We start from the raw sequence: 136,760 nt of genomic DNA, 5'->3' as shown, positions 1-136,760 counted from the left end.
CAATATTCAGGAGGAGCAAAGTCCATAGTGTTTGGGGGGAGGACAAAAGGGGGAAACAGAATATACGGTCAGGTGATCTGTGATCATTTTATTATCCCTTGTCTTCCCAGGGAAAGTCAGAAAAAAATAATCCAAATTAATGACAGGTGTGGCTTGAAAGGGGTTAGTGAAGCTACACTGGAGTCCTGCATGAGTGCTGTTACTAAGAATTAAACTGGCCTTCATTTGATTTAGCTTTCTTCAGTTTCAGAGTGAAGTACCCTAAATCAGATTAATGCCACTTAATTCTGAATATGAATATCTGCATAGGGTTTAACAGAATTTACCTAATCTACTTTAAAAGAGAATTCAAGTAAGGTTTCCTAAGTGTCCCCTTCGAGGAAAGATTCACATCAATAGACTTAAAGGGAATTGTTCCTGGATCATGCTGGCATGAGGTTCAAAACATCAACAGCACCATAACAATAGCGACAAATTGATCAGATACCTTTGTTCTGAGAGCATTAACATCTGATCCAGAGCAGAATGTATACCTGCTGAAATGGAATCAGAAAATGTAGCATGAGTGAATTCTTAGTTAACCAAAGAGGGGTAAAACACTGAAGGGACTTTGGTTTGTCCAGCTGAGATGGGGAACTGTGTAGATGGGCCCCTGGGCAGGGTGTTTCCCTTGTTGCGAAGGTGTGAACAACCTGTATTCGTTTTGTAAGGCTGATATAATTTAGGCTGTTGTGAATATCTAGATAGTGTAATTTCAAACGTGAATGTTGCTAGAACCTTTATTTACATGAACTTCATCAAGATGTCAGGAACTGCAATCTCTGCAACTGTAATTAGTAACCTTTAACAGAGCAGTCACATCGCATATTGCAGAACAAACCCAGGTGTTTATGCCAGTCAGACCAGCGTTTCGGAATAAAGCAGTGGCAAGGTCTTTTTTAAATGGGGCAAGTCAGACACTGAGCTTTGCTCAGGACACTGGGCTTAAACAACGAGAACATGAAGGTGCAGTCACACCCTGGAACAAACAAGAGCACAGCTTTGAAAGCAAACACAGGGCTAGTATTTCCCCATGTTAAAGAACTGCCTCTGAAAGAGCATTCAGTACTCATCCATTCATACAAAATAATCACAGCCAAGACTCAATCCTTCCCTGCTCTCCCTGCAACCAAACACACACCAGTGAGAGCTCCATCCTGGCCCATTTCTCTAACAAATTTGGACCCAGCGAATGTTCTCAGTGCCTCCACAATTGAATTTTTCCTCTGGGCTTCAATAATATAAACTGTACAGCACTTTAGGATGAAGACCTCAGCACAGAGACATATTAAATAACATCTCACTGTGCTAATCATTCAGGTGGCTAAATAGGGAATCTGTGCTCCTTAGACTACTTATTACAGGCAAATAGCATCACCCTGTGCAGGGCAACATCTGGCTCCATATGACCTTGGGTTTTTTCATATATAGGAGCTGTTCCCTGTAGTTCAAGAGTGAGTCGTATCTTTTTCAGAGTATCATTAAACCTTTTAATTAAACATTGCTCAGTAATCTATCCAATCAGGATCCCTGAGTCAACATTACAAGTGCTGATAGACAATGCAATATATTTTTCATGTAAATCCAGTGTGATATACTAAGGAATGTGATAAGTACATGCACAGTCTGCTCAAGGGGGTGGGGGGAAGTAAACTAAACACAGTCATACCTTAAACTTTTAGAACATCAAATCCAGATTACCAGCAATATTAAAACCTTCTAGATTTGGGTGCCTTCTACTGCATTTAGACAGAGAATTAATCTTGATATTCAAAGCCTTCCAATACTCACATGTTTTTAAAATAGCAAAATGTATTTCTTTTGAAGTATGGGCTTGTTACAGCTATTTCGAAACCTCTTACTGAACTCAAATGGATCTTGAACCTCCCTTGGGGTTGGTTTAGATGTCGGTGTTCATTCATTAATAGATTGGAAACTGTCCAGGACAATATTGCAAGAAAACATACGATGGCCAGGCTTGCTTTCTGGTTCTTCCTTTCTTAAACAGGAAGTTTCTCTACAAATAAATCCAAGGTTAAATATGATAAGTAGGGCAAGGAATGCAGAGAAATCCAACCCAGTATTAGCAATGCATACTGCTTATTGCTCAACACAGTATTTCTCTCCAGTGGCAAGGGGAGGATACAGTAAAAACTTCAGTTGTGCAGTGAGAATCAGATTGTGCCCCAACTCCATCACATATTCCTGCTCCTTGTCACTGACAGTAAGTGTGCAATCAGCACAAAGACACATGTAGAGTGTCTAATGCCACCCAGACACAGAGTTCTGGCAAAAACCTTATGACCCCAACAGGTTTAACGTTGTCTTTCATTGCATGTTCTTTTGTATAAGAAACAAACAAGCTCTGGTACAGAAGCAGGCAGCTGAAAGAGGAACAGCCGCACTAAGGAAGGCAGCAAAAGGGCTAACCTGGAGGAGAAGCTAATGCATCCAAGGTTTCTCCGGATTGAAATGCTGGGCTTTGAGGACGTGGGGAGGAGGGCAGGGCTTGGAGCAGCCTCCTTTCAAAACCAGGCAGAACCAGATAAACTCTACAAGAACGACCTTGAGAAAAAAATCCGGTGGAGGGCTTCTGGATAAAGTGCTGACTGAAAGGACTGAAATTGCATGCAGAAAAACCATCTCCTATTGTCTGATTCCTTTTCTGTTCAAGGAAAAAGAATTTTATACTTCCCTTGTAAATAAAAGGGCTGCATCAAAGCACCTGGATGGTCAATTTTGTCTGCTATTAGAAACAATTCACTGGGACTACAACCACCCAAGTGCTTTGGTCAAAGGCAGGAAATAAAAGCTTCATTCATTTCCTCATGGAAAGGCAACAACTTCATCCCTTTGACCGCAACTGCACAGAGCTTGAAAAGTCAAGGATGCATGAAGCGTGATTGCAATGACTTATGAAGTGCAGAACAGGCGACATGTGCTGTGGATGTGATGATCACTGACACTCCTTTGCCCTCAACCTTGTCTTTCACTGACAGAATTACAAAGTCGGTGTAAAGCAGCTACCAAGTCAAACTAGTGATTTTGCACTGGTGGAAGTGACTCCAGAAGACACAGCAATTAGGAGAATCACTCGGTGTGAGCACACAGCCCTATCCATGATTGTAGGCAATGAAGAAAACACAGATACGACCTTTGTCAGCCAGTCAGTGCACTAATTAGTGTGTCAGAGATAATAACCATTAAACATGAAAATCTGACCTATATATGCTACAAAAGAGGAAAAGGCAGCAATTTACTTAAGTCTCTTTTATACTGTTATACTCTGTTAATGATAATAAGCTGAAAAAACAGACCATAATGCAGGAAAGTTGTAATTAAAATGCATCAATTATCATTTTCTCCTTCTAGGGAATGTTAGTCAGGTCTGCTTTCCATTTGATATACAGAGAGACTTGTAGGATTGTGTGTTTCATCCTGAAACAGTCAGAAAGAAATCAAGTCAGTGGGAAAAGATCGGCTTCAGAAAAAAACAGAAGGGCAATAAAGGTAAAGAAAACCCTTTCAGCATTTTTTGTTTGACAAACCACAGGTGTGTGTCAGGGCTGTTTTCTAGTAGAGCAGCCTTACCTCCTTCCAGCAATCACTGAACTGGATTTAACCAGCGTACACAGTGTTCTGCAGTTTCGGGGCTGAGCCAGCTAATACTTTCAGTCATGCTGAACATACCATGCTGCTGCAGAGATCAACTAGTGCCCGAGGTCCCTGGGAGGAATGTGAATCTCTCTTCATAAGTCTGAATACTTCCCCTCTCTGCTCCCTTAAGGTCCCTGACCTCCAGCCAGAGGGGACAGGTTGTTTGGAGGCTGTTCCAGGCTCAGCACCCACAGGTGGAACCAGTTTTTCGAGAGCACCAACACGTGCTGTAAGTACATTTAGATTCGTTCTTCCAGCCCTGAGGAAAACCCTGAGTCAGAGCTGAGCAATGTTCATCAAATTTGTCTGGAAAATGCAGCCAGGGAAGTAGCTCACTCCTGTTCTCTTTGCCTATGTGCTGGCATTTTCAGGCAGTGCAAAATGCTCAGTTCTTATCTGGAGGCCACAGCTCAAGTGGCAGTGGCCACATGGGTTGAGTATGAGGCACAGCAGGTCCAACTGTTTGTGGGAAGTATTGTCATTAATGGCCAAAGTAACTGAAGCAATATAGGCCAGGTAGTCCTGATCACCTGACTGGCACAACCAGTGGCTAGAAAATTGTTCTATTTGTCTGTCATCAGACTTTGCGGGTGGCTCCATCCCTGAGGAAACTGATTTCTTTTGCTATTAAATGTAAAACTTAACTACAGTGATTATTTCCTGCAATGGTTGAGAATTTTTTCAGCCTTCCCACTCAGCCTGTCTGTGGCTGGTGAGAAAACAAATTGCCTGTAGAAACATAAATGCTCGCATTTAATCAAAGCTTCCCCTGCAAGCCACAGTCTCATGATTGCTAGACTTGCAGCTTTTTTTAATGGGAGCACCTGCGATTTGAAGTGGAACATTTCAAAGCATGAAGACAATGAGCCCCATTCTTTGTGATTCTTTAGACATGACAACTTGCTTATTACCTCTCAAATAACAGTGAGAGTGATGTTTATTCTGCTTTCACCAGGTCTATTCAGAATAGCCTTGAAATTCTAAATAACAAAATGTGCTGGCATTTAAAATCTGCACTGATACTTTATTACTTTCTGTTTGATTCTAGTTTAGTTGGTGGTTTTTTTTTCATTTGATACCTCTGTTTTTCTCAAACTTTGTTTCCTTGCCCTGTACCTGTCCTCTCCCTCCCAACAGAGTGGCTGTAGCCAGTCTGACAGCATTACTTCCCCTGCTCCAAAAGCTGGGAGCTTATGATGCAAACCAGCTTAGCGATGAGTTGCAACATCAAGAAGTTGGACTGAACCAAGTTCACAAAGAGGCAGTTAGAACAAGCACATAACACTCCAGCAAAGTAAATAAACCTTGGATGAACAGGATGTTTACTCTGGACAGAAGTAGTGCCCCAGCATTTACAAACAATTCACTAACCTACGTGAGAAAGAAGTCACAGCTGGTAGGTTTACACTGGGTTTTGAAAACTGGTCTCAAAGGGTGGCGGAGGTCCAGATGAAGAGATCATAGCGCTGCAGGAATAAAAGCCAGAAGGCTCAGTTTGTACAGGTAGACGTAAAACAGAACCCGGCCCAGAAATCAGGGTCGGACCCGCAGCCTCCCCCGCACACCAGCCCCCGCCCCAGGGAGCAAGAGGGACCTGTCGCCAGCCCTGTCGCCCTGCGGGCCACCTGCCACCAGGGGTCAGCACCGGATCGGTGCCGGGCGCTGCTGGCGGGAGCGGGGACGTGGCAGCCGGGGACGGGAACAAGGTCCCTCCGGCCCCCGACGGGTGACACTAAAGCACCGGGGACAGGCGGTTCCACCGCGCTCTGTCAGGAAGTTTGTAGCCCGACCCAGACAGCACATCCTCACTGATTTTTTCACGAAAGGGCACCCAGGAATATACTTACATTAGACAAGAAAACAAGCAGCTGCCAGTTTGTTGGAAATGACAAAAAAATTAACAGTGGCAAGGAAGAAGAATCTGTTGATTTAAAGCATTTCTGTATCTCATCCCTAAAGCCTCTGCTCTGCAATAGTAAAAATATTATAAAGTTAAGCAAGTAAGGCAGTGGAATGGGTAAAGGAAAACTCCTTCCGAACACGCTCAGTGCCCGCGGGGTGCGGCGCTGGCAGGGACCCGCTCGGACACGGCACGTCCCAAAGGGCCTGAGGATGTTCCAGCCGTTTGTCTGCTCAAAAAGTAAATATTTAGCAACACACCTCAATTTATGTTTGCTGAGCTCAACTTTATTACAACTTAAAAATTTGATTTTTTTTGTTGTTTTTTGAGAACATATTGCTTGAGCTCTAATCTGAGCTCTAATCTGTTTCAATAACATATTAAAGACTTATTTCCTAAACGTTTCCAATGGGACAATGAGGCTTGCTTGACATGCAAAAGACATGCAACAGGGCATTTGGATTCCTGTGTAGCTCTTTACTTCATGGGCCCATTAACTTGGTCTTCACTGGAGATGCCTGCTGATCTAATGTCCCATATTTTAAAATATTTTTGGTATATCTGTAAGACAAAACAGATGTGCTCAAAGCAGCACACAGTGCTTTAAGAAGTGGATAGTTCATATATGTTTTAGTAGGGAAAACAACTTTTATTACAGGCTAAATACAAAATAGTTTAGGATTATTCCAGTCAAACCAATTTAATTCATTTACCTGCTGCTAAACTGGTTCCTGACAACAGATTAAGTGCCTGGAATCACTTGTTGCAGAGATGACATCTTCTGTATGGTCCAATTTATATAATGTATCTATATGGTTCATCACTAATAAAAAATTTTACAGACAAGTGGTCACCAACACGAACATGCAAGATCCAATGCAAAGTTCAATTCAGAGTTTTCTTTATTAAAATACCTTTTCACATTCCGTATACTAATGCATTTGTATGGACACTCATGGGATGCTGGAATGAACATTTGTCAACAGAAGAGTGCTATGAAGTCAGTCATTTGTGAAAGGCTTTTGGTACAAACAACATTTGCATAGGGAACAATAAATTAGAGATATTAGCCAGTAACTGGAGCTTGAAAACTTAGACGTTTGGAATGAGGATATAAAACCCTTTTGTATTTCTTGCTGGTTTTGCGCCTTTGATGCAATGCTTAAAGCAGTAACTATATATGTATATACAAATCCATGTCCTCTCTTTCACTATTTTCTAATTAAAATGAGAACCTTCTTACCTGTGGCCCAGATCTTGTAGTAATTTAATCTTTAGTAAGAAAAGGAGAGCAATGCAGTGTCAAAGACCAGCTGGTTAGGAGGTTGGGGACAGTCCTTTTTCTGTTTTGTGTTCTTTTTTAAACTAATGCAACTGAGATTACTATGGGCCACAAAGATTAGATCCAGGTCCAGACTGGATCCATGTTAGTGGTTTACGATACTATAGAGAAAAAGGATAGGCATGGAGTTCCATACTGGACTAACTGGCCACAAGTACAACTACAGATCTCTCCTAAAAATCAAAGGAATAAGGATTACACATAACAGGATTTTCAGGTACGAACTCATTGATCTGGGTGTAGTATATCCACCCAGTCCAGACTTGTATTTTGCATCATCCAAAATAACTGTGATGGGCAGTCAATCCTTGGAGAGCCATCACACCCAACTAACCAACAAGCATCAGAACTTTTAAAGGGAAAAGCAATTTAGCGAAGAATAAAGCATATGTGTGCCCCTACTTAGAGAAGCACTTGGTAAAGTACTGAATCTCTGAACAGTTATTCAAGTTTTTAGAGAGCCCAGAGCTCGCTGTTCCGTTAGGCCCTCGTTACAGTGTAGTATCCAAGGGAGCTATAAAGTAGCTGGCTCCAAGACTGGTAGCAGTCCCGCTGCTGCAGCACCGAGAGTTCAGCACAACCTGCAAGATCATGTCCAAGTCCACACGTGGCTGGCCAAGCCGTGCTGAGCTCGGTTCTGCCACAGCGGGTACTGCTAACCAAGTTAGCTAGGTTAAAGCAAGCTTAGATATTTCTACATCCTACTAGCATCACAGTAGTTAGTGCAGTGTAGAAATGCACTCCCTCGGCTGTAGCTTCCCCTTTTATTTCCTCAGAGCATGATGAATCAGACGCTAGAAAGGCAAAATTGCATTAGCAGGAGAAATGAAAGATGGGAACCTAGGTCAGTGGTTTCTAAAGCCACTTTCCTACGAGAATTTTTGTTTGTAATTTTTTCCATTGAATCCTTTAGGAACTTCTCTATTGTTCCCCCTGAGGAAATAAACTTTGAAAAGAAGAGCCTGGCAAACTCATAAATAAGTGCTGCAGAGCTTTTGAAACATTTGCAACATCTTCCATCTTGGCTTGTTTTCTTCTCCCAGCTGATCTTTGAGGTGGCTGCTCTAAGTAGCATCAGGATGCCCTTGTATTCTCTGTTGGCAACAAGACCAAAAAGAAAGGTATGAATACAAATGTCCCCCTGCCCTCTCCTGTCCTTCTTGATCAATACAAAACTTTAAATATAGTAATGTATTCCTTAGAGTACTATACAATGAGCTAATAAATACAGTTCCTGGGGGATATATTAGTATTATCTTCATCAGATAAAAAAGGAGATAAGACAGTGGGAGATTTAGGTTAACAATCACAGGCTAGACGGCAATACTGTTAATCACCAACATCTGCAGCTGGGCGCTTACTGGCAGAAGTTGGATTCTTATGGGAAATGGTACTCAACGAATCTGAAAGTCAGATCCCACATTTACTAGTAGGTGCCCAGTTGCCACAATTAGACCTTCATCTCCAGTCCCACAAGGGTGAAATCCTTTTCCTAAGAAGCACATGGGTATCTCAACAGTGAGCAAGGCAGTGTTCAACTTTTACACAGCACGTTTCTACAAAAGTCTGTTCCTTTGAGCTTTGAGATACCTATTCAGTACACAGCAGGGACACGGAAACCTGGCACGGAGAACCACAAAAGGCAGCGTGCAGACGGAGGAGTCCCCTGCGCTAGCCAATGGAAAGGGCAAAAGGAGATCCCAAACTTCATTGTCTTTACATTATATGACAGAAATAATTCTGTCCACTGAGGATTCCCAACTGTCAAGTCTTTCCTGACACCAGTTGCCAAAGCAAGTCTTCCTCCAGCAAATATCTGCTAAGAGTACATGGTGGCCTCTCACCTAATAGTTTCGTCTGTCAGCACTGAGGCGCCTAATTCCTTTTGTGGACTTACCCCCAAAGGATTTGCCCCATGAGTCAGAGGCAGGAATTCCTGGTTTATAATTCAATGTTTATTTCAGAGTATCACCTTGGTTTTCTTATCCTGGCTGCCTGAAATCCCCCCCAATTCTAAATGGACACATCCTTCATCTTCATTTCCTGTCTGAAACTATTGTGCCACGTTACTGTGCACAGTTCAACACGTGCCAGGTCCCCCTTCTGAGCAGACTATGTGGTGCTGGCAATGTGGAGAAATGCCTTTATCTCTGAGAATTTACAAAATGCTTTTGGGGTCACTTGAGTAAGATGAGAAAGTAGCTGAAAAAAAATGGCAGAAATTTATCCAAATCGATGTAAATTGTACAGGTTTCTGTCTCGAAGGGTACATTCTGAGGCTAAACAAATAGGCAGCTAAAAGTACACTATGTCCCAACCGAGGCTGCCAGCCCGTGTACCCCTAGCACAGAATCAAACAAACAAACAAACACACACATCTAAGAGGTAACAGGGGAGCAGGAGATATGAAGTCAGAATGTACCGCTGAGGTAAATTTGACACAATACCAATTAGTATTTGGCGAAGCGGCTATCTCATTGTTAAGATATTTCCTTCAATATGTTTTCAGAAACTGGGACCATTAAATAACTTAGAAAGATCGCCAGCTCTGATTTCAGGAAGGAAACCTCCTCCCAGTTCCTCTCTAAGTAATTCATTTCTTTTGCAAATACTTCCTATGGATGGCATTTAAGATAGAAATTTTTGAAACAGAAGAAAAAGAGGAAAGCAACCCCCAACCCAAAACTTTGGGTTCATTTCTAAATGACCTAAAAGTCCAAGACATTCAGGTTCAAGGTACTCTGGACTGCAAATCGGTCAGAACCTGTACTGCAATTGGGCCTTTTTGTAGATTTGAATTGTATATTCAAATAATTGTACATTCAAATAATTCAAACTGTAACTGATTGTTTTTCTAGTGCACCACCTTTCTTGACATAAGACAAACACTTTCGATGCTTTTGTGTAACACAACACTTATTGACAGTACACAGTGTTTACTAAAGACCTGAGCTCAATTTTATAAGAGTCTCTCAGTGAAGATGAAGCAAAGTTCCCAAATTTCCACGCTATATTTATTCTGACAGAAACTACATCTGGGCAAACGCACAAGAGCAGGGCCAGCACTCGTTAAAATGATTTGCTTCATCTTTCTTTTCCACAGTGCAACACTCTGTTTTGCCTGTCACTTCTGGAAGATCAACGCAGAACTGCGTAAGATAACAGAGTTTATCTGAGGAGTGGACCCCACACGTTGTTATTTGAATTTTGAGAGTGAAAGGGACAGCAGGACATGATGGTGAGTCTCCACCATCATTACTGAAACAAAAAGGTTGCACATTGTCCTGTCTCAGAATAAAACTCTTAGCAAAACATCAGTCTCTCTGCTGTGGTGCCCTGTGTCCCACACTTCTGCAATACCTATTGCTTCCTAAACAGACTCAAATCCTGCAAGTGTTTTGACAGGTCCCTATAGCGAACTAATCCATCTGGCACTTCATGTGATTGAGATGGCAGCTGACCAGCCTGGCTCCTGAAGGGCTCCTTTCACTCACAAATTGAGGGAATAGAAGATCGAAAGCAATTTCACCTCTGAGCCAAATACTTCATTTGCCTATAAAGAAGCAGAACAGCTGGGGAGGAAATTTAAGCCACTTGATCGCTTTATAAGGAGCATTTTCCTTTTCATGAGTAGAATCAACAAATCCTAATTTGGACCAAACTTCTGAGGTACATCAAAGTTAGGCATTGTGTGAAAATGAGCTACAGAAAAAAAAATGTTGCAAGAAAATAATGATAGAAAGCACCTTAGGAGCTCCCTGCCTCTTCTGTGCTCATCTGGGTTGCCTGAAAAGTGCTGAGAGGCAAATGGTGAGGATAGAAAATCTATAAAGAAATTTATCTATCCAGTCCAACTTCAGGTCAAATATCTGGAGAGTTCAAAAGAGACTTTTTACTCAGTTATGGCCACAGGAAAATAAAACAAAAAAATCTTCATAAAACTTTAGTCTTTCACCCAATGTCCATTAAAAAGGATGCAGGGTGTGAGGGGGAGAAAAAAAAATACAAAGAAAAAAGATAATAATTCCTCCCTGAGCTTACACCTGATGTCTGTCACAGCCACTCCTGACCATTTTTCCTTTTGCGTTGGACAAACTTTCTTTGCGTGCCCCTCCAAGGAATGCCTGGTATAACACACAGGAGGGTTCAGCTCAATTTATTTTTAGAAAATTGAGAGCAAGGAATAAAAACAAACCTTTAAACTAAGAGAGACAATGACACTATAAACCCTACTGGCCTGTTAATATATGTCTGTTTATTGTAACGCAATCTGTGACCTTCAGTGCACTGCCACTGTCTGTAAATAATACAATGGGCTGATTTTTTATCCCATGGGGATGTGAGTGCTGATGGAGCCTTTCAAAACTCAAATGGATGCCATAAGCTGACGTCGACTGCTATTGTGATTCTTATTTATGAGTCTTTCTCTTTTTTTTTTTCTAAGTACAAGTTCCAAAGTCACAAAGTGGATGGCAGAAAAACACCCTGTCTGCCTGGCTTCAGGTTGGATTAGGTAGTTTATCTAACATTCAGGAAAGTGCTCCTGAAATGTATGTTCCCTGCCTCTTGAGAACAGAGTGACAGCTCATTCAAGACACCTATTCTTTAAAGAAAAAAATCCATATCACAGGCTTCTTAGCCCTGTAAAGCTGTTCACTGCCTCCAGAACCTTCACCGAACTCCTAATTGTCTCACTGAGATCCTCCATTTAGGGATGGGACCATAAATGTCAGCATGAAGATTTGTGGTACATATCCAAAGCTGTGCAGGTGTTCAACACAAATGCTTGGAAGATCAGTATTTGTACCAGCACTGCCGAACAGCAGTCAGTTGCATGGACTTTAAAGCTGACCATTCTATAAACTTCGTACTGAAAGCCTGATCAGTAAGAATCTATCTGAAGGGATTGCCCAGTAGCTGTCTGGTAAAGGTCCTGAACAACAAATAAACAATGAAAACATAGCAACACTTGAACATTATCTTACTAGATACACAATACTCTCGATCCAATTCCCCTATACATGAAATGTATACTTACAGAATGCCTGTTTTCCACAGAATCTGCAAAATAAAATACAGTGTACAAATTATGAAATGATACATTGCAGAGTGATCAGTTCTGTGTTTCAGAAAATAGACTTTTATGTTTAATCTAACCTTCTTTGTTCACCTTGCAATGATATAAAAATGGTACCTACAGCTAAGGTTCAAGCTCTGGCCCTAAGAAGCATCCAAGCGCCAGCTTAACTCAAGTACATGGGTGGGACCAGACGTTTCAAAGACCATGTGGAACAGTACATGCTCGGCAGCTTTCCTGGTTCTGGTTTAGAGCAGAAGTCTCTACTCCAAGCACAAACTGTTACTGGATAAAGAAAGAGTCTTCCTTTCAGAGGTAAGTTCTCATGAGCATTATATTTCCGCTTCCAATCCTTGCCAGGAAAATAACATACTGCAGGAATCCAGTATTGGATACACCTTTCAGAGCCAAATAAGATCCTGCAAGGACACCTGAAATATTATTAATAAAAAGATGCTTGTTCCCAAGGCAAGTCTGCGAGCCAGCAGGCTCTTTCTATTCAGGATCAATGGACGACTTTAAGATTAGATCTTATCCCCCCCCCGCTTTTTAAGTGGACTTAGCTATTCAGAAGTTTCAGAGAATACCTTCAAATACTGAAACAAATATTTCTTTGCTCTCTGAAAGTAAGACAATTTAGAGACATGGGGAAGTGCTCCTTATGCCAGTGCATAAACTTAATTTCAGCATAAAACTGATCTCAGTGTTCAGCAACAGGGATTCCTACATGTCTAGTCAGTTTGCTAAGTAACAAATTTAAAAGTAACATGGGAAGCATGTACAAGGTTTTTGTGTCCTGAAAGCTGACAGAAGTGAACAAAAACACTGCTGATCCAGTGCTACATCAAAGCTTGACTTTAGGTGGACAAAACTATATGTAAGGTTTACGAAGTGAGGTATTAATGAGCTGTAGCTTAGTCTTCTGTCACAATGTATTGTGCTCACAGGAAGAAGGAAATGAGAAATTTTGTATAAATTCCAAACTTCAAACAACGGGATGTTTGCTACCCCAAAGGTACTAGGTCACAAGAACAGATATCCCACCTCCTTCTTAGCTGTCACCCAGCTCCAAAATCGTGTGGCTTTCCAGCTAAGTATCATATCTCTGCCAGGAAAATGTCATCGTCTGTGTCCTTTGAACATGCCGCTGGAAGGCAAAATGATTTCTAAAAGGTACCGATCAGGTAAGCCAGCGTGTAGCCTCTAATGAAAGCACAACAATATGGTGCTTTTGTCGATTCTTTGCTACATCATTCTTTTCACAACCTTTTTATTTCATTCTTGTTAAAAATGTGAAGTGTTTTTTACTTGAAACACACTGATTTTACTGTGAGGAAAGAGGAGAGCTCTTCAAATGACACCTGGCTTTCCCTTAACAACAAAACAGGGAAATGAGATATCCTGGATTCTAGTCATATACAGAAGAACTGGCCAAGCTTCCATAGCAGGGCAAACAAACTGGATATTTTGTGAAAGGAATCGGAGGTCTGGTGCTGGTGATTTCTAAAAGATTCCCAAGTCTAATAAAGGAAGGTGTTTTATGGATTTCTGATGGATTTAAACTCTTGCTATTGCTTTTCGTTGTTGGGGTTTAAAATTCAAAGGACACATTTTTACGAAGGAACTAATTAATGGCAGGAATTTATGACACTTTTATCCCCACCTGCTCTGCCCTTTCTTGTTGCTAGAGGTTATGGAGAAGAGATTATATTCCTAAAAAGTCACAATTCACAACCCATCTCAAACCCACCTCCAATACTGGTTAAAGCTAAGATGCTGGATTATGGACTGAAGATGCCGAACTGCAGACACATACAACCTTCTGCCAAGCCTGTTATTGCAGCAGTAGCTTCTAACAGAGAATCTTGGCAGGCAGTTTGGGAACCGATCTTACACAGGGCATGCACGCAATTCAGCTCCGCATTTTAGGTTCAAGCAAGGTCAGAAGCTCCCTGCATATTTGAGTCTTACTGCAAACATCTGGCTTTGTCTAATTTTTGGCTGAAGCTATTATAAGCATTTGGCTCTGGAATCAATGTCTCACAGATGCAGCCTTTGGTCTAGAACATGTCTTGAAACCTAAAGATCCGAAGAATTTTTGTTCTGGAGAAGTGAAAAGTTATTTGCATGATTTCAGACTGCATTCAACTAGCATGTGCTCATAAGGCCCGAGTATGAATAACATATTGAACCCTCAGACTCTGCAAGTTTTCTCTATACCAGAAAAGGCATTCAGTGGGAAATTCTGGCTAAGTATAGAGGTGTTAAGCCAAGGTTCAGTAGCAGGAAAGTATTTGAGCAGATTTCCGGATTGCTAGAACTGATTTCTGATAGTTTGTTCCAAACCACTGAATGCAATGGGGATTTCTCATGCCTCTTTCCACTGGGATATATTTATTTTTCCATAGCACATTGTTGGTTGCAATAGGATTCATAGAATTTCCTGTCTCACCACTGCAGTTGCCTCCAAGTGACCAATTCATTTTTCCAGACTTAGCAGCATAAAGGCTGGCCCTGCATTTTGTTCACTAGATTTCCATTTTCCTGATAAGAACTGAAGAGTAGTTGTCTTGCAATAAGCCACTGTGAGTTCAACTCAGTGCACATTCAGACCAGTGCAAAGCCTGTCCCTGTATTTGTGAGCTTTGGATCTGACACAGAGCAAAGGTGGAGTTCATTGAAGGAGCAAGAATCTACTGAAACATTGTCTTCCACAAGAAACGCCCTGAAAACTGTAAGGAACTCTGTGAACTGGAGTTGTCTCTGCTCTTCTCAGCAATACGAACAGAACAGTGCTACCCCCAGAACTGGGAGCAAGGGTGAGGGAAGGGCTGGAGCTGAGATAAAGAACCAGTATGGAGATGCTTGGACTTCCCCTGCTGCCTCTCGGGAGGATGAAAGCGGTGATAAAAGTAAATAATCTGTCTGAAAGAGCCTCCATCCACCCAGCTGGACTCGGTGTGGGACACACCCTGACCCTCCCTCGGGAAGAGCAGCAGCCGCCAGCCCGGCCTCTGGGGACTCCAGCGCAGGCAAAGGGGCAGCGGAGCCACAGTCAGTTTATCCCTCTTGGCAGCCTGTTGATTTAGACAATTGCCTGTTTTGCTTAAGTCTCGAACTGTCTCAGTTCTTTCTGAACAAAAAGCAACAGCTCTGGGACTGGGCTGGATATTCCTGACTCTCAATATACTTTGACCTTTTCATAGAACAACCAGAGAAAGCAGTATTTTAAGGAAATTAGTTTGTCTTGATAAGCGTGAAGGACTTTTAGACAAAGGTTATTGACCTGACTGGTACTAATTGTGACTATCCTATCCTATCCTATCCTATCCTATCCTATCCTATCCTATCCTATCCTATCCAATCCTATCCTGCCTATTGCTCTAGAAAAGGTTTTAAATCAATACTTGGGTGAACTTCCTAAACACCAAATCTTTCTCAGAATTAAACTAACGTTTCAGTAACAATGCGATGACAATTTCATCTCTCTGAGTTGCTTCCAGAGACAATGTGAGTGATCAGCACCCTTCTTGAGCCTCCTGTTATATCAGAGGAAATGTAGCATCCAACTAAAGCCACTGACATTCTCTATCTACAGTGCTATTATTTGACTTTCAATCAAAATACACCTGACTAGACTTGAATTTCACAAATGACCTGCTTTTCCTACTGTTAACGGGTTAACTGTAGTTAACCACATGCAGGACTTCTGGCTTTTGAAATGTGCATTTGACAGTTTGTTTCTGTTTATCTTTAATGTGAACACCTCTTTAGGCCTGGTACTCAGAATAAGGAAAACAGCACAGCAGATATGATGGGAATTCTTACCACAATGTGATGGAGACACTAAAATGATAGTAACAGGAGATAACATAGCCAATACCAGGAAAATAAAAAGAAAAGGACTAATGGCAGGTCCTCAGCGCACTGCCAAAGACCTGGGCCTTGGCAAGAATCAGAGCATGATCTGCACTATGGATTCATGATGTGGGATAAGGACGAGCAATAGCTGTAGAATTCAAAATACAAGAGATGTTGGTTACTGACATGGGACCTGCCTTACTGGGCACAGCACTGACAGCCAGGAGAAAAACAAGGAGGCAAAGTATTTTAGCTCAGTCACAAGGAATTGCATGGAACATAACTACTACTGACAGCTCTTCAGCTTCCTCTCTAGGAGACACAATTTCTGGAATGCGCAGACAATTCCTTGAAAAGACAAAATTGCTTATGAAGCGCTTAATTCTAATTAAACAAACCCAAACCACAACTGTAACCAACAAACAAATAATAATAAAATGCTACGTAGGTCTTAGGTGTTAAATCTGTCAAACTGTGGACCTGACACCGATTCCCAACTTAATGTAATTTGCCCAGAGGACACGTTTGTCTGAACCGTTAACTTCCTGAAGTAGATTGTACTCTTGGGCATTTGCTCGAAAATCTCTAGGAATATTCAAATGTCGTGAAAATCATAACGGTAAACCAACTTCTGCACCAACTAGTAATGTTCAACATCTTTCACAACTGGTCTTTAATATACTTATATTAATATATATTAAAGTACTTAAGAAGATAGATCTGTTTTCTAGGGATCCTCCACTGTATTTATACTTTGCCACCTTGCAATCACACAGCCTATCAAAAATCAACGTAAATGTTACATTTAAACTGACTGTAACCCTATCCAAAGCAATGGCACAGCTATGTGATGCACTGCTTATCTATTTGAAACACTTTTCCTGTGTATCAGTCAGGAAAAACAGACGTGATTAAAACAATAAACTGTTACTATGTTTCCAAGAATAACTGAAACTCTAGAATGTTATGCATAAGAGAGCAGGTGGACTGCAAGATTAAGGGGCGTTTGCATATCATCTGGCTAATTCAGCTCAGTCTTTCAATCATATCTCATTTTATTGCAGTTCCCACTTTATGGCAAGTGCTTTGAATTATAGCTCTGCTGTACCAACCCTGAGTTTACACTACAACTCACAAAACATCCTTCTGGTGTATAACACTTTCCGTTATGTCTAAAATAGGAATGCTGAAAGGTGTAATAATCGGCTTCACACCCTGGCAGAAAGCAAGCGAGGGCTTATACAATCAGCTTCTGCAGCTCGTTACAGGTGCCGTTCGCAGTCACTGTAAAACCTTTCAGAATGTAGTGGTCTTTGGGTTCAGCCCTGAAATCAGCTGTTTGGTTTTGTTTTCTCACGTTCCTGCCAGGTGATCCTGCACAAAATGCCTGTTCTTTAGTGTGAAGGATATTCTGCTTTTCACCGCAAAGTTGTGAAAAATTAGTACGACATACAGGCTCAGCACCAGTCAGGATTCTGAAATTCTGGTCCCAGTGTTGTCGCTCTTTAAAGACATTGCCTTAAACAAATGACCTAATCTCTCTATTTATTCAGCTGTAAAATGGAGATTAAAATTGCCTTTTAAGTCCTCACAAGGCAAAATTAAGTAATGTTTTCTAAAGTACTTCAAGACCTTCACATGAAAGATTCCCTAGAAACAGAATACTGTGTCAGAACAGGTGGGAAATCCCTTATAAAACAGAAAAATAGCAAATTGAAACACAATTATCAAAAATTTAAAATGGCACACAACAAAGCCACATGGCAACATGGATGGGGACAAAATCCAAACAGTTAACAGCCCTAATATTTACAAATCTACACTTCCTAACACAAGAAGAAGAAAATCATTTCTGAATGAGTCCTTGACAAAGTGTGAATCAAAGCTTTTAACTCAGTTTCTGAATTCATTACTAACAGAACAGTTATAGACAGCAATTGCCAGTAAACAGCTAATGCCTTTGTACAAATGTCTGTAACAGGAGGTGGAGGGTAGAGTGGCTGGCACATACAATCCAAGATGGTGCTTAAAACAAACAGCCCACCCTACTGCAGTGATCATAATGCTTCAAAGGCTTTTAGAGGTTGTTATTGGAAGCTTTACAGATATTTGCTGGAGTTATATCACAAACTAGTGTAATATTTTATAACATATGGCAAACATGCTCAACTAAGAGGAGAAGTGTTGTTCATTAGCAGTTTGAGATAACACAACACAACACAGCATCCTCATCCCTACCAGGGTATGTTCTGCTCCAGATTCAGATCCAGATGTATGGCCCAGCTACTCAGCAGATACAATACAAATGGCCTGATGAAGTAGATATTACAAATATTAATCTCACTGCATTAAATATCATCGGTTTATGTGAAACCATGAAGGTGTTATACAATTTATCAACACCTGTGATTTCGTAGCTGTCCTTCAGTATGTTCCTATGTGACTCAAATCTCTTTATTTATGGCATTTATCTTCTAAACTATTCAGTCACAAATCTACCCCTAATCTCTACACAAATGCTTCCTTTATATGTTTAATTTTTCACTAGCTTACTTACCATTATTAGCTTTTCTGATTTCACTATAAACTGTTTCAGTCCCCTTCTGTACAGGAGCTGGAAAATGTATTGGCAGAGAATCAATTTATTTTATTTATTTTTTTAAAAAAATTTTTGTTTGCCTTATGAAAACTCCTTAAACAGAACACACTGTTCCACTTTCAGAGGAAGGAGTCACATAAGCAGCAATGAGCCTGTGAAGTCTCTACGAAAAAGCAAATATACCCCCTCCCCTAAACCCAGACTGCAAGGTTCTGAGAGTGAGACACGTCTCTCCCTCTGTATAAAAATAACAATGCAAATAGACTTCCCTTTCTAAATTTGACTTTAACATTCTAATACCTTTCTCAAATTGATATTGCTTTAATTTTACAGGGACAGCTACCACGAGATAAGAGTTTCTCTGGATCACTTTGAAGAGCTTCAATCTGTTCTAAGGATTTAGGGATCCTAGACCTGAGGAGATCTGTCAAGACTAACTACACGCCCTTTTTGGCAACCAGCCTGATTAAATCTTATGGGCACAAAAATAACCTAATTTGCTGTTCTTTGTGAAATGTCTCAGAGGAATATTTGCAGATTTCACACTGGACAGCTTCTATTGAGGTGCTATCCGGGAAAGGTCTCCTCTCAGTTGCTCAGCGTGGCAGACTTGCCCGTCAGTGCATTGAGATCAGCTGAACAGAGCTGGAGGGAAAGCGAAGAAGACTTGTGGAAAGATAGAAAGAGGAACAAGCAGACAGGGAAGATTTGTGCCTTCAAGGACACAGCTGGGATGCAAACGCAGTTAGTCTTAGACACTCATTTTTCAGTCCCTTGGGTTCAGGAACAAACCCCTGTAAACCTCTGCTCTTGTATGAGCTGGAAAGCAAAAAGCTCTCCCGTGTTTGCTGTCTGGTACCTGTGAAAACCTATCCATAGAGTCTGGATGCCAAACTACAGGCACTTACCCCAGGGAGGGGAAGGGCAGAGCCTTGTCTAAAGGCCTGAAAAGAGCAGGAACTCAGTTTCTCTACAGTCAGTGTAAACACAGCTCTGGTTCATGGGAGATTAGAACAATTTCCTTCATTTCTTGTATGGTTGGAGATTAAGAATCCCTGGGTAACCGCAATAAAGCAAAATGCTCCAGAACTCTGTGCATTTAAAACCGCTTTCTTCATTTGGTGTAAAGGCTGTTGAAGGATCTCAAAGTGTTTCAGAAAGGTTAATTCATTTCAGTTAAACTGAGTCTCTTAGAAAACCTCAGAATTCTACCAATATCACCTCCAATTTCTGTGGATCTTCAATAAGTCTCAAAGTTAGAATTTTTTAGTTAGAGTTTTTTTAAAAAAATAGAACATGGTTGTTCTCCCTCTGCAAGAACATGGAAAGAAAATTCACATTTCTGGGTACAGAGTCGTGTACTTCAACTATAACAAAACATTTAAAGAATTCCGACATATTGGTCTATGGCCAGACTCAGAATCAGGACTGTTACTGTTCTGCATTTCTATGAAGAACCTAAGTGTCTCTCGCACCACATTTGAATTTCCCAAAGTTAATTTCATTGTTTTTAATTCTGTTAAGCATCATTTAAATGTTGGGAGCTAACACATCAGAACTGAGTTGTAAAACTGCTATTAATTTCACTGACAGTAGGAGTTACACTTCACCGAGTGCCTAATCACAGCTTTCAAACTTGCAGGTTTGGCATGAACTTTCTTTGCAAAATAGTCTGAAGATCTTGAAGGGCATTTCATATGCTTATGGACTTGAGCTTAAATGATCAATTAAATTGCCAGTGAAGTAAATAATCTTCTCAGAATTTTAATGAGAGGTAGCTCATTTCATTTGGAACACTTATTTTTAACAAATTACAGTCCTGAATCTGCTCCTGTGAACTCGCTGGAAAGACTTGGTGGGAGGCATTTCCTTAGCTTGCCTTTTTTTTCCCCTCCAAACTAATTTCATTACATTGCGATATAATGCCAGTGCGCACGTTATTTTCTTTGTCAATCTTCCAAAAGCCATCTCAGCACTGAAAAAAATGTGCAAGGAGAAATTACCTAGATGATTTGACATTTTGTTCCCTCTAACTTGCTAATGTTGCTACCCTGCAGATAACTAACCAGCTATAAAAGAAAGAGCACGTTCTTACTCAGCTGTGATCAGCCGTTCCTTGCTTCTCACTTCAGGGATATTTCCTGATCTTACTTTAGCACTGGCCTTTGGTTTTGCTTGGATTAACAATAAAGGGTCTAAATAATTTTGCCATCTTTTTGCACAACTAAGCTTTAGAAAAAATTAGCACTATATTTTTGTCAAGCATATAATCTCCGTAAGTATTCAATTTAATCTTTCTCTGGAATTACCAGCTCTTTAAATATCAAATTAACATTCCTCTATGACTACCTCAAATAAGAGCTGGACTGTGTAGCCCCACCTCCACCTTATATTTGCCTGGCCTCTTCACCCCAACTTCAAAAAGCATCTATCAAGTTATTCCCACATTTAAGTTTCAAAATAAAGCAGTGAAACTTTGCTTCTAGCAAGTTTACCACTCACTATCAGTAACGCCATAATGAACTCTATTCTTTGCTCCTCACAGAGAAGCATAATACAGATAAAGTTTTTGATGAACTAGTCTATTCACCATTGTCCTGTGTCAAAAAGTATTTCAGAAATTACCAGCTACTGCAAACAGGGCTGGAAAAACAGGGTGAAAACAGTGTTTTTAAATGTAAGCAGTTCTTCACTGTCAAAGACAACATGTATATCCTTCTACAATTATGTAAACTTGTTCTGAGGTGGCATTCAATTATTCCTAATTCCCAAAAGTGACAAAAAGGCCGCTTGTTCTAGCCTGGACACTGCAGTACTTATTGCAGCAATCTTTCACAATACACAAAATATGATTCTCCTGCTCCTGAGATGAACATTAGAATTGACAGTGACAACAGTGGCAGGAGGAACAAAGGATTGGGAAGATAAATTAATCTGAAGTTAGTCCTGAGAGATCAAAGAAATCTGGAGTTCTTCAAAAGGCAGAAGGAATCAGACTCTACGTGCAGCCTACAGGAGGAGATATGCATGCCCAGAAAAAAGGTGAGTGATATCCTTTGTCTTTGTTTTGAAGAAGGGCTGCAATGAACAACAGCATTGTTGTCACAGCATCATCTAGATTAAGGAGCGCTACTGGCATGAAGCTGCCACGCTCACAAAACACAACCTGCTCTTACTTTGACAAGTGCCAATATCGGACCAGCGTCAGGGAGTAGCAACATGCCCCCAAAACATAACCATAGAGGCCAGACAGTTTATTACCTCTGTGAGGATCAAGCGCTGACACTTCAACTTCAGTGTACTCCACCTCCTCACTCTCAAGGTCAGGTCCTGCCCCAAAAATATCAAGAAGATGTTTCTTTGTAGGACTGCACGCTTCATTTGAGCTGTGGGCCTGATCCTGCTGCCACTGCAATTAATGGACAAGTCCTCATTTGACAGATGCAGGATCAGGCCCTACTCACAGCAGATGTGAGTTACTCTGCTAAGAGTTGTAAGGCCAAGCCATTCCTAAGGCTCATCCCAATCTGAAAGGCAGCAGAGCAACTCAAGACAGGTTTCTGAAACTGTGGGACATGCAAATTGTGCCAAAAACTTTTACTTTCAACTTAACACCTTCAAAAGTGGCACAACACAAACAAAGCAGGGAATTATCTGAGAGTCTCTCATATTCCTGTTCCAGCTCTTCTCTCTTCTGTTTCTTCCCCTATCATTACTTTTTCCTCCTTTTCTATGGCTGCTATGGCAGGACACTTCCCATTCTCCACTTTCCTCACATTTAAAGCCTTCTCCAAGTCTTTCACGGCCTCCCTCAACACCTCTCATACTCTCAATTTCTGCTTTGCCAATAAGCAATTTCAGCACTTTCACATTGCCCTTCAAGCTCTCCACAGAACATCTACAATGGTAACTCATCTTCCTCCAAATGCTTTGCTGCCACAATGCCCACAGAGAGCCTGGCAACAATTAGACACCTGATTTACTCAGACTACTGGCTGACAAGTGTTGGCTACCTGGATACAACAGACACAAGAAACAGCTGTTGCTTTCTGCTCTGTCTTTTCCTTAGGGTGGAGATGGTTTTCTACTAGATTTCTGCAAAAGTTGGAAGGAACCACAACAGTCATCCAGACTGGAATCTTGCAGGACTGCCTGTGGATTTTTTAGAACAGAAATTAGAGAAAGACCTAATGATTAGAACAGGCAAGTTTTGGAGCAAGAGAAGAAAAAAAAAAAGAAAGCTGACGAAAACATTTAACCCATGAGAGACAGAGAAATAAGAGAAGCAGAAGTCTGTAGACAAGATTTTTTTTAAAATGTTCTGAATATTTGTTGTTTAGAACTTAAAGTTTTGAGTGTGAGTTGTATTTTTATACCATACTTCATTATATGGCCTGGAATCCAGCACAGTTAATTGTACTTCATAACACAGTTGGTAAGTGGATTATATCGTTGGCATTTTGCAGATAAGGAAAAAGAATTAAGCTCAGCAAAGGAAAAAGTCTTCCCTACTATCAAAGAGAAAAAGGAAAGGACTGGATTTATCAAATCCTGATTACTACCATTAGAAAACACCACAGCTTTCAGCCATAAAATAATTTAAAAATCTACTGTTCAGATATGAAATTACCTTTACTCTCATCTGCAGATTTCACGTGATTTTCGTTATCTTCAATGTAACCTGATCCTAAAATATTAAAGGAAAAGTTGAGCTGACAATATTTATTATAGCAAATCAAATAAATGAGTTACAGAGCTACAAATCCTATTGTCATTCTATTCATTTATGAATTCTACTTCTAGATTCACATCTACGACAGTCATATAACACAGGTGGGAAGAACATGGCTTTTAAAGTGATCAGCTAAAAAACACCCAAGGGGTAACTTTGTATCAGGTGCTCTAAACAACTTGTCCACCTGTCTTTGTAAGGTGCACTGAGGTCCTGGCATGAAAGGTGCCCTGTCACGGCAAGTTAACATCGCTGTACTGTGGCTGGGTCACAGGATCATGTGCCACAACTCAAATTTCCTCTTTGAAATAATTTTCTTTCAGCTGTGTCAAAACCAGAAAGTAATTTTCTTTTACCATGATTCCCCAATCTGTAATATTGTTCAGTGATTGCCTGGTAGAAGTGTCTGAGCAGACTTACAAACTGATCTTTGTATAAGACATGCTTATAAAAAACTGATAGAGACACTTGGGAGAATGTTATTGGTGTTCCTCTGTATTCCCAAACCACAGAGCCCTATCCAAACAACAACCATGTAAGTTCAAAACTTTAAATAAATATTTAATTAAGCCAACTCACTAACAGTCTTACAGAAAAACTATCCTACCTGAATAGTAGTCTCCATCATTGGGCTGTCTAGTCAGTTTTTCACTTGTCAAGTTTGTAGCCAAGGCAGAACTGAAAAGCAAACCAATAAAAGTTGATGTTATTATCCCAAATCAGTCAAAAACAACAACATGATGATAAGCAAAGACCCATCACTGTCTGTGCTGACTCCCTCACATTCTTACCTATTGAAGCTAATGAAAAATTTGCCTCTGCCTTTAAGAGAATCATAAGCAAACTTTAGGGTCAAAAATGTTCCCTCTTGCATTCCTGTTCTTTAAGGCCTCTGTATTTTTAATTCCATATATAAATGCATTCACATATAGGCCTGACATTCTCCTATTTCTCTTAGCTGGCCTTTTTTTTCTATTTTTAGAGTATTTCCTCATCCTGTTGTTGTTGTGTTAGCAGGTGGTACATGAAGCACGACCATCTATTGTCTGCAGGTGTGTTCCGTAATAAACTATATTCATATGGTGGAAGGCCTCCAGCCCTTATAACAGAAATACTTCGCCATTACCATAAAGCAACTTTTCTTACCCAGACATCTCCAGGGATGGTCCTTTAGCTTGACAAAGAAAAATAAAAGCATCTATTAATAGATTGTACAAGCAAAATAATTTAAAAGTAAATATCAAAACAAAAATATAGTGATTATCTACTTAAGTCAGAATAATTTCTCTTGGCTATCATAAAATTAATTACCTAGTGTCTTACATCCTATTTATCACCCAGGTCCCTTAAATGCCTCTTTCACACAGAACCTCAGATTCAAAACCCCAGACTTCAGCCCAGCCAATTCAAGCAGTTTGGGACATCCAGATACTTCAGGATTTTGCAGCATACTGCATATCACAGGATTTTTGTTTAACCAGATCTACTTATTTTCTGAAAGAACAAGATCTGAAATAATACTTTAATGATAAAAGACAAATTCCTAAGTGAAATTGTATTATGGTGTCGGGAGAAAAACAAACAAAAAAAAATCACACCGACAACCTAATAATATTAAATGCCTCAGTTGGGACCCCAAATCAAATTGTCATAGCTATATAAGGAATAAAAAACCTCCTCAGGCCCTGTCGGCCTCTATATTGCACGAGACTGAATTCCAGACCTAGGACTGCATCAGAACAGTGCAATTCTGCCCTATTTCCAACCATCTTTGCTTCACTAGTGCCTTCCCAGCACCATTAGTTAGATCCTTCCATTCTGCCCAATGTGCTTGGAAGGCTTCAGCATGCTTCCAACTTAATTTGGGCCACCCAAAATTTTAAAGTAGACTTTTAGGTTTTTCAAATTATAGTAAGTCATCTCCTGAAGCCTCACCCCCACAAGCCTTTGCTCCTGAAACCAATGCAAGTTTTCAGCTGCAATACATTGGTCACCACAGAAATAGAAGGGAACCATTCATTACCCTTTTTCTTCTTGCGCAAAAACCAATATAAAGCGAGAGTTACTGCTCCTACGATAAGTATGAGGGCGAACGCAGCAATGACTCCTTTCTTCCAAGTCGCTAAGATGACTGGAAATAAAAAAAGACATGTTTAAGAGGGTAGGTACAGTGACAGGTTATCATTACCAATTTCTGCTGTTCCTGAGCTTTCATTTTATTTCAAATTGACCTTCTAACACACTGGAGAAGAACTTTAAGGAGACTTGCATGCAAAGTTCACTAATGACTGAAAACTCAGTACGAGTTGCTTTTGGTTTGCATCTGGCTCCATTGGCATTTGAGCATGCCTTAAATTGTTGTATGTAAGCTAGACAATCTCTGTTCATAAACGTATCTCTCTGTTTAATTTTCGACAATGATGGTACAAAAACAAGTAAGGGAGTTAGTAACATCCCAGACAACATGACCTCACCCATCATGATGACATAGTATGCATCTTACCATCAAAATTAGCTTACCACTGATGGTTATTGGATGGCTTTTCACATCCACGTTAGCCCGATTAGAAGCCACGCAGAAATATGTCCCCGTGTCCTGCTTCTTCATTGCTTTCTTGTGCCACATGACTCTGTCTGCATTTTCAATTTGTTCAAATAGAAGAACTTCACGATCAGTTTTTCTGAAAAGCCTGAAGTGAATTGGCCAAGATCCTTCTTTCACAGAGCAGAGAAAAGCAGTCTCACTACCGTCTTCCACTTCTCCATATGGAATACTGCCCAAGCTGGCATCCCTGATTGGTACTACAGAGTAGTAGCACAAAGAAAACAAGTATTAGCTCCATTAGAAATAATTTTGCTGATAAAAGATGATATTTTAGAAATACTTGCTTGAATGCCATTTTTCCTAGCTAAACAGAGACTGAATGCACAGTATTAATCTTTCTGAACAGTCTCTGCAAGGCAGCATTATCTAGTAAATATTTTTATATACCCAGAAATAGAGAGGGCACTATAAACAAACAAAGCAGACACAGAAAGAAACTAAATCCATTACACAGAAGTCACTCAGCCTCTTTTCTTAAACTCCTTTGGATGCCACTCAGGTCCCAACCTACAAATTATTTAATTTTCACAAATAATACACTCAGCAGTTCAATAGTGTAAATAATTTTAGTCCCATTTATGTAACTATGCCTTCATAGTTATATAGAGAGTTATGCTAACTTATTATACCTTTCTTGTAACATTCAATATACCATAGTGAATATCAGCAGATAATGGATCAAGCTCTTCAAAGGCAGAAGCAAGTCTCAAATTCTAATGGTTACGGAATACAGCAAACACAATGAGAGAAGTTAGTTTGCACTTGTATGTTCGAGTTGTAAGAATATGCATAGTCAAAATACACTTTTTAGGTTTAGTAGGTAAACTGCTGCTGTAACAGCTGGGATACCCTGCTTCCAACAAAGAAATACCTGTTTGTTAAAGAACTACAATTATGCTTTGTATTTGTTTGTTACTTGTATTTCAAATTACCTTGACTTTAAATCTCACTGGACAAATCTCATCAGAGTTCTATCATTCAGCTTCTCTCTAGTGTTAGCAAAGCATATCCTGGTGGAACTGATGAACTTAAGGTGCAGTCCTACCCCTATAGTCTAGGCAAATGCATATAGTGTATTAAAAGACCTGTTTGGAGGCTCAAAGAGTGGAGAGAGTGCAATAATCCAAGTGACTCAGAAGAAAAGTAATAATTATGGATGTGTCTGTTCTAGTCATATACAACTCAGTGTCAAAACTCAGAGAGAAACCAGCCTGGTAACTACAAGTTTATCTTATTAAAACCAATACAATGTAGGTTCAAGCTGGGACACAAAACTGAAAACTCCTTGGTGGAGAGAGATCTTTCTTTTCAATAGGTCAAGAATAGACTTCTGCTCTGGTCCTGGACTGCTTTATAATCAGGTTAGGCATATCTAAAATACAGTTGACACATTCAAGAGAGTAGCAAGGAGCCAAGGATATGGGTTAAAAGGGCTCTACAAGTGGATCCACCATCACCAGTTCCCTTACTTACAGTTGCAAAGAACTAGCCTACTACAGAGTTATTATTTGCTTTCATTTCTCTTCATATCTGCCAATAGTACACTTGCAAATCACAGCTTTTTCACTTGCACTCCCCTTCTTGGAGTACTGCTAAGATTCCCAGCCTATATCAGACATCGTGCTTTCCTCCATGGACTTCCAATTAATCTTCTTTTTAAAGCTTCAACTACCACCTTCTCTCATAGGTAAAGGATTTTTCCCTTTCTGCATCACACATATCTGGAGATCAGAGACTTTGCCCATCTACAGTAACTCCTAGTTGCTAATAAGGCATAACAATAAACTGACTTTCAGAGCCACTTAGCAATTGCAGCTTCTGGTGTTGAATCTCAGTGCCTATCAAAGCTGCAACTAATAACTGAGGTATTTAAAGAGATTTTCAAAACTGTGGATGTACATCTTTCACCAGGAATCTTGCTAGCCCAGTTATTTTAGTGAGTAAAATCATAGACTATCTCCAATATCATTATATACATTTAATCCAGTCCTATGAAAATCAAACATGAAGCAAATGGATCTGGTCCTGGAATTTTTAATCATTAATTTTACTAAAACAGCTTCTATAAGATTTCAAGTCAGATCTGGCTTTAACATTAACATAGACTCAATTGTAGTTAAATTGATTCAGATTACTATTGGGATTTTTGCTTTAGTGACAAATAGTCTGTGATACAGATCTCCATCTATTTTTAATTCAAGGGAGCAAAAGTTCCATTTTGATTAGTCCAGCATTTGCTGCTACAATTTCAAAAATCAAAATATGACATTAGACAAGAAGAAGAATTAAACAGACTTACCTATTACTGTGACGTTTAGAATATTGCTAGCTTTCATACCACTGGAGTGATTATTTCTAGCATCACATTTGTATCCTCTTTTGTCATTTTGTCTAATGTTTTCATCCAAGAACATAGCATATGTGTCATTAGTTACTCTTTTCTTAACTTCATTTCCTTTGTAGAATGTGAATATTATTGGTGGCGTTCCCATCGCTGAACGACAGATTAACCATAGAGGCTTCCCTAAAACCACCTCCGGTAAACCACTGACAACAGAAAGAGTTGGCTTGGAGACTGGAGCTAAAAGGGAATTAAAAGAAAAAGCTGTTGCAAATTACACTGCATAAGGCTGAAAGATACAGTATTATTTTATAGAAGATATATAAATATATAATATTTTGCTAGTTTGCACACATAGCCTCTATTGGGAAGCTTTTCTTCATTGACAGAATTGAAGCAGAGGGTCACTCAAATAAAACAAAAACACAGATAATGAAACATACATGACTTAGAATAAAATAGCATAGGGGGAGAATGTAAAGGAAAACAAACAAAAAAAAAAGAGTCAGTGCCACAACAGTAGATCATCCAAACTCCAGAACTAGCTCTGACCCAAGGAGTAATAGTGTAGAGCAAAAATACATGCAAGTACCGTCGCATGTATTACCTGACATAGACCCTGCAGCACCTAATTGGGGAGCTCTGGTTCTGCAGCACAGTGAGTCACAACCCAGCTCCTCCCCCTTTACAGACCCGAGAACTGACTGTGCTTGTTCCATGAGAGGGAAGGAAACTGGGGTGTTTATAGTTAGCGTGCTGGTGAGGGGCTTCTATTGATAGCAAAAGCTGTGTTTTTTCTGGAGCAGAGCTATCCAGATGACCTCTGGCTCGCATGGCGTTCTGCCTGGAGGGCCAGAGGGAGGGATACAAGGCAGACACAGACAGAGTTTCAGCTCAAACTGATGACTGAAAAGTTTGCAGAGCATTTTCAGCTCCTGCGAATGGTAATGGGTGAGGGTTTATTTGGCACCTCACAGAATCAAGGCAGCAGAAGGAAGACGTGCTAACTCCCTTCTCCTAGGGCCAGCTCTGGAAAAGTCTGACTTGATTAGATCATGATAGGCCAAATTCTCTACAGCTAAAGATGACAAGCACAGCTCACAGAAATTAATATTGTAAGAACTAATAGCCTGCTAGTTCAAGGACTAGAGACTGAGTCTGCAAGCAGATGTGCTTATTTATAAGCTTACGGTTTGTATTTCCATCCCCCCGGCCCCATTTGGTTCTAAGCCTCTATATCAACTCACCATAAACATTTATCCTTACAGGTTTGCTCTCCTTGACTATTCCTTTTACTTCAGCTTTACAGGTATAGGATCCAGTGTCATTCACATTAACCCTCATTGTTAAGTTTCTAGAATTTTTCAACAAGATGTCTCCATTTGAATTTTTTCGTAATATAGAGAAGTTAGCTTTCCGAAAACCACTAATGCTGCAACTCAAAGTTAATTCTTTATTTTCATCCAGATTACTCATAGAAGCAGCCAATGTTGGCTTGGGGAACAACTCTGCAAAATAAAAAAGATAATTAATTAATTCAAATCGAGCCTAAAAGAATACGACTACCTACCCCAAAGTATACAGAATAAAGGGCATAAAGGAATTTTACAATCGGGGAAAAAATAATCATGTATATAATTATATTTTCAGGGACAACAGAAACTCAGCAATCACTTGAAACCACTTCCTATATGTGTTGTTTTAAAGTATTATTTTAGTTGGAAAGTATTAGTGGCAGGCAAAAATCGGAAACCAAAATCTAAACCTAAACAGCCTTTAACTTAGGGAAACTTTACACTTGGTTCTGGAGGTTACACTTGGATCTTGAGTTCTACCCACAGTAGATTTAAATTTGAATATTAATCCATTGAGTAAAATCTAAGATGAGCAGAGGTGTTACCTGACACAACAACATTCAGTTTGGTTGTTTTAGATGCTCTCCCTTGCTCCACCTTACACAGGTATTCACCACTGTCTTCTAGAGTAGCTACCGTAGAGTATTTCAAAACCTCAGCTTGTACACTCTTCAGTATTGTTTTGTTTTTCTGAAGTAGGATTTCAATGTCACGCATTCGGGCTACGACAGTTGAGCATTCAAACTGTATTCTGTCTCCTTCTGTGATATTACTTGAGGGCTTGGCAATCATAGTAGGCTTTATAAATGGTTCTGCAAGAGAATATATATAAACTTGTGGCCCAACATTTTAACTATAGCAAGTGAAGAAATGTAAAAAGAAAAGCAAAGCAACTTACCCCTGACCGTAACAAGTGTTATGTTGCTGTGTTCTGAGTCTTCAGATCCGTGTTGTACAAATCTACTACCAAAGCAATCAAATTGTAAAATATTATCTGCCTCTTCAACAGAAAATTCCACTTCAGAAAAATTTCTATATGGTTCAAAAACACGTTTTTCTTTAGGTGTTGAATTTGTCTTTATCTTCCGGAAAAAGAAATGTAAAGGAGGTACTTCTTCTGGCAGCTCACAACGTAATTTCACAACTTCACCCTCTAAAACTTCTTCTTTCTCAGCAGTCAAGATTGGCTTGGTCATTCCTTAGAACAGAAAACAAGAAGCAGAGCATTTCACAATCCTGATAGAAACGCTACCTTGATGACTATGGTAGCGATTTATGCTAATGGACAGATGCAAACAATTTACAAGAACTGAACTTTTGAAGACAGCTCCTTTGATGTGTGGCTGCATGTCAAGGCACCTTCGGAAGAACAAAATGTCCCTCTGGAGTATAATACGATCTTGATGCAATGTGTGAAGTATGAAACTTGCCACTTAGAAATGAGCAAGCAAGGAAAGTAAATGTCATCCCAACTTTTGTACCTAGAGGCGCAGGGCTCTGAAGAAAAATTACAGGCCCTGCACAACCCCCTAACTATTTAATGTTGAACAAATTCTTTCTGACTTGCTCTTCTAGGGGGAATTTCAGTCAAGAACACATGGCTAGATTGAGGTGGCCCCTTTTCTTGTAAGAGATGAAAGAGCAAGACTGATATAACATTGTCTGCAAAAACACTCCACAGCTGATAGTAGCTTTGGCAATGGCTGTCACAAAGTGAGAATATCTATGCATTATTTCCATCTTTTCCAGTAATCTACCTGCCCTCACCATTTTTATGATCTGTAGGCACAGGCTTTCCCAGATAGTGCTTTCTCTAGTCTAGGGAACAGAGGCTCAGGACAGGGATGGTGCCACAGCAGGCACGGACTGTACTCCCATCACTGATCTGCCATGTAGCCTTGGGATCATGATTTCAGTTCTGTGCCTTAACATGATTTAGTACTAAATTCTTGTAAAGGACTGTGATGTCTATGGATAAAAAACACTTTGCAAGGCATCCTATTTAACACTATTATTACTTCCCCCGGAAGGCTGTTTTCTTTTTGTATCTTAGAAAACTGCTACTCACCTTTCACCCAAACATGTAAGGAGTTACTAGATTTTGTCTTTCCACGTGCTTCCACGGTACATTCATACTCTCCTGTATCTGAAGATCTAGCCACAGATATTTCATATTTTGCATCTTCTTTGTCTGTTACAGTCATGAATACAAGCTTGCCATCCTTAAAAATTGTAAAATTATGCTTCAGCCGGAAATCAGTATTTTTGCTAATATCAGCATGGCAGACAATTGACATAGGAGCTCCATTCTTTACTTTGACAGAAGGCTGAACTTTGATTTCAACTGTATTGAAAGTAAAAACTTGGGGGGAAAAAAAAAAAGTTATATTTATTTTCAGCTTGTCCAACATAATACTGTTATCTCAAGCTGCTACATTTTAGTCACAAAATTTAATTCATTTTTACCCAAGTAGCAGGGGTTCTAATTTTCCCGGTCAGATCTCACAGATGTTGAGAGCGGTAGCAGCTTTACCTTCCCTGCACAGACACACAAGAGGCAACTACTGATTGTCACAGCACACGCTGTCCAGCTGCTCAGCCTTTGTCTTGAGGGACTGAATCACTGACTACTCTGCTCAGACATTATCTTTCATTTTGCAATAAAAAGAGCAAGAGAGAGTGCCCTTAACTTGTATTCTATAGTATTATCCTACCCCCTTGCTTCGGGGTATGAGAGGGTTTTTTTAAAGATCAAACCAAAATGCTAGCAATTAAATTTCCTCTCCTTTCTCTTCTCTTGTATGCCACACTAAAGCAAATTAGGAATGATTTCACCAAAACATTTATGAAAATATGAACAGCACACCTGTCACTTACATACTATACCAACAAACACCACCAAGTAATACATATATTATTTTTTGTTTTTACAAGGCCAAATTTCATACTGAGCTATAGTACAGCAAAACAAGATAAACTCCGTTACAGATGCACACCAACAACTGAGGAATTAGTTAAATTACTTATTTTAAAATTTTATGTGAAAAAACCCTATAATGACTTACCTCCCTCCTGAGTGTAAAGTCCTGAACCTGGAAAAAAATGAAAAGAAATGTTATTTTCAAAGTTTACAGACCGAGAGACAGTAACGGGAAACAGTAAAAAGCCCAAACAAACCAGAAACACATGTAACCACCCAGATATTTAGTTATCAAACTTACACTGCAAGAAAATCACCAGAAGAGCAAGATACATCTCGTTCCTGAAGAACAGACACTTAATTCCAAAATAAAACAATATTCATCATCAGAGGTGATGCCTTGAGGTACCAAAACCAGGTTATGAGGTTTTCTTTCTGTTGTTGTTTTATGGAAACAGATAAAATTTTGCCATTAAAATCTGTAAGTTTTCCCAGATTTTCAACAGAAACTGGCTAGATCAAGTAATCGTTCCCATTACTGGAAACTGGAAATGGGAAACAATGAGAATCTATCTGCTGCTCACAGGCAGATTACGGTTCAGGAAGTGACTGGACTTTTCCTGAGGGCGCCACCAAATGCATTTGCTTTGTTTAATTTCTTAAGGTGTATTAAAAAAAACAAGAAGTTCCAATGACATTTATCCTGTAGTTCCTGTCAATACGGGTATTTTTAAGTCACAATTAACCATTTAGAAACACAAATTACCTTTGCTGCTTGACCTCAGCAGATCCTTGAGAAAATATTTCCCTTCATCCTGACATGGAGAACTCTTTCGGATAATTCATGTATATAATTATTCACTTTTCCCTTTTGCCTCCATTTCTAGGTCTCTCATCTTTGCTGTGGCAAAGAACAGCTTTACTGTAGGGTGCACAATAAATTCAAATTATCTCAGAAACCATAGCTACTGTCGTCTTAGATGAGAATATTGATAGATGCACCTCTCATACTACCATCATATATCAAAACCACAGAAATGCACAAGATTTTATTTTATGTAGTTAAGACAGTGCAAGGCATGCACAATCATAAAACTTCAGTCCCACAAGAAAAGAACTGGTTGGAATTTCATTTTTCTGCAGAAATCTGAAGCAGCACTGTTGCAATCTGAAACAGAGAATACTCTGGAGCAAGAGTTAAATCATTCCACTTGAGCCCTAACACTGACTCAGTCTACAGGCTTGAGAAAGTGAGTTGAAATCATGCCCTTCAAAAAGTCTTTCTCAAGTTGTGTGTCCCAGAACTCCCTAACTAGTGATTTAGTTCTTCTTGAAAATCAAGTATTTTACTCTAAATCCCTTCGTTTCTTTCATTTGTAGACAGAGTCAATGCTTTCCTTTACTTCCAGTGTCATTTTCCAGGCTTACTAAAACACATCCACAGAACTCTATGAGACATACAGCTTCACTGTTATGTGAAACACCCTTTTTTTGGGGGTCAATGAAAACTGTATTTTTCCCCAAAAACAATAGTTTAAAGCTAGAAGTGTACTTTAATACTTGTATTAGACACATAAGTGTGGTATTTGGCAAAAGGAAGCAGGAGGGAAACACTCATTTGTTTAACAATATATCGGCAGTATGAACAAGCACCTATCTAGCTGTTTTGCAGGGAGTACAGAATGGCACAATAGTCAGAGCCGTTAATGACTAAGAAGTAGCCGGTTAACTAGCGATAGTGTTTGTTCTGCTTAATCCAGCCTGTTTGAAACACACCATCAACAAAAGACTGATGGTTTGGCTGTTTGCCAACCATGGTCTCCAGAGCCATGTAAAGGAAAAGAGAAGGAGGACACATGGCAGGTGGAGAACAAAGGTACATCAACTTTGGCTATTGATAACAAAAAATAGGAAGGAAGGAGATTTCCCCCTCCCCCCATAAAAGAATTCAGCATGACACACAAAGCTCAGCAAAACCACACTAGTGTTTCCCACGAGGGGACAAAGGCTCTCCTCCCTGCCACACAGAGGGAAGGAGAAAGTGCGTGTGGGCCAATATCCTTCAGACTGAGCCAATAGGGTTGAGTTCAGGAGCAGACTCCAGTGGAAAGGTCAGTTTCTGGGATTAACTAGGTCAGGAGTAAGGTTTAATGGTTGCAAAACCTGAGGCTGTTGTGGGATGTCACTCCCAAGTGAAGGATGTTCTATAAGATCTCACAGGCTGATTAGACTCTCATATTCTTTATAAGCTCTCAACATTGCCCTGGAAAGGAAAATCTAGCTGGTATTGACCAAAATCCAAGAAGTAAATTCAGCTGCAGGAATTTAAGTCAAAATATCATGAAAGTCAGGAGAAAAGCATTTCAAATGCAAAAGAATGCTTTGAAGTCATCTTCCATTGTTAAACTGGAAATCAGATTGACTTAAAGAATTTTAACTTGAAAGTACCTGCACCAGTAATACAGCTGCAAATTTTCCCAACAGTCATCTTATTCTCTTCAGAAACGTTTTTCTGAAATACATAAGATCAAAGTTATTCTAGTATACATCATATAGAATTCTATTCAGTTCCTATTATATTTCTAGGAAAACTAGGATTGACCTCAAAAATGCAACACACCACCTGAGGCAGACAGAATAGTCCTTCTTAATCTGACATAATGCCCTTTGAAACTTATGGAACCATTAACCTACTGCCCAAGGAATCGGACCCTCAAACGCTAAAGTTGTGCTCATCTGGAAATTTATTATTCATGTTTCTGCTGGCTGGGTCCCCTCCTACTTGCTTAATATGACATTTCCTAAAACCCATCAGCTCTGTCATCTGAGGAGAGCTTTGCTTAAAATCGGAGGCAAAGCCTATTTTCCTAACTAAGGGCAAAATGCTGAATAAGATTTTCAAGCTTTTCCCTCTGCAAATACAGTGTTTTCAGCCAGTCCCTTATGACAGGACAGGAAGCCAGGAGTTCACAGCACATTTCAGCTGTTTGTTTTCATTTGCTCTCCAGCTGGCAGGCGTGACAGCAAGAGCAGCAGGCAGTGCCAATCTTCAGGACTGACATCTCGCTTCCTCACCAATTCCAGCAATCTTCCACGGCCCCTCAGCGTTGTCTCCTGGCCTCAAACTGATGGGAGTTTAGCTTTCTTCAGAAAATAAGAAGTCTCTACGTGTGTTGCCTTCAAGTTCTGCCTCACTGATTCACTGACAAAACATTTCCCTTAACACAACATTACCGGGTCATTAAATCTTGTCCCTCATAACGGAGGCTCCATATGATTTCTTGTATAAGTTCACTGATTTTAAAAGCAGTTAATTGCTATAGAGGTGTATCGACAAATGTTTCGGATATTCTAAATTTTATTTTAAAATTTGTAAAAATTCAGAGATCTGTTTCCATCTATACTGAAGTCAACACAAGCTTTCCAGTATCTAAATCAAGAATAGAAAAGCAGCTCTGATTTCTAATCCCCCAGTCCCTGATGTGTGTAATCCTTTAATCTTTCTGGTTCCTTGCAACTGTGAACTATTTTGCTGCATTATCACCTCCTGTTTCAGTATTCTCATAGATAATAGAAGTGTAACAAACACAGCTGTTTTCACAAGTCTAGATAAATCCCTAGGAAACTGTGAATTTGCTATGTTTGTTCTGCAAATATTTTCGGGGTATATTGTCTTCTCTTGAATGTGAGACATTTGCACCATTTGTCTTTATTTTAAAAGTGCCTCTTTATACCTCCCTACAGAAGAACAACAACAACAAAAATTTTATCCCTGGATTTGAATATTTACAAAGAACATTAAATAAATTAATATTGTTGGTTTGGTTTTTGTTTTGTTTTCCAGAAGTCTAGAAGTTGTACAATGTACAGAAACTCTGGAGTGCTAAAAGTTTGTGCTTCTCTGAATAAATAGCGTTTCACAATTGCACCATCTACTGGGAGATGACCACTATAGCCAAGCACGCTGGTTCCCTCACCTCCCCTTTCGCAGTGAAACCTGTAATTACCAACACCTCCTCCAAATGGCAATATAAACTAGATCTGAAAAAGTAACAGAGGGAACCAGGAACTGATAATGAGAGAATATCACCAAGGCTTTCACACGGAAATTTTTCTTTTGAATAGAAGAGGAGCTAATTATTAATATTTGGCTGTACACTTCCTTATCAATATGGTGTCACATTGAAAAGAAAATTAGGAATCTAGACATGAAAGAATCTAGTTTTGGCTTGGAATCTAGTCTTGATTTGTATTTCATGTAGCACACACTTTCGTGTACCTTAGAAATTCATTCAGACAAAAGCAGAGAAATTCTTTCTTTCAGAGGTGTGAAATCTATTTGTTGATTTACATTAGAACTGTAGTCTCTGGCACCACCTGTCAAACCTTTCCTGTTCCAGTACCAGGCATAAGTGACTGATTCTACATCTTGAGGTCATTTTTAATTGCCATCTTCTGCAGACATCTACTGTAGCAGATGCTCTTCCAGAACAAAAAACCTCTCAGGATGAGAAACTGGGACTGGGAATAACTTTTATAATTCTGCTGAAACGTGCCTTCCTCACTTCCCAAACAGAGCCCAGCACCTTGGACCAGCACTTGTCATCCCTGGACACCCCGGCCACGCGTCCTGAGGAACCGGCCAAGCTCTGTCACACGCCAGGTAAAGCTGCTGTACCTGAGAGACCCTGCTGGCAACGAAACTGTTTTAAAAGGCACGGATTCACTGCTCACTATAACAATTCACCATTAGCCCCACACAAATCAGTTTCTTAGAGAAGCATTCAGTTCCGGGTGAGCCAGCCCGCCCCTCAGTGACCTTACAGAGCAGGAGTCACCCGGCGGGCGGGTTAATGGCTCCACAGGCCGTCAGCCAGCCCCTCACGCACCGGACTGGTCTGCATGGCGGCTCCTCAGGGGAGGGACAGCGGCCCCGGCCCCTCACGCACCGGACTGGTCTGCATGGCGGCTCCTCAGGGGAGGGACAGCGGCCCCGGCCCCTCGGAGCCCACAGGAACGAGCCGAACTCGGCGAGCCCGCCAAACCCCTTCCCGCCACTGCCCTCACCAGCCGGGCCGGCCGCCCCTACTCCTGACGGCCCCTCTCCACCTTCACAACCTCGCTGTGCGTCTCTTAAGGGCTTTTTTTTTTGTGGGTTTCTGACAAAGAACAGGCTCCCGCAACAGGAAAATGTGCAAAGGCTCCCTGTTCTTCTCCTTCCAGCTGCGTTTTTACACATGCTTCCTGCCAGCTGCAAAAAAAAAAACAATACATGCCGGTCTTGTGGTTAGTTGTCAGCGTTTCCACATAAGAAACATTTGTGAGGGCAGAGTGGCGGTTGTCTTAAAAGAAATCAAACAAACACAAAAAACCCATAAGGGGGAAGGAAGTCACAAAATTCTGTGAAAAAGCTGTCCAATACTGCAACAGACCAGGCTTTGCGAGGGGTTTTGTGTTACAGAGAAGGAAAGGACAGATTTTGTAGGACCTTGTCACGTCACCTTCAGACACTGGAGACAAAGAAATAAGACAAGGACCACGACAACACTTTTAAGGCATTCTCTGCACAAGTAGTTGCTTCCTTAGGTACAACAGGGTCTTGAGTTCTTCAGAAGACATTGCCCACGTGTAGCTAAAGATTACATTTATTTTGCCCAGAGGATTACAACACCTACTTGCTGTAACCGTGATTATGTAGCTTTGTATTACTAATTAGATCATCAAATTACTTATCAAATTTGTTTATGCAGTGATGTTGAACTCAAAGTTTGTGATGAGATTTGTACCTTCTAGGACAAGATCTTCACACCTTAATATTTGAAGCTTGACCAAAATATTTCCCTAACAACCTGGCTAGCTGTAAATATTTGTTAGCATCTTAAAACTTCTACAGACTTGATACTCTTTTTTTCAGGACATTTTTTAAAAATTATATTGCTGCTAAAATAAACAGTACCATATACTCCCTTAGTCTCATCATATGATCACTTGCATTATCTCTAGCAAACGTGTGACTGATATGAATCAGTGATCTCATTCCCTTGTAAGAACAGTGCTAGAAAAATTACATACACACTCATATACTGAATGGCAGCACAGTTCTACCACACAGCTCAGCTCTCTCACTCAGAAAAATGCTGATTATCTTACAACAACTGTATGTAACATATAGTTGTATCCCAAATGGCTGTTCCTCACTCCACAGCTTGTTCTCTGCCCACTACTCTGTCTGCTATAGGCTAAATCTAAGTGGAATATGACAAAAGTCTTTGCACAAACATCACTGAAGATCAGCACTTTCCGTATTTAGGACTTCCTCAACCCTTAGAGCCACTCCTCAAAGATTTCATTACTGTAACTCCACCAGCTGCCTTGCTCAGTATCAAGAAAATGTTATTTCTCACAAGTCTGCTGTTTTCCTACTGTAAGCCAAGGACATACTTCTCATGCATTACAAATCCTTCTAACCAAGAACCATTGTTTCTTGTCTGCAAGCTTTCTTTTCTTCTCTTAGTTCAAACGTCTCAGCAGATTCAGAAAACTACTGCAAATGGCAAAGGTAGGTTCGCTTTTTTTGTTTTGTTTTGGTGCTGAAATCAACTGTTAACAAAAAAAAAAAAAAAAAAGAGAAGTGATTGAAAACTGTTCAAAGCTTTCACGTAAAATTAAAGCTTTGGCCCCTGTCTGTGCAGTGAGGCAGTTTACAAATTTCTATCAAAAATTAACTGTTACCTTGCTGACATGTATGTGCAATCAAAACTGCTTTAAGTTGTTAAAACATATTTTTTCCACCCCTAGAAGTGTCATAATTTATCTTAGTCATGACTGGTTGCTTGCCATTTTCTATGAAAAGACACTAAAGTTTTAATGACAAATTTATTTGTATAATCTCATAAGAGCAAACTGCTTTGATATCAGAAGGCTCCTGCTGCTACTATTCAAAAGTTCAATCTGCCAGTTTACATATGGCCACAAATAAAATACTGCTTTTATTTTCAGCTTCACATGGTACCTCTCGACTAGCATATCAAGTTACTTTCTCCTACAATTTACACTTCTATTATTTTCATTGCTGCTGTAGTTCAAAAGTATTTTTGTTGGTTCATCTGGATACATCTGTTGGCTTTGTGCATGAACTCTCTTTTGTATGAAGACATGCATTTTTCCTCAAGTGTTTGAAGCTGTATACTGATTTTGAAAAAAATACAAAGCTGTGTTGCCTACTACCAGAGGCGGAAAAAATATCACCTGCTATTCCAACTAAAATAAGTATAGCCTGGTCCTCAGCATATTTTGGGGAGTTTCTTGGATGATAGGTGCAGTGAACTCACTCAGAATTTCTCCTTTCCAGAGATGCTGTCCAACCCCAGGCTCTTACCTCTTGAGGGGACTTCGAATGTCATGATGAACCAGAACGTGAGCCTCTCCTGCCACGTGGACTCTGGATCTCCACCTGTCAGATACACATTGTTTAAACACAATCAGAAGGTATCCACTTTAAACAGGCCAGACTTGACCCCCGGTTTGTTTAACTTGACTATCAACTCTGCCAGTGATGTGGGTGAATACAAATGCAAAGCTGAGAATAACATCACCAATGGCGGAAAATACAGCAACAGTCTCAGCTTCACCCTTATAGGTATGTCTTGCTGTACACCTTCTCAGCATGTTTTATTTTAGGGGCACATAAGCCATGCAACGCAGAAGTCAGGGGTTTGATTGCAGCAGGTACTGTTTTGAACTGCAGTGTGCGCCTGCGCTGATTCCAGAGCTGAACTTTCCTGCAAACAGCTATTTTTACCGTAGGAGTCGGCAGGCAGGGCTGTTCTGATCTGGCTCACTGAACCGTCCATCCTTGATGCCCATTCTCATTTGCCAATATTGCCGCTTAACTCCGAGTCTTGCTTTGGAGCTTGTCCCGTACACAGTGATGCAGCCTTTTCAGTTTTCTTTCCACAGAGCCAATTTCCAAACCAGTGCTGAGCTCGCTCACCTCTCAGGCAAAGAAAGGCCAGAATGTGACCCTGTCTTGTCTCTCAGTGAACGGCTCTCTTCCTATCACATACGTATTCTTCAAAGGAAAAAGAAGCATCTCTCAGCCAGTGAAGATGCAGAAGAGGGAAGCAGCTGTGATTTTTCTATTTATCAATTCCTCTAGTGACTTTGGAACTTATAAATGCAGAGCTGAAAATAGCTTTCGCAATAATACAAAATACAGCAACAGTTTCAACTTTACATTAGCAGGTATGCATGCATGAAACAATTTACCACTGTCAATAAACAGGGACTGCACAAAATTTAGACTGTTGTAACAATGCAAGTGTTTTAGCTGGAAATTTTGTTCCTGTAATATAATGTTTAAGAGATTTTTTTTTTTTACAATTAAAAAATAAACCCCTAGTTTTTAAGATTAATGCAAACAGATAGAATTCCATGAAGTAGATAGTGGTAGAAGTTGAACTAACCATGAAGGCTAATTATAAAATATCCACTTTTACAAGACACCCCTGGTGTACCTTGTGGAGGGTCTCATTTCATTTTTCTCTCTGGTCCTGTGAAATGGAGAATCTACCAGCGCCAGCAAACTCCCTTCCTCCTGCTGTGTGCGCGCGACAGGGCCTCTCCTGAGTAGTTACATTAACCACAGTTAATCCAAAAGCTGAAAGAAATGCACGGTCTTGATTTTAACTTACGGAAAATACTTAGAATATGAATCAACATTTCATTGCATAAACAATTTCTTTTTCTTCTTGGCAGAAGAGAGAAGCCATTCTCAGCCCCTGATAATTTCTCTTGTGCTGATCTTGCTACTATTCATAATAGGATTTGCTCTGGCAATTCCATTTTTCATAATTCCTTCATATAAAGCAAGTGAGTTGAATGTTTGTTTCATTTTCCAGAGGTGCTCATTTATGTTGTCAGTATATTTTAGTGTGTAAACATCATGTTACAAGTAGAGTTACACTCTTGGTATTTTAGGATGCTGTCAGGTCTCCTCTTAAGCAGCATAGCCTACTTAACAAGACACTGACAAGGCAAAACCATCGAGTTATGTTTTAGATGGCAGGTCTGGGATGGGAGATGCAAAACAACATCTAATTTAATACACATAAATGTTGGAAGGAATTGGACCTCATTGTTCTTAGTTAAGAAAGGAAATTCTATTTTAAAATGGCCTTGGTTAAGAAATAATTTTTGTCATGATAATAACATTATCTGAGATCTTCAAATATTCAAAAAAATATCATGGAGCTGTTTATTTCACTGTAATAAAAAATGATATTTGTATATAGGCATGTGTTTCTTCTTCTTTTACAATTTGCAGAAAAATTTAAGTCTACTAGGTCCTCAACTGGCCTTACTTCAACAATAAATGCAGAAGAGGCTGAAGACGATGTCATATACACAGAGATTGGTAAGTTCGTGTTACTCCCCATGCAGTCATGAAACTTGTTTGCGGGAGTTTGGCTGAAGAATGCTTTGTACTATGTGTAATACAGGCAAATTTCTGCAGGTACTACAAAAGCAGCAGAGTGGACACTTAATACCACTCAGTACATGAACAAATGTACTCCTACTGACTGTGCCTTGAAGTCCCCCAGGATCCAGATCCATATTTGGCACTACCTGTCAGCCATGCAGCCAAAGCTGCAACCGCTTAAATGAACTGAAGTTCCATACAAGAATCTACTGTAAACAGAAGTAAAATGAGGAGTTGTGTTTGGGAACTCATGGTGAGGATTGGAGTAGCCAGAGAAAAAGAAAAGACAGCAAGTAGACCAGAGGTGCACCACCCATGTACTAAGAGCCAGAAGTGGGCCATATGCAAGTTGCAGTAAAATAAAACTTGCATAGTTCCTGTGTTCCGTTCAAAGTTGTTCAGTACACAAGAGTTCTTTATTCCATGTTTCTTAGCTTCGCAAGACTGAGTTCAAACTGAAATTGTGAAGCAATGCTAGACAACAAAGCAACTGACGTTAAGGCATTGTACTATTTCAGTCGCAGAAGCACAGCAGATTTATATTCAGTATGGAATCTCACTGCTTTATTCCAAGATTATTAAAAAAAAATTTCTGGTCGGTCTTGTAATTAACTGCAGCTCATCTTTAATCTAGAGCCTGTTAAACCAGAAGAAGAATATATCAACATTTCTGTTATTAGAAGAGAAGATGAAAAAGGTAAAAAATTCAAGCTCTAATATTGGAATATCTGATACACACCAATATGTTTTGGGGGGATTTTGCTGGGGGGAGGCAGGGTGTAGACAGCAGTTACATGCTGAAACAGCTTACTACAAAGAAATTAAAATAACTTTGAAACTTTTTTGATGGGGAAAAAAGCAAGCAAAACCCCCAAATAAAAATATTATCAACATACGATGACCCAAAAATTCAAAAGCCTCATTATGAAACCATGCAGGAGGTGTTATTAGTGACCAGGTTACTGATGGTATATTAATTCTTCTGTTGTGTATCTGTAACAAAATAAATGAATAATGAATGATGTTATTCTGGTATTTAGCAGAGAAGAGGACATCTGCTACAGTCTATTCAAAGGTCCTCATCAGAGACTGAGTACCAGGTAAGATGTCTTTTGTAATTAACTTAATCATGTATTTTTATAGAATCTTTCAGTCCTCAGATGTGATAAGTATCATGAAATCTGCACAGAAAGAGATGGTGTTTTGATACTAGTTTCCTAGCAGACAGGCAGTATCGCTCGTTTTCTACTAGCAAGCAAAATCCCCAAGTCATAATCTCTATGGATTTCAATTTAAAAGCAGAATGGATAAAAACTGGAATTAACAAAGACCCAAATAGCAACCCCATGGGACAAACAACAGCTTATTGCTCACATAGCTCTATAAAAAACCAAACTAAACAAAACAACACAATCACTGTCAGGTAAGATCCTGCTGGACACAATATATAGTCTGGCATTATAAGCACCTGATGAATAAATAGAAAGGCATAACTGACGTAAAGCTTTCACCCAGACCCGAGCTCCTCTACGTTTAACAATTCTCCTGAAACAGAAACTGGGTTGTATGCAAACATAAGATAAACAAAAGGCTGTAAGTCAAGTATTAAAATAAAAATATCCCTAGTGTGTTGTCCTCTTAGGCACACACTAGTTTACCATTTATTTCTTCTATTTCCTCTGTTATACTTGATAATGTATTTCTGATTTTTACATTTATCAAGTGCAAGATGAAGTAGCTTAAATATTGAAGAACTGAGGCCATGTGATTCAAACACTTTCCTACAAACAGATAGTAGAAAGATACTTACTGATGCTATTAAAATATTTAAGACAGGAAAGTATTTTACATAAAACACCATTTTCCAACAGATACCTTAATTGTGTCAGCAATACACAGATAAAAGACAAATTTTTAGGTTAGGATGGAATATTCTCAGTAAGACAGTAAAACTGAAGACATGAAAGCAGTTATGGTTAGCCCTGCTAATGGGGAACAAGTTCATCCCTTCCCTTTTCAAGGTAACCTGGAAGACCTACACGGTCTAGATTTGACAGAAAACAGATGCACCACCAACTTTCACCAGAACTGTTTGCAGAGAAACCAGAGTCCGTGACGCCGTCGAAGCCAGTCCAGGCACAGATATTTAAGAAATCTATTTTATTCAATGATTTTAAATTTACACATTTTTGGCTGCTGTTACATACTTAGATAAAAAGTCCTTCAGCCTAGAAATGTGCATCATTTCCTTCATCGTGGTGTCTCTGCTCCTCAGCTGGACCACTCCATTCTCCAGAGTGGCATCAGTTATCAAGACCGTGAAGAGAACACTCATCTCATCATACCTGAGAAGAAAAGAGCACACCTGCTACTGCTTTTGGTGTACGAAAAATTCAGATAGGTTATGTACAAATGACCATAAGCTGTAAATCTTTATTTTTGCTATACTAAGCCCTGTGTGAAAACACCAGTTTCCTTGTTGCCCTTCCTTGCTTTCCTGATTACACGTCTTCAAATTATTTAGTTACTTTATTACATAACAAGAACTTTATTTAGTGACCTGTTACAAGAGTATTTTTGTAGAAGCAGACTATATTGTTCTTCTGTTACTTAATAGCCAGACTTACTCTGAAGACTACTGCACATCAACAAATAGCTGTATTTCTTTTCTCTCAGGGAAAAAATATTCATCAATATGCTCAAGATCCATCAACATGAGTAGCAATCTGCTCCAAATTCACTCTTGATCAACAGGTCATATATAAAGCCCTCACTGGAACAGCAGTTTCTATCTCCACAAATAATTCCATCACATATTTACAGTAATCATTCCAGGCTTGACAAACTTGTAGCTCAAGACTAGACACAGTACTTCATTTTAGAAATTAACTATCCGACATTGCTCTTTGTAATAAAATTAATTGAATCCAAGTTTATAATTCGGGATATGTGCCTTCAGTCATGCGGTTACTGCACTCAATGACTTTTTATGGGAAACAGGCATATTTTCACTACTCCACAGAAAGTATTTTTTCACCGTCACAGTTTAATTGATTTAAGACTGTTTCTCCTTACTTTGAATAAAGCTGTTCCAGGGATACCTGCACCGTTTCAAGATAACCCGGCCATACAGAAATTCTGTTTTCTGACAGTTCATTGAACAATCCTTGACAAACCTGTGTTTAAAACCAAAAGTTAAATGAATTTGAGGGTTTGGAATCATATACAAAGAAACCATTAAAACTCTAGTATGTGTGGTATTCGCATTCCTAGCTGGTATTAATTTTTCTGGCTGAAATAATCTCAAAGTAGAAAGCAGCCCGGCAATTAAATCTCCATTTCTATTTAAAAACATGCAACATAAGCTTCCTCCCTTTTGTGGGGACTGGCTTAATGACTGACTTAAATAAAAACTTATAAAAAATCCTTCTGAAGACATGACCCACACATTAAGATAATTCTGAAAGATTAACAAGTTGAGAGGGATTTTGTTATTTATTTTTCTTAATTTTGCATGGAACAAATATCAGCTCTATTAACAGTACTAAAAGCAGCGTGTTAATGTGAGGAAGGGTGTTTGCAGTGTTCTCCTTTGGCAGTTACTCTCAAGCTGCACAGGGAAAGCACCCGAAACGTGTACAACCTCAGAGAATCAAAGTAAAGTATGATTCTCCCCAATGGAAACAGCGTCCGAGTTATAAAAACGAAAATAGTTTCTTACAACGTACCTGTCTCATCTCCGTTGTTGGACCTTTACCTACATCCAGGGCCACTTTGAGAGGTGCTAAACAAGGATGAAGCTTAAGTACCTAACAATTTTACAAAAAGCAACAGATTACTAAACATATTTAGTGTGCAATTCTAAACAGACCTAGGAAATATTAATTTTTCTCACAGAGGCAGCCCCATGGCTGCACCTGCTGGGGAAGGGAACAGTGATGGCGATGTGGAAAAGGGAGATATTTCTGTGCTTAAATTTAGCATGTTGTCTGTGGGTTTTGTACTTAGACCTGGCCCTGCCCTCCATCCTCCCTCACACTTTCTACAGAAAGTTACCTTTCTCTGTGAATTTTTCTTTTTAGTTAACGGATTCTCAGCTAGCTGTAGAGAATCAAAGAGGTACGCTAGTGCTCCTCGGTCCAGGTTTCCACTCACAGACAGAACGTGGGGAATAACATTCTTCCTCCCATCTCGGCCCTGGAGAGAAAAAAACACACCCACAAAGGGACACCTCAAACAGTGCCTCAAAGGGCCTCTTGTTCACCTTAAATGTATAATGAGGCACTGAGCTCAACAACACTTAGAATACATTCAGACATATATTTTAAAAAGTTACCAACAATTGCAAACATGTAACAATAACTAGCCAAGACTGTAACACTGGGGAAATCAGAAGATCAGAGCAGGATGTGATTATTTTCTTGTCCTGCCTCTCTGATCATAAATGTATATCTATGACCAATAGACTTGAAAGCCATTTACAGCATTTATAATCCATTAATCCACATATGCTTCTACATGTACGGAACTGGACAAGCTACAAAAAAATGTACAGTTTGTGATGTGAATTTAACACTGCAAAACATAGACTGAGTTTGTCTTGGCATCTGCTCACAGATAACTGACAACAGCTGTCTTCTCAATATAGCTCATTTCTCATTTCAAAGAATTAACTCATTGCAAAAAACCCCCAAAATATTATTTTATCTGCTTTTGAAAATGAAGGTCTGACTGCAGAGTATCAATTGTATTGCTTTTACAACAAAAGAATAAAAAGATAGTCACATGCTAAGCAAGTGGACCAGCAAAGAAACCACTTCTCTCACACACTGTCATCTTCATCAAAAAAGGTTTTTAATATAGTAAAGCTTACAAGCAATTTTGAATTATCCCCTGGATACATCAGTAACAGTTCAGTATCACCAAGGTTCTTCAAAGTTTCTATTGTTTCTGTCCCCCAAGGAAATCTGTAATTTAAGTTAAATCCTCTTCTTCCTTCTTCATCCTGAAAGTCACTGCTGCTGAAGTTAGATGGGCCTACTGCAAACTGAAAACAAAACCATAGGAGAGGATCACTACTGTGTATGCTGTATTAACCACATAATCTGTAATGCAAGCCCAAGTCTAGGATTTTCAGCAAGAGATTTTGATGAATCACAGCCCAAATCTCTTTATTGTTTCACAGCATTTTAATCTCAAATCAATTACAAACAGAAAACATTTGCCTGTCTGCAAGTCATGTTGTAAACTACTTAACAGGTTTGTCATAAACTTACTTAGTTTTTTGGTTTCTCACAAGAAATATATGCAATTCCATGACAAGAACAGACAAGCAACAGAATGCCATCAAATTCATCAGGGTGTCTAACCCCCTGTTTGAGATACAAAGGACCAGGCCAAGACTTCCCGCTCGTACGCTGCTGTTACCTTTCTCCACCATTGGAGCCTCTGGCGTAACCAGTAATCCAGCCACTGTCCTGCAGTTCTGGGAGAACTAAACCATGCAAGCAAAGACGTGGTCCTTTCGCCTATTCTTTAAACAATAGCAAGGTCAGCAAGTTAACTCCTTAAAAAACAACAGGGAAAAACCAAGAGACACTATTCAAAAATAATCCAAGAGTGAAACAAGCGCAAACAGTTTGTTTAGGTATGAAAAGGGATTAATTCTTCTGCTACTCTACCTTCTAAGGTTTTTGTTGTGCTGTTCACTTTCGGGAAGAGAGTGAAAACACACTCCAACCTGAGCCAGGCCACACGGCAGTCTTTTGTTCGTCAATTCTAAGCAGCTTGTATATTGTGCCAACGCACCTGTCAAAAGACAAACTGCTGATTCTAGTAGCCACAGGGGAAAAACAATGATTTTTTATTGTTGCTATGTGCAGTCCAATTAGCATCGATGCTTCGCAGAGATCAGCTCAGCAGTGCAGCCTGATTTCTCCTGCTACTTTGGCAACTGCAACTTCAACGTGCCTTTCCCTTAATTACAAGGAAAAGCATCGGATGTGCAACTTGAGCATTCGTACTGCTCAGGTGTTTGAAAAGGACACAACCTCACAACGTGCACACGAAACATCCCCAGAACTCTAACACAATGGAAAATGTCCTGCTGCTTCGCTCCCGGTGAGAAAACAGCGAGCAGGCTGCCGGGAGAGCCGCTCAACCCGCGGAAGGCGCAGAGACCCACCGGGCAGGAGGCTCTCCCGGAGCGCCCCCGCGCTCCGCAGCTCGTCCTCCGCAGCCGGGTCGCCCCGGAGGGCTCCGCGCAGCGTCTCCGGGTGCAGCAGCCGCAGCGCCGGCCCGGCCCGCGGGGCGCCGGGCGGGCCGTGGAGCGGGGCGTCCACCGCGAACACCTGCTCCCGGGAAGCCGCCGTGGAGTCCCACCACTGGGCCGCCAGGTTGTCCCGCAGCCCCACGCCCAGCGGCCCGAAGGCCGGGGGGCAGCCGCTGAGGTAAGCCCGCCAGGGCCGCGGCTCCGCGCCGCCCCGCAGGAAGTGCCGCCGCCGGCAAACCTCCAGCAGCTCCTCCCCGCTCGCCGCCTCAGCGCCGCCGGTCACCGCCGCCGCGTAGGGCCGCGCCGGGGACCCGGCCTCCAGCCCCTCCGCGCCCCTCAGCCGCCGCCTCAACGCGGGAGCGCGGCGGCACCACTGGCCACCTTGGCCGCAGCCCAGCGCCATGTTCCGCGCCTCCCGCCGCCCTCATGGCTGGGGGTGGGGGTGGGGTGCCAGTGCAGGCGGTGCGCATGCGTAGTCTGTCAGGAGGAGCGGGGGCGCGGCGGCCGCGCATGCGCGGTGGCAGTCGGGGACCCGCCCGGGACGGCGTTCATGTCGCCCCGTGTCCGCCCGGGTCGCTCAGTCGTGGGTCGTGTCTTTCGCGGCCGGGGCCTGGCTGAGGCAGCGCCTGATCTTCCCCTCTCCGCCCCGGCAGCCTCGCACCGCTCTGTGGGCTACAAGCGGGTGGTGTGTGTAGACCCTGCCCTTCGCTGTCACGGGAGCACATCACAGCTGCAGAGGGAGATTTATGGGGGAAAACCCCACACGAAGCTGCTATACAGAGCGGCTGTGCGTTGCTTTGCAGGCCTGGGGCAACATAAAGTCTCTCTTTGCAGAGGGCAGAGCTCAGCGCCCGGTACAGCCCAGAGCGGAGCAGTGGAAATTTCCACCCGTGCTTAATCACCATCTTGTACCAGGGCCAGAAGGTGGAGCTTCAGAGAGGAGGAACAGTTCTGCGAACTGGCTGTCACGAAGATTCCCGTAAAGTCCCAGTGAGCGGGAATAATCTCGGCGTCGGTGCTTAATCCCCAGCCCGCGGGCTGGAAACAGCGCGTTAGTGGGGCACTGGGTCAGCGGGAGGAGCTGCTGCTCCTGGGCGCACAAACCACTTCCAACTTCCATTTCTATGGCAGATTGGTCATGAGCTCTAATCTACCAGAGTTTATTGTGAAAGCTGTGTAGCAGAGCTCTTTTTTAATATGTTTTTCTGTGCAAATATTAAGAAGGGTGGCCCCCTTCCCCTGAGCAAGTCTGTTCACCTCAGGAACACTTCCCCTAGGTGATGGGCATTTGGAAACAATGTAGGGCAAAAGAATTGCAAGATGGGGCCCTGTTCCTCAGAATTGAATAAAAAGTACCCAGAGCACACCTTCAGGAGACAGAACCTTGGAGGCCAAGCTTAAAATTACTGCAGCTTCTATCAAGGTAGATTTGGCAGGTGCCAGCTTCCACCTAATTACACTGAAGTCCACCAGGAATCAACAACCTTGAACAACCTGTACTGAGAAGGTACCAGGTGCAGCTCTTCCCATCATTTCCTGATTAAGCTTCCAAAGCACATTTTCAACCACTGTGACCTGCAAACACCCATCTAGGTTTCACTTCAACAGGTGTGGTTTGTGCCATCTCCCATCTCCAGGCAGAAAGAAGCTTATTTGTTCTTTGCACCAGTTAAAAATTACCCCAATCTGTCAATGTTAATTTACAAGTTGTGAATTTTTTGTGTACATTTTTTAGTACAAAGTTTTCCAACAAAAACTTTTCATGCGTTTTGTTTTGGGTAACTGACCTAGAAAGCTAACAATTATCACACAAGATTTTAAATACAAATAACCCTCTACCTCCTTGTCTTCAACACAAATGGCACTAGCAAGGGGAATTCTGCAAATACAATTACGAAGACCTTCCCTTGCCAACAGCAGTTTTAGACTCGAGTGTAGTTATTTCAGGACTTCATCTGGAGTTGTCAGTACTTTGTGGTCATTCACTGTTGCTGTCAACTGATAAAACTTCATAGAAAAGACAGAAATACATAATTATGAGGCAGGTTAGGCTGTGGTTAAGAGCAGCACAAGATGAGCCTCAGAGACTAGCAAAAAAATATAAAGTATACAAGAAATAGTGTGACTTGAGTTCAAGATAGCCTAGACAGAACCTTGCCCTGATTCTTGCTGATTCAGCCTTTATTTCATCAAGCTGTAGTTAAGCATTGTTAAACTTGAAACTAATTGTTACTGATAAACAAGTGAGAGGAAGGATCTGAAAGTATTAACTGGAATTTGAATACCCTGTACTTGAAAGCATTAAGTACTTTAACCCCAGGACCAAGTATTATTCCAGCTCTGCTCCTAGTCAAGGAAACACTGTTGCTTTGCTCAGCAGGGGCAGTGCCTTAGAGTCAGTTGCATCTACTAGAAGCCTTGGGGGGAAAAAAAAATTCATTATGTTCATAAATCAACAGCCCACTTCCCTCCTCCCACTTCCATAAAGAAATCACTGCTCAATACCAGTTTAAGTATAATTTGAAGTTTTAATACTAAGATCTTCCCATTTCTCTGAAGCCCACAGGAAGCCCGCATGCTAACTCACAAGGCCTGACAGCTGCAGCTACATCACGCTCAAGCCTGGTCTGCACATACGCTCGTGTGAAGGCGACAGTTATGGTGCTGCAAAAGCTTCCTACGCTCGGAGCGGCTCACTAGCAACACCGCTGTGGAGTGCTGGTTCACCAGGTTTTCAGCTATACCATTACTCCAGTGGATCTTTTCCAAAAACTGGCCCTACACTAGCGAGACAAGGCAGAGTCTCCTGTTCCAACAGTTACTTAGGAGCCAGCTTTAGTTTTCTTCCCCACGGAAGCAGAGCCTGCCATGCTAAGCAATCTAGCCCAATCAAGGCAAGGCTGGGTTGGTTTTTTTTTTTTGTATAAGCTTAAATGTTTAATCAGACACAGTTGAGAAACCTTTCTAGGATTTAATATAAAAACATTTGACATTCCATTAATGTAAAGTTATGCACATGTTGAGAAAATTGCCATCTGAAAGAAAATTCGGTCTTCAAATATCTTTATTGGAAGGCCATGCATTGCCTCCTGTTACTGTATTTCAAATCACTGTACATTTACTTTGAAAACACTGTCTGCATTTTCTAGTACAAAAAACTAAAAATTGTTTCAGGAATGTAGAGAAATATTCAACTTAAATAGCGAAAAAGTGCACCATAATTACTGCTGCACTGCAGTCATTTCTGCATTTCCCATTTCTTAAATAACTATCCTGTTTTGATAACACACAATATAAAGAGCAATTATGAAAAACTGAGACATTTAAATACACTAAGTTATTGAGAGTAACTTGTTGGCATTGGGTAACCTATCATAGGAGCAGCACCAGTGGCGGGATACGCGTACTGCTGCTGGTTCATGCCATTGTGCATGTTTGCGATGTTACTGCCGTACTGCTGGTCATAGCCATTCTGGTAAGCTCCTGCGGGGTTGCCGGCCCTGAAGCTGGCCTGCATGCCTGCAGCTGCAAAGCCATTGCCAAAAGGAGTTCCGTTACTGAAACTTTGGGCACTGTAGGCCCCGTTTTGAGTTTTTGCTCCAAAGTCTCTCTTGCCTAGTGCACCATAGGTTCTCTCAAAGTTCTCCCTCTCTCTAAAGCTACTAAATCCACCCCTTTTGCCCGCAGAGTATCTGTCACGTCGATCACCTCGGGAACGACCTATCAAAAGAGACAAGACATAGTTATACCATATAGGCTGCATTTTACATACCACATTACTTCAGCTCATATAGCACAGGTTTGCCTTGCAGGGCTGTCTTCATTCAACTGGAGTCTCCAGTTGGATTTTTACTATCTAGATGAAGACTATTTTGACAGAGAAAGTTGTCTGACCTCTGAGGAGTCATATACTCTCCCTGCTAACTTGAGTGGTGGCATCAAGGCCAAAAGTCACTTCCGTCTTGCCAACAGGACACTTGCGTCTCATCCATACGAGAGAAGGTCCCAAAACTAAGCCCTGAAGTGGTTTCTTTCAGAGCAAATACTCCAAAGTGCATCGTTGGCCAACACCAGCCACAGGTGCACCACAGCTGACTGTGGAGCATTCAGGGACAGGGGGTGTTGGTTTTTTGTTACTGGTGTTAATAAATACCTTTCCAGGTCACCATAACTGGGAGCTAAATCACCTTCCACATCCATTTTGGAGAGAGGTTGGAGGTGGAATTTGAGTTTCCATTTTGTTCCGAGAGGAAAGCTAGGCACTGTGGTCAAGAACTGTTCTTACCTGAACCTCTGTCTTCAATCAACTGAAGCAATTTGGGGTTGATGGCTTGATTAGCCTCACGAAGCACAGAGATGAGGTCATTTACTTGCTTAATATTGTTAGGAGTAAAGAATGTGTATGCTGTGCCTGTTTTGGTACTGCGGGCAGTTCGTCCAATTCGGTGGATATAGTCCTCTGAGGAGTTAGGGTAGTCATAATTGATGACAAATTTCACATCTTCCACATCTGTAAAGTGTTGCAGTGTGGCAAAAAGCAAGGTACAAAGTTTTGCACACCACAACAGCCAAATCGAAGATAAACATTAGACAATAGTACTTTAAAGGAAATAATGGCTGCAAAGAAGTGTGTTAGAATTATCCATTTCTGCACGAGTATTGTGGAAGTGAAAGTTATGCACACTCCGTCTGTTCCCGTCTCATCACCCACCCTGTGATCCAAAACCTTACCATAAAGGAGTATGCATTTGCTTGTCATTCCCAACTCAAGAGTCCCCTTTACAAATCATCAAGTGACATCTGAATGCTTCTTGCAGTAGGGCCACTAAAGCTCACAGCAGCCTCTTCATGTGCTCATTTGAGGACCTTAGAGTAAAAACATACAAGGTCCTTCACATACACACTCATTAGAAGCTCAAAAAAAAGGGGCCACACTGCTCGTCTTGCCAAGACCTTTGAACCGCAGCTGCAAGAAAAACATACCTGTCCCCCCAAAGTCACCAAGTTGTTTTTATGCACTGTGTCTCGTCTAGGCAAGCGCTTCCAAGAAGCCAGGGTTCACTTGAGAATGTGTCTCTCTCTGGCAGGTCTCGACATGACGACTACGTATAGGTGGAGGAACTTCGACTTTCAAAGGCATTTGAAAAGCCATTGCTTTCCTGCCCCACTTGCTACAGTGAGAGGTGGACTTTTTTTTCTCAGATTTCATGTGCCAGTACTCACCAATTTGTACAAGGCTTAGTACATTTTAAAGCTGCTCTCTCCATTTCATGGTTGGAAAAAAAATTTCATGGAAGTTTGTAATTATTTTCTTCGACATTTCAGCAAACTCACTGAAATTCAAAGACCCACAGATCACAGCAGACAGTATGCACAAAACTAACAGTACTGCACCATGGCAAATCATGCAAAGCATGGAGAGAAGAGAAATACCAGGGGCAACGTGAACTGTGAATGAAACTGCTGATTTCATGAGAGAACAGTTTATGGGGTAGTAGTTTAAAAGATGATCTTTGCCTTTTGAAGATTACTGGCACACAATGCTCTCAGCTTTCACCTCTCTATTTGACTGGAAGCAGCCAGCCGATCACTTCCACTAGTCCTCCATCCCCCTCGAGTCCTCCGATTGTCATGCCTAGGCCTTGCCACAAAGACTGCACCTTTATGTGAAGAAAACTTAGAAAAATGCAGAGGTTAAAGAAAGCAATAGACTTTCTTTAAAAAGCTTCGGGCAACTGGCATTACGAGTTGTACTAACCTAGACCTCTGGATGCAACATCTGTAGCAATCAGGATCGGTGCTTTTCCATGTTTGAATTCTGTAACACAAGCAACTCATCAGTTTCTTCGTTAAGTAACACAGATGATATGCTTGGAGAAATTGCTGGAAATACTCACCATTTAGAACCCAGTCCCTCTCCTGCTGACTTTTATCACCATGAATGCCCATTGCTGGCCACCTGAAAACACACAACTTGATTGACCTCAGCCCATTCCTTGAGTCACTTGATTAGTCAAAAATATAGCTACTGGCAAACTCCAGACAGCTCCTAGAAGTAGTTGTGGCACTTTAACTGACACCTGGTGTCACTATATTTGACAGTTTTGACACCATAGTTCAGAGGTCACTCATGAAAAATCAAGAGCGCCCTCAGACCATTGGGGTGGCTCAGTGAAGTTCAGGCTACTAGACTCACCCATCTCTCCTCATTTTCCTGGTAAGATCATCACACCGTCTTTTGGTTTCCACAAAAACAATTGTTTTGTTTTCCTTCTCACTCATTATTTCTTCCATCAAACGGATAAGCCTATCAAGAATAAATGATTGTTAGAGCTAGGATTGATTTGTACTGTTCAAGTTTGCTTTTCTCAGCCTGTGTTTGACTTTTTTAGTGGTCTCACACTACTGCCAAAAATCCATAGACAAATTCATGTCATACTTCATAAACTAAAACTATCAAAAAACCATATTGGATGCTTTTCTCCTACATACTACTTACTTGTCATCTTTCTCCACATCATGACACACATCCACAATCTGAAGAATGTTGTGGTTTGCACTTAGTTCCAGTGCACCAATGTTGATGTGCACATATTCTTTCAGAAAGTCTTCAGCCAGTTGCCTCACTTCCTTTGGCCATGTGGCACTCCACATCAGAGTCTGCCTGTCGGGCTGCAGGAAACAACTAGGTCAGTACGAGATCAATAGACAGTTATGTCAAATGCCCAACCGAAAAAAACAACCTACCCAGACAAGCCTGAATATTTAACTGCACTGCCCTTGCTTTAATGAGCACAGTGGCATTTGTTTCTGTGATAGTGATAAATGTACAAGCCATTTATACTCACTCTTATCTGATCCACAATTTTTCTGATCTGAGGTTCAAATCCCATGTCAAGCATCCTGTCAGCTTCGTCAAGGACAAGGTAAGTACACCGCCTGAGATTGGTCTTTCCAGCCTCTAAGAAGTCTATAAGTCTTCCAGGTGTTGCAATGCAAATTTCCACACCTAAAAAACAAGCAGTAAGGTCAGCTGAAGTAGCTTTGACATCACCTCATGCAGAGAAGCATCAAGGCTTATCCATACCTCTTTCTAAGTCACGAATTTGTGGTCCCTTTGGAGCACCTCCATAAATACAGGTAGACTTCAAACGGCATGCTCTGCTATACTCCGCAGCTACCTGCTGCACTTGTTGAGCCAGTTCACGAGTTGGTGCCAGCACAAGACACTAGAAATAAGATGCCCATCTTTTAGCTCAATACCTATTTGGAGGTTCTAGTCTGACACTAGTTTTAAATGAAAAAAGTTTATCATGTATTCCTGCAGTGCCAGAAGGACTGAAGTTGATTCAAGTGGCCCAAACCACCAAACTAAATTACCTGGCATCTCAGTTACCAGACACTGACCTATGCTGTGCAGTAAGACATCTGAAAGTCACTAGCTTCCAGAGGACAGCAGTTTCCAAAATGGGACATCTAGCCCTGTTCTGTACAATTTTAAGGACAATCCAATCAGATTTTATGGAATGTTCTTGGGAAACCACCACAACATGGAATCACTGTAGTTATACAGAGAAACAGAATACAGCCATGCACTCTTATGAGCATGGACAACTGGACTGCAAAAAATTTTGCATTCTCTAGAAATTAAGATCCCCTTTCACTTAGGGATACTCACAATAGGTCCATCTCCTCGCTCCAGGAATGGCTGATGATTTATATGCACAATAGCAGGCAACAAGTACTGTTTGGAAGAAAGAAAAGTCTCATTACAATCTCTTCCCAGAAGTGCTCAGCCTGCACTCTGCCAGGCCGTGCTTCCACTGCTAAAATGCAACATTATTCCAGGCTACAATCAAAACTTACAGACAGTGTTTTCCCTGATCCAGTCTGTGCCACTCCAACCATATCCAGTCCACTCAATGCAACAGGCCAACCTTGTGCCTGAATAGCAGTTGGTTCAGTGAAGTTCTGCCTCTGAATTACTTCCATAACATTTGCTTGAAGAGAAAATTGAAACTTATTAGCTTAGAGACTTGGTCTTAATGAAACCTGGAAGAACGACCAGTATGGTGGTCTTCACTTACCAGGAAAGTTAGCTTCATAGAAGTTTATAATCGGTTTTGGACAGTTATGGCCTCTAACTGTAACTTCTTTGCTTGCTCTGTACTGCTCAACTTCTTGCTGCAAGGCAAAAATCCCATTATTATCTTTTAAGTTACCCCATCTGTGCCTGTTGGGCCCCATGACCCTCAGCATGTTTGCACTTTTTGTTTACTTTTGCATGAGTCAGATAGGGTACATACCACAGTACGTCTAGCTACATCAGGATGTTCTTGATAGAAGTTCTTCTCAAATTTGGGAAGCTCATCTAAATTCCATTTCTTTTTTGTAAGTTTTTCCCCGGGGTTTCCAAATTTCTTCCCAGAGAGAGGTCCACCTCTGCTTCCTCCAAAACGGGGGGCTCCAAACCTAAAGAAGATCATAACATAGAATCCAAGAGAATGGTTTTGGTCCTCCTCTTATAGCACCTAACCACTATCTTTATGGCTTATCCTGTAACTCTACAATCCAGACTTATAAACTCCGCCTACAGGATACTGAAACGTCAAAAAAACATATTTTAAGTCGCAGATACCACAACCTGCCTATCTACAACTTATATTCAGGTGTTAAAGTTTAACACGTATCTTTGCAGCTTCTATAAAATGAAATGGAAATGTCTCTTAAGAAGTCCCAACATAGGCGAAGTATGAACATTAAAAGCTTTGTATTACCCCATAATCAAAATGGTTTCCCACCCAACTGAAGCTCTCTTTGTGTGTCAGCCTGCACAAAGCAGGCGGGGGCAGTTATAAAACCTTGGCACGACTTCCCTGTAAACCATTTTCTGGTACGAAAAAGCCAGACTTCCCTCAGCCACCATGTTTTACGCGGCCATGCGGTTTACATCGGCATTTTAGGTCAGGCCCCTCCACTCGGCAGAGGTTTATCTCCAAAGCCCGTCCTGGCAGCCCCGAGGCGCAGCTCAGCCGCGCCGAGCCCTGATCTGCGGATCTAAACGGGCCCCGATCGCTCCCGGGTTCGGCCGGGCTGGGAACGATCGTCCCAGCACAACACAGCGCTCCCAGAGGGGACCTGCCCGAGCGGCCGCTGCTTCCTGCCAGCGCTGTTTCCTTTGTCTCTCATTTCTGTCTACGCCACATTTTCCAGCCGCTGCCATTTTAGAGTCTGAGCTGGGCGGGGGGAGGAGGAACAAAGGCAGCAGCCGGCATTTTGATTTCCCCTCAGTCACCGCATGGCGGGGCCGGCCATTAACATCCGCTTACACAACACAAAGCGGGAGCCGGCCGGCTTCTGCCAGCGGCGGCCGGAGCCGCCGTCCCTCGCGAGGGGGAAGGGAAGGAAGAGGGAACCGCCCTGCCGAGAGCTCCCCGGGGCTTCGGCACCGCCGGAGCGCCCGGCCAACCCACTGACCCACAAAGCCGCCGCTCCCCAGCCCACCCCCGCTGACGGGCGGCGAGAACCCAGCCCTGCGGGGGGCATCCGCACTCGGGGGTACGGCCCTGGGGAGGTGGGGGGGTCGAGAACCTTTCCCCACCACCCCCCAAAAAAAAAATCCACGAGGCGCACCCCTCCAACGCGCTCTCGCCCAAGGGGGCTGCGCTGAGGACGGGCCCGGCCCCGCCCGGACCATCCGCCGCCCCCTCGCTGGGCGCCCCTAAGGCCAGCTCCCCTCCCCCGACTTCCCGCCGCGAAGCTCCGGAGGCCTCGAGACAGCAAGAGCTGAGGAGAAGGGCGCCAGGGCCCAACCTCCGAGACTCGCCGCCATTTTAAAGGGCTAAAAAAAACAACCACCACAAGCCCACGGTCGGTCTAAGAGTCCGGACGCTGGCGGCGGCTAGCGCCAGCCGGGCCCCCGGACTCACCCTCTGTCCCTGTCGCTGGAATACCCGGGCATGGTGATGGTGGCGGTGGGCGAGACGATCCCGGTCACTTAAAGTGGGTGGTGAGAGGTTGGACAGGATCCGGCGCCGCTGGCGGGGGCTGCTGGGTGTAGAGCGCCGCGCCGCCCGGATGCCGGTTATATAAAGGGCCGCGGGGGCCGCTGGGAACCGACTGCTGACGCAGGCGCAGGCCCCGCCCCCTCTGTTATGTAAGCGGCCCGAGCCGCCTGCAGGCCCCACCCTCCTCCCGCGTGGGCGTGGCCGCGGCTCGGCCGACTGACCGGTTTCTGCGCGGCCGGGCGGAAGTTCTCCTCCTCTTTGGGGCGTGGCTTCAATGCGTCACTGCCCGCAGCGCCCCGCCCGGAGGGGCCCGCGCTCCCCTCCCCCCCGCCCGCCCACGCACGGAAGGGCGCGAGGGGCCGCGCATGCACTGAGCCCCGGGAGGCCGCGGCCCAGCGGCGCCGGCCCGGCCCCGGGCCGAGGCCTCAGCGCCGCGAATCCGCCTCACAGGGACGGGGATTTCCCCGCTCCCAGCTGATAAAGCGCAGCCTGATGTCTTTCAGCCTCCTGGTTTGCCCGCTCTGCTCCCGGGAGGCAGCGCGCTCAGGGTGGGCCTGGGCTGAGGGAATCGTGAGCTTCGCTTTGGCAGTGACATTCCCCGGGAGCAAAGCCTCACAGTTTGAACTGTTTGTGAAAAGCCTCCTGCGAATGCTCCGACAGATAAAACGTAGGCCTGAGTGGAACTGCTACGTTTTACCTCACAAGTGATACTTGGAGGAATGGTAGATTGAGCCACATGCCTGCCTGGGATTTCTGAGACACTAAAGGAGTTAGATGTGCAGGTCGGACACAATCATCATAGCAGATTATTAAACGCTACTTTGAGCAGCCCCTTTAGACTGCTACCCATTGCCCAGGCACTTTTATAAGTATTAAATACATGTGATTCGAAACAGCTACTATTTTTATCGTTTCAAATTCCACGACGAGGCTAGTGCAGCAATTCAAAGGTCGCAAGAAGTGCAGTGGTGCACGGAAGGACAGGGCTGTTCAGAACGCACACAGATAATAAACGTCCAGTACCTGACCTGGGTACTGCGTTGCTTATCTGACCTGCTTGCCAGCTTGAGGACTAACGTGAATGTCTTGCTACCCGAGGACTTAAGCGCATAAAAGGGGAAGCTTGAAACATAACTATAAGCAGCCATATTGCCAGACCACTTGTTTTAAGCAGTGGCCAATGCAAATGAAAACAAGGAACGAGAAGTGGTGTTAACAACACTCCCCATTTACATCCTGCCACCCTCAAATAATCTGTGCATTAAGGCTTTTCCAAGACACAACGTAACTGGATTCGATGGCCATTTCTTCTCGTTTTTGTTCTATTCATGCTCTTAGCTTCTAAGATACCAAGACAACATGTTTCACAGTTTATTTGTACACAACATGAAAAACACTTCCTTTCATTTTCATTTTCAACACTGCCTAGTGAGAACAAGGGGAACCAAACTAAATGAGTTATTAGAAATGGTAATAGTCTATTTATTTATACCCTTTGTGGGCATTAATATCTTCTAAGTCACCCCCTTTGTAAACCAAAGCTGTAGTCTAATTATTTCTCCTTTAGAAGCAATTTCCATGATCTCTTCCTCAAAAGTAACACCTAAGTTAGACTTATCTTTGTTTCTGAATAGCCACAGCTGTTCCTCCCTCAGCAATTTGAAATACCACCTTGATCCATCACTTTTTCTTCTTACTAATTTGCTCTTTTAGTAGCACTTCAATTTGACTAGGTTCTTTGATACCATCTCCTGCAAATTTCTAATAGGGGATCCTCCTTTTCAGTAGGAGTTAGTGATTTAATATAGCTTGTTATAGATTTTTTCTCAAAAAATACTCCTTTTGACACTCTCTACCTACTGACCCTGTAGACTTCTTGCTTCTAATGAGTCTGAAAAAGGCTTTTTGCAAAGGCTGTGAAACAGCAAATTGTCCCATCTTTTCATGTACACATTACATTTACTGTAGCTTATTTTTAATTTTTTTTGTTTGTATATGTTTTAGTGGTTCCTGTTACTGTAGTGTTTAACTTTGCTAAGGTTTTAAAGAATTGAAAAGACTAAAACACAAAACCTCATCTCTGTCTCGCCTGCACATATTTAGTCTGCAAGTAACTCCTTTTGATTTCCTTTCAAACAACTTCCTCGTTTTGTGTTCCACCCTTCAAGTTAAACATCGCTGATTTTCCTGAGCTCTCTTCTTACTTTGAGCCAACATACGCGTAACAAATCAACGCAGCTTTGCAGAGCTGCACATGTATCAAATTGAAATCTAGGTTCTAGTTTAGTAGATATGCATTTGCTTATATACACAAAAGCTGGTTTATTTAAGCAGGGTGTGCATTTGAATTATTGCTCTACAAATTACTGTTAGAGCTCACTTTGTCACTGATGTTTACTTGCTGCTGGTCATTGTTCTTACAGTCGTAATTGGGATCTCAGCTGCTTCTGTCACACTCCAGGAGTTTAAGGATAAGGGGCATCATTATTTCTAGTTTTGTGTGGCTTGATGCAATGTGGAAATTCCATAATTCCTAAGGAACACAGAATGCTGTTGCTTAGTATGGAGGAGAATACACTTTCCCCACTCAATGTCTCCAAAAACATGTATGTTAGTAGTAAATTTCACTGGACAAAAGCTTGTAACTCTTATTTTTAATAAAGGTTATAAAACTTCTGACACACACAAAAGCCATCAGGTCACCCGTATTTCCTAAGCAAACACAGTATCACAGTGATAATAAATAAAAATAAAAACCTCCATCACCTGCCGATGTAACACCAACTCTCCATCTGTACATTAACCCCTTTCATGTAAACACCATCTCCGGCTGTCAGCAAACACGCCAGGCCTGCAAGGCCAAGCGCTGGAACTTTCCCCGCTCCCCCCGCCTTGCCCGAGGCCAACCTCCCTTCTCTTGTGCAAACACCAACAACCGCCACGCTGTGAGGGCAGCAGGGCGGGCCAGCGCGGGAACCCCCACAGCCCGCGGCTCCCGGCCGCCATTTTGTGCCGCCAACCGCCCTCAGCAGCCGAACCGCTCCCCGGCCAGCCCACCGTGGTGCCCGCGGCAGCTCAGCCACCGGGGCGGGGGGGCACAGGCAGGCGGCTCCAAGCGGGCAGGGCAGGGCGGCCCGGTTTGGGGGGTGAGGGGATGGCGGGGGGGCCGCGGCTCCCACACCGAGGGCCCCCCCGTCACGTGACAGACGCGCGGTGCCTGCACCGGGAAGTGGGGGAGGGGAAGGCCACGTGACCCGCGCTGCGGCGTGGCTGTGAGTTACAGGCTCTCCCCCCCTCCCCCCCCCGTTTCCATGACGACCGGCTCTTTCACAACCCGCTGGAAGACAACACCGCTCGGCGGGGGGACCCGCCCCTTCCGGCGCAGCCTGTCCAATCAGCACAGAGGACGCCGGGAAGGTCTATTTGAATTCCCCGGGGGGGGCGGTTCCCGGCGGCCGTTGGTGCGTGAGGCGCCGCGCCATGGGCAGCGCGGAGGAGAGAGGTAGGGGCGGCGGGGCTCCCGAGGAGATCGCCGGGCTCCCCACCGCCGGCGCCTCTCCCTTCTTAACGTGTTCGGCGCCCGCCACCGGGGCACGGTCGGTGGGGCGGGTGCGAGGCCCAGAGGGGCAGCCAGTCCGCAGGGAGGCCGAGGCGAGAGCTGCCTCTCTCTCCTTGTCACCCACCTGCTGCTCGCATCCCCAACACTGTCCGTTTTCTTCAGACGTGCCTTTCTCTAAAGATGTCTTTTTCTTGTGTTGTGGCTCTTTATGGTAAACCCCCCCCTCTTGCCTTATTCCCCCCCGGTGACACTTTTAAATCAGTACAGCTGGAGGTGAACAGCAGCTGAAGTTATTCAGTGTGAAATGTAGGAGGTTCTGCTTTAACCTTTCATGCACCTGAAATTATTAACCTGTTAGGGTATAGGGATTTCCGGAAGTGAAGAGTAAAGCAGTGGAAAAGTAATACTCTCTGTGTACAGAAGAGTAAAACTTAGACAAGTTAATTTCCTTTGTAGTAATTGTTTTTTTTCTTCCAAACATAACTTTGCCCTTCTCAGTAATTTAAAGTCCTCAATAATACATGTTAAAATACTGTTTTGTCTGCAAAAGCAACATGTAGGGGGAAGATCCAACCTTAAGAGATCACAGGCTAACAGAGATGACGACGCTTTTTTTCCAAGTTGGTATTTGAATTGGGTGACATGGAACACTGTAGAGGATACGTGTACTTAAAAGGACTTTGGATTTGTGATTCAAAATTCTGGGAAAACCAGTCTGTTTGTGCACATATCTTGTTGTGCTCAACATAGCGTGAAGTTGGTGGCACCAGGTCCATGTACTTGTGATCCCTAAACAGTGAACTAATAAAAGTAGCCCTTGAATTTAGTTTTCATGAAGAATACTTACATTAGCAGCATTGTCATTGCTTGAGAGTATTAGGGAAACTGGGCTTTTACAAGAGAAGCTCATGTTTTTCAAAAAAGCATACATCATTTCTGATTCTTGATAAAAGACATATCAAAGCTTACTTTGAGGTTTGGAATTCCTGGGTATGTGGCCAGACAAAAATTTGCTTTGTGTTATGTGGAAGGAAAAAGGTAATGTGCCCAGCCTGCGGCACCTCAGCAGCCTCCAGCTCTCAGGTCTGCGTGCTGTGTACGTGAACAAGACACTGGTTTGTACCACTCCTCGCTCTCCATGTGTCCATCTGAAAAAACAGGGTGTGGAGCAGAAAACATGCAACACATCAATATTTTGTATGACTGGGGAGGCATGAGTGGGACCCACCACTTCAGGTGGAGTCCAGGACACTTAAACAGGTTCTGTCTTTCACTGTAACTAACCATGTATTAATTTCTGTGTCTTTCAGTTCTGACGTTAATATGTTTTACTTCTTAATAGATTGGGTTGATGTTGCCAATGATCTTTTAAGGAGTTGTCACATAAACCAGCACATAAAGCGTCTCTCAGAATGTGGTGCTGATGTGTTTGTTCATCTTTATGAGTCAATCTTAGGAGAAAAAGTACCAGGTGGGAATGAGAATTTCTAAACATGCTTTTTTGTTTGTTTGTTTGTCTCCTCTGTATATTTTGTAATGAGCAAATTCCAGTTTGCAAAACTTATTACAGATGTGGGGTTTTAAAAGTATTTCTGTCCTTCCAAAGACAAACACGTGGTTGTCGTTCTTTAAGAAGATTTAAGTAATATTGGCCATTTTGTTCTTTGGCTGCTATGAATGGCAGCAAAGAGGAGAGTTCACTCTTATAGCATGAGCAAAACTACTTATTTTTCTATTCTTTTAAAATTAGGCCTTGAGAGGCATACAAAGGCACAATACCTTTGAAGGGTGTGAATTGATTAATTTCTTTTAAAAATGTATTGATACTGAAACCTGTTCTCATAAAATGCTCAATACTTATAGTCCGCTAAGAGCTAAAATGTGATTTAACTGATTTAAGGAAAGTCCATTTGACTTCAGTGACAACAAAAAGCAAGGGCTATATAATTCTGTTCACTTCACTGTAAACTGTTGTGCTTGGGAAGCGTCAAGACTCACAGAAGATTTTAATAGCACCGAGGTAACTGGCAGCTATTGGAGGTAGAAGTCCTGTTAAATATAAGCCCAGAACTAAAAATAATGTTGTTCTAAATTAAGTGGAATACATTGCAGTCCAACTCGAGTCACTTGCAGGGGAAGAAGAGACCTTAAGACAAACTGTGATTCCAGTTTGACAATCTGAACTGGCTGTGTGTGCTGGGAGCGAAGGAGGAAAAATCCTTTAGTAGTCTCTATTGTTAAATGTAATCCTTCAGCTGATGAAATCCTCACATCTCCCAGGGGGTGTTCTAAGTTTGTTCTCAGTGTTTATAACAGATTTCATATGACCATATGATATTTGGGCTTTTCACCAAGCACACGAGGTATTGAAAAAATACTAACTTGTAAGTGAAAGTTAAAGCAGTTCAGTCAAAACATCTGCAACAAGCTATCCATTTAGATAGCCTAAAATCTATTATTTATTTCGAATAGATTTCATAGCTACTCCTAGAAGCCAAGAGGATGATGCACATAATGTACAAGCAGTAATAGATTCCCTGGCATTGGACTATTTGCAGGTCAGCTTGTCGCATATCACTGGTAAGCACTCGCTTTAATGTAGGCAAACACCAGCTGAATATCTGTGTGGCTTGATGTAGGCATTTTATAAGTACCATATATTGTAAAGCAAACTTTCATACTTACAGATAATAGTTTTAATTGAGTATTTGTACATATAGTCTTGCACGAAATAGACTGCACAGAATGAAAACTGCTTGCTTGGTAGGAAGTATCTCTGATTTGGTACCTGTACCGTATGGCTGCAATTTGTAATTCTGCCTGCTGGTCCACAGACTTGGTTCATGCTGTAGCTAGGATGTATAAGAAAATATTAAATTGATAAATTGAACTTGCAATTATTAGAACTGAAAATATCCTAGGAAACTTTTAAGATACCTTAAGCTCATGTATGTAGCCGTAAATGAGTGACCAGCTGTCTTCTGAGCTGACACCTTCACAAGAATTTCCAAGCACTCTTCTCCAGAAAGCTCCTGCTTTTGAGCATTTTTCTTCTGTGAAGTACTAATTATTAATATGTGGTAGTACCTTCTCTTCAGGTGAGAACATTGTGAAAGGAGAAAGGGAATCTATCAGAAACCTCCTTGAAATATTCGATGGTTTGTTAGAGTATCTTACAGAAGAAGCCAGTGAATCTTCTCAGAATGGAGGTGAGTAGGCAGATGTCCTAGTTGAAGATGATATGTTCTGGTACTACTATATTATGGACAAGTTACGTTTTCAGTTTGTCTGCTATCAAGTTAGCTTGCTGAGGGCTGTGTTAGGTTCTCATGACCATAGTTCTTGATGTTCAGGGATGGGATACAGCTCCCATAATAGGTAAAACACTCTTTCTTTGCTGTTCTTCTCACTAGCAGCTCGAGGGCATCATATCCATTGGAATATGTAAGCTTTGTGAAACCTTGTTTTGGGATACTCAAGGTGTTTCCAGTGTAGCAAGGATTTATTTGGTGGTTTTGTCTTGTTTATGACCTTGACAGTGCAGAAGAGGAGACAGACTGAAAGTGACTGTGAAGGGAGGAGATTTCAGTGGCCAGATTGTTTACATTCCTTATTTTAATAAACAATAACAATAAAATAGTTTATTTTTCCCAAAAACTTGTTTAAAGGGAAGAATTGGAGAACATAATCTTTCTGCTTCATTCTTGTGAACGAGCAGCCACTAGGTGTTAATGCCTCAAATTTTCTAGTTATAAGTACAGGATTTAATTATTTTGAGGAAGAAGAAAGGGGTTATTTATAATTGAAACATCAGGGTATATAATATTAATAGTTGTATCGCTTTTCAGAACTTACCATAAAAGTTGTTTCCCCAACAAGGGAGTCAATTATATGTCATCATTTTAGATATCATAATTATAATTTATTACACTTAAACTGTTTTGATGATATTGGCAATAATACCTGTTAGTTCATAGGTAGAAGTAGTTCTCCTGAAAATAATTGCCTCTTGATTTTTAACAGATGATGCAGGTGTGCTATCCGATAATGAAATTCCAATTGCATCTCAACAGCATCTGGAAAGCAATACCTGTCACCCTATACAACCTTCAATATTCTCAACAGTTGAAGGGTAAGAACAAGTCTAGATATTTGCACTGACATACACAAGAAGATTGTCAGTATCTGTAGAGAAACTAGCAGGGTTTTTATAGTATGCAAATAGGAAACATACTGATTACATACGTCAAATGGAATGTGAGGTAACTTTCTCCTTTAGTCAGGCAGCAAGAAGGCTAAAATTAGATCCAGAACTTTTTTGCTCTTGAGAATGCTGATGGCATTTTGTTTCCCTTAAGTTTACTTTACATGTGGAAGGAAATAAGTTAAAAACTCTGTCTCAGTTTTAACTTAATGTATTCTAGTTAAACTGCGTTCAGTTTCTCTTCATGACTTGGCCACGGGTTTGTTCGGCAGAAGCTGGGCTCTTGCATCCTGCACTGCAATAGCAGCTGCCTGGAGTTGCCACTTTTCTGCAGCTCCATCTTGTGGGCTGAAGGGACAAAGATTGTTAGAGTAAATATTTAATGGCTTTGTGTTCCCCTTAGGTCCCAGTCAGATTGTTTTGTTCCATCTTCTGATGTAGATGGATCAGAATCCACCAGTGAATTAATTAGACTTGGAGATACTGCTTACTCATTTTCCAAAAGAGAGGAAGGTGAGTTTGGGTGAAAAATAAATTAAGAGTACTCTGTAGTAACATTTTTAGGCTTTTTTTGGGTGTGTTTTCTTTTTTAAAAGTTACTTCTTTCAGACAAATACTTTGTTTCATTTTAAACTCTTCTTTTACAAAAAAAAAACACATCCCCAAACCCACAACCTGCAATACCAAACGTACCTGTAGTTGATCTTGCTGCAGTACATTTAAGTATTCCAGACACTATTTTCATGACTCCTGAGCTACATTATTTGGATAAAGGTTTGTTGTTTGCCTACTAATTCAGTTCTCCCTAGAAAGGTATTTGATTTTCTTCTGCAGAATAAGAGATTTCTGAAGCCATTAATTTATCGCATTTATTGCAGTGTAAGAAGCATTACTTAAGACTGCAAAAAGACTAGTAAGTCCATTCTTAAGGAGTGTGTGCCGCTTAAAAATACTATGGGTGGCTCTGAAACAAATAATGTGCAGACTACTTACGTGGATTCCATTCCTACTTCCCATTTTCCTATAAGAATATTCATATTCTTATTATTTGTTACTAATCTCTCCAACAAGAAACATAAAGAAACATTACAAATTATCGGATTTTTATTGACTAGAACTACAAGTAGGAATTTAACAGCCCTATTTTGATGATGGTACAGATTGCTAACACCAAGTTATTAGCATACTCATCGTAGTTCTTAATTAAATCTTTTTCAAACACCACTTTCAGAATTCCAGTTGCCTGAACTGTTACCAACAGGAAAGGACAAGGAGGTGGAAGAATCTCAAAGCTCAGAGCCTATTGCAACATCACTCAGACACTTCTCTGGAAGGGCCATTGTAAAGGAAAAGGAAGATGGTGAGTATTCATTCTTCTGATCTCTCACCTACCTGGTTAGCTACGTACTGTGTATGCACAAAGCCACACCCATGCACTATGGCAGCAGTATATTCATGTACGTTTATATACATACATCTATGCGGTCATGAAAAACCTGATGCTTTTACAAAAGTAGTGAGACAGGGAGTGCCCTGTGTATCTCTGTAAACAGAGGAAAAGTAACATTGTAAGGCATACAAATGTTACAGGACTGTTCTGTGCAATCCAGCAGAGATGGCAGTTAACACAAGACATTTAGATCCTTCCATCTAAGACATATGGAGAATATACAAAACATTCTGCTTTCACAGATAAACTGCAAGTTTTTCTTATTTGTCTTTTCAGGATCAATGGAGTCTGTTCATACTACTGAACCTCAGGAAAAGATTGTGGGTGCCAGTGCTACAAAACTTGGGGAGCCCATCCAGCAAGCCATCCCTTTGCTCCCCCCATTTCAGCCTTCGGAAGCCAGAGCTCGTTATGCTGGATGGAGAGAGTATCAGCGCTCAGCCAGCCACTCAGAATCTTGGGCTGACAGTCGAGTGAGAATTCCTCCTGTAAGTAAAAACCTAGCCTATCCTATTTATTTTATTTTCCCCAGCAATCAATACTGCTTTCATTTGCAAACCTCCTAGTGTACTTGCAGAATGGGAGCAGCTGGTCTCCGAAGAACACTTCTAAATGTGTCAGATTTCATCTTCAGTTCAAAGAATTTTGAATTGTGGCTTCATTCTTCCCTGAGTGTCCAGAGAGGAAGGGATGCGTTTATTTTATACATGTATATACCCATCTCTATAATCAACATCACTGCACAGTTACTGTATAGTAAACAAAATAATTATAGAGTATTTTTATGTATAAAGTCAGCATTGATTACCATTTGCAAACAAACCTAATGTATGACCTTCCTGCCAACACTCTCTTGTGAATGTATAGAAAACATGTTGCTTTTTATTTCAGCTTGAAAAGTCACTTACTCAAAAATCTGAAGATGTTTCTGGTAGTCTTCCTCTATCAAGGAAAATGCCTGGTGAGAGAGAATTTCACTTCCTATAGGGTAACTCTTAGGTGTCAAATGTTGCATTTATTTTTATTGGTACTACAAGAAACGTAGTTTTGAATTACTAGTGCATTTTTTTTTTTTTCCTAAATTCAGCCACGAGTTTGTGTTTTTACCCGTTTTACAGAGAAACAAAACTAGGTTACTTTTAAGCTGTTTACTGTGCCGGAGAAAAATAATCTGTGTCCCCAGTTCAACTCCTTCCTTAGTTAATCCAGTTACGATGTGTCTGTACTACAGAAATCTCTTCTAGCAGATGACTCCCATGGCTGAGCTTATTCTGAGCAGAGAAACATGGACCAAACAAGCCATTTTCAACTCTAGGAAAAAGCCATTAACTGCTATTGTAGAAAAGGTATAGGAGCTGGTTTTCAATGCTTATTTTCTCTGTTGCCTGGGAAACGCTGCTTACCTTTCGAGTTTCCATAGCATTCCCATGACACTGAACATTCAGAACTCACGAAATTACCAAAATGAATGTCACAACTGTGTAAGCACAGTTGCCTTGTCATTCTGTTCTCTTTGGATTAATAATTAAAAAGGCCACGGATCACATCTTTTTATACTTGTTTCCCCGTTAGTAGGCACAGTGTGGTCTATACCATCAGCTAACACTTACCTGTCTTCTGCTTCCGCAGTGGGAGACCAGGTGGTATCAACTGATGCTGAGGACAATGTGACAAAGGTAGATGTTTCATCTTTAGCTTATTTGTGGAAGTTCAATCAATATTTTCTTATTTCTCTTTAATTCTCCTGATGTATTTTGGCACCTCTGGGCTTTTTTCTAACCTGCTTTTGACTTGCTTTCATCAGTGATCCCATTATGTTAGACTATGACTATATACAGTTTATAGGTCACATCAGTTCTTTCTGGAGGTGTTTGCTCCAATAAGTATAAGTATCAGTATCTGTAGAGTTCTAATTTATCACAACCAACCGGTTACTAGTTAACTTGGGTTTAATCCAAGTTGCATAAAACACAAGAGTATGGTTATATCCTTTCTCTGAAGTGTATCAGTACTCTAAATTAGTAAGAATTTTGGTTTTCTGGGGTTGTTCAGACTCCAATAAAATTCAGATTTTGCTCCCTTCGTAAAGAACACTGAACTGCCTGGCTACGTTATTTCATTTCCTTGCATTGTCCTTTGCTTTTCAAAAACTGACTAATGCACAACCCACACATTGATTAGCAGATGTCTTTCTGTGCTTGTAGAAACATGCCTGTGTAGGGAGTTCCTTGCTCTGGAAAACACTTCTTTTGCCTCCTGTAACCACAAGAGGTACTCACGGATTTCCTTTGTTCCAATACTTTCAACAGCCTTTACTTCTACATTGTCTATTTAAAACATTGTTTAAAACTCGTTTTCCACTGGTGTATTTGCAAGTACATGCATGCCGACCCCAAACTACTCCAGTTCGAACGGTTAAGTTATCAGGCAGCACTAAATCAGTGTAAGTAAATGGCACAAGGACATAAGCGTTTGCTGTGAATTGCAGCTTAGTCCATGCTCAGTGAGGTTCAGCCTGGTTGCATTACTTGGCATTAGTCCCAGGCTAATGAGGTAGTTTGTGGGGAAACTCGGATATCTTAACCTAGACCTTGTTCTTCTGATTCAGTGGTTTAGCTGTAGATGGTGCTTGACCTCATCTTCTGTATTTTTGCTAGTCTATTTCTTTAAACATCTAATTCTCTAAAGTATACTATCTTCAGTCAGAGACTTGGACATAAGACTACTTTATATATATATAATCATAGAGTTTGAGATGGTTCTCCTATAAAAGCTGTTGTAGGGTCTCTCACATACTCTATGGTATTTCTGATGTTAATAAAGATCTTAATAAAATCTGAATTTACTCATTTTCCTAGTTTTCTCAGGTATATGGGACTTCTACATCTTCTTCCTCTTCACATCAAAAACTCTCACTACACACTGAACAAGCAACAGAGGCTCCAAGACCTGAATCTAAATATCTGCCTAGAAAGAAAAGGCAAGTTGGTTTTTGGTGGTTGTTTTTTTGTTGGTTGATTGGTCGGTTCGTTTTTTTTGTGGGTTTTTTTGGTACTGAACCAAACTAGCACTTCAATATACATGGCCACCCATGGCCTCCCCACCTTCTGCTCCCTGCTAAAATAAGATCTATTCCTCCTTGGCTCCATGAAAAGTGAAATCTTCAGTGAAAGATTAATTTTAACAGAAAGATCTCCTGTTTCCCCTGATGTGTAGGCATTTACACAATCAGCTTCTACTTAATACTAGAAAAATGTGCTCATGCAAACAGTGAACTGGAATTGCACAAGGTTATGCTTATCAAGTTTTTGGAACAGAAATTAAATATGTTTTCTCTTTTAGCAGATATGAAAGTTCTACCACAGATTCACTTGAAGAGTCTCTTTCCCACAAAGCAACCAAGGAAAAGCTGCCTGAGCAAGAACTTCATAAAGTGTCAGAAAAACTCTCTCGCAGGTTAAATGAACTAGATTCAGTAAGTGAAATCTATTCTTTGTTGAATCTGAGCAAGCTTGTGTTAGGAAGGATAGTGGAGAGAACAAGAATACGCATTTAAAATTGATGAAAAGGAAATCTGCAACTAACAGCTGAATTTAGACTGCTCTGAATTTTGAATTAACTGTCGAACCTGACCCCCCGCGCCCCAATCTGTCCACAGATGTTAAGGAGAGCTCTGGGGGGGCACAGCGGGGAGGAAGAGCTGACAGATGACGACAAGCTGTCTCAGCACAGCGACAGCGTCATGGATTATCGCCGAAGGAGAGCTGAGCGAGGTAACAATTCTTACGCCAGTTAAGTATTAATATTAGGTTGGAAATTAATATATTAAAAAAAACCCTTCTCCTGTAAAGCTGATACATTGAACTAAGTTTTATATTGTGAGTTCACCTGTATTTTGTCTTACATCCAAACCTGAGCAAGAGTAACAGAATTACAATTAAGTAAGTTCGCATTTAACACTGAAGTAGCTGTGGTAAACCTTTACTAAAAATACAAGGCAAACGCAGCTGCAAACTGCACAGAACGTGGGGGAGGGACAGAATAAGAGCTCATTGACAGGACTCTGATTCTAAACTGCTCACAACACACTTCACTGCAGATTCTTCTGTGCCGAACACAGCAGGTACATCTAGGTGTCTCACAGACATATTGTGCTGTGTGTGTGGTGCTGGCAATGAGTAAATAACCACCCTATATGTACAGCAGGCTATTAAACTATCATATAACTTGATCTAATCTGCATGCACAACGTTGTATTGCAAGAGACCCTGTTTGTGACCCTGGCATATCGACAGTCTCTCACCCTGACCTGCCTTCAGTTGTCTTTGCTGCTTTTTCCTTTGCTGTCTCTTGGCAAGTTAGATACTCAACAAATTGCCTTTCCTTCCAGGCACACCACAGCTAAGGTACCCGAGCAGGCCACGATCCCTTTCGCCATCCTCACCCTCATCTCAGCATCAACTCTTTCCTGAGTTGGAAGATCAACTTTGCAGTAATGGAGCAGGCCAAATAGGAAAAATACAGAGCCAGTTGCAAAAAGAAAGGGATGAAAGAACAAAAAGAGCAAAGGTAATTTCTAGGTTAGACCTATTGGTCATTATTGCCAAGAGTTATACTAAAAGCATTAAAACTGAATGTTCTTAATGGAGGCATCTGGCCTACTTTAGTAATGATGTACTGTTACATCTATAGACTGCTGAGGAAAAGACTTAACCCCCAAATTTTGAAAAAAAATACCAGAGTTTAAAGTGGAAGAAGCTACTTTGACCCATACACCAAAAAATTAAGTGAGGTGGTCATATGAACTGATTATTTTCTCTGAAAAGTCTTCGTATTTTTATTTTCTAGATGGTTGCTAAAGCTTATGAAGATGAACTAAGGATTTATGAAGCTAGGGAGAGGCTTAGACTTTCCAAGCTCAGAGAAGTCATCAAGGAAATGGTATGTGATGCATTACGGTGATTGTTGATTGTGTTTTGTTTGTTTAAATTTGTCTAGATGATCTGTCCAGACATTGGGTATGTGCTACAAAAACTCCTGGACTTCCAGTGTCATAGTTCCAGCACTGTGTACTGCTGAATAATGAACACAAGGGCAGCTTTTCCTGAGATAGGTAGGCCCAAGAGACAACTCGTTTTAGAAGTTTCAGCACTTGTATGTATTAAGAATAACACCTGTTCTCATCAGTAACAACCACCATGCTTTTCACATGAAGTAGTAACTTCAGGACACACAGATTTAAAGAATTAAAGCCAAGTGAGCAAGGAAGCAACTTCCATAGCCGGCCCTGAACTTCAGAGTCAAACCAGCACATAGAGTCTTTTTTAAATACTCTAAAAATTGGGTTTGTGCACGGATGATTCTCTAATGTTATGAGGGGGGTTCTGCTCTTTCTTATTACTGAAACAGCAAAGAACCTGAGCTGAAAAGCCCCATCATTCTACTGCAGGCTGCGCTGGCCCTTTTCATAACCATAGGCTGCTGCAGTAAGATGAAGTTCTGCAGAAGGGATGAGGTTATGAAATAGTGAGATTTAACCTCCATTTGAACCCTGACCTGCATTGGGTAAATTCTGTCCTAGAGAATCCAGTGCAATATGTCCAAATTCTCATTTTGAAGTTTCAAAGACATGTAAATTCTGATATCCAAACTACGTGATCTATCAGTCTTTCCCTTCTCATACCTGTTCTCCATCTGTTTAACATCTGCTCCTAAGGAACAAGAATACAAAGAAAACATCTTTAGAGAACCTCCAAAAATGCCTCAGCCAGTGAAAGTTTATTCTAGAAAAACCACACCTCGGAATCCCAAATACAGCCAGTGGATTCCAAACCGAGGGACTGTGAAGCCAAAGAAAGCAGCTCCAAGTAAGAACTGCACAACTATACTTGGTGGAAAACTGGCATTTTTTGAAAGCATGTATTGAACTCCAAGAACAAAGGCATCAGTCCAATATATACCAGTCAGCTGTAGCATTTTCCCCTTTTTATAACCTCTATATGTCTGGGTTTTTGTTATGGAAGATAATGCTTTAAGTGAATGTAAACCATCAGTTCACATTCAAAACTCTGACCCATTTGCTACCTCCTTAAAATCCCCTGGATTATTTTCAAGGCTTGTTTCCATTACTGCTACTCCTGTGCTTGCTCCACTATAGTCTGAGGTCAGGCTTTTTTCCCCTGAGCATGTATCAGATTTAAAATTGAGCCTTTAGCTTGAGCGGGCTGGTGCTGAGCCACATACAGGTAGTGGAGCAGGATCTTTCCTTTGCTATCACCTTCCTTGCAAGACCCTGCCCTGGGTTTTGCTGAGCAAGTGCTGCCAACATGCAAAGCGCAGGCTGTTTTGGTAAACAGCATTGTGCATGCTTATGTGTAAAATCAAGGCATAATCCAGGAAATAATGCCTGAACTGTAACAGCAATTCTTGAGCATGAAAACAAAACTCAGACCAACCTAACAAAACCTTGGGATTACTTTGCTGCTGCACTGACAGTGATGTTACATCCTGCAGGTTTAGCTTGATGTTGTAACAGCAGCATGGTAGTTGTGTATAGCGTTCAGTCTAAACTATTTCATAACGTAGGCTGACGCCGTCTGGAGGAATTTACCACTAATGTATGCTCCAGGAATTTATTGCTTACATCTGTCTTTACCTTGTAGCAAAAGTAAGAGATGATGGCCTCCTATTTCAGCTACTGGAAGAGTTTCCCCACCTGCATATTTCCCACCACACGATGAATAAGATGTGGCGGCAGCAGCTCGCACATACTGAACAACTTAAGGCAGCTTCTGGCAGATCCAGACCAAAACTCCAAGATGAAGTGAGCATTCTTATTCATTCCTTCAGACTTTCAGCAGGGACAGCACCTCCGACAGGACAGCCGGCAGTTTATAGTGCATACTAAAAGCATCCTGACCCTTTCTATGCAGCATAGATAGGGTACGTGCACATCCAAAGCACAATATGAAAGGATTTCTATCTGAGCTTGGTTAGTTAAATAGGGATGTACATACCTTGAGATGTGGATTCAACTTTTTATCAGCCACTTGAATATAATGTTCATTTTTCGTACTAGTTTATCTACTATTGCCTAGGATTGCTATTGCTTTTTATAAAAGCATTTTGCAGTTTCAAGTGCTAGTTCTGAACAGTCTTCTAGTTTAAAAGGTAGTTATGAGATGGATACAAAAGTTGATCGACTTACACATGGTAACTCTCAACATAGAGACCGAAACATGGCAGAGGGGCAGTGTTTAAAACTCCCCCCAACTGCCTGTCCTGCAGAACGATGGAAGTCTAACTTTTTCTTAAACCTCCAGGTTCAACAAGCCCTGAAGAAGCATGAACTTCTTGTTGCAATTATTAAAAAAGATCAAGCCCATAACAAGAGACTGGTACGTTCTTTGAAGAGGATTTGTTACATAATAGAAAACTTTCACGTTGAGCTAACTAGAATGCATATTTTCTGTTCCGTGAAAGCGGCTTTTTATCTTACAACAATTTGATGCCTCTCAAGTAGCTGTGGTCTCAAATGCCATGTAACCTGTTTGCCATGTGGCTGTTGAGGTCATGGGAATGGAGTATTGTTATTACACTGCACTGCTGCTTTAAAAGTGCAAACAAATTCTAAGAATTTGCAAGGAGGAGAAACTTAAAGCTCCTGCTGTTGCTGCGAAAAACACCAGTTCCCATGGCAATGCTGACTCCTTAATGCTACAGTGCTCATCCTGGCACCGCTTTGCTAAATCAGTGGTGCCTAAAGCTTTAAGCTACAAGTGCAGAGTAAAACTGGGGTAGGGAGAAGGTCCTTACTAAAGGACCCTGTTTATTTAGCAACGGTTAACAAAGCTTTGCCTGCAGCAAGATCTGTTGGAAGCTTGGTCTGACAGCTACTGTTCTCCATTTAGCAAGAATTTAAGCAACGTATCGGCCGACAGAAATGGGCTCAGAATAAAGTGAGAGAGAAACGCCAGCAAATTGCTCGAGCCAGGAAATATTATGAAGATTACCGGGTCCAGCTGCGTGCCAAGATGATGCGGGCTAGGACACGGGAAGAAAGGGTAAGTACGAGATGTCCTGCTCTGCAAGGGTGGAGTTCTTCTCTTTTTGTTTGGACCCCCATGCTGAGAGCCCATAGTCCAGTAGTTCAAATAATGGTACAAGTGGAGAGAGGGCAAGTGAAGTAACCAGAGTGCAAGAGCCAGGGTTAAGTGGTTCATCACTCAAGGACACAGATGGAAAGGTTCCTTCTTTGGAAACACTGATACAGTTCAGGGCAAAACACTGTAAACCAAGGAAAGATGCTTTAGGAGGAGAGGGGGTGAAGTATCAGTATGGAAAACCAGGGCTGGTAACACGAGAAATTGGGGAAATGAGTTTTCAGAAACAGTTGGATTAAGAAGTTGTTCCTATAGTTCCTATCCAAAGAAAACCATCTAAATCTTCAGTTAAAGGAACTGATCAAAACGACAGCTTTGTTATTCAGTTATATTTGTTAAACAAAGGGGACTTTTTGTCAGATGTGATCTCTAATTAGTGCTGGACAGAGCTAAGGAAAGTAAGCAGTTATTACACATTGAGAATTCTGTATCTACTCCTGCACGTTTTAAAATAAAAGAGTAGAAGTTCAGCGCGTAATCCACTATTAGTGATTTGAGAACCGTTTGCCTCAGGCTGCGCTGTAGCTGGGCAGTGGTGTGTGTACAGGCGGGAAGCCTGAGCGCGGGCTGGATTTCCTGCTGCTGGAAATCCGGATGGAGGTCCTGGAGCCAGAGAGCAGAATGCAGGGTGTAAATTACACTTCAAAGTTTCTGGGAAAGTTTCAGGTTTGCTCTTTTAATTGCTGGCAGATATTTAAGAACTTATTTGAAGAAGGCTTAGAAATTCAGAAGCAAAGGCTGAAGGACCTGAGAGCATACGCGCAGGAGAAGCGTGCTGAGCAAAGGAGAGAGCATCTCAATGAGCTGGAGTCTATGGAGAACTATTACAAAGATCAGGTAAAGCTTTGTCTGCAAAGACCATTCATATTCTTTTTACACTAGAAGTCTTTCCTTTCTTTAATTGATTCAACTCAAACGTGTGTTATGCTTAGTTTTCCATGCTAGCAGAAGCTTTATCTCAAGAACGCCAAGAAATCCAAACCAGAGAGAAAGCACAAGCACAAGTATGTATTTTTAATTGTGGGTAGATGTCTCTTCTTTTTATGTGCCGTGGCTAACGTCTCCTATTTCCTTCAGATGCTACAGAAAACAAAGAGAGAATTGAGATCAAGGATGGAGAAGGAAATACAGCAGCTGCAAGCAGCAATAATGCAAAGCGATGATGACACCTTCTTTCAAGAGCTAGAAGCAGACAGACTGAAATCCAGACTTCAGATGGCTTCCTTTCAGTACAGCAAAAGCCGTTTCTTGTGAGACTCCCAGTAAATATCACTGAGATGATGAGAACCTGAGCTGCTGGAACAGGAAGATGGTGCACGACTGGTTTTCTCTGAAGTACCCGCTCTGTCATTTTGATGTGACAGGCAGAGCTGCTGGGATCTGGGATCTCTGCAGCACTTTTATGATCACCAATGAAGTTTTTAAGCTACTTTCTACCTCTTAGCCAGGCTGAGATGGCGCTGAGCTCTGCACAGAGTGATCCGTGTGCTCTGGCGAGGCGATGGTACCAAACAGCTGAGAGCTGAGTGTCCCCGCGCTGGTGCTGGAGCTGGAAAGTCCCTGCCAGGACACATACACCGTGACATGAAACCAGAAGTAAGACCCTTTTTGTTTGACTTAAACATTGAGCACAATCCTTATTGTAGGTAACAGGCACCAAATTTTAAGTATTTTCTCCTGAAATAAACTTGAGTGACTTCAAAACGATTTTGTTGCATTTTAAAGTAAATATTAAAGAAAAACTTAAAACTTTTAAAACCATTGATGCTGTTACAGTGCAAACAGCATACAATTTATTGCTCAACTTCTGCATGGGTACATACATTAAGTACTTAAAAACCATTTTATACAGATTTTTTTTTTTTTGTTAAAGCTCATGTAACAGCTGGGTGAAAATACAATGATACCAATGCTAAAACACACTGTAATAAATACAATGGAAATGATGAACTAAGAACTGTCAGTTTGTGGAGGAGTAATTACACTTGTATAAACTAATTACAACTACAAACGAAGCTCTGAGGATGTGGTAGAGCCAGAAACCTACTACATAGTGTAAAGTACAACAAATGGCACCTGTTAACTATATGGTGCTGTTTAAAATCGGAAGCAATCGGAGCATGCTACATGAAGCTGTATGATGCATACTTATGGTATAGAAGCAAAGCTTTTACTTCCATCAATGCAGCCAGTTTAAACGCACCAGAAGTTCGATACAGATGTAGTGTTGTAGAACGAGAGTTTAAAAACCGCTTGTGTGCTCTGGACTTTAGTACAACACAAAAATTTGGTACAAATAAATCAGTTTAGGGAAACTGAAACTATGTGCAAAAAAAAAATTAGAATATATACTGTACAAAGCACCATTACAAAACTCTTTACACCGAGAAATTAAATCCTCTGAAACTCAACTGTGTACTGTATATTTGAAATCTACAAAAGTCACTGTTCATAATTAAACATTCATAATGAAAAGCAACAGCATAAAACCATGATGTGACGTCTCTCTAAAACAACTAAAGACTGGATAAAGTAAAACCCAGTAAGAGGGACACATTGAAATAAATATTCACATTAATCATGGGGTGAAAGTCCAAGGTTAAAATGCAATATTAGGCTTAGCACCTTTTTGAGGGGAAAGTCGCTGACATGATCTTGAAACTTAATTTTGCAAAGGAATCAACCCTTTAACATCTTCAGATAAACATCTGATTAGGTGATGAGGTGCTTTAGTTAAAGCTCTCAGGCATGATGAAGGTAGAAAGGCACTCAGTAATTGGTATATTCATCCTCATCTGTCAGCTATGGAAAGTCAAATGTAGATTTGTCTAATTTTGCCTATAATATATTAAATTTACAATATTTATCTGAGACAGTTAAAAAAATTATCTATGCCACACCAAAATGTTTGGTAGAACAGACGTACTGCTAAGGCTGCTGTGAAAACCAATAGTATTTATCAGCTCATCTCAAGTCTCTACTCTGCTGAGCTCATCTCCCTCCTCAAAAACGCTTTGATGATGCAAGGGTGGCCAGAACTACGCGTTCCATACATGTACAGGGAGCAGGTTCCTGGGCGGTGGGTATGGCCGACGTGGTCACAGACACCACACAGCCAGCGTGACGTTGCGCCAAGGGCCCACAAACACCACCGTGCCCGTTCCCAAAACCTGCAGCAAACTGCATCTGATGTTTTTCATGCTTCATGACCAGGGAGGCTGCAGCCACAGCCTGAGCAAGAGCAGGAAAAACATCACCTAACACTGGAGTATCTTTCCTGTGAAGTGGTGAGAATAACCTGTCTCTGTGGAGTCTGTGAATAGTAACTCACGGGTGAGACGGGCTCGGGAGGGGCTGAGCAGGGGGCCCGGCCACAGGCAGCACCACCGAGCAAGAAACACACGGGGCAACAACCTGCTCTGCTCTCCCAGGCAACCTGCAGAGGGGCAGTGCTGGCTTCTCTGGTAACGCTTATCTGAAAGCCGTGAATTCGGAGATGCAAAGGTACCAGACATTTGACATGAGTGCGATAGTCCCTTGAGGAAAAGAAAACGGGTCTGGTGTATTTCAAACCTGGCTGTCAAGGCAAGTTTCACATCCCTAAGTGGCCTCATCTCTGCAGCCAGCCCGGAGTGGGAAGCAAGTCTAGAACAAACCTTCCAGCAACAGCTGGACAAAAAATAATGGAACGAACACGTGGATGTGGCTCCCTGGATTCTTACCACGGCCCTGCGGAAGCCGCCCGGTGCCCGCTGTTCGATCCACAGCATCCAGGAGCGGTTCCCTCGCCGTGGCAGTCAGGTTTGGCACAACGAAATTAACTTCAAGCTCCTTAGAACAGGCAGAAAATTACCCCGTTCTCTTTGCGACTTACACTGCAGAAACGAACAGCTGTTTACACCCCATTCTTTTAGCGCTTTCAATACCCTCATTCATTGGCAGTGTAAAAATAGTGCAGATTAATGATTAATTTCAACCTAAGTTAAAAAAACCCCACTGATTTGAAAAAAAATGCTACTTATTCCAAATGGCAGCGCTGAGAGGAGAACGGCACCATCTCCGGAGCAGAGCGGACAGACCTTAACTGACAATTCCCAAACTAACTTCAAGGTTCAGTTCCATCTACTGGTAGTGCATTTTATTCCCCTTCGAAGAGATCAACCCATGTTATAATTCATATATATATTTACTTCCATCCCTACAATCAATAAATTATGTGCTTTTATAACCTCATTTGCGAAGCACATTACACGTATTTCACTTAATACACCATTTTTTCCTTAGTTGTAACTTAAACCCACATGTCATGAGCAGCTGGACAAAGATTACAACACGTTTTACCTGATAAATCTTTAGCATCAACAAATAGATAACGCGATTTGGCTGCATTCAAACAAACTTTGGTTGACTGGACAGGATGGGTTCTGAATGAACTGCTGACGGGCGGCCCCTGGCAAATCTCACCTCATCAGCACGCTTCAAAAGCTGAAAAACGCAGTGTTTAAAGTCAAAAGCAACAAAAAATACTCTTGACGGACTCATTAGAAAAATGCTGTTTTAAAAAACCCAAACATCTACTGTTAAAAAAGGTCTATTCCGCGTGGTAACACGCGTACTGTGCCAAATACAGTACGTGGCACTCACACTAGAAACTTGGTGTAAGGAATCTGACAAGTGATATAAATAGGACCCCAAGACATCATCTTTGTCATTCATGCTTGAAAAGTATAAAAAAGCCCCCTGTGGTAACATTTCAGTTGAATTTACATTGCAGAATATACGGTTGTACTATAAGAAAATGCAGTTAACACGTAAGTGGCTTTAATTAAAAAGATTAATGATTCTTTCAGCCAATTTTATGCAAAGTTAGAATAATCCAAAATATTTTTTTTCCAAAAATAGCAGGTATGGATGCTGTTCAGTATCATACATTTAAACCAGACTGAAACGTGACTTGTACCGACTGCCGGAGTTGTGTCTTGGTATCTGAGAATAGAAATCAGGTAGGCAAATATAATAGATTACCTTTTACAAAAATAGTAGTAGTCTTTAAGTATAGAATACTGCTTAACTGTTGAAATGTAGGAAAAGTCAGCATTCTGTATGTTCAAGATATTAGTTTTTAATAGCAGCTGAATGATCCTATGGCAGGAACCACAGAACCTATTTTCTTGAAATTAAAATAAAAAAAGAATTAAAAAACCTCCAAAGTTGTCCTTTCCCTCCCAGTGTCCTAGTGGAGAAAAGGGAAAGCTTCCTGTAGTTCAAGCATTTCTGGAGTGTGGGCAGAGGGAAGGGCCTTCTGGCTGACGGGAGCATATAAATAGAGGCCGGGGGAGGCTGCGCGGGGTCATTCCACAGCGAACCCGCACGTCTCTTCGATGGCCGTTAGCAGCTTCTCGTACAGCTTGTCGTAGCTCTCGTAGGGAGGAATGTCTATTCGGTTAAAGCTGCGGACAGGAGACAGGAAAGTTTCAGCTCTGGAGCTCCAAGCAGCAAAGTTCTGTCACGCTTCACTTAACGTACGTGAAACAGCGACAAAGCAACGCTTAACGAGGCCAACGAGAACCGCGTGTAAATAAAAGCAAGCTCTGTTTTTTACAGCTTTACTCCTCTGTAATGGATGGTGTTTATTACGGCAGAAAAAGACAGGCAGGGAAAAACAACAACCAAAAGAGTGCTCAAAATATAGAGACAGCAAATTAATCTATATATCACAACAGAGACCTGAAAAAGTCTTACCAGGTGTGAGCTTTTGGCAAGTTATTAGTGCTGGCATCGATCAAATGAATCTATATATCACAACAGAGACCTGAAAAAGTCTTACCAGGTGTGAGCTTTTGGCAAGTTATTAGTGCTGGCATCGATCTGGTGTATTGTGAACAGTCGTGGGCCTGCAGCACCTGAAAAGGCAGAAAAGATCTCAGCTACTACCGTACTGCAAATAGGAAACTTCTTTCAACAATAATGAACTGAAACCGCAACAAGAGAGAAGCTGCGCACACAGAAAGCTCAGATCAGGAAAAGGCAGGAGAAAAATCCAACTGCCAGGGCCCATCAGACAGATTCATCCACCCACACGTGATAACCAGGCAGTCGTTTAACCACTGGAAGATAAACAAGAACAACGCTCTGCTAAGGAAGAATAAAATACCCGTTTTACACAGTGCACTGGATAATTCTAACAGTTTCTAATTTAACTTTCTCACCCTTCCTAGAAAACAAAACTTACGCAGCTGCATCTGTCCCCATTTTACAACAGGTCTTGAGTAGTGGGAAGTGCCATTCAAATTCCATAGAAGAGTCACAATAGCAACTTCTTATCATTTTGTTAAATTAATCTAACTACGTTAACGTGTACGATGTACTAACGTGTATTGATGTATGCACATCAACAGTAAATCATCAACTGTAACTATTCTGAGGTGCTGAACAGCCACAGTTTGCCTGAACGAGTCCCTCCACCCTCTGCAATGTTATTTAAACACATCAGTTAAAGTACAACATGCTGCTTAAAGTAAACAGGGTCTCTACAAACTCAATATTCCTGAGCTTCTAATGTGCCTGAACATCTTAGAGCTCAAGAGCAGAGGAAAAAGAAAACGAGGCTTCTATCTGATCATGATGGATAATGAAGAAGAAACATTTCTATAGCAACCGCCGTTTGTATGTGGCAGCCGTCACCGCGGCACTTGTGTTCTGTTGGGATCTCCTACCTGTGAAGATGGTTTATGGTCAGTGTTTCCCCTGGGTGGGTTTTTCGTATCTTGTGAGAGGGTAAAACAGGAGAACTCGTGTAAGCAGAGCAGCAAGGGCCGCGACAACAGAGACCGAGAGCCTCAGCTGCCCTTGAGCGGACGGCTCGGTAATTAAGGTGATGGTTTTCGACGCCTGCGCTGCCTGCGGTTATGTGGCTTGTACAATAAATCAGCGTTGCCAACATGGCAAAAACCGGGGGGTTTGCTGGTCCCAGGGCTGGCCAATGGGATGAGGGATGGCAAAGACAGGCATTAACAAGCAGGGCTCCAGAAAAAACATACAGAGAACCTGAGTAAGCTCTCAGCCCACCAGAACTTTTGCTGGAGACAGAAGAGTACAACTGAAACCAAAGAGCCATTTACAGTCATAAACACACCAAAAAAAAGCCTATTTGTGACCGTTATTCATTGGATCATTAAAAATCGCTCTGAAAAAGCCACATTGCAGCCAAGCAGCCCCATTGCCAGCGCGTGTTGCTGTGGTGTCTCCCCTGGAGCAGCGTTACCTTGCAGCGCCTTGAAGCCCTGCAGGGGCACTCGGGACGAGCCGGTGACGAACTGCAGCAGTCGCGCCCTCCTCTCCTCGTCGAAGAACTCCACGGCTTTCCAGAACCATTTCACGATGTTGCTGTCCGGGGTACAGTGTTTTAACCTCGTATTTGCCTTCCAGTCATTAACATCAATTTTTCCCAGTCCACAAATGATGAGCTGTAAGTTTAAAATGTAATTAAATATTTAATCGTTAACACTATAACAAAACGGGTTTTGGAGCCAGCCAAATGATGAATCACTGACATTGAAAAATTGACAGATTTTACACTAAAGGCAAATTATAACCTCTCATTAATCTTAAAAAAAAGGTTATATTTCTGCATTGCTTATCTTACCTTTGTACACAACACATTTTCTACATGGCCTCAATTCAAATGAAAGAAAAATAAAAATCAACCATTTCATAAGCTTATATGGAAGTGTCTTGACCCGCCAATTAAATAACAGAAGCACCGATTGTACCCGCGTGTGGCAGCGTGTGCATAATTCACATTTAACTCAACGTTTCTTTCTGGAGCCCCCAAAGTAACACCGCATGTGATAGGAATCAGAGTCCTCTCCTGATAAAGAGCTTTCGGCGCTTTGTAAACCGAGCTCCACAACGCATCGGTTTAAGCTCCACGGGGATAGGATTATGAAGATATTTTCTAGTGACTACAAACACTGGACCTTCCCCTCCCTTATTCTGCATCTGCAAACTGATTGTGGGTTAACAGTACGGCTGGTTCGCCGCTGCTGAATGAGAATATTCAGGGTAAAAGAAGAGCGATCACTGACACACGAGCACAACAAACAGGAGAAAGCATGAATAGTTCACCTTGTGGCCATTTTCTAAAGCAAAGACCTCAGCTCCACAGCTAACAGACTGCATATTAGATTCCAGTTTTAAAACAAGCTTGGGGTCTGTGGGATTTACCTCGAGAGTTTAATGTTTGGATGCCGATCCTGACATTTTGTAGCAGGTTTGTCGGTGGCAGCACCTTTCCTTTTGCCATATTTACAGGGCCAATTTAGCCTGGCAGAGCCCAGCGAGGTCGGTGTGGGGCGATGCAGGGGCTGGGGACAAGCGCTGGGAGGTGGAAGTGAGCGACAGACTATTGTACTGGCAGCACCAAATTGAATATCGTGTAACTGCACGCTGGGAAATCTGCGCCACCACCTCTGTGGGAATAACGTGCCCTGAAACAACCTGAGGTGGCCGCAGATACTCATCGGCTGCACGAGGGGCTCGTCTCCCGTGGCGGCTCTGAAATGTCACCCTGAGAAGCCCTCTCGGTGGAAGGGACACGCAGCCTTGGTGACTCCGCGACCCGGTAAGCTCTTCCCCAGCTGTATTTGTGGTGGGAGCGCACCTGCACCCCCAAAGCACTGGGGACACGACTTCGCCTGTTACTCAGTCTCACAAGAATCCCTCAGGCTTTTGTTGTTACACTTGACGACATAACATAACGCTAGCGTACTGACCTCTAACTCCTTCTCATCGAATGTCTTCAGCAGATGTTGTGGGATTACTTCATTAAATCCCTTCTGTAGAGCCAGAAACTGAGCTTCAATTCCTCGTAAAAATCGCCAGTTGACATAGAGTCTGCAAGCGAGTGCAAAGTGGTTTCGTGAACAACGTATTCAAATACAATAAACCTGCAATTTATCCAGCCTGACGGGAATACACACACCACCACCACTGCGCTACCACTTAGAAAAAACAATATAACACTGCCAATTACTTCAAATAAGTAAAAGTTCCTCCCCACCACAGGCAATATAAAAATCTCTGGAAAATATATGGATGTACCTGACATATTCCTTTTTATTCTCCTCTGTCACAGGGATGCTTTTGCCATTGGGTTTGAGTTCATGCTGAATGATTTCCCCGTACGCGTTGTGTTCTACACAAAACGTATGGTCTAAGACTCCTGTGATATCATTCTCACTGACGGGAAAGAAACAAAGTGACTCAGTGAAACTTATTCTGCAAATATATAACAGCCATACCTGACAGACTGAACTGAGCACTTTACAGCTCAGGAATCATTTGTCTCCCCCTAAATCTGAATACCTTGAGCACGTTAAGCCTTTAAAGAAGCTGAATCGTGCATGAAATATGTTTCTTAAATCTACCTGAGCAGGAGATCAAAATATACTCCATTTCTTTCCAGCTGGCTTTAGGAACATTATCGGGTGCCAAGCAAGACGGCATCCTAGCACCGTGAGACAGAGCACCCGGTACTCACAGGATCCACACTAAGCTGTTGTGAAGATCGGGGTCGACCAACTCCATGTCATCCAAAGTAATCGGCTTCCCCAGCAACTGCTTATAGAAAGGCAACGTGAAGCCCCCGTCGATATAGTGTCCGTGGAACACGGCCATCCCCATGATCCGGCCCACAAAATGGAAATACGATAAGTGTTCCTAGAATTGAAAGAAGAGATTCGACCATTCAGCTAAATAAGGGCTCCAGGTTGCATCTGCTGAATATGAAGTAATATCTCAGTACAGAGAAAAACACGCAGAGTGTTTTGGTTTTGTACACAGCACATGGAGCATATTGCTTCCAGTCCGGAAGTCTTACTACTAAGAATCAAAATAAACTTAATTTCTCCCAAAGGAAACATAAATTGACATCTTACAGAAAATTAAGAACACATTTGAGAAGTTTCTTTGATCACTGCTAAAACCAAATTATCGTATTATTGCACAAATTCAGTCTCTAGCAATACTAATGTGAGAATTAGGTTCCTCAGCCGAAAACACTCTCCAGATGTGTTTAATTTCTAATCATAAAGAACCCATGTTACTGGTCATACCGGGTTGACTGCAGAGTCCGGGTTGATTTGCAGGGTGTAGATATCATCTCGGGAATATTGGAAGAGACCGTAATATGGATTCAACATCTCATGTGACAACAAGTAGAGCCACTCCCTGAAGAAAACAAAATCATTTATTGTGTATTTTAGAAAAATGCATTCCTGCATCAGTAATCTTTTCAAAATAGCATGACTTTTCAAATCTTACTTTTAAACAACGTGAAGAAAGTTATCTCTGAACATGCTTAGATAAGGCTGAAATCGACATTATTTTTTGGATGCAGTTATTCTTTTAAGAGACTACCTGAAAAGATATGTTCTTCTGACATGCAATCTGTTACAGAGATAAATATAAATAAGAATAATGTAATAAGAAACAGGAGTGATAAGAGGCTCGTTCGGGACTCGAAGCGCAGGTGTAGCCAGTGGGGTTGGGGTGCAGGGGAAGAGACAGACGCCACTTACCGGGCGACACCTCCATAATCGAGACCTTCCTCCCCACGGAATTTGATCATTAGTCGTTTCCACAGGTCTTTTGGCCTCATCTTCATGACTTGCCGGTAGGACTCCTGTAAACACAGAACACTTTCTTTTATTAACTGCTATTTACAGACAAGAAGCTACTACTGGTTATTAGAAACAGAGTTTGGGACTCCCGAGTCCAAAGGGGATGTCGTTAAAGGGGATACTAATTTCCTGGATACCAACCAGTTTCTCAAATCACAGACTGTCACTTAGTTTTCTACAAATGTGGTAACACTTGTTAAATAAAACATACAGCGGAGAAGAACCCCCTTCTGTTCATTTGGAGAGGTATTCAGGGATCAGAACATTATGTCATTCTCACAGAACTTATTAAAAAATAATCCATGAGTAAACTCCTTTATCTTTGCATGAAGGCTCACAAACCTTGCAGCCCGAAAAGCCAACAGTGGCGCTTCCACCCTGGGTTTAACACATGTGCAAACCCTCAGGAAGCATCTTAACAACAGGAGCATCAATGCCATCCATCCCCATAGATCTACAGAATTGCGCCTGTATCAATAAAACTTCACCAAGAAAACACAAAAAGAGAGAGGCAAAACAAATGCTAATTTTTTTAAAAAGGAATTAAACAAACAAAAAATAGTCTAGTTTTTATTTCTGTCCAGTATCAGTGCCCCAGTCGTTGGCTCTACAGAACAGAAGGGGCAGGTGTGTCTGGGACCCAACATACCCGGTTTTCAGGACAAGAACACTGTAATTTTCCCTGCTGTACGGCAGCCTTTAGTCCCTTTTCTAGCTGATCATGAGCTGATCTGACGGTCCCCGAAGGGAAGACCAACACCAATCTTTCTTGGCTGGAAAAACGGTGACAACACACAGTTGTGGGTGGGGTAAAAATGCAACAGGGATGGGTGGGATGGGTGATACCGTTCTCAAAAGACAGACTGTTCTCCAGAAAAGGCCAATTAATTATAACTGTTTTCAATCAATTCAGCAGAGTTCTGCTGAATAACGTCACAACATAAAAAGCAGATAAACCCACTGTGGGCATCGCTGGTCATTCAGAAGGCCAGGCAACTCAAAATCAGTCTGATTCTGAAACAAACACACACACAATAAAAACCCCACACAAACACAAACCACCACAACAAACACCAACTCAAAACCCACCAAGAACACAACCAGAACTGAGACAGGTGCTCAGTAATCCAAACTCCGAAGATGAACGCTATTCAATAGTAACTTTACTTGAGTTACAATAGATCAAAGATCATTAATAACCGTTTGGCTTTCACTCTGCAGCATTCCCTCCATACCAGGCGTTCAAGGAAGAAGCCACACAGCATCTTCCAACACACAAAGAGCTTGGGCTGCTTCCTCAGTCCCTGCCGGTCCGTACATCTCCGGCTGCAGGGCTTTCCTCACTTTTCTTCTTCTCCACAGTGTAGATACATCTACTTTAAGCTCACAACCGCTCTTAACATCCTTTTTCCTCTTCCCATTCACCACCGCTGAAACTCCAGCTTTACTGCTGGGCTTCAAGATCTCATCTAACCGAATGAGAACGACCCCCTTCCCCTTCCCTCAAGGGTAAGAAACAGGTCAAAATTTGCAAATTACCTCAAAAATCTCTTCCCTGGAGACCTCGATGCGACAATGGCCAGCTTGAGGCTGCTGCTGGGACAGCTCCTGCCTCAGGATCTTGAGCTTCTGCACCAGGTCTCGCTTGTACCGCGGCACCGTCAGGCACTCGGCCTCGTCCGGGAGCTGGCACAGGGACACGACCTGCGGCTGCTGCTGGTGCTGCTGGTCCTTCAGCTGGTTCTGCCGGCTGCAAACACACGCACGGTCACCACACACGCCCCCGTTTTCTTCAGATGTTGCTTCAAGGTTAAGTCTTTGTAATAAACTCATTTCGGGTGACTGCGATTACGCTAAAAATGTCCAGCTCCATTAAAATAAATTCAGAGAGATTTTATCCCGACTAAAGACACACGCTTCTGTCTTTCTTGGCAACTTTGCTTTACGGGTTTGTTATTTCTATTAGAGCTACTCTAAAGTACGCCAAAGGTTACAGCACTATATAATAAGGTATTATCCACACAATTTTACTACTAAGCTGCTGACGCTGAGTTTCTCAGATACCGTTTCCATATTTCCTTCTTGCGTGTTTTGCCTTCCTCCATTTTAAAATTCGGGGATCTGCCAAACACGACGCCTCTAATCCACGGTCAATACCGGAGCCTGTTTTAAATGGCTTGTCTGGAAAGGAGCTGGCTCGCCCCGCGCTGTTTGTCCTGGCGGGCGGGCCCGTGTCCCCTGTACCTGGCCTAGTCTGGACCACAGGAATGTGGGAGTTCACGTGGAACTCACTGGCGCAGATAAACAAGGGTTTTTACTACAATTCCGAGAGATTTTGTAAAGCTCACTTCTTACGAGGAGAAGTAAATTAACCGCGTTGTGGAGATGTCTTCTGTCGGATCTTGTACGCAGTAAGTGGATACTTTTAAAGCTTTCTAGTGTGGCATTTCTAAAGGACACGGGATAAAAGCTAAGCCTAAACCACGAGAAGAACATCCCTGTGTGAAACACATGAGAACACTCTAAATTTACTAGATAAATAAGAAAGGTTACAATTCAGGATGTTTCCCAATGGGATGTTAATAAATTGGGTTTTTTTTTCATCATTAAAGAACAACAAATATTAGATAGAACCGAGCGTAGTTTTAATATATTTCAAATATGAATCTCGCTTAAAGAAGAAAAAATATTAGATAGAACCGAGCGTAGTTTTAATATATTTTCAAATATGAACCTCGCTTAAAATCATTGTTCTATCCATAATTCCGTAAGGACAAGCATGTGAAAATATTCCTTGTACACGCTGACCAGAGAAGGTCATATTTATCTACTGAAGTGAGCGAATGTTCATACTAACTTTGATAGTACAAAAGACAGTTCCCTAAACACAAAGGTGGTCAATGTCAGTCTTAAAGAAAACGTAATCTCTAAAATTAGCATGAATTTAAGATTATGCATCAAATTAAACTCATTTAAAATACAGCAGTACTAGGAGGAGAAAAAAGCCCATCCTCACATTAGACAAAAAATAATCAGTGCAATATTAGCTAAACAATCTGCAGTGCTTAAGGTAATTAAATCTGATTTTTAGTATGTTTTCACAGCTGAATGCCTATGCTTGATCCTGTACAGGGCTTTAAGGATATAGCTGAGTACTTTTCAGGTGCTGTAAGTATCAAAACCCATCACAAACTCTTGGCCAACATTTTGAAACAGAACTGGGTAACAAGTTTCATTATTTTCATAACTTATAATGTCATCACTGGAAGAACAAACTGCTCTGCTCAGCTCAATAGAAAAGTCAAGTATCACTGAGAGTAAACTTCTTATTATGCTTTTGAACCTAAAACTCTATCACACCCATCCCACCCAAATACTAAACCTATTTCTCAGATAATTTACAAAACGAAGGCCTGAGGCAAACTACTTTAGGAAAAAAAAAGCAGCTTTCACATATCCTGTTTGGTGCAATAAAAGAATAAACACCAGGAAAGATTTATCAGGCAGCAGGCTCCGCTGATGACACTGTTGCCTGAATTTCTGAAATCCTTCCCTAATCAAAGACAGATGTACAAATGAAAAACTTAAGCACGCTGTCGTAGTACTTTAAAGTTTAAAGAAATGCAAAATGGTTCTGTGATTCTGGAACTTGCAAGTCAAATTGCATTTTCCAGATGAAAAGCTACCTGTGTATTTGTCCTTCACAGTACGTGTACAACTGGACACTATGACCCTACTGCCATTTAAAACCAAACCTACCTGTGAAGGACAGTTTTTCCAATATGGTCCAGTTAACTGCATTTCCTACAGTTTAACAATCGCACTGTTGTAGCTAAGACGGTCTTAAGTTTTATTTTGGGTGAAATATCCAAATCTGAACTAATTCAATTAACTTCTCTGTTTCAAACACAAACATGCTCCTCCACTGGAAAGTATTTTTCAATATTATGTTCATTTGAAGCCACCAATCTAAATGCAACTAAAATTACTGGTGATTTGTTTTAAATCAAAAATAAAAAAGAACCCAAAGTGTCTGGATGAAGTTCTGTAATATACATGTATATAACAAATTATTTCCCTAAACAAAATACATTTTTGTCAATATCTAGACTCTGTCTAGGGTGTCAAGTTCAAATGTGTATTGGGCAAAGCTTTTAAGTATTCCACAAGAGGTATGTTACCTCCTGGATGTTACTTTCCACTCCTCCGTTTTGTCTTTGCAGTGCTTGTTCCCATTATTCTTTCCTCCAGCTTTTCTTCCCAATGATTCACTTCCTGAGAAGGTCGGTTCCTCCCACTCCCCCCTTGCCCAGGGCTGCTCAGCTTTATCTGCCCAACTCCTCATTGTTTCTTCCACTTCACACCTACTCAACACTTTACAGGTGTTTCCCAAGAGTATTAAAAGGTGTTAGTAGGAAAAACAATAAGAGCCCAATTCCCAAATAGCTTGGACAAACCCATAGCCATGTCTGCACCAAAAAAATGTTTGTTTGCTTTTTGTTTCCATTTTTAGTAGAAAATCCCCCAGTGTGGAATGAGTGCCTAGGGAATAACAAGAGCCAGAATTCTTTGGAGTTTCCCCTTCTGTTTTAAAAAGTACAGTATGAAAATGCAGTACCAAAACACTAGGGCAGAAAAAAAACCCCACAGTTCTTTTATTTTACTCTTTTTGTAAAAAATCGGAGTTGAATTATTTGGGTCTTGTTTTGAGAACACCTCAACTAGCCTTACTCTAAAACTGAAGGTAGGGGCTGAATTATTTCTCCTTGACTCCAGGAGGACGTCTGGACACTTGTTCATACCACTGGCTACTGAACACGAGCTGGTACTTCAAGTAGCCCACAAGATGTATAAAGAAAGGGAAAGAAATGTCTCTTTTGCTGTTAGGAAAAGATTATACGGGCCAATCTTTTCCACCAGACAGCACTCGCTTCCCTGCCCGCTGCCCCCAACTGCCGGCATCACAACAGCCACATTCCTGCCTAAATGCCACGGAGATTTTCTTTTCCAAGAACAATCAAACCTGTCGTCCTTGCTGTGTAACCAAGTCAGTTGGTAGTGTGTTAAAGAACGCTGCTACTATACTTTAAATGCTACTGAACAGCAAAATACAGCTTGGTATAAAACCGAGCACCCCTCAGGCGTCGCTTTCTTTCCTCTGTTACGCTCAGTGTGTGCCCGAGACTTCAGACTCACTTTAAGACTAAATGCAAGTTAGCAGATAGCCGAGGATCTGTGAACTGCGTCGTCCTGTTGTTATGGTCAACAAAATAAACTCTGCCTGTTGCTGTATTTCGGATCTCCCATCCAGGAGGCAGTGGACCAAGCTCTTCACAATTGATGTTGCTAAGATCCCTGTGAAAACAAATATAAAATGAAAAATACCTCAGCATTTGGCCTCTGAGCCAAACAAGCGTAAATGTAACAGAACAATTCCATGAAGTCTGAGAAAATGTATTGTTTCAGAAACCTGAGCTGTTCGGCTGGAATCTCCACCCCCGAGGTGCAAGCCCACCAAAGAAAAACACATCCCAGTACACATCCCATGGGGAAGAAGAGTTCTTATCAAATAACCTCCATTCCTACAAACTAACTGCAGCTGTTAAATTATTAAAGGCTTAAAACAAAAATAAAGGCTCTTGCCATATTTGCCAAAATGGAATCGCAGCTCTACACCAATTCTGACAGAAAACATTTTAAAAACAACATTAGTCATGTAAGGAACTCTGAATCACACTTCAAAAACTCCTACAAAACAAAATCATATTTCTCAAGAGTTATACTTTCCATGAAGAATTATGCATGGGATATGCGCGTATGGCACAGGCGGTTTTGCCCCAAAACCCCAAGCAAACAGCTCTCTAAGAAAATATCTCCAAGAGAAGATGGACAGTGACTCAGCTCTGCACTGAGCACTGCAGACGTCGCTTCAGGAAAACTCTGTTGAAAGTAGGAAGACGTGGATTCATTCCGCAGGTTCACTGAAAACAAATTTCTAGCCTTCAAAAATGTACATTTAGTCATTTTTTCATGCATATAATTCACAGGTCAGATAGCACACGCTGCCAAGCGCAGCTGTTTTTAAAGGGGAAAGCCTTCAGACCCCCCAGCACCACGGAGCGAGGAAGGAGCCGAGGGGCAGAACGGCCGAGAAGACGCGTCTACGGGGACCCGAAAGGCCCAGAACCACTAATGGAAACGCGAGGCTCTGGGGTCAAACTGCAGCTGATACTACCCAGTTCCTTATAAACCACAAACTCCACCCTCACGCAAACAGCCAAATTGAGTTCGCTGCGGCATTTGTGCGGTTTCTGCCGCCATGCCTCAGACTGGCTTACATGTCACACAAAACCATCACACCACGAACTTAAGGATTAGATCTTCATATAGTTTTTTTTAGAAGAGTCTAGTTACTAGTTGTGTGTCACGGGCTTCCCCATGCATACCTGCCGGCTGTACGGCACCCTCCGGTCTACAGATAACGCATTGAAGCATATTCTTGTGACGCAAAAGTAGCGATAAAAACAAAAGAATTGTTCAAAAATGCAGTGAAGTTATGGCCATGAGGCACTTGATCCTTCCTGGGATATCTGAACCCCATTTCCCTGGGGGTGAACACCAGCAGCAAGCAACAAAATTGCTACAGTTCTCATAAACGCCAACACCGGCTGCCAGTTCCAAACTACACACACTGTTTACACCATCCAGACTTCAGGAGGCAACCACTTTCAACAGCTTGTTTGTTTGCTTTTTAAGAACAATCAGAAGCTAACGATAATTTCCCAGTTATCCTTCCTCGTACAACACGTACATGTGTACACCATGCAAATAAGGACGCTAAACTAAAAGGACACTTGGGATGTATTTTCTGGTGATAGAGCTGCAGCAGAAACCGCAGTTTGAATATTTTCATCACAGGTCTCTCAGCTTCTCCACCTGTTTGCCCCTCTCCCCCAGATTCTTTCACATTTATATGCTGCTGAGATGCCTGAAAGCATTGGGTGCTCTAGGAATATCCATGTTAGAGCACTATACAGAAAATAAATATGCTTTTCTGCTCTGTAACAGGAAACCTGCTGTAAAAAACTTGTGCATTTTTAGATATTTGCTACTATACTTAAATGGAAAACTCTTGCTTTTTAAGGCCCCAAATCCTGGCACTTCAAACCCAGCTCACCATTTCAGCTTCCAGGCTCTTTAAGATGCAGTGTCTCCCATTAGTTTCTTCAAAATGTACCAAGTTTCCTATTCCTCAAGTAAATTACGTGTGGTGGTCTGTACATGGGACAATAATTCTCAGAGACAAGTACATTTAAACTAATTCGATGATGAGACTGTCGTTCACTAGAAATACTGTGTCTGAACATACCAGGGGCATCCACCAGGTTTCCCCTTTGTCTGCTCATCCATGAAAAAAGTTCACATTTATCTCACCTATTTGCCACAAAGCTTGTTCTTCCTAAATATACGTGGCCAATTTCCCAGGTCTTGTTAACTTCCAGACCCTGAATTGAAAACCCAAACCAACTCCATTTTCACTAATGTATCTCAATAAATCTAGATTTTCTGAAATGCTCAGGCCCTGCTTTTTGTTTCATTGTTTCGCAGAGTATTAAAACCTGCACTTGGCTATAATTCACATGCAAGATCCAGAAACAGTGAACTATACCTGTTTTCAAACCGCCACTGTAATTCATAGTTTGATTCTCCATCTTTGTATTAAAATAACGATTTGAAGAACTAAGAGACTAATTTATTTTGATGAATGACTTGTTAAGATGATATATTGGGGCCAAGAGACTGAAATATAATATCACACAGAGAAAACACTGAGTACCGCTTAAACTAATTTGGATTTGACACCTTGAAGACACTTTAATCATTTCTTACCTAGGTACTCTTGGATCGTGCCACGTGCTAACGCCAGTCTGAGTATGCAGAAAATAGACCTGACCTTGCTGAGTTGTCCTTTGCTCTGTGAAATCAAGATGAATTAATAAGTATGAGAAGAAAAAGCGCAACGCAAGAAACTAACAAAGAGTGATTTCCCCAGAACTAAGGAATCAAAAGAATCTCACATTTGAGGAGACGACACAACCCATTTTCCCAGGGAAACCTACGATTCAAACACTTTAACTCACATACCATATCCTTCGGGTAAATCGGGAGGAGTGTGCAAGTGCGTCCTGCTCATGTAATTCCTGTGCCGCTGTGACCGGACTCTCCTCTCCGCCAGCCGGGGATCCGACGTCTGCCCGCAGGTCGCACCGTTTGTTCCTGTGATCGGAGTGTTCTCGTCCACGAAACAGCTCAGGGGTCGGCCCGGGCTGGAGTATTCGGACGCCGGCCTGGGGGAAAAATGTGAAAACCGCATTGCTGAGTGGCCACGGGGCTACACAACGTGCTCCGTGGAGCTTCGTCCGAGGGCTCTCGGGACGGCAGAATCGAGCAGCTGACGTGTTGGGCGGGACACCCCGATAATGGGCAGAAAGATTCTGGTCTGCGCCCGCTGGTTCATCCCAGAATAATTAGTAAATATCCTCACCTATCTTAGGGCCTGACCCGGCACTTAGTATATGATGTTGCAGGATCAAGATCATATCAAGTGCTCGCAAGAGCAGTTCCCACCTTAAATACAGTGCTGAGCGTGAAAATTTATATTTATATTTATATTTATATTTATATTTATATTGAGGTTGGGGTTAGTATCAAGGAGTTTTTATATATATATATATATATACACACACAAATACACACATATATAGGTTAGGGTTAGTATCAAGGGTTATATATAAAATTTTATGCTCAGCACTGTATTTAAGGTGGGAACTGCTCTTGCAGCACTTGATATGATCTTGATCCTCCAAAATATATATGTATTTTGTTTGTTTGTTTTAAATAAGCAGCATACAGCCCAAACTTTCTCACCTTGGCTCCATACGGCTGAGCACGCGATCAGGACTTGTTATTCCTTCTAATTTTTAAAAGAAGGTTTTTGGGTGAGGATGGTGAAAAAGAGCTAAGTAAGATATATAATAAAACCCAGTTACTCTCGAGAGCTGGACTGCAAGAGGAAACACTGAACTACGTGGTTTTGTATCTCAGTGCTGCTTTCAAAAGGATTTAGTGCCTGTATTTACAGAGCTATACCACAGCAGCTCTACAAGAACACAAAGATGCTAGTAGTAGGTGAGGAAAAAGTTTAGAGTAATTCTTCCGAGTTAAATGTTAAGCAGAGCGAGGATCAGGATGTTAGAGAAGAAAAGCATTCAGTGTTTGCAGAGTGACTGGGAAGAACACCCGCCAGAGCCACTCAGGACGGCTTGTGCCAGCGCTCCTGGTCAGCAAGGAAGCCCGACAGCACAACGGCCTCTTAAATAACGTCGTACCGTGTCGGTCGCTCCCACTGGGTCGTTCGCGTAATGTGATTTAAATACTGGATCCTTCCAGAAGCAGTCCTGCGCTCCTCCCACCTGCAGGTCAGACAGCGAGAGATAAGGCAATGAGTGGTATTTCCAGGAAACCAGGGCACTAAATGTTTCCAACATAAATGCCAACTCAGGAAGACTTACACTGTTATGAATCACGTCGGCTGAACGAGGTAACAGGAAACAACTGAAAGTTCAACTCAGAATTGATTTTACGTATTCTTCCCTTGGAACCAGGCATAGCATTAACAATATCCCACCTTCGCGTTCAATAACTATTTGAATTCTAATTAAAATCAAATAGCCATCTAAAGAAACTTCTTGAAAACATCATGTTTATTACTAATAATGCATTTAACTTTTTTTGACCACTGATGCTGGTAAGAGCTTTTATAGCATCTTCATGCACTACTTGCTTTCATTAAAAAGCCACCTTCAAATAACATAACTTTTTAATTATTACTTTTGCACTCCAAAACACATGAGGCTATCCAGACAGCTCTGCAGTTACACAATTAAGCAAGCGATATTTAGACAGGGAACATTTTGAAGTGAAAACTTAAAAGCATTTTCAAAAATGTTTTTGACTTCTCCAGACTCCAAATTAACAAAAGAATGCTGTTTAGGATTTAGATGATAATTTAGGTTTTAAAATTAATAATCTGAAAAATCAGTTTCTCCTGTCTTTACCTGCCAAGAATCACATTCAGAAGGTCTGCGTTTGCTCTGAGAAAGCTGATGACAGCACCAGAACCTAAAACAGAGCATTTTTCTGTATTTGCAAAACTGGTTTAGGTGTTAATGATGTCATTAACTCTCACAGGGACAACTCAAAATGCTAAACCCAGCCTTTGGCAGGTAAATACAGCAAATGCTCAGGCTCCATTACCTTTTCCAATCACGTTTTCTTCAGTATGGTTTACACGGAAGAAAAAGCGATGTGTTTTTGTACCCGTGTTTACCCCGCGCAGCACCGCAGCAAACAGCCCGGCCCTGCGCCCGCTGCCTTGCTGCAAAACTGCTCTGTGGGTGAAGTCAGTTTGCTGGCTGTGATTTAATATTACATTAGTTTATCAGTTCTAAAATGCAAAATAAATGTTTTCTTAGACGAATGTTTTAATGCATTCACCCATATACTCCTGTTTTCCAAGAAGAGACAGGACGTGGCTCACACCATTCACTACTCTGTGCAGCCCCGCTGGCTTATCTCCTGCTTCTAAATTCAAAACTGGACAACTTGAGTATGACAATAAAAATAAATTAACCTATTTGTACACTGACTTCTCATCACTGCAAAAGCGTGTCGTATAAATTGTATTTATTTACATCAGAGTGATGTCAGCTTACCCGTCTGGTAAATCATTATCAAATAACCGACTGCAATCCACAACTTGTCCTCCCGTGCCTATTCGGTCTCTGGATTGAAGACTTACTATTAAAATAACAAAAGAATTATTAAAGATGTGATATGTGAATGCAAGTCGGTTATATTTGAAAGACAAATGGTACAACTTTGAGGACTAAGCTGAATGCTCTGGGTATTTTTTCCTTTCCACAAATCAAAGAAAGTTATACAGAAACAGTGTATGTTTCCACACACACAATTCTCTACGTATTTCTTCAAGCTTGAAGAATATGAACGCAAGTTAAGGCAGAAAAAGAAGTGAAGTGTGAAGCTGTCATTACTTTGTAGGACAGACGGACACGGGAGCTGCAGCAGGCGGGAGCCGGCGCTGGGCTCGTGCTGCCAACGGGAAAACTGCTCAGAGAAAGACCTAAAATAAGAAATTCCTCCATGTTTTTGACTCCTCCTTGTGTATTTTGTGCGTGCGTGGGATTCAACACGCACATACACAACAAACCAGGCAAACCCGAACTGCTAGGAGCCCTACGCGTTTGGTTTATTGGCTGCTTTCAAACACCAGGGGTAAGAAGTTCAATGCAACTCTCCCACCAAGCAGCTCTCAGCATCCTCAACAGCCCATGCAGCCCTCAGCAAAACTGTATAACTTTTTTTTAATTTGATTTTTACTTTTTACATGTTTCATTGTAATGGATATTTATTATTTATGCCTGAAGCTTTTGTACTACAGTTATGAAAACAAAGGTTTTTTTAGGGGCAGCTTTTGTTCCCAGTATCATAATTTGCAAGTGTTCAATCTGATAATTTATGACACTTGTGTTCCTGTGGGGTTGGGCTTTTTCTTTTTTTATGTTTTGTTTTGCCTTTAACAATAAAAGGATTACTTAAAAAGCTAGATACGTGCTGTGGCACGCACTTCTTGAGGTGGCACAACTGTACCTCTGGACTATTTCCTTCAAGTCCTACGAAGTGAAACAAATTCACAGCCCTTCATGTAGACACAATCAAACCTTTGTCAACATCACAAAGTTACAAAAAGATGTAGTAGTCCTGGCGATTTTTGCCAGAGAGTGCAAGATTCCAACAACAACAATAACAACGTGTTTGGAAGCTCAGGATTTCGGGCCTGCAAAAGATCAACCCAGGGAGGCCTGGGTTTGATTTTGTGTTTGATTTATCCTAATAAATATTAACTCCTAGTTTTCCACAAACACTAAGGATACAAAGCAACTTCTTACAGCAAAAGACACCTTAGGTCATCTACGATTTTGTTTTTGTTGAAATTAAACTTATTTATTCTTCAACAAGCCCACAGATTCCAAGTTCACATTGTTGCGTGTGGGCAAGGTTTGGCAAGCAATACACACAGACAAAAATGAAACTAAACAAATTACCTCCTCTTTGCCTACGTGAGGACCAAAATTTGTGCACAGCTTCATTTTGTAATGAGTAAGGACTCATTTTTTCTGCACTGCCACATCAGAAATAAAATGGTGGCACAGAAGAGAGCTGCAAGATTAAGACACAGTTCAGGTGCCCTTTGCATCCACTGCTCATGAGCATCCCCTGTTCTGCCCCCTTTCAAGATAACCCAGATATGTCAGGTAAAGATCCCCTTGCTCCCTGTCCCAAATTATCAAGGCATAGCCACTGTGCACTTGATTTCTAAGGTTATCATCTGCTGAAGGGATCAATTACATTTTAATATTGTTTTCCAGTCTTGCGTAGCCTCTTAATTTAAGCCAGTTTATCATCAGAAGGACTGAGAGTGTATTTATAACTTATTCTATCTTATTTATTTTTAATCAAGGTTTCTCCACCACGTAACTACTGCAGCGGAATTAACGAGTTTTATTCAGGCTTATTCAGCCATTCAACAAAACTGCAGCAGTGAAGAAAGATTATAACATAAGGAGATTAATAACAACAATTTGAATTTTAAAGACGACAGGAGCCTCTGGAATCTTACCAAGGATACGTTACATTAAAACACAGGCCTGACTGAGGAAACCTGACCTTTCTGATGATAAGAGCACAAAGCAGAACACGCAGGTTTGTTCTCGGGCTCTGCTCTAACATGCCGAGCTGTGTTTTTTCAAGGTTTGATGGACAATCCGGCAGCTCCTGCTCCTTTGGGGCAGCCCGAGCAGCACGCCAAGGGAGTTCTGGCTACGCCGCTTCCCATCATCGTGTCAGGTCGAGCCAACTGCTCAGTCTAGTTTATACCCACAACTAGTTATTCCTGACAACTAGCTATCTCTGAAATGTATTTACAATGCTCACATCAAATGGCGTTTGCCCAAGGCTTCCCATCTGGTAGCCCAATAGCCTTGAGTCCTTTCTGCTTTGGGGGGTATGATTTGATTTTATTTTATTTTATTTTATTTTATTTTATTTTATTTTATTTTATTTTATTTTATTTTATTTTATTTTCCTAGCATTCTCAAGTCATGCTGACAGGGCACACTGTGCAGGGCAGCAGGAGAGCACCACGTGCACAATCAGGGGACCAGGATACAGGAGCAAAACCAAAACGCAACCCAAACTGACACCATAAGCACCCTAGAAAGGCGACTGGTTTACCCTGCACCCTTCTGCGCAAGCTCACACGGAAAATGTCATGTTCAAGAATGGTCCGAAGTGTCAGCAACGCACTTAATTCCCCATTTCTACCGTCATTTGACTCTCTCGTGCTCTTAATACTGAGCAAACACTTGCAGATCAGACGCCAGACAGATGGTTAAAGCAACATAAAGAGGTAAAGCCCCAGGTATTATTCAACAGAGCACTCTGAGGAAAGCAAACAAATGCACTGAAGCCCTTATTTGCTGACTGATATTTCAATAGTTCTCCCTGTCTGACAAAACAAGAATGCTGCTTGGATATTATTTGAACTGCGAATTGAACACAAAACCCAGCATGCAAATTCACTTCTCTTTCCCTCGTATCCAGATATTCTCATTAACATCTTGCCATAAAGACCTCCTTATCCTGACCAAGGTTTGTTTTTTTACTTCAGTGACCTACTAGACATGTTGCCATCTGAAACAACTTACAGCGCACCAAAAAGAGGGTGTTTTGCAGTTGTTTGTGGACACTTGTTTTTCAGTTTGCCAGCTTCTTTCTAATTCTTAAGTTTTTTAAGGTTTATGAGTTAGCAGAATGACAAAGCACAGTTACTGAGACTGGTGACAGACTTGTTAATAACCTGTGAAAACACAAAAGGAGATGACCAAGTCATCCCAACTCGCTCCTGTTACAGCAAGATGTTCTACTCTTCCACCAAACCTACAAGAAGTAGATTTGTTGGGGCTCTCAATGGCCAAGAAATTTGCAGTCAGTTTTCACAGGGACTTCAGGCTCCAACTGTCACCATTCCATACAGTGCAATTAAAAACTTTCTAAATAACTTTTGTGTTACCTATGGTGTTTTCTGTCCCAACGCTTATAACAATATTTGGGAGTTTTTGTTTTTGCCTTTTTTTAAAATAATTTATTTTTATTGTCTACATACACACTTCTAGCTTGAGGTTCAGATGACTCTGGCACTAGACACTGAATCTGGGAAACACTAACATCTAGGAAGGGTTTTCCTACAGCTCCTATTAAACTCCAAAGAACTAAAAGATATAAAACCCCCCTTACTTACCTACTATCTGTCCTCTGACAGTATCATTGTCATTTGGCCCAAGCTTGCACAGATCCAATCTCTGATCTGCAAAACAAGGGCACAAAGCATAAGTCACACAGTATTTCGCTACCTTTGAAAGGCACACTGAAGTACCATGAAAACCAAATTCAGGCTACTGTAAGCTAGTTAAGACTTCAAGAGATGGGGAAGGAAGCAAAACGAAACATCGTCAGCCAAGAATCCATTTTTCATTATTTTAGATCAGAAGACAAGACTGGACAACTTTTGCTTTAACATTTTTCCTACTTCACAAAGCTCTTTTGACAAATAGGAAATTAAATTATCCTAGATTGGATGTCTACAGTGATTGCAAGTAGTGTTTTGAACTCCCTTCCCTTGTGAAGAATGGCCACTGTCAGAATGCACTCCCAGTTCAACCTCAACACCGGTGCAGCACAGACCCGTGTTCCGCACTAAATAGGGAGAACTGCATAAAACCAAGCAAAGCGTAATGCACTGAAGCGTTCATCTAGTGACAAATATTTAAAAATGAGAACTTCAGTTATGCCTTTATTGCCGAGGAACCTGCTGTTGAAGGTAAAATCACAATGCTTCCCTACCAGCATGTCACTTCTTTCATTATCCATAGAGCCAAGTACTACTTTTCCATCAGAGCAGTGGCCAATTTTGTTAGAAGTAAACAGCGCCCATGAGGATAATGAGAAACAAGCATCTTACATGTTAATTAACTTCTGAAAAAGTAAATAGGAAGTGCTCAAAGTGTTATAAAGCTCTTAATACCTTATGACAAAATTTACTAATTGATTTTGAAGGCACGTTAATTTTTAAGCTACAAATTTGACTTCGAGATACATTTACCCTTTTGTTTACCCATTAAGACTTGCAATTTTGAAGGTAATAGAAAGATAATTTGAAGGTAATAAGACTCTGTCTTCCTTGGGAACTGCAACGCAGTTCAGCACTGACAATCCCCAGCCAGACTGTGGCACTGAAGTGACCACTCTCCAGAATCAAAAAACCAACAAGAAGCTATTCCCATTTGAAGCTATTTGTGCTTCAAAACACCGTTACAAACTACCAAACCAAGTGGAATAGATGAGCTTAGAAAAAACAACAAAACCCCCAATGAACTGTCACTTTTCAGAAGTGGGTGCATGAAAGTTTGGTCTGAAAGAGAAGAAATTGAGTCTTTAGCTTACTTACAACCAGTGTCTTTAAGGCGGTTGATTGCGTTGGAAAGAAGCCTCACACAACCCAGAAAACCAGCTCCCTGCTTTTTATGAATTTTCTTGTGATTCCACACGCTGATTGTTATTGAATCCGACTTCCCAATATATCTGAAAAACGTAGAGAAGGAGCACTGTGAGTGGCACCTACTGAATACTTTGAAGACACTCCAGAAATCACCTTGGGGAAAAAAAGGATTATCAACCATCACATTAAAAATTTAACATACTTTATATCGGCAAGAGAGAGTAAGCTAACGAATCTTTAGGAAGCTAATTTAGTATTGAGAAAGCTTCCGAAAGGTCCTGTTTATAATATACGTTACATAGTACGAATGTGAGCGGTCACGAAACGTTCCCAGGGTATTTTAGCAGAGAGTCGGCGCGTTCCCCGTCTGCTCCGCTCTCTCCTCGCAGCATCACCACGCAAGGCTTTGCAAAGCCCAGATCTGCGTTTCACCGACCTGGGCAAACCTGGACACTACTTGCTTTTTGCTCTTCTATTTTTGCTATTTTTTGTTCTTCAGCTTTGTTCTTCAGAAGCAATTACTTTGTGAACTAGTCTTTGTTTTCAAAACTTTCAGAGGACGATTTCAAAACGCCCAAGATAAATCAGCTATTGCCAATACTGAATTATTATAGTTATTTCAAGTTGAGGAAAATGGATTTGGAACTATGGCTTAGATCCCAAGAACTGCTTGTAGCTCTCCCTTCCCAGATCACAAATTCTGGCCTTCTGCAGTTTAGTTCCAAGTGTTTTTTATTTGTTTTTGAAGGAAAACTGATCAAACAAACTCAACCAATGCCTAAATACATCTCCCCCACTAAGTCTTTATCAGCTTTAAAGCATCTCGATATTTTCATAAGGATAGAAATGATACTGTCAAGGTTGGCAAACCAAACAATTGAACTAACTGTCATGGCTCCAATTGCACCTGTGATCAGGTAAGTTCTCAATTAGCACTTGTCTCATGTTTCCTTTCCCAAAAAGCCGAACTTTGACCACCTCTTTTTCCCACCTGCAGACAGGGACTGACCCAAGAAGACAGACAAGCCCACCCACAGGCACAGACCCACGAGCACGGTTCAAAATAACCTGTGCGCATTGAAAAAGCAAAACAAAACACAAACTTCACACACACACCAAAAAAAAACCCCAAGTTTTTTGAATAGGAAACTGAATTGCATAACATAGGTCAGATTTTTGGCCTCACAACCTTGACAATGCCAATTTTGCATAAAGAAACGAGAGATGAAGATGGGTATTCACGTGCACAGTTGCAGTCTACAATGTTTATGTACTTAAAATAAATTCTTATGAGAACAAGTTAAGTGCACTTAAAAATAAAGACTTATCAGGACCTGTCTTGAATTTTCCACTTTTCCTTGTTGCTTTAAAAAAGTCAAAGGTATATGGTTAAACACAATCTCATAACACAACAGTTTGAATAATATGTAGAACAGCTGAATACACAACAGAGTTTCCAAGAATTACTGTAACATTGTGGGGTGAGGTTCTTGTGGGGAGACGCAGACACTGACCCATCCACCCCAAACAGGTGAGGACTTTATATTCCTGCTCTACCTGCTCTGATTTTTGCACCAGAAAACCCAGCCATTCACGCATTTAAAGGAAATAAGCAAGACAAGCTGCATTTTCCAAATTAAAATGTGTTCTTTTTTCCCAGAGGAGGAAAAGAAATAGTTCAGTAACTGCAAGCTGGCTTCATAGCAAAATGTTTCATCTGTATTTCTGCACAATTTCAGGCATGAAAATACATGGTTGCATTTAGAGAGTGACCGTACGACAAGTTGACATTTCCAATTCATTTGGTGGATAAGTTACATTTGTTTTACATCATCTGGCAATAAAGTTCCAACATAAAAGCCTGAGCTAGGAATTTTATTTGTTATTAAAAAAGAATGTTCCAAAAAGTAAAGCGAAGAAGTTTAAAAACAAAAAAAAAGTGCACACACCATTTTGTTGGATGTTTCTCTCTTCCTCCTCATAATTAAAGTTCTTGGACTTTTTTATTTGTCTTAAACTCTCCCCTACCAGCAATATCTACTTCACAGCTTCAGTACTTCAGAGATAACAGGATTAGTATTAATGAAGCGGAAACCTGGAAATTCAATTTCCGTATACATTATGTTAACTCCCATGTTTCCTGAACCTGTAAAATTAGGGCTCTAGATAAGACTTGGATGTTCGGAAATTTTAAGAAAAATGCCTAAACACTTCCACTACTAAACAAAAATCAAGTACATGCCATACTAGAAACCTCTAAAAGCCCGACGCGCTTGAGCTGGAACGGCCAGATCTGCTGATATGGGCCAAACACAACCCAGAAACGCTTTCACCCAAAATGCAAAAGGGACCAGCTTCAAACTGGTCTAAACAGCCACATTTAGGCAAAGTTGCTGCAAGGAGCTGTTTGAGGGCTCCTGGAGTCTAAGCTAGGATGGGATTGTCTAAACCAGCACTAAGCAGACCTGTCGCCTTTTTTCCCCCCCGAGAAAAATCCAGGATTGTTAGCAATAACTTGGAAAAGCAGAGTTGGAGGGTTGGGGGAGAAGGTGATTCTGGCAGCACAGTGCAGAACATGAAGGCACCAAACTGCACCAGAACCTGCAGCGAGGAGGTTTTGGGAAGAGGAGCAGCTGCACAAGTTAGGTGAGGTTATGTTTGAGAGGTAAAACAAAGGAGAGCAACGAGTCCATGCTGAGCCTGGGGATGCGATGGGCACAGAGATGGGACTAGGACTAGGCTCTGGATGTCAGGAGGTCTGTAAATGTGTTAAGTTTGGTTATTCAAAGCTCTGAGGACACGTCTGAACAATAGGGAAAACACAAACAAGCCTGAAAATAAGGAAGGGGAATACATCCAGGGCAAGCGTGATATTTTGCTGACATTAAACTGCATCCAGACTGCAACTATTTGGCAATTTCTCTCTGGAAAGCCTCCCGGATTCTGCCCCCCGCTACACACACCCATCTGGGCTGAAGAACCTAAGCAACTAATTCAACTGCTCCCCTTCACGCTAAGGTCTGAATTAAGAACCACGTAAGGCAAAAGCAAAACCTTTTTTGTTCTTTATAACACTGCAAAAGTCTCTTCAAAAAAATCTTATATCACAGAATATCTATTACGCTGAATCAGGTTAGCAAGCCACAAAATTCCCTTGGAATTAGCAACTTAATTGAGACATCATTGCATAAATACATCACAACAGATTCATCTTCCTGTGACATTTGCATATGCCATCACATGATATATGAGACTGTTAATTAGCAGCAGTGTTAACCTGTTATATTAATTCCAGGTTGGGGACACTTCAATCAGCCCAGTGCAGCCAAGAGGCAGTTTGACAGCACATAAGCCTATTACAGTTATTTAAAACCCAACCCAAATCCTCCCTGCATCACCAGAAAACCAAGGGCAGCACTTAGATTTTCAGGGAAATGAGAAAGTGGTATTTTTATACATGTATTTTCTACTGAAGCTAATAAACTCGGGATATTTTCCCAAACTGTAAATAGGACAGTATTACAAACATCTGATAATTTCTGTGTACTTTAGAGGATGTCACTTCAAACCTTTGGTTATCACGGTTACCACCTACAGGTCATAATGCTGATTCCATTTGGGATCAAGTGTATTCTTCACAGTATCTGTAGAATGGCATTGGCCAGATCCGTCCACCACAACCTTAGCGAATGGATCAGGAAGTCCTAAGAGGAGGAAAAGAAAAGGAATTTAGCAAATGGATCTGGAGGCTTTAAAGTCCTGTGTCATTCCTTTTTTTTTAAATATATTTTATTTGAATTTGCCTTTTACTCATAAACGAGAGCCATATTTAATGAATGGAAAGAACACGACAAATTAAGCACAGGAAATGGCTAAATTAGCAATTTATTTCACTGATACAGACTAAGAAAAAGTTGTATGAGTAAAATACATTGGGGGAAAAAAAATCTGAACACCTTAACCTTCCTAATTCAGGATTGAGTAAATTCTCAGCATACAAATAACTCAGCAAAAGGCAGAGAAAACAGATTTATATTCTTCCTATTTTTATGATTAACTATTGCCACTATTTCTCTTGTTATTGGTATTACAGTAAATCACCTATAACATGTTATTCTTGCTTTTGTGGTCCACTTTTTATTTTTTTCCTGCTAGCTTTCTACTTCATTTTCTGCCAGTTTAGTACAGTGGAAACACCGAACACGGGTTGAGTTGATCAACAAATACCAGCTCAAAGATGGTGCTGGGCTGGTGATGGGTGATGGGGAAGGAGGAAGAGAAGAGCGGCCAACAATGAGCTTTACTGCACCTGCTCCTTCAACCAGCCCATCAACTGACACATCATTCTGCATCGTTCCTTCTTCAAGATATTTGCTAATTCAGGTCTGATCTCTGAGATCTTTTGTGCTCCTGGCCGGCAGGCGGGTGATCTGTGCGGCCTACGCAGCCAGTAACAGCCCTTCTGCCTCCCTCATCCACCTCTGAGCACTCCTTTCAAAACATTATTAAAATTAATTAAAATATAATTTCAGAGTAGGTATTATGGCAATTATTAATAATTAGGATGCACGTCTGTCTACTGGACAAAAAGTTCTTCTATGAAAAACATTTTAATAAATGTGGGACTAATTGAAAAACATGTAATTTGCCTGAGAGAGTAAATTTGTTTCCCACTGCCGTCAAAAACAGAGAGTGTGTCAGTGTTTTAATTATTATTATGCATCTGTGACGAGTGTCACCTACGAAAAAATTAGAAGCCCTGAAATAAAACAGTGTGAAAACATCAAAGCCCACAGTTCCCTTAATGCAAATATCTTAATACAATGACCACGTGTAAACACTGATGAACAGAACCTGGACAATAATTACCCCATCTATAAACATACAAAACTTCAACAGCTACTTACGGAAAAAATCCTTTTTCACCAAGTTTTTTGCGCACAGTACTGTAAGAAAGACAGAAATACAAAATTAAGTTACCGATTCCCAACAGAAGGAAAAACAAAGTTACGTTACCTGCTGAGCATTCCAGCAAAAGGATCCTTCGTCATTAGAAAATAGTGCACTAGGCAATCCAGGCTTTTCTGTTATCCTGCCTGGAAACTGAATAGGAGTTTTTACCTGAAAAACATTTGGGTGGAGAGGACTGACTTCCAACGGCAGAGTTCTGATGGCTCCTAAGATAGGTTTTATCTCTAGAAGCTGATAATTGTTTCAGGCTTTTTTTTGTTTAAATTAAAAGGGAGGAACATTTGCATTTGTCAGCTAAAAATATGACGGGGAAAACAATCTCATACGGGAATAAACTAAAAATAAATAAGTAAATAAATAAACGAAGAAAGGTCAAAGGGACAACTTTTCTATAAAGATGCCAAGGTACACACAGAAGACTTCTCCTCACAACATGCACCACTGTTCAATTACATCTGCTTATCTATTATCACAGGTTTAGTAAGCAGGAAATATTAAATTCCGCTGCAAAACATTAAAATATTCTCCAATTTCTTTTACAGTAGCTGCCCAAACAAAAGGAAGCGGAGGTCTGTGAACCTTCTCATGGAGATTTCCACCATTAGGGCAGAGAAGCACCAACCTGAACAGCTCTGCATGTCTGCACAAAGCTACACATTATTCTAAATCAATGGCATTAATGTTTCCCTAATTTTCACATGCATAAAGATGTTGATTTTAGTGCAACTGATGTCTAAAGGAATTCAGCACTGTAAAATCAACCTAAACTCTACTCCCAGAATCCCAGAATGTCAGGGGTTGGAAGGGCCCTGGAAAGCTCATCCAGTGCAATCCCCCCATGGAGCAGGAACACCCAGATGAGGTGACACAGGAAGGTGTCCAGGCGGGTTGGAATGTCTGCACAGAAGGAGACTCCACAACCCCCCTGGGCAGCCTGGGCCAGGCTCTGCCACCCTCACCGTGAAGAAGTTTCTTCTCAAATTTAAGTGGAACCTTTTGTGTTCCAGTTTGAACCCATTACCCCTTGTCCTATCACTGGTTGTCACCGAGAAGAGCCTGGCTCCATCCTCCTGACACTCACCCTTTAGATATCTGTAAACATCAATAAGGTCACCCCTCAGTCTCCTCTTGTCCAGCTCCAGAGCCCCAGCTCCCTCAGCCTTTCCTCCCACGGGAGATGCTCCACTCCCTTCAGCATCTTTGTTGCCCTGCGCTGGACTCTCTGCAGCAGTTCCCTGTCCTGCTGGAACTGAGGGGCCACAACTGGACACAAGATTCCAGGTGTGGTCTCCCCAGGGCAGAGCAGAGGGGCAGGAGAACCTCTCTGACCTGCTCACCAACACTCCCTCAGTTTAGCTGTGAGGATGCTGTGGGAGACTGTCAAATGACTCAAGTCAAGGTAGACCACGTCCACCGCTCGGGCATCATCCATCCATCTTGTTATGTCCTCATAAAAGTCAATGAGATTGGTCAAGCATGACTTCCCCTTGGTGAAGCCATGCTGACTGCCCCTAACGACCCTCTTACCCCTGATATGCCTTGAGATGGCACCAAGAAGAAGTCGTTCCATCAGTTTCCCAGGGATGGAGGTGAGGCTGACCGGTCTATAGTTACCCGGGTCCTCCTTCTTGCCCTTTTTGAAGACTGGAGTGACATTTGCTTTCCCTCCAGTCCTCAGGCACCTCTCCCGTTTCTCATACCTGGAGTTGAAGCATGTTTAGGAAACAGACCGTCACATCATGGCCTGCTCCACAAAACACTCAAATAAAGTCCTTAGCATGGTATAATAAAAATCCAGAGTTACTAAAGACTTCCACGTGCCCAGCAATTTAAAGTCTACTCTAGCCATGTACTTGATAACAACTTACAAGACATTTAAAGAAACACATAATAAGAGAAACTTAGAAAAATGCTTCTGCAATTCCTTAAGATTTTATTACACCAAGAACATCCTCAGCCCCAGTTGTCAACAGACACCACTCACCCAGGAGCCAAAAGAGGTTATTGCTCATCCTCCATCTAGTGGTGAAAAATGTCAAGTAAAATACATGCTTGTATAGATTGCCATTTTCTAAAGTATCTCAAAAATGTGTAATTATTTGCACAATTTCACCCATTACAAGCAACGGGAATCGTCAAGTGAAGCCGAAGGCTTTAAATCCAATAGTTAAGTCAAAATTCATCTACAGCACAGTGAGCCATACAGCGTGTTCCTGAAATTGTATAACGTCCAAAACAAAAGAGGTTTGACTAATCTTTTGAGAGAGAAATTGCAAGCTTAACTAATTATAAATGCTTCTTTTCAAAATATTAAGCAGGCCTGCCAGTGCAATTTAACCAAATTCTCATTTTTATAAGATTGGGCACACGTACAAGACGCAGACTAATAACCGTTTCCCCAGCAATTAGCCATGAGTGAACAAACTAATATTTTTGGCTCAGGATTTTCCTCTCTAGTAACCACATTTAAGGAAAGTCAGATGTCAACCCACTCTGGCTTTGTCGGGTTAACAAAACAGGAGAGATGCTGAAAAACCTTCCATTAACAACTCCCTCTCTGCCAGGTATTTCTAGGTGAAAAAGCCCCGGTCCCTGGAGCAGCAGCTCCATTCTAACCAGAACAATCCTCTCATCTACCTCAGGACTTTGTTTTTTTGGACAAAACTTTTCCCACTGGTGGGAAAAGTACCAGAGTTTACGCTTCACTTTTCTAACAGTTTCAACACTGTATTAAACCCTATTCTGAATATTCTGATAACCAACTGATTAATAGCTCCTCGAGAATAAAAACTCCGGAAGTTTGGTTTCCTATGGATTGAGGTTTTGTGGCTGACTGGATGCTGTAGCTTTTCCTCTCTTTTCTTTTGGCGCTGGAGGGGGGTTCAGACGGACACCCTCCCTCCATCCTCAGGTCACTGCTGGGGTCTCCTCTTCATCCAGGCAACCATTCTCATAAAACTCATGGGACTTAATTATCTTAGAGGCCTCTGTCTACGTAAAATCGGAGCCAAAGATTTGAAAACCAGAAAAAAAAAACACAATGAGATTTCTTTTTCATAGAGATTTTCTTTCTCAAAGCCAAGTTAAAATGCTGATGGTTCTGGACCCAAACCCAACCCACGCGGCTGCACCGTTAATAGACCCTCTAAAGTCACAAAGGTGCTGAAGAAGCTTATTTGTTTTCTGTATGTGCTTGTTTTAAAACATTTTTAATTGTTTTTAAATAAAAAAGTTGAGCTATTTAAACTTGCACTGAAGGTTCAGAATACAAACCAGTGTCTGCATATATTGACATTGGTTTGAAAACAAAAAAAGGAGGAAGCAAGGTACATTAAGTGCATCATCAAGACATTAATGGCTCCTAGTGCACATATGTAGATGAAGTATTTATTGCTAAGCACCAATGAGTCAGAGGACAGCTATGTTTTGTATTTATTGCAGACTTCCTGGGTAGTCTGCAGAAAAGAGAACATTAATTTTCCAAAATGAAGGAACAATATATACATGCCAAGACAAACACGCTCATCAGTTTTACATACTATATGTTCATTAAATATCTCCTTATCGCGCCTTATGATCTCATTCTAACACACGCTACTCAGGTCAGTTCACAGAAACATGAAGAGAGCACAATATTCTAAGCTACCCAGTCTCCTTCCACGGCTCCTCTGCTACGCACAGTTCTCAAATACTCAAAAATAGGAATTAAGTGAATCACGTTTGCCAGTTTCCTTTTTCTGATTTATTACTGCAGTGACTGACAAAGAACTGCTTACTGAAAATAATTTAACGCTCGCAAGTAAATGCAGCATATTTAATATCCCCAAACTCCTGTAATCTAAATTATGTGTTAGCTATTAATATTTACATGCAATTATAGAGGGGAATGAAACAACTGGTTGAACGCACAAAAAACCTGAAAGGAACTATGATTATTGAAAATTTGAATTTTATAGAAAGACATTTTTATCATTTTCTGAACTCTTTTTGCTGGCTACTGAAGAACTCCTTACAAATGCTTTTTATTTTGGAATGATTTTTACAGAAAAGTCAACTTTTTATGACATCAAACTGTTGTTATGGAAGGTATCCTATGTTATACATTAACACTGTTTTATATAAGTATTTTTGAAGTATGTTTATTTCAGAATGGCAAGTATATGTGTAACACAAGCTTTCCGTGCTTAAAGGGAAGAAGAAGACGCACAATATGGAGAGAACCATTGGAGGAAGCGGCAATGAAATCGAGTAAAAAGTGATAAAGATCTTTGAGGTGTCACAGAATCACCGCATGTTAGATATGATCTGAGTCTGCACTGATCCTATTCACCTGCAACGGCTGGATAACAGATTTACACCACTTGTTAAAGCAACACTAAGAAAAGAAAATGTTATCTGGATTTAAGGAACTTGGAGGTTTAAGGGCAGCAATCTTGTGTTCAACCCTCATGGTATTTCCAACCTATATCAAACTGTTTAAATCAAATTGTTTATAGCCACTTTGTTCACCACATTCCTTCATACCTGCAAACCAGGGATAATACTGCTTTGTCTCACAGGTACATTTCAGTGTTATGTTACCTGTATGTTTGTACACTCTCATCTACCTGTTATAATGTGTCTCTTGATTTATGACATTATGAGGTTTAAACGTGTTTGCACCCAGCAACGTGAGGTACTAGTACCTCCAGGGTACAGGGTAGATTATCACAATAGAAATACATTGGTTTTTAAATTTCTATATGAAAAATAAACCTTTCTTAAGGAAATACTTTTAAAATGTGTATATTGGAAAGACGTGGAAAGACACAGGAAGACAGGTAAGAAAAGAAGAAGTAATCCCAATGTCAATGGAAGCAGATGAACACATAATCAATGCATTGAAAGCTCAGCAGGTGACGGAGCGAGAAAACAATCCTGTCCCTCATGTGGGACACGCTGAGCACCCAGCGCCGAGGCTGTGGGGAAGGGGAGGACCGGGTCCAGACCTAAGACTGTGTTTACTCATCTTCTGGCTTTTCACTTGTCACCACTAGAGAAAAACTAGTTCGGCCTTCTGAATCCAACCAGCAGTCGTAACATTGCAATTCCTGTTGGTTTTGGGGGGTTTGTGGGTGTTTTTTGTTTGTTTTGTTTGGTTTTATTTTATTTTTTTTTTCCTTCACCCAAGGCTTTTTCTCCCAGAAAAAAATTGCTTGTCCCAGAACATATAACCCGCGGGACAGCGAGCAGGACAGCCTGCCTATCCATTTCTACCACAACAGTTCATTTTGAAGACAAGTCCTTCTTCCCCCTACAGAAACACCATCTTTTAACGAAAGCCATTAGCACTGCTTTTTGTGATCGCATCCCAGTTGTTTGCATGTAATACGCGGCGCAACACAATCATTAAAATAAGTCCCAGCTGTAGAAACACAATGCGGTGCTGTTGCTAATGTGTGTTGTGCTGATAATGAATGGCCGTCTATGCTTTAATCTGAATAAAGCTCCCAACTGCTCTGTCTGTCCTTGCCAAAAATTCCCCTTCCTCCTCCAGACTGTGGTTGCATTCCAATTACTCTGCTGATTGGAATGAGCCTGTTTGGGGGAGGGAGACGCATGAACACACCCCCACCCTCCTCGCCTTCCGACGGGCGCCCCTGGGACCCAGGAATTGTTTGGGGTGTTCCCAACCCAGGGCTGACACCACAGACTTTTCTCCGCGTTGCGTAAAACTCTTAGTAAATTTATGTATTTGTTTTAGAAACAGACATTTGCGCCAAGCAAACAGCACACACCGGGCACAGGTTCCAGCAGGAGAGCTCGATACTTTAAACATCTCTAACAAATTCCTACTGTTTTCTTCCATTGTTGGCACGCTACCCAGAAACTTACGTTTTTCTGCTTGCGTTCCCTCCTTGGACCTGCCTGAATTCCCACATGGAAAGATATAAACCAGGAGGTCTCCAACTATTCATTGAACAAAGGGCTGTAAATAACACCATACGCATTTGCAAATACAGCTGCCGAGGTAAGAACTTTCTCAACTAAGGTTTTGAAATAAAACTGTTTACCCAACTACTCACATTAAATTTTATTTTACAATTAATCTGAGGAATTTTTAGTTTTCATTTCCTTTGAAAGATGTTTTTTTTTCCTGCAGGTGAACAAGTGACGGAACACCATGATAAACTAAGAATTTACTTTCTGTTAATGAAATTTATGCATTTTAGGAAACTGCCATTGATTACTGGCCAAGAAGACACACACAGGTACACCTACCAAATGTATGTTTTACAGGTGCATAGGGATTTTGAGTGAAGAAGCTATTGGAACACCAATGGGTAGGACTGGAGCAGCTGACCATTATTCCACCCGTGATCGCTGATTGTTTCTGGAGCGTTTCACGTTGCACCCAACAATAAAGACTAAAGACACTGCAGCTGTTCCTCTGCCAAATCAGGTCTGGCGATCATTGGGACACAAGGTAGATCAGGAAGCTGAGCTGGCTTAACAGAAAATTCACCTTCTGTGGAGCTGGATTAGTCGGCCATGGGCTCCAGGAGCTGCGGTGACACCGTCCCCAGCTCTAACGCAAAGGATCCATAACGGTGAGGCTCTTCAGCTCAAAAACCAAACAACACACCCACACCCTGCAACATGTTCATTTCAATTCACACTGCTCTTTTTTCCTCCTATCTGTTTGGCAGTTCCAGACATTCATTTAAGAATTTATTTTTATATATATATTTGCCATCAGGGTACCAAAATAACTCCCTAACACCCTTTGGGTTTTCAGAGAAACAATCTTAACCCGAAACATTTGGGTGGAGTTTTATTTGCTATTTCCCAAAGCACACTCAGAAGCACAGAATTAAAGCACAGCAAAAAAGCATTTCTCTTGCAAGTATACAGACAACTGCTTTCAGGCTGCTCTATTTTACTTGCTATCGACAACTGCTCTTTCAGAGTCTCACAAAGCACCAGAAATTTAGAATAACCTAATGAGCTCTAAACTGGAGTTAGTACAAAATACGTAAGGGCCAGCATACTCGTCTTAAAAAAGGTCTAATTATTTTCCCCAACACTTTATCTGAATTTCACTGCTACTCTAATTAAATCACCAACATCATCTTCTGGAGTCGTGAGCGAGCTGAAAGAGTCACCAGTCACTCCAGCGCCTTTTCTTTTGCTGGGACCAGTACAGAGGCAGCACACGCAGAGATGAAGGTGCCACACGGGGCACAGGGGCGCCCAGTTCACCCAAGGACACCAGACAACGGCTGCCGATTTCAGACGTATCCTGCTGGATCAGATTAAATGTAAATACTCTCCGCCATCCCCTAGATCCGTGGTTCTGCAGCGGGGAAGCTCAGTGCGAGCGTTGCCTTCTGGAGCAGCCAAACCTCAAACCACCTGGGTATCACCTGGGCATCTTCTTCTGAGGCAAATTAGGAAATACAGAACCTGATCCCTTCTGCCTCGGAGCTACGGGAGCCGGGACAACGTGGAAGGGATGGGAACTTCTCTGCCATACTCGTACAGTTCGTACTGCTAGGAAACTCATTCCCAATTACCTTTCAGAATTATGAACCTAATTCTAATCTAATGTAGATTTAGAATCATGTACTGATTCTAACTGTCTTACTTGGACATTAGAAGGACTTACTATACCTTAGAAGGACTCAGAAGTCCTGATGAATCTTTAAAGTGCTATTAAATACCAACCCACCAGGTTGAAAAAAACCCCACCACATTCAGCTCCAAGTGGCATATAAAAGCATTATTGGTAGGTTGATATCCAAACAGAAGGCAGATAGCTTTTAAATAAACTATTTGACAAGACATATTAGGATACCCATAGTATTAGAAAAATAATTTTACCAAGATTTTCCTTCAATAATTGCTAAAATTCTAAATTGTCCCATAAACAACATTTCTGCAAGTTCAACACAAGCCAGATGTTAAATCCTTAATGCACTGCGTGTGAAATGCAACTCATTTCAAAGGATCACACGCACCTGCCTATACACATTGTCAGTTAGAACTCTGTGCCCGAACAAATCAGAATTATTCCTCGGGGACTAAACAAACAAAACCACAAGAACTTCCATTCAGACACCAAACAGCTATATGGATTATCCAGAAGTCAAAAATGTCCTAATAATGCAATATACTTTGAATCACTGCAAAACACACCAGAAACTAACACAGTAACTACATTTTTCCTTCCAATAGACTCGCTGTATTAAATTCTGCCTAGAGGGTTGCGCTTTGACTGGTTTTTCGAATCCTAGACCCACATTTCTTGCATGTAATATAACTAATTGAGAAACGGAAGAAATTAATAGAGACGCATCAACAAATACAAACAGCTAAAGCCAATAAATCATTCATCTCACGCAATAATAAATTCTGGGACAGAGTCTCCAAGGCTATTTTAAATTCCCGTTAGGGGGGAACGACACGACAGCGACTCGAGACTCCGGCCGTCTGTGCCGGGGACGTCTGAGCGACTCGTGGCCACGGCCAGATGGAGCCTGCCCACATTTGCCATGTTTAGACTCCTGTTTTAACATCACCACGTCTACTTCACAGTATTGTTTTACTGCAAACAAAAGGCTTCCTTTTCCACTTCTCCTCCCTTATTCCACTCCAGGCCAAAAGTAAAACAAAAAAAAATCCCACCCTCCCGCCCCGCACCATTGAATTCTTCCTTGGAGCAGCTAACGCATTCACATTTCCTAGATCCATTTGGCGATGGGCTCGCTGCCACACACGTCACCAGCTCTATTCATGTGTCCGGTTTATTTGATACGCCTGTCAAGAGGTGAAGGAAAGAAATTCTGCTACCACTTTGGCCACGAAGGTAGCGACCCCTCCCCGGGCATTGCAGATCTTACCATGAACACACAAGCCTCTTTTATAGAGATTCATCTTTGAACCAGTGCAACTGAATCTGGAGATGCAAAACCTTAAGTTGAGTTTGTTTTGCCTTTTTTTTTTTGCTATATAGCAAATATGCGAATTAAACCTGAATGCTCCAGGATCAAACCATCCCCAGCAGGGCTCTGTGTGAGCACGGGCTTCAGCCGCAGCCTCAAACAGCGAGAGAGGCAGAAGGAACATGTGGGGAATTCGAAGCAAATAAAGGCTGTTGTGAATATTTGCACATCCTGGTTAGGTGGGGATGGAGCCTCCCAGACCAGCCAGGATGTTTCTGATGCGTAACCTTCACACACTAGAAATACCACTTCACTTCTCCACCCTGCTCCAGAACGGTCTAACCCTCACGCATTGTCCATTAGCCAAGAGCTGAAAAACCGCTGCGGGACCATGAAGTCACCAGAATACAGCACTTACACAGACTGCGCACTGTGCTGGGCAGTTGGGGGGGATGGACAGACACAGCTTTGCACTAACAGCTATTAAAATACTTTAAAAAAATGTCAGCAAACACCAATTTTCAGACCAATTTCAAAGTTCTCTCCCGTTTCTCAAATTTGCAGTAAGAATAAAATTTATTCTAAGTTTATTCCAGCAAACAAAACCAGCGTGGGAAACAGGAATCCATCAAATACGAGTGAACCCACCAGCTTTGCTGTTCCATTTGCTGTATGATCTTCCCAATTACAATTAAATGTATTTCATCTTCCTGCAGTACGAAAAACGTAACTCCCATTAAGAACTTCTAAAGTAACATTACCAAGATTCACTAATCTCAAGCTTGCACAGGCGGTTATCATATGCAAGTGTGAGCAAAGAAAACTCTGTTACGAACATTAACACAATTATCCTAGAAATACAGAAATAAAATAGTATTTAAGAGCTCAGGCAAAGCAAAGGGGGTAGTCTTGTCTCAAACACGTAAGAATCACAGTGCTACAATCTTACCTGAGTTTTAAAGACTTGTTTGAAATCCCAGCAGCTGGTTTTTAACCAAGACCCAGCTTAGATCGAAGTGATTATTCCAAAATTACCAACTTGCAAAACCACTTTGGGAGCACAGGATTCTTCCTCTGAGGATGGGTAAATAAAAAAGGTAACGTGGACATTTTCCCCATACATTTCTCAGTTTGCTTTGAAGGGAACAGGGGTGAGGGAAGGAGAACATGAGAAACAAATTACAGCTCTGTTCTGTCTGATGTATTTCATGCACCTCTGAAAACGTGCTGGAGGAAAAACACGCTAACAAGAAGCAGAGCCCTCGGATTTGTTTCACTGCAATAAAACTCTTCACTCTCTGAATGATCTATAGTAGAGGCAACGACAAAAGAAATTCATGATCTAATTACCAACCAGACAAAAAAATGCCCTGAATTTTAAAAAGGGCTTCAGACAAGAGGCACCTGCAACTAACCCAGGGTCCTGGGGCTCAGGAACTGCGGATCCAGCAGCTCTTGGGAGCGTTGCCATCCCTGTCGGGACAGTCACACACTACATTAAACAGGAAGGCGCAAAATCGTGTCTCTGCTGCAAACACCATCCTACAGGGACACGGCTGCTGCGGGGGGGGAGGCAGGAGGAAAAGAAACACACACACACACACACACACACACACACAGAAAGACACCAAAAGCATGCACATCGTGAGTTATTCTCCTGCCACTCTTCAGCAAAATGCTATAAATATTAATTTTATCAACACAAATAAAAGGATTGTCAGCTGCTAAGAAACAATTCCCAAGCCATGACAACAGCTAAGGTGACAACTTCTGTAAGGGGGAATAAAAAGTGAGTTCAAGCATTTCAAATATACAACTGGAAAGAGTTGAGGGATTTTTAAAAATCATCCCCTAATAAAATTTAAAGACTTCATGAGGATCACGATTTCAATACTATCACTAGTGAAAATCACTAATTAAGTAACCACCTTAATCTAAACTCCTGGTTCAGCACAGTTATGTTTTACTACTACATCTGATGCACTGAAATCGTATTATACGAGGAACAGAGTGGCGATGTATACTTCACGTCCTCCAGCATTATCATCAACGTCCACAACTACAGACGTGGGTTCTGATCTGTCTCCCTCATAATATGTGCATTCTGCCCCCTCCTCCTTTAATGTAGTTGAAATATTTAAGTGCAATGTCCTTAATATTTACCCTTTTTTGGGAAAATTGTTTTTAGGGGAGCGCTTTCAACGCTGGAAGCTGCCTCTCTCTGGGCCTTGACAGTTCGGCTTCTGCCAAAAAAAGACAGGGTCAGCAGAAAGATGTGTGGACTATATAATTCATGTTTACCTGGTTACTAAGCTTATGCCTGTGATTCCATAATTCCATCCCTACCTGCACAAATGTAATGCCATGTAAGTGAGGAAAACAGCAGCTGCTTAAAGTACATACAGAAAACCAAGACATCACCAGTCATAACTATTAAAACCCTCCTGTACCTCAGCCCAGTCTTTCTTCCCCATCAGATAACCATGAAGTCTCATCTCCAGAACATCATTATATCAATAGACTACACAATTTATAAACTGATTTAGTTAAATGCTTGCAGTCCTTTCATATGAGCAGATTCAGTTTGGTTTCTCTGTGTAAACAGATGTGTTCTACAGACCAAAACCAAACAGTTCAAGAAGCTGCTGCTGTTAAACACAGATGAGCTAACAGGATGAGCAATCTTACTTAGTTCCACAGAAATAAAGCAACTTATATTAAAGCCCCATCTTTCTGGTTTTGCTTTATTTTTATACAAGTTGCTTAAATTATTTAGTCAAATCAGTACAATTTATATACTACCGTAAGACATACTATGAAAGGGATTTTAAAGAAACAGCACACCAAGCAATTCAGATGAAATAGCTCGCCAATATGTGAAAATCTTGCCCCCAAAAAAGCTTCCCATGAAATTTAAACTACACCTTCTGAAATCTTTTGGGAAGATGCAACATTCAAGAGGTGAAAAGCCAAAATGTTTTTTGAGAAAGAGAAGCACACGGTAGAAGATAATAAGCAGCAGAGAGTGAAGCCTAAGAAAGATAATGGGAAGCAGGTGAGACTGAAAAGGAGGAGTATAAAGCTGATTACATTAATGTAAAAAGTATAACAGTGCCAATCAAGACTCCTATCAGCATAGCAATGAATAAAGATTCAGGAAGGTATTTGCAGGAAGTTAGAGGATATTTTATTACTAGGCCTCTATAAAGGCAGAAGAGCTTTCAAGTGTAATGAGCGTGCAAGCGATTTCCACTGATCTCAAACAGCAGTTATGAGCTTCATGAAGTCTGAGTGGACACAAAAGGGATTTCAAGGGGACACAGAACATGAAAACCCTCATTTACCCCAGTGCCTTTCACTTGAGAAACCCTCAGCCTCGTGCAGCTCCACTCACAAAGCGTGACACTAAATATCGCTTGATTTCTACCGTATCTTATATGGCTGCACACGCCAGGTAAGAGCAAGAACGCCAGACCCGGGAATCTTTACATTAATTTCCCGGGCACGCTGCTCCTCAGGTATGTGAGCTGAGCGCTACCCCAGCCTCCCTCTCCAAACAGTTATTTGCTAAACAACGTCTCAACTTACCAAGTGAAATTTTTCCTCTAACAACTATCTTCCTGCATCTCAATTATTTAATACTAAACACTTTCCAATGACCTAATTCCGTCTTTTCTCTATCATCTACATACCTTAGAGGAAATATGACAATTTATATTAAATAAAACAAGACCAGACACAAGCTAAAACTCTCATCAGCTCTACGAACAATGAAGGAACGGGGCACAAGCCTTTTCTGCCCTTTACATCCCTTCAACTAGCATTGTAAACTGTACCTCATTTCTGCATTGATTATTGACTAAATTTAAGAATTCACAAATGTATTTTCTGTTTATCTTTGTGCACTGTAGACTATGAATGGCACTGTCAATGTAAATAGATACAAGTATTTAAAATATTGAAAATCAAAACGCAGCAACCACCTAGTAACTGGCACACTACATTAAACTGTATCTCCAGCTGATTGTTTGCTTGCACCCAATACAAGCAAATGAATCAGTTCACCAAGTTCTGCGAGTGTCACTCATGTTATACTTGCATTCCAGACGCGTAACAGTCTGGAATCACTAACAGGTGACATTGCCAAAGGGTGACAAGATGGGAGTGCTTTTGGGATGCATGCAAACATTCTGTGATTTAGCTCAAAAAGTACCTAAACACATTCGGGCTCACAAAAGAGAAATTAGAACAAACAAGTGAGCCTCGTGCATTTTGATCCTAAACACCGACTGCTGTTCAGGAGACAATAAAAAACACAGGATCGGAGAAGATAAAGTGTTAATCGCATATTTGGTGGTTTATGAGCCAAAGCAGTCTGAGGTTTAAACTGCTGCTGCTCGGTGCTCATCCCATTCAGAGACGATGAATCATTTCCCATTTGGCAACACTCCTGCCTACAAGACTGTCTTTGCGATTCCTCCCGTATCCTTGTAATAGATTTGCTAATTTAGTACACCTGACTTTGAGCAAATCTATTGTTGCCAGCTGTCAGACTAGACCTCGTCCTGTTTATCAGACACATCTAAACCATCCTGTCCTGCCCCGCTCACCAAAACGGAACACGCTTTGCTAATCCCAGTGCACTAAATTACTTTCTAATATCCTTGTTTTCCTTACTCTGCCAAAATACCAACATATCATAGATTCAAAGCAACAGCAAAATCGATTTATCCACAGCAGCTGGGCTCGGACCAGCTTGTCCAACAACCACATTTTTTTGAAGTCATCTTTGCTGTTCTAGTCATTCTGTCCATGAATTCCTGAGTTTCAGCAGCAGAGGTTTGACTCTTTCAAACAAAGGTAATACAGGCTCACAGGGAGTATATTCCAGTTTTTTAGGCAGGTCTCCACAGCTCTTTAAAAGATAAATCAGAGCAAAACAAAGTATTAAACGCCTCACACACACTAAAACATTTCCTCATTTTCCCCAGGGCTTTGTGCATGCAAAAGAAACTGCGTTACTTTCTGTTTATAAATATTTGCCTGGACAGCAGCTTAAAAGGGTACGGGCAACAGAGAAAATATGTGGGGTTTTTTTTGTTGTGGGTTTGGTTTTTCTTTTTTAAACCTACCTAGAGAATCTGGGAAACATATGAAAAAACAATTTGTGTACGATATTTTTACTCCTAAACAAAATCTACCAGAACTTAAGTCTTTACATTCTTTTACATAAATCAGTTACATGGATGCAAAGAAGCAGACTCGCTCTTTTCAGGTTTTATACTCTGCCCAGAATTCCTACTGCACTTTAAAAAGCTCTCTGTGCTCACAGAAACACATACCCACACATTAAATGCTCCTTTGACACTTTTACTCTTCCAAATATTTTAAAACTCAGTATAACCAACAAAACCATGAGAACGCATCCACTCCACTAACAAAAAGCATGGAGTATTTACATTCCCCTCTTCCATTTTCGGGGGCTGTGGAGCCACTTACTCACCTCTATCATTCAAATCCGGCTTTGTTAATTCATGCTAAGCAGTTAATTAACGTGAGCAGTCGAGGAAGCCACAGAACGGTTTGGGTTGGAAGGGACCTTAAAGATCATCTAGTTCCAACCCGTCAGCTATGGGCACCTTCTTTTTTCATGGCAATATCCATACAACAAGCAAAATAGGCTGATGTCATGACTGGTTTCAGATAGGAAAACAAAAGTAAAATAAACAGGAGAAATCAAGAGCACAAACTGCACACAGGAAAGAATTGGTGATCATTTAGGCTACAAGTCGCGCAGATGGCTTCTGGAGCAGGGAGGACTGCACACAGCATTGGTAACGCACACTATGAATGACAGAAGTTGTAGCAAGTTCCTACAACGAGAGGAAACGAAACACAAGGAATTTATGGGTGCAGTTGGTAGTGATGCAGCAAATGTATGTGAGGAGGTTGCTACGCTGCAGTCACGTTCAGGGCCTACACAGCCAGTCTAGGCCCCTGTAAAGGTGATGTTCTCACAACTAAAAAGACCCATATATATATTTTTTGGACAAGTTTTTTCATTGTATAATTTAAAATGATGAATCAGATACTGTATTTCAAGTATTATTCATCTGTACAATCTAAGCTAGCCCTGAGTAACCATTGAAGAAAAATATCTGCCAGGAAAAAATAATCCAGAGTATATGATTCATTCACTTCTGAAACAATAAAACAGTTCACTATAACAAAAAAATAACCATATTGTAAATATTTTAGTTAAAAAGCAGCCAAATACAATGGAGAAAGCATGCCCTTTAAAAACAACAAACATTCATCTGTATGTGTGCAAATAAAAAAACCTTATTGGGAAAAGGTAATTCCATAAAATACACTTAACGCTATATCTGATGGAAACTGCACTCTATTCTTAAGCTATTTAAAAGTCTTAAAACAACGAACATATAGCTCACCTCTCAAACTCTGACAACTCACTACGCAGCTGATAAATGGATATTTACTTGAGCACAAAGTGATATATGTTGTGTATGTGAGAAAGAAACAGACTGAGCATCACAAGGGCTCCTCCACAGCTCCCTAGGAAGTAGTTCAGGCTTTCACAGGCCTTAAATCATAAAAAAGGGCATCAGGTGAAAAAAATCAAGTATTTAATAGCTTTATAATTGCCCAAAGCTCAAGAAGGTGTGAAAACGAGCAGCTTTGGGGAAAGAGGTCTCCATAGGAGCAGGTGTTTTGGCCTTGTATGAATCAAACATTGGGGGAAGAGAGAAGCCTTGTTGAGCATCAGCAAGAAACACTGTGCAAACATGAAAACAATTTTAAAAGCTCACTTTTCTTCATGGTTAGAGAATACTAAGTGTAAGTTAACTTAAAATGAAACCTTGTTGTTTCACCTTGTATCAGTTTACTTATTTTTAGTAATCATACATCTGATAGCACTCATAACTTCTCACTTGGTCTGTATGAAGCCGTTTTCTGACCAGGACTCTAAAAGCAACTTCAACCAGGACACGATGCGTTTCTCTTGCTGGAGCTACACCTGCCCGCTACATGGAATTTCTCATTGGTTTCCTCCCTGTTTGAACTCTTTCGCAGACTCATATGTGGCGTGTGTTTAATATACAGAGAGAGTGAAGATCAAAGTTTTTCACAGCACAGGGAACTCAGTATAAACAAAGCACAGTTTATTTTATCAGCCCACTACACAGCAAGCTGTTCCTGCACAAATCCGTTGGTGACAAACTCTGTAAAATTAGAGAACCCCCCTCTTCTAGAGAGAAAACATATAATGCAAGAGCACATCAGAGCACATAAATGATGACTGCCACAGCTTTCTCCATTTGGTATTTCACATATTTGTCTTGACTCTAAAAAAGGTCAAATCTTCCATCCAACTAACTCATCACCAGCAAATAGTGCTTATCTGGAAAAAAAATTAATTGTAATTCCAAAACCTGTGTGAATAGATGGCATGTAAATGAGCAAAGGAAACATTAAAAACTACAGAACTCAATTATTGTCACATATTACTCAACAGAAAGTATTCAGACCCTTTTAAAGCAAGAAAATAGTAGCGTTAATGAAGTGACCAAGACATCACAGCATTTCTTAGAATCAAGGATTAAAAAACAAACCACCAAACCAACCTTCAAGTTTGCTGAAGGCTGAAGAATTCCTTTTGTTCTACATGTAAGGAGTAATCCTGATCTTATCTGCAAGCTTTTCTTAGAATTATGTTATAAATCATGGCCACTTAGAAGCCAGCCCTTAATTCCCTCTTTCTTCTAGACAAGATCAAGGTGAACGTGTGGAGCAAAGGAACAGATGGGAGAAATTTTGGGATGGGTATTTTTTCCTGTTTGTTTTTAAACTTCTGTCCTCTACCCAACTGTAACCCCTTATGTTCTTTTGCATTTGATATACACCTTCTTATAAATCACCTCTGCTACAGATGACAGCTTCTTGTACACAATATACTCAAATCAATCACTAACAGCAACACAGCAATGGCATTTCCCAGTTACAAAGCCAAGTGTTCAAAAGTTTGGGAACAGAGAATCTGGGCTGCCCCCGCGACCCTGTGTCACGTCCATTGCTGCAACACCACAGTCTGGGCACCAACAGATCCCCAGCGCCTCGTCCTGCCAAAAATCAGTCCCCGTCACCCCCCACATGTCCCAGACAGCCCCTTGTTCCAGGTCACTCCCTTCTTCTCCACCCTCGTCCAACTTCTGAACCCTCTGCATTCTGGTTACGCCTCTCCAGCCGTTCGCAGGCCTCTCTTCACATCAGGAGCACAGCGCTGAGTTCAGCATTAAGAGGATGAGACCAACTCCCGGCCCAGCCATTTGTTAAACCGTGCACTACTCCTTACTTGGCTGATACAGAGATATCTGCCTATTACCACAGCCTCGCTTGATAGTGTTCCTGCCCAAGAAGAAAGGATTCACAAGAAAAAAGGATTTTTTAAAAAGATGAACAATATAATTTTCATCTCCTTCTTGAAATTGGTTGAATTTTAACAGGACTTTCCTAAAATAAATTCAGCCCAATGTAGCTATTCAGCATGAAAAATGTCGGTGCTAATAGGCTGCTTAACAGCAACTGAAAAGAGTCTTATAATGGGAAGCGCTAACTACGGTTGGCGTTATGAACTCCAACTTGGTTCTACGAGTTCAGCTATAGTTATAAATTCCCCTGACAGCGAATAAAGAGCAAAGATGTCGAGAGAGAGACAAAGCAATTCAAAATTGTGTTCCAATTACACGAAGCAGAAGCAACTGCAGGAACCAGTGCTCCTACTTACCACTGAGTGCGAACGTGACATTCGAAAGGGTCAGGTTGACCAGGGACAGTTTTGCTTCTCATCTACTCCTGCTCCATCACAGAGATGCAGGTGGGTGCAGAACAAGAGCATCTCCAGTCTTGGTCCACACTAACAACTGTTTGAATATGGACAGTGAAGTTTCTGAATTTTAATAAACTTACCCAAAATATAAAGCTTTTGAATGGGTCCAAAGTACTACCTCGCATAGATTAAGTTACATTATGCTGATACACAGGAAATAGCTGACCTATTCTACAGGACGAACAATCCACCAGAGAAAAGGAACTTTCAGGAAAAAATGATAAATATTGTAACGAGAAATCTCAGGCACATATTCACAATGCCACATTCAGATTTCATAAATGAACAGAAAGCTCTTCATGATGTCTTGGCCACAGAAGCAAGTAAGACATAGATAAATGTAAATACATATATAGTACCTCCCCAGGCAGAATAACCGCTGGCTGTTAGGGAAGGGAACAAAACAACTTCACCGTCCACCCTTGGAGACAGCGCTACAGAAATGTTAGGACCCTTTTAGCATCCCCTCGTAAGACAGGTATTGGGAGAACGCTGTGAATTGCGGGAACAGCTTAAGGAAGGGAGAAAAGGCTGGACAAATATTTTACAACAACCCAGGCACGCCGCCTGTACTACAGAAAATGACTGTTAAGTCACTTTTTCCTTCAAGGCCTTCTCTTTTCCTGTTGCAGAAGAAAGCAGAAACCAACAGCATTTTAAAACATCCTTTGACCTAGTTCTTCAGCAGAAATCCCAAATGTGAAAGAGTTTCACAGAAGAGAACACAACGTGACATCAGAATTTCAGAACAAATCTTGGCCACCCCTGCATTAGTAGGATAATAAAAATGTAAGCCCTTTAACTTTTTGACAAAAAGCACATAGCCAGCTATTTCAGGCAAAAGGGAAATACTGCATAGCATCTTGAATTTACAACAGCATTATTCTATACAAGCACACAGGCGCTTCCCCTGTGCAGCAGTATTAATTAGCTCCAACAGATATCAACACCAATTTTTCCTCATTCCACACATCCATACTTGACCAACAGTTTATTATCATGATGTGTAATATACACATTTGAAGATTCCGTTCAGCAACACCTTGTGCTTCACCAAACATCCAGAACTGCTACTTAGACATTTAGAAATGCCACGTACACAGCCCATGTGAAAGATGGCACTTCACATTTTTACAGTTGTTCATAGGTTTCAATTACCATGAATTGTCCGCAATAGCCATATAAAACATTTTTGAACTTTCTACTAAAATCCTCTAAGTAAAAGTCCCACAAAATTTCCATTTTCACATGCATTATACCCTTCTTTAAAGTTTGGTCAATTAACGTGTCATACACTGTGAACTCAGGCTTAAAGAAGGCAGTCATTTTTAATTTCAGAATTAGTAATGCTGAGCTCTCCAGCATATGGGAGGACCAGGTGCTTCATGGCCATTTAAATGGAGTACCTAACAACACCTGCATTTTGTGTCTCTTCAAATAGATGTATTAATATTAGCATGAGGAAGATAAATGCTCAATATCACAGTATCACAGTATGTTTGGGATTGGAAGGGACCACAAAAGATCATCTAGTCCAATCCCCCAACACCTCTAGTATTACCAATGCAGATTCCCACCTTCACACTGAAAATGCAATCATTACTACTTGCCGAGGAGCAGTATTGGAACCAGCAGTGTGAAACGCAGACATTTCTGCACGTTTTATCCAAGTACAGGAACCCATGTTTGCTTTCTGCTCCCCCTATGAAGTGACACAAACCCGCGGCACCTGCAGCGCCTGCAGCCAGCTCCTGAACATTCTGCCCCATTCTGTCCCGGCTTCACCTCTACACTTACCCTTTTTGCCTCTAAATGACACCATCTGCATAAGCCACCTCCTCCTTTAGAAAGAAGTTTCTTATTTCACACCCGGTAACACCTTTTATAAACTAAGACAGAATTGCTTATTTTGCTGCTAGACAAAAAAAGAGGATACTGTAATATTACTACACATAAGCACAATGCTACCGATCATTTAGTCCTGCGTACAGTTTCTATACAGAACTACAAACCATTATCTTAATAAATCCATTAGGGAAAACAGCAGGTAAGAGCTTCTTACCTGGATGTAGTGGACTCTCTTTCACTAAAATTAAACATTTACTAAGTGCACTCCGTCTATTTTCCTCAGATCCTGATATGCATACAGCAGCAGTTTTACCACATGCAGTTTTAGAAGTGTACGGCCTGGTCTTTATTTGTATTATAAAGAAATCACCAAACTGGCTCAAGTTTTCAGAAAACACCTCTACTATTACCAATGCAGATTCCCACCTTCAATTAAATACAAGCACAACTGCATCTATAACCGAACGTATGTATGCATCTATATATAAACGCCATATCAGATAGTTAGGTATGTTAAAAAGAAGTATCATTACAGCTATAATTAGTTACGACTCCACTTAACTCCACCGGTAATATTAAAATCTGGGTCAAGGCAGAATGAAAATGAGTGTATGTCACTATTTAATGCAATCAGCCCACATACACCCCAGCCCCACGAACTGCCCGCTGTTCTGCAAACACCCGGCCGGCTTAACCACCGCTCATACCCACCAGCCAACCCACAACGGGCCTCCTCTACACCCGTTAACAAGAAAAAAAGGGGGATGAGAGGAAGAGGCTGATTTTAACTTGGATATGTTCCTCAGCCCACCCCATCTGGTAGCACAGGACAGAGCGGAGGGACACATTCATCCCCAAAAACGGTGCTGCGGGCTGGAAAGCATTCCCAGGGCACTGTCACTCCACTGGTTGTGGCAAGACGGCATCACACGTGCTAATTTAAGCACAAATGGGAGAATCTGGGTACATATTTTTACCGTGACCTGTAAATTACATAGTCTGTGTGTGCTCTGCATATTTGAAGCAAGTTAAATGAATTCATTATAGAAAGGGCACACTGGAGCGGTCTGTACTGACAACACCAAAGCCGTGGTTGGGTGACTCTCCCTTCCTGCAAGAAAACAATCCTTGTAAGTTGTGTTATATACATACTGGCCAGGAGTCATTCCAGAAAATTAACAGGATACAGTCACATAAACTCACATAAACCTCTACTTTTTCTTTCACTTTCAGAATTTTGAAAATGTGAACAACACTCCACCTAAGCCATACGCACTCACTTTTGGGGCTATCAGTCCTCCTGGTCTAGTTTGCCTGAGCGGCACCAAAATAATCTATTTTAAATATTCTGAAGCAGGAAAAAATAACTGCTAAGAACCTGCAGGATGCTAAAATACAGCTGATAGTGCAGCACAAATATATAAGAGAACGGAAACCAAATCATCGCAAACACATAGTCTCAGAAGGCCCAAACCAGAATGTTTTCTGTGGATTTAAACTCAAGAGAAAAAATGTTCATGGGCAGAAAGTCAACAGATAGTGGCTCTAAATCCCAGCTTCACCTGGTTTATGCTTTTTATGATCTTGAGCGTGTCTACTCTCCATTCCGTATCAGTGTGCCCATTTAAACTTGGATGATAATGCCTAGCAATTTTGCCCTGAGCTTCGTTATCTACAGACGAAGATTTCTTCATAGTTTTGAGCATTCTTATCTATGCTTTGATGGAAAGGATTTCAAGTTTAATTAACAAGAAAAAACCCAACAGTTTGCTTCCTTGAATACACTATTGCCCAATGTCCCGCAAGATTTTAATCCTCTTTCTGAAATAGGAACCATGCTCTGCTAAAAGCAGACACACACTGGGGCTACCTTGATATGCATTGTCTAATATTGAGATTAATCTCTACCACCTTCTCAGAAGTCACCTGAATGACCTCAGACATTGCACGTGTTGTGAGCACTTACAGTTTATATATTACAGCATGCATGTAATAGCCTGCGTAGTAATGTACTCGTGCCATTAAGCCAAGTCAGAAATCAGTTCATCTCATTATGTGATGAGGGGAGGGAAGACGCCCAAAGAAATCACCCACCTTCTTAAGAACCCTCCAGAAAGGTCCGGCCAATGGTGAGATGTCATTTTAAGTAAGATGGCAAAGCAAGGACACACTTCAAAGCCATGAGATAAGCCAGAACAAAACATGAAAAGCTGTCTGCTTTTATGGATCAACTCATTCACCTTAAGGGCATAAAGACAAAATATCTTCATCTGGGGCCTGATCAGATTTTCAGTGTGATTAACAAATAAAAAAGCAAATAGAAAATAATTTGTCTCCACTAGTTGTGTTACTCAGCTAAATTCAGCCACACGGAGAGACGTTATGGGACAGCTTAAATGTAACTGAAAAGTACAATTCTGAAAATTACTTTAAAGATTAACATTAGGACTGCAGATTTCCCATACATCTCCTACATATGTCCCATATGTTGCCTACACACGTAAATCCTCTACTAGCTTCTACTTGATGCTTTCCTGATTCTACAGCCAAAGATGAACCCCTGGCCTTTTTGCTCTTTTAATTGGAGCTTCTGTAGAACTATTTTCCTACTATTATCTCCTCCCCCAAATCCTTTTTGATCTTTGTTTTCCTCGCCACGACACTCCATTATGTATCCTTTAACACAGATACGTAATTTTATACCTTTATGCAGATGAGTAAAACTTTGTCATAGAAGCCGAACCCATTGTAACAAGCAGTCAAGACTGCTCCATCCAGCTGCTCGGTTGTTTATTACAATTCTTTGGCGCCTGTGTGATCCACAACTGATTTATATCTATATAAATATCTATAAATATATACTGTATATATAAAAAGCATGTATATACACACACACTTCACGCTACTGAGGGCCAAGCATCCATCAATCTCCCTCCAAGCTGATTAGACACATGCCTATTGACTGTTACGACTGCGCCAGTTGGATCCACCTACCATGCAATTTATTGATTCTGATTTCTTAAGTACTAGTTTTTAGTAAGCCATGTGTCATTAAGTCAAACACAGCTTACATGAAGGAACCCCATTGTTTTACTGTTGACCCAAGCCTATCTAACTCCAGGCTGCTGGGAAAAGAGGCGGCCCTGCCCTCTTTTCAGCTTCTCCCGTGCACCCCTCTCCTCCTATGCAAAAAACTGAGCTTTTCTTGGTAGGATTAGCTTGCAGCTCATCACATGGCTACACGGACACTGGAGTCAACACAAAGCAGGGCCCAGAAAGTGAAGCCAGGGACTCCAAAGAGAAGAAAACCCAAACCATCACTGACCTAAAACTGCACTACCATTTAACTACGAAACCATAGATATAAGAAGCTACTTTATCAATCAATCAGTAATGCTGCTCCTACAATGAAGCTCTGCTAGCCATAAACTTCACCCTGCTTCCAACAACACTAATGAGAATTTAGGATTTAGACTAACCACTATTTTCAATTGTGTTAACTGTTAAATTGAAAAAGCCAGTTTTGGAGATTCCACCTGATTTTGCAAAAAGAATATTCTGGCTTTTTCTAACTACTACACACCCTTCTCAAGATATATTATTAGCATCACAAGACCTTCAGTGAACTGATAAAAACCCAAAAGAGCAGCACTTCAACACTCTAACTCTGCAGGACAGAACCACCTTCCCCTAATTAGCAAACTCTGCCGGGAAACCTGAAAGCCCTGAGTAAAGAGGAGGAAAACCAGATCTAACAGCTCTTCGGGCCTATGATTCTCCACCAACAAAGCTCTTCCAGCTCATTCCAGTTTTATCCATGGGATATTTATTACCACTTTTTACAATACAGTGTAACTGTACTTTGTGGCTATTGAAGTACCTCATTAGCTATTCTCTGACCCAAAGACTAGCTGTAACACATGAACTACAGACACTTCTGCATTAGCTTTTATCCAACTCAATACATTCTAGTGCCCCTGTAGTTTTCAGACTTCAAACTGATTTTCAAACATCTTCCTACTCAATAAAAACAGCCCTACCAACTTCACTGAGGTAACTGTCATTGATATAAGAGAGAGCAGTCAAATGCAACTATTTTGACATTAGATAATTCACAAATTAGGATACAAAATATTTACCGAGAAACTGAAAGCATTGGTCATTTCTCAGTTTTTTGAAGAATATGAAAATCAACGCACTTCAACATGGGGGGTGGAAGAAAGCACAGTATATTCCACCTGAGAGTATAACATATTCACAAATTCAACACAAGAGCAGGGAAAATCAGCAAGAATGGAAGGGGACAACTGCACTTGCAGCTTTTGTAGAGTCAGATACACTCAGGACAGGACTAGATCAAATGGTGCTAAAAACGTCACGAACTTTCCTTACATTACAGCTTCCTTGGATAACATTATTACAAGCTGCTAAGATAAATTTTGGAGAAGACCAGTGCAATTCTAGACTTGGGCATATTTAAATTACACTGCTTGTATGTTAATCAGAAACAAGCATTTACACTTCATTCTAGAAGTGAAGTATCATCAGAAGTATCATCTTCAGATTTTCACTATTATCCAGCCATTTTCTAGCTCAAGATTGTGCAAAATGCATCGACATACGTATCACTAAAGATTCAAGTGATATCTACGCCCGACAACTAAACCTAGGAGCGACGGAATAACCTTTTATAATAAATATATAACACAGATGTAAACTAAATACAAACTTACTAGAAGTATGCCACCGCTGTGGTTTTTCTCTGTTATGGAACCCAGACCTAAATAAACTGTTAAACACTTAGTGTAAAGGTATGCCAAACATTTCTCAGAACTTTCTTAAGGTCCCAACAAAGAATCAACCTTTTTTTTTGCAAAATGAGGCCTAGGTTAAATATTTTATTTGGCTCCTCAAGATGGCCTGAGAAGTTGGGCACCAGCTCCAGATCAGTTCTTGGACTCACATCAAACATTACCCTGTCATTTATCCAGTCAGTCAAAACAATGTTTTCCATCTAAACCTTTAATGTTTATGTCCTGAAAAACTGCTAATTGAATCCAGTTCTTGAAATCCATTTTTTAATCTATACCATCTAATTTAGAGATAATGAACAGAAAAGATAAGCATGATACAACAATTGCAGAATTAATCCTATAAATATTCAAGCCAAAACAGAAGACTGCTAGTTTCATTCAGCCAAAGAAAATTAGGATTAAATAGCATTTGTCAGTTCAAGAATAAACTTTTAAAAACTCTGGATATACAGATTCTTTTAATTCCAAACAGTTTTAGAATTCAAGAGCCCTCAAACTGCTTTTCCAATCAAAAAGGGTAATCAAAACCACGCAGAACACTCCAAACTATTCCTAGGCAAGAACTGACGACATGTCAGCTGACTTAATGAAAATCAATGTTTTTCTTAAACATGTAAAGCTTCCTTACAACAAATGAACCTATGTGAAACAACTCACAATAAGCTAACGCATAAAATACCTCAAGCCTTTTTAACTTGAGTAATATAGGCCGATGTGTCATGTAAACTTCAAGTAACACAACTGGTGCTCAGCAACTGCTGGAGCTGCTCACCCCGCCACAGGCCCTAGACAGACAATTCTGCCTGTGCTGTGTAATCCCTTCCCAAAATGTAAGACAAAAACTCAGAAACACTCCTTCAGCTCGTACCTGCTGCTTTGGGACACTGACCGCACAACTAAAAGTCAGCGTGTAAAGTGACCGCCTGTTTCTCGCTCACAGTCACGCTCTCCATTACACTTCTGTTTTGTGACAGACACGATTTCATTATGGGCTTGATCCTTAATAAAAATAAATAAGAAGCAAAATAGGACACAAAATCCAAAGGTGAGAAAGACAACTCTGTAAACGGTATTTCCCTTGTTTTTACATAAGGCTACAGATCATTTTTAATATTTCAAAGATAAGCAAGTCTGAGCACCCACTGCTCAGGAGAAGGGTATTAAAGCACCGCATCAGTGGAGCAAAAACCTGAAGAGGAAGCTACAAAACACTCCGTAAAAACAAGGCAGCACTGTTCCACGCACCAGTCCCAGCTACACTGATTTTAAGAGTTTTATTTCTCAGTGTAAGACATAGACACTCGCAGATCTCCACAAAACCAGATTATAAATTTAGTCCAACTATTTCCAAAGTAAAACATAAGCAGATCCATTTTACTTGCTCCATAAAAAATAACATACTTCGAAAAATAACTATGAAAACATCTCTATTAGACATTAAACTTGAAATATTTCACACGCACCTTAAGTAAATATATCAACTCTTTTAGCATTTTTAAAAACATTTGTTTTGCAAGCTGGTTACATACACTATGTGCAGAGAACACTATTGACAGTGCTATCTATTATTTTCTAATCTCTTACCTTCATGCACTAACACTTGAGAAAACAAAATACTGTTTTTCTCCTAAGGGATTTACAATACTTTAAAATAGCTCTTTTCTTTAAAGTCTTGTGTATTTTTTTCGAGAAAGCTCTAGCAGAACTTCCCAGAGTTTTTCTCTAAGCCTATTTACATGGGTTCTTATATGGAAAGGAGCATAGTTGTATGTATTTAGTGACAACTTGTTTTCCTTCGAAGCACGCAGGTGAACAGTTTTTATGATATTTTAAAATATTAGAGGTCAAGTGGCCTTCTGGAAGAGGGCAGCACAAGGCACTTTACTACACGAACTGTGTAGAATCTTAACTGAGGAAGTTGGTTTAAAAAAAAACCAACACACAGACACACCAACAACAAACAAAGAGATCAAAACAAAGTGACAGTTTCTGTCGAGTTTAGGCGGAGAGGACAAAGTAAAAAAGGCAGAGGCGGGGGGCGCTGAGGACGAGCAGAAGGTGCCGGTGTCCGCGCTCGCACCGGCCGGACCCCGGCCCGGAGCCCCGGCGGGCTGTGGGGGGCCCGGCCCGGAGCCCCGGCGGGCTGTGGGGGCCCGGCCCGGAGCCCCGGCGGGCTGTGGGGGGCCGGCCCGGAGCCCCGGCGGGCTGTGGGGGGCCCGGCCCGGAGCCCCGGCGGGCTGTGGGGGGCCCGGCCCGGCCCGGCGGCGGCACCACCGCCCGCAGCCCGCACGGCCGCGTTGTTCCGGACCCCGCTCACCGCCTCCTTCCCCCCGAGGCCTGAGCGGCTCCTCCTGCCCCAGGTTCAACCTCAACGACACATGGAGGCAGCGCTGCCGCCCCTCCAGCCGGGCTCCCGCAGCCCCGCTCCCCCGGCAGCCCCCGCCGCTCTCCGCTTCCCCCGGCCCTCCCTGCGCTCCCCGCGGCCCGCCCGGCGCCCGAGCGGCCCCGGCCAGGCCCGGCGGAGCCCGCCCGCTCAGCCTCACCTGTCAGTCGCAGCTTGACGGGCCCGTTCCGCCGGGCCCCTTGGTTGGACATGTCCCCGGCCGCTCCGCGGGCTCGGCGCTGCCTGGCCCGGGGCTCCCCCTGCCTCTGGCTCCGGGAAGGGGGACGGGGGGAGGGGAGGCGCTAATGGAGTCGGGCCGGGCGCTCAGGGCAGCGGCGGCCGCCGGAGGAGGAGGAGAAGCCCGGATGTGCCCAGCGTCGCCATGAGCGGGGCCGAGGAGGAGGCGGAGGAGGAGACGCGGCCGCCTTCCCCGCTTCCCTCCGCTTCCCCGCCCCCTCGCCGGGAGCCCGGGCGCCGAGCACAACAAAGCCGGGGACGGAGCCGCACGGCGGACGGACAGACAGCCAGACAGCCGCCTCCCCTCCCCTGGCCTGCCCCCGGGAGCCCGCCCGCCCCCCGCGCACCCCGCCGGGCGGGAGGAGCCGCCCCGCTCGGGCTCTGCCCGGGGATGCGGGACGGGGAACCGAATCAGGTGGCGTCGACATTTGGGATCCTTCTCGGGACAACCGGGGGGTCGGGAACGCCGGGTGAATTGTCGTGGCTGAGGGGAGCGGGGGCGGGGGAGCTGACAGTGAAAGCTGCGGGGGTTTGGGACAGGAGAATCAAAGGTACAAACGGGAAAGGACCGTAGGGGTGAGAATTCAAAGCCAGGCTGGACTGTGCGTGGCCACACTCGGGGTGGTATTTCCATGGACAGGGTGTGACAGACTGGCTGTGGAAACTCTTAAACTTTGGACCAATTCACAGCTTATCTGCGGTTGTAGAAATATCCCCGTTCTGTGAACTGCTGTTCTCAATAATAATAATAATAAAAAATTTAAAATACCGTGAGGCCTAATTTAACTCCCATCCCAGAGGAAAGTTGGCTGGCAGAGTTTTCCCAGCATGACGGGAGCTCCACATGGGCCAAAGGGGCAGCCCAAGGGTGGGAAGAGCTCCCAGGAAAGATACACAGGTTGCCACAGTGAAATTCACCTTAAAAGACAGAGCTAATAAACCACACACCTATTCTTACCAACAGCCTTACTAATATTCCGTGCGTTGTGCACACAACTCGTGCGGTTGTGTCATTGCACTGGCTTCTTCCTGCTGAGGCAACGTGTAATGTCATGGGCAGTCACAGATTAGGATCCAGCCTATGGATCAGCATCCAAACACGGGATGAAACGACGACTGCTGTGTCACAGAGTTTATAATGTGGCTTCTATACGGCCCAGGAGGTTTTCTGTCTGAAAGTACGTACACAGAACTGAGCAGACTGACATTTCCTTCCTCCCGAACTGTGTCTGAAGCTGCAGGTTCTTCCAGGTGGAAGTTTTCCGTGCTTCCCGCGCTCGTGTTCCTGTGTCACTTCACACAGAGGAGTGCTGGGTTGATTCATTGCTTACCCACTGTTTCAAGGCAAAAGACCTCGAAACAAATTTAAACTTAATTTTGTGCAAAACGCAGACACGACGTATCTGCTGATTTTGTGGCACATACGCCGCACTGAAACAGTGAAAAGTTCCTTTATAATAGTTACGTAAATCCATACACACCTCAAAGACATTCCAGGTGTCCTGATTCCTGCATTAAAAAAAAAAAAAAAGGAGAAAAATCAGTCTTCATAATTGGAGGTCACACTATTAAAGTTTCAACCTCTTGCAAATTCACATGGCCAGATAATTATCGTTTTCTAAAACTGACTGTATGAAGCAAATGGGTGATGGTTTGCAAATATTGCGACATTACCCGGCCACTGCTGAACCGAGTAGAAAAGCCATATATAAAGCCACTTTCACATACTTAGCATATTTCTAGGTTACTCTAGATTTTTCCTAACATGATGATTATTTGTTTCGGGGGCCTTGCAGTGCACTCTGGACCCAGCATTCAATAATTCTGATATAATTTGACAAAAGTATTTAATGTTGTGTTAAACATAGCACTCTTGCTACATGATCTTTTTCTAACGGATAACCAGTGTGTCAGACATTAATTGCAGTGCTAATGTTTAAAAAAATAAAACAACAGAACTATTGGGATTAAATATAGTATTTAATTGCTCAGTAGGTATATGAACATTTGAATGCTTTCATTAAAAGTGTTTTTTAAAGGTCATGAAGTATAATTAGATTCATGCTGCTTTTCAGAAAGCAACTTGTGGAACGTTTTTTTTTCCTAAGATTTTTGGATAGGCTGCTCAATTTTCATTGAAATTGCTGTGATATATTCCAAGTGTTAGAGCATTGATTGACACTTAGTGCATTTGAATCAGTATATAAAAATGCAATGGCCACGAAATTGCTGCTACTGCCGTGCATTTTTAAAAATATGTGCAAAGTTCATTGTATTTATTTTTAAATACACCTACACGAGTTGAGCTTTTTTGCTAATACATCCAAAATGTGTCGGTGACACATAAGAAAGTCCCATACAGAATGTATTTAGTAGCATGAGAGAAGAGGGGCTTTAGCTCTCATTAGCACCTGCAGGCATGGTGTCCCATTTAAGTCAGGACTAACACAGGTAAGAACGACCTAGATCAGGTTGCTCTTGGACAAACGCACCGGATGCAAACTGCTCGCTTCTTCCCTTCTGGCTGTGATAAGCAATGGCTGCACCTTGGGTGTCCTACAGATGCCTCTGTCCCATTGTATCTCCTAGTTCCATAGGGAAATCAGGATTTTCATTCATCGCTCCCCTTCACTGTGTAGAATTCCAAGCAGAATTTAAGAGGAGCAGCTCCGTGAGGGATCTGAGCAAGATCTGCAGCGAGCAGAGGTCAGGAAGCCTTGCAAAGCACCAAGAA

The 136,760-nt window shown here is 41.6% G+C and overlaps 6 protein-coding genes across 16 annotated transcripts; 2 read left to right on the top strand and 4 right to left on the bottom strand.

The window, feature by feature from the left end:
- Nucleotides 1-6,480: 6,480 nt before the first annotated feature.
- On the bottom strand, nt 6,481-33,297 carry PECAM1 (platelet and endothelial cell adhesion molecule 1). 4 transcript variants are annotated; one of them, XM_082066707.1, is made up of 17 exons: nt 33,195-33,297; nt 32,730-32,863; nt 32,574-32,600; nt 31,577-31,870; nt 30,407-30,706; nt 30,054-30,320; nt 29,401-29,661; nt 28,112-28,393; nt 25,728-26,009; nt 25,231-25,338; nt 24,354-24,381; nt 23,815-23,885; nt 23,106-23,162; nt 21,737-21,805; nt 18,434-18,490; nt 11,977-11,999; nt 6,481-8,032 (listed from the first exon to the last, which is right to left on the bottom strand). In XM_082066707.1, the coding sequence occupies exons 2-17, from the start codon at nt 32,761-32,763 to the stop codon at nt 8,003-8,005; spliced, it is 2,190 nt and encodes a 729-aa protein (XP_081922833.1). In that variant the 5' UTR covers nt 32,764-32,863; nt 33,195-33,297; the 3' UTR covers nt 6,481-8,002. The 4 variants fall into 4 exon arrangements, with proteins under 4 accessions (XP_081922833.1, XP_081922834.1, XP_081922835.1 ...); XM_082066708.1 differs by lacking the exons at nt 18,434-18,490; nt 33,195-33,297 and having other exon boundaries at nt 32,730-33,003; XM_082066709.1 differs by lacking the exons at nt 21,737-21,805; nt 33,195-33,297 and having other exon boundaries at nt 32,730-33,003.
- A 5,408-nt stretch (nt 33,298-38,705) lies between these two features.
- On the top strand, nt 38,706-44,848 carry MILR1 (mast cell immunoglobulin like receptor 1). Of its 4 annotated transcripts, XM_082067096.1 has the most exons (9): nt 38,709-38,852; nt 38,943-38,987; nt 39,780-40,067; nt 40,388-40,672; nt 41,186-41,299; nt 41,754-41,843; nt 42,544-42,606; nt 42,950-43,009; nt 44,185-44,848. In XM_082067096.1, the coding sequence occupies exons 1-8, from the start codon at nt 38,819-38,821 to the stop codon at nt 43,000-43,002; spliced, it is 972 nt and encodes a 323-aa protein (XP_081923222.1). In that variant the 5' UTR covers nt 38,709-38,818; the 3' UTR covers nt 43,003-43,009; nt 44,185-44,848. The 4 variants fall into 4 exon arrangements, with proteins under 4 accessions (XP_081923221.1, XP_081923220.1, XP_081923222.1 ...); XM_082067095.1 differs by having other exon boundaries at nt 38,706-38,987; nt 40,469-40,672; XM_082067094.1 differs by having other exon boundaries at nt 38,706-38,987; nt 42,953-43,009.
- On the bottom strand, nt 42,525-49,900 carry POLG2 (DNA polymerase gamma 2, accessory subunit). Of its 2 annotated transcripts, XM_082067092.1 has the most exons (9): nt 48,094-49,900; nt 47,591-47,717; nt 47,337-47,442; nt 46,783-46,956; nt 45,966-46,106; nt 45,638-45,718; nt 44,985-45,085; nt 44,117-44,254; nt 42,525-42,546 (listed from the first exon to the last, which is right to left on the bottom strand). In XM_082067092.1, exons 1-9 carry the CDS (start codon nt 48,581-48,583, stop codon nt 42,540-42,542), a joined length of 1,365 nt encoding a protein of 454 aa, XP_081923218.1. In that variant the 5' UTR covers nt 48,584-49,900; the 3' UTR covers nt 42,525-42,539. The 2 variants fall into 2 exon arrangements, with proteins under 2 accessions (XP_081923218.1, XP_081923217.1); XM_082067091.1 differs by lacking the exon at nt 42,525-42,546 and having other exon boundaries at nt 44,055-44,254.
- Nucleotides 49,901-51,137: 1,237 nt separating this feature from the next.
- Nucleotides 51,138-58,258, bottom strand: DDX5 (DEAD-box helicase 5). Of its 2 annotated transcripts, none has more exons than XM_082067089.1 (13): nt 58,110-58,258; nt 56,487-56,652; nt 56,268-56,364; nt 56,047-56,180; nt 55,859-55,924; nt 55,268-55,409; nt 55,029-55,189; nt 54,680-54,852; nt 54,377-54,487; nt 54,078-54,139; nt 53,939-53,998; nt 52,466-52,690; nt 51,138-51,900 (listed from the first exon to the last, which is right to left on the bottom strand). In XM_082067089.1, the coding sequence occupies exons 1-13, from the start codon at nt 58,139-58,141 to the stop codon at nt 51,518-51,520; spliced, it is 1,812 nt and encodes a 603-aa protein (XP_081923215.1). In that variant the 5' UTR covers nt 58,142-58,258; the 3' UTR covers nt 51,138-51,517. The 2 variants fall into 2 exon arrangements, with proteins under 2 accessions (XP_081923215.1, XP_081923216.1); XM_082067090.1 differs by having other exon boundaries at nt 58,134-58,257.
- Nucleotides 58,259-61,496: 3,238 nt separating this feature from the next.
- On the top strand, nt 61,497-77,269 carry CEP95 (centrosomal protein 95). 2 transcript variants are annotated; one of them, XM_082067087.1, is made up of 22 exons: nt 61,497-61,689; nt 63,089-63,217; nt 64,219-64,326; nt 64,845-64,955; nt 65,770-65,878; nt 66,354-66,463; nt 67,182-67,310; nt 67,677-67,888; nt 68,292-68,361; nt 69,030-69,076; nt 70,268-70,380; nt 70,746-70,875; nt 71,059-71,173; nt 71,791-71,969; nt 72,249-72,341; nt 73,117-73,267; nt 74,063-74,223; nt 74,723-74,797; nt 75,311-75,463; nt 76,253-76,399; nt 76,495-76,566; nt 76,640-77,269. In XM_082067087.1, exons 1-22 carry the CDS (start codon nt 61,668-61,670, stop codon nt 76,814-76,816), a joined length of 2,613 nt encoding a protein of 870 aa, XP_081923213.1. In that variant the 5' UTR covers nt 61,497-61,667; the 3' UTR covers nt 76,817-77,269. The 2 variants fall into 2 exon arrangements, with proteins under 2 accessions (XP_081923213.1, XP_081923212.1); XM_082067086.1 differs by having other exon boundaries at nt 61,498-61,689; nt 70,259-70,380.
- A 67-nt stretch (nt 77,270-77,336) lies between these two features.
- On the bottom strand, nt 77,337-134,465 carry SMURF2 (SMAD specific E3 ubiquitin protein ligase 2). 2 transcript variants are annotated; one of them, XR_014185522.1, is made up of 20 exons: nt 133,950-134,465; nt 106,849-106,887; nt 105,537-105,645; nt 101,891-102,024; nt 100,685-100,750; nt 97,020-97,104; nt 95,634-95,717; nt 94,390-94,592; nt 94,135-94,219; nt 91,441-91,599; nt 87,784-87,994; nt 86,143-86,246; nt 85,678-85,792; nt 85,104-85,282; nt 84,665-84,802; nt 84,337-84,457; nt 82,827-83,028; nt 81,390-81,465; nt 80,766-81,012; nt 77,337-80,047 (listed from the first exon to the last, which is right to left on the bottom strand). XR_014185522.1 is itself a non-coding variant. In XM_082067088.1 (19 exons), the coding sequence occupies exons 1-19, from the start codon at nt 133,999-134,001 to the stop codon at nt 80,913-80,915; spliced, it is 2,262 nt and encodes a 753-aa protein (XP_081923214.1). In that variant the 5' UTR covers nt 134,002-134,465; the 3' UTR covers nt 77,337-80,912. The 2 variants fall into 2 exon arrangements, 1 of the variants encoding a protein (XP_081923214.1); XM_082067088.1 differs by having other exon boundaries at nt 77,337-81,012.
- Between the last annotated feature and the right edge of the window lie 2,295 nt (nt 134,466-136,760).

Source organism: Streptopelia decaocto, assembly GCF_964273445.1.
Source record: "Streptopelia decaocto genome assembly, chromosome: 16".
Lineage (NCBI taxonomy): Eukaryota > Metazoa > Chordata > Aves > Columbiformes > Columbidae > Streptopelia > Streptopelia decaocto.
This window is presented reverse-complemented; position numbering and strand designations above follow the sequence as displayed.

Coding starts and splice junctions, on each gene's coding strand:
- PECAM1 (XM_082066707.1), bottom strand. CDS start 32,763: ATGTATCTTGCTCTTCTGGTGATTTTCTTGCAGT. Junction 23,163..23,814: donor TGATGGAGACTACTATTCAG/GTAGGATAGTTT, acceptor TTAATATTTTAG/GATCAGGTTACATTGAAGAT. Junction 21,806..23,105: donor ATCTGCAGATGAGAGTAAAG/GTAATTTCATAT, acceptor TTTTTGGGGCAG/GACCTGACCTTGAGAGTGAG.
- MILR1 (XM_082067093.1), top strand. CDS start 38,819: ATGTTATTTCTCACAAGTCTGCTGTTTTCCTACTGTAAGCCAAGGACA. Junction 38,988..39,779: donor AACTACTGCAAATGGCAAAG/GTAGGTTCGCTT, acceptor TCTCCTTTCCAG/AGATGCTGTCCAACCCCAGG. Junction 41,300..41,753: donor AATTCCTTCATATAAAGCAA/GTGAGTTGAATG, acceptor TACAATTTGCAG/AAAAATTTAAGTCTACTAGG.
- POLG2 (XM_082067091.1), bottom strand. CDS start 48,583: ATGGCGCTGGGCTGCGGCCAAGGTGGCCAGTGGTGCCGCCGCGCTCCC. Junction 47,443..47,590: donor CACAACAAAAACCTTAGAAG/GTAGAGTAGCAG, acceptor TATTGTTTAAAG/AATAGGCGAAAGGACCACGT. Junction 45,719..45,965: donor AGAAAAATTCACAGAGAAAG/GTAACTTTCTGT, acceptor TAAAATTGTTAG/GTACTTAAGCTTCATCCTTG.
- DDX5 (XM_082067089.1), bottom strand. CDS start 58,141: ATGCCCGGGTATTCCAGCGACAGGGACAGAGG. Junction 55,925..56,046: donor GATCAGGGAAAACACTGTCT/GTAAGTTTTGAT, acceptor TCTTCCAAACAG/TACTTGTTGCCTGCTATTGT. Junction 52,691..53,938: donor TGTTGCATCCAGAGGTCTAG/GTTAGTACAACT, acceptor AACACTTTACAG/ATGTGGAAGATGTGAAATTT.
- CEP95 (XM_082067086.1), top strand. CDS start 61,668: ATGGGCAGCGCGGAGGAGAGAG. Junction 73,268..74,062: donor GCCAAAGAAAGCAGCTCCAA/GTAAGAACTGCA, acceptor TTTACCTTGTAG/CAAAAGTAAGAGATGATGGC. Junction 74,798..75,310: donor AAGCCCATAACAAGAGACTG/GTACGTTCTTTG, acceptor TTCTCCATTTAG/CAAGAATTTAAGCAACGTAT.
- SMURF2 (XM_082067088.1), bottom strand. CDS start 134,001: ATGTCCAACCAAGGGGCCCGGCGGAACGGGCCCGTCAAGCTGCGACTG. Junction 106,888..133,949: donor CGTCAAGCTGCGACTGACAG/GTGAGGCTGAGC, acceptor TCTTTCTTACAG/TACTGTGCGCAAAAAACTTG. Junction 100,751..101,890: donor CCGCCTTAAAGACACTGGTT/GTAAGTAAGCTA, acceptor CTTGTTTTGCAG/ATCAGAGATTGGATCTGTGC.